This window comes from Caloenas nicobarica, chromosome 1, assembly GCF_036013445.1.
Source record: "Caloenas nicobarica isolate bCalNic1 chromosome 1, bCalNic1.hap1, whole genome shotgun sequence".
Lineage (NCBI taxonomy): Eukaryota > Metazoa > Chordata > Aves > Columbiformes > Columbidae > Caloenas > Caloenas nicobarica.
In genome coordinates, this window is record NC_088245.1 from 196,954,081 (window position 1) to 197,098,259 (window position 144,179).

Sequence of the window (144,179 nt, forward strand, 5' to 3'; positions counted from 1 at the left end):
TCATCCAGACTCCAAAATAGCTTAGTACATTAGAGATATGATTTTTCCATTATGTCTCTGCACAACCTCTGTGAGAAACTCTATTTAAATCACATTTACATAATTCTAAAATCAGACTATTCTGCTCATAGTATCCATCCATCCTTAATTTATTATGGGTTCACCAAATATTTGCCCTTTCTTTCTGAATGTAAAAAGGATATTAATTCAGACAAGTCTTAGACCATAACTTGATGCTAGGCTTATGGAAGATTTGGAAAGCATACTTATTATAAGATGCTTAAAAACTGCTCCTAAGGATGGTGTAGGGGGCTCTTCCAGCATTTCTGCAATAACCTGTATGCTGGAAGCAATATGCTGTAGCAATAACTGTTTCCTGATTTTTGTTCCTTACTTGTGAAGGACCGTTCCCCAAACTCAGAGAAGACAAATAGAAATAGCAGAGCACTCAGGAGACAGAGGGTGAATTAGGGTTTTCTTAACTCCTGCGGGATCTCTATCGATCCACTGCCGCAAGGCATGGAAGGGAGCGACTCCCCTCCCGTGGTCCCCGTCACCAAAGGGCGGCACGGACAGTGTGTGTGCACCCGCGGGAGGGTGGCGAGACGGGCAGGGTGCTGCAGCTGGAGCACGTCCCTGCAGAGACCTGGCAGAGCTGTCACAGCCATGGCGCTGTCACAGCCATGGCACTCCCACGCCGGGTTTGGCTCCAAAGGGGAAGGCAGGAAAGCTTTGAGGGAGCTTTCCAGTGAGCAGAGCTGCAAAGCCTCTGCAGCCCGACGGCCTCATGCTGGGTAGATGGTGGGCTTCCAGCAGCTCGGATGCTGGATGGCAAGCAGAGCTGAGCAAAAATGTGGTTCGAGCTGATATTTAATGCCAGAAAAAATGTTTGATTTCACCTTGAATGACCTTGCTGGGATTCTGCAGACACTTCTGCTGTCTCTGCATGTGGCTAGAGGACAAAGAGTGGTGGCACCTGATCCTGTAGTGGTGGGCTGGAGACCCCTGTATGAAGCCAGGCACTGCTTGGATAAGACCTTTATGTAGGTTTGAGGGACATGCTTATCTATAGAGTTAAATAAATAGTGTGCACGGCTGTATTGTGGGGCTGCAGGGGAAACCAAGGTGGGGAAAATCCTCCTGGCATTGCCCACAAAGCAAGTTCCCCGGGGACTAATAACCAGAACAGGGTGCAGCACAGAGCAGAAGATGCCTTGGTCAGAAACACTGGAAGTATGAAGGGTGGCTGTGGTGGTCCGGAGGGGACCACTGCTGGCCCTGGGCTGGACTACTCCGCACGTTTGCTGTCTCCTGCACAGCCACAGCCAGGAGAAGGGCAGTTTTCATTTCACTTCTTATAAACAGCGAATTTCCAACTGTGGCAATTATCTGGAAAACGTGACCCACAAAGGGTCAAGCACCAGTAGGTGGGGAATAAGAGTCAGTTATTCATAACTTTTATGATATTCGGAGCCAGCCTGTGGCTGGGTGGCAGAGCCCTGGTGTTTGGACAGCTGGGGCTGGGAGCAGGGCGGGGGGCAGCTCGCACCCCCGGGGCGCCCAGCCACCCCCGGCCAAGGGAGACTCTGCCCCCTCCCTTTCTAGAAATGCACGCTCTTTCAAGAATCATAAAAATGAGGTGGTTAAGGTGCACAGCAACAAATGACAGAAAAGCAAGCAATTATAGCAAGGCAAAAAATTAGGCTCTTTTAATTTACATTTCACCTTTCAGTTTACATTTAGTTGGCTTACAAGTGCAGGAAGACTCTCTGTCTTCTTCCCACCTCCTGACATCAGTTTTTTAAACGAAACATTTTTCCTCTCCTGCAACCATACAACCGACCTCTGAAGAGGGAGAGTGACTGTAAGCACGAAGAGGCAATAGATGGCTGCCAAGAGATAGAGGGCTATGAGAACACACAAACTGGGAGGGTGAAAGCAAAGAATAACAAACTTTTACTTCTGCCTTGTTTTCTTTTACACTGAGATATAATTTTATTTGTAGCAAGTGACGGTAAGTAATTTCCAGGTGGAGATGTGGTAATTTTTAAATTGACAATGCCCTTGCGAGTACTGAGTTGTATTTCTAATAAATACTTTCAGTACAAACCAAGAGAATGGAGATGGCTTTTTAATAAAGACGGCTTTTTGCTCTTCCCACAGACGGTTGGCTTTTATCCTTTTCCCTGCAGAGTGAAGGACAGAGAAGAGTCATATTTTCCCTTTCCGTCATTAGACAGAAACTGAAAATGAAATTTAATTTAAAGAAAAATACTAAATGCAATGGAATAATACATAGTAAATTGCCATCACCTTTAACAAGCACAGAGAGGATTGCAGAGGCTAATAAGGACATATTTTAGAGTGCCTGCTTATCCTGAACTCCCCTCTCAGTCAGTTAGTCAGTGCAAATGTTGATTAATTTGAGTGGGAAGAGCATGGCCTATGATTGCAGATGGTTAGAAGAAGCAACAGGAGAAATGCAGAAAACAAGATATATGTTCATTGTTTCCAATAGAACAATGGTTCTATTTACCCTGCTTTATTATTACTCCTTCTCACCAGCACATTCTCCTGTTTATTTCTTAGGTCACATCTATAAACAAACTTGCTCTTGCTTGACCACAGTTTAGACCAAGTCTTTCCCCTTTCCCTGCCCATGGGCATTCAGAGGCTGTTCCGTTCAGGTAGGCTGTGAGTGTACCTATTTACTCGGGTAGCGATGCTGAGGAGATGCAGCGAGCCAGCCCTGGCTGCAGCAGTGTCTGATTGCTGTGACCAAACATCAAGTATATCTCAGCCCATCCCTTCCTAGGGGGAAGGAGGACATTTGGTGAGAGAAGCCATGCCCCAGAAGTGCTGCTCCTATCGGGCAGCTTTGGCCAAAGCCACCTGCGATGTCCATACCATGGGACACAGCTTGTTGGGGAAGGGACATGTGAGCATGGGTGACCCCCACCAGCATCACGGTGCTGGGGAGGCTGTTGACTACTCAAGCCAGGACTGGGCTAACCCTGCCCTTGGCCAGACCAAGGGTGGGGTGATGGACAGGGCCGATGACCTGGAAAATATTCTCACTTGCAACAAGGGCAGCAAAGCTTGCACGGCACTCGGGAAACACTCCCTGTGTTACCGCTGGTGCTGAGTGAGTATGCAACCCAAGGCTGGACCCTGTGCACTGTCACTGGAGAAGCTGATAATTCATTATCCTGAGTATAAACATCACTATAATGTAAAGGTACACCATCAGTCTACCCCTCCACACACTCAGGCACTGGCACAGAGTCCCTATTCAGTGAGGCTGTTTATTTCCATTGACTTCTGTCACAGAGAGTTTCCCCGTGAAAACCCGGGCGCAGAGTGCGGCTGTGGCTTCATGCTGTGGCTGAGCCAGGGCAACCTGATGGAGAGAGGGACAGGCTGGTCCCCTGTCCCCACCCCACCCTGTTCATTGCTGTAGGAGAGGGGAACGAGGAGGAGCAGAGGAGGAAGGACCGTTAGGCTATTGACAGCTGCCAGGTTTTCTATCAAAGCATATCCACAGCTTGGTAACACGGCATGGTGGGGGCTAGTAGAAATACAGCCCACCTCTGTCTGTGCAAAATTTGCTGCAATACTTGTAATATTTCCATTTGACAGTGGTGACATCACACATGCATCGTATGGAAAATGTACTTTTTTTCCCTAATGATTCCATTGCACATTGGTCCATGGACTGCCTGATCTATCAATAATCATTGGGAAAGACTGCAAGTTTCACTCAGAACCTTCTTATTTTTTAAGCTGCTACTAGGTTCTTAATGGAAAAAATACACAGGTCTCCAGAACCACATCTAACCTTGAATTGTCACTGTTCCAAGGGCTCCATCTACCTCTACTGAAGCCTTAAATTGTTCAGATCTCCTTCAGGATTTGTTTTTAATCATAGAATCATAGAAGGGTTTGGGTTGGAACAGACCTTTAAAGGTCATCTAACCCAACGCCCCTGCAATGAGCAGGGTCATCTTCAACTAGAACTAGTTGCTCAGAGCCCCGTTCAGCCTGGCCTTGAATGTTTCCACCTCTCTGGTCTGCTTTTCACACAACGTTTTCTTACAGAGGATGACACAAGCACAGGGTGAGCCCTTCTCTGGACATCCCTGCCTGAATACAGGGTACTTGCCTTTTTGTTGTCAGATAAAACAATTTAAATGCATCTTAGTTTGAAGTAAGGGATCCTGATAAGATCTTGATCTTGGGGGTGGATCGTGCCCATTAGCCAACTCCAGGAGCTTTCCTCTCCTGTTTCTGGAGATTAAAATACTAAGAGGCACAATTCTTCTAAATGAAAGAATGTTTATTACCTGGTTTTGACTGTTTTCATTTAATAAAAGGGGGTTTAAAAGTATAAGATATAGATCTAATGGTGCTTTGCTGCTTACTCCAGTGGGGAAAATGGAGTACCTGGGGTCTGGCAGATTTTACAGCTGTCTTCCAGGTGTAAATGCTTCTCAGATATGACAACACCAGCTTCCTGACTTAGAAGGTTTTTTCTCTTTCTTCATCAAGTGATGAGGCTGCTTGTCACCTCCATGTCTCAGTGCACCAGACACTGTCTGGATGGATGTGTCACATTGGGATGGGTGCAAAACAAACCTCAAAATGAACCCTAGCAATGCATGATTCATCCCAAAACATCTAATCAGTGAAATGAATGATGAGGAACTTCTGGTACGGAAGAGCTGTCTGAGCGATGGCGTGTTGCCTAGAAAGAGCACAATTTCCAAAACAGCCATGGACCTTAAAACTCCAGAGTGCTGATGTTCCTCAGAGATGCTAAACTAATTACAAATATGATAGTCCTTGCTTCTTCTCATGTTTTAGCTTCAGCACTGACCTTCCCTTAAGAATAGGAGACCATGTGTACTAAGGGTGAAAGTTTTAATTTAGAGCACACTACTCAGGGAAGAGCCATGATTTTGAATCTTGTCATTTGGTTAACATTGCAATAAATCATGAGCTAATATCTTTTGTTAAAGACCAATTAATCACCAAGAAAAATTAATCACAAGGAATTTAAACTTCTATGCTAATTTTCAAATCCCAGTTGGGTTGTGCTAATCAAAAATCAGCATGTTGCTTAGCTCTAGAGCTGGATGAAGACACTTGGGGAATGGCATGAGCTTTTTGGAGTTAGCTGCTGTGAGGGTTTTAAAACTTTCAGATTCAATTCTTGGTAATTTTGGTAGGCAAGAAGCAGTCACACTTCAAACTGTGATCATTTCTCTGAGTCTGAAAGCACAACAAGCATGTTAGATACATAGTAACATAACCAATTCCCCAAAATCATCACATTTTTTCTCAGAAAAGCCCTATCAGTGAGCATACCTGTTATTGAGCCACAATTATGAGCTCCAGAAATAAGTTCAAAGCATCATTATTTAGCCCTGTTTTGATAATAATTATTCAAATTTTGGCGGTGGAACATTGTACCTTGTCTGCCCAATCATCCCATGGTGGCTGAACAAGTGGCAGTCCACGACAGATGGGTTTTCCTCCTTGCAGCTTCCAAGCATTTGTCTAATAGTTGTTTCTTCAAATTACATCCCCTCAAATTTCCATCACTCCATGTCTCATTTTGGCCTACCAGAGGGCTCCTCAGTTTCTGTGGCTTCTGTTTTCTTCAATAGCTTCTCAATGATCACATCAAAGTTCATAGTGTAACTCAAGGTTTCAGAAGAGACCTCCAAACATGCTCCGTGACTGCTGGAATATTCCTGATTATGTATGAAAAACAGGGCTTGGGCCTGAGATCCTATGGGGAAAGGTTAGACTGTTGGTTTCTAGGATTATTTTTAAAAAATCCATCCACAATCTTTAAATTTGGACCGCCAAAGTGTCAAAATATCTACTTTATACTTTTGCTGATACGCAAAGTATTCATTTCCTTGGTGAACCAGACCACCTCCACAACCTTTAATTGGCATGAACCTGTCAAGCAGACTTTGGACCTAAAGTATTTTGAGGGAGACTGGTATACTCACAATCATAGAATCACTTGGTCAATGGGAAGGGATATGGTGGAGCCAAAATATTCTGAGGAATAGCCAAAATTAGCTGTGTACTTAGCAAATGAATGGCCCTTTTCTGCTTGATTGTGTTCAGTGACTGCTTTTGGGTAAGTGGCACACCTCAATATCTGCTGGCCAGCATGTTGGATGGGGTGGGAAGGAGAGGGGTCCACAAGGCTAGGATGGGGCCGTAGGAAGAGGGTCCAGTGTCTCTTTCTTGACCAATTTCAGCTCTCCAAAGGAGTCCTGAGGCTGCCTTCACCTTGGGCCAGTGCAGTACTGTAGGGGCTGATTAGGGCTGCACAGTTATAGTCATACCAATGTAGATGTGGTTTTGTTATCTTGTTCTTATTATATTGGTTTTGGCTTCTGGGCGTTCAGGGCTGCTGTGGAAGATAAGTGTCATGATCCATTTTTATCTGAAGTGGCTCGCAATGTCTTTGCTTAGCTTGTCAGCCGACATGCTTCACATCACTTCAACATTCAGAGCTGAGTGGTCTCTGCACAGTCCGATGGTTGTGTTACTGATCCATGGACAGAGGCCAGCTAGGCAGGATCGTTTTTCTGATGTCCTGCGACATCTATGACATTCGTATGACATTCTTATGTCCTATGGCATTTATGACATTTTCTTATATCCCGTGTCTCTTTTTCCTTTTGCTCCTGCACAGGGCTGCTTAGCCCTCTTGGTCTGTGCTTCCCTCTGGATTACTGGAATATGCAAGTAACTTGGCTATCAGAAATGACAGATTGAGTAAGAGATGTGAGTGAATATGAGAACAATTGATTTGATTTAGCCTGCTTATCACAGCGGCTGCTGCTTTGGAGCTGACTTTATACATGACTCATGTGGTACTAGTACTTTTAAAAAGCTTGCCTTGAAATATTTTGATATCTCAAGCAACTGGCAGCATTTCTGTTAATGCTGTACCCTGTGAGCACCAGCTAATCTTCACAAACACCGTTCAGAGCAGGTAGAGAGGAAAAAGAAAATTCTGATTAATCTTGCCAGAGCTGAAATGCATGACACCAGCTGACACAAAACTACTGCTCTGCCTGACCACCTCCATGTCGTGTTTCTTCTTGTGAGGACACCTTGTACTACAGAAACATGGTCTTTCATGAGGCAGGCATTTTGGCAGTTAACAAATGCTTAGTTAACATGAGATACCTATACAATTAATCACAAACCTCAAGTTAAATGACTAGGGAACTGGTTCAGGTCAGCAAATATGAAGCTAAATTAAGGTTATTTGTGTTATGGGCGCTGATCTGCAGTGGAAACTCTGCTCAGTGCAGGAGGCTGGAAATCAGCTTATGTGAGATCTGAACATAGCACTTCTCGTATGAGGAGCAGCTAAAGTCACTTGGTTTGTTCAGCCTGGAGAAGAGGAGACTGAGAGACCTCATTGTGGTCTACAGCTCCCTCACAAGGGCAGGAGGAGGGGCAGGTGCCAAAATCTTCTCTTTAGTGACCAATGACAGAACCTGAGGGAATGGCAGGAAGATGTGCCAGGGGAGGTTCAGGTTGGACATTAGGAAAAGGTTCTTCCCCCAGAGGGTGCTGGACACTGGAACAGGCTCCCCAGGGAGGTGTCACGGCCCCAGGCCTGACAGTGTTCAAGCAGAGACTGGACAACGCCCTCAGACACGTGGTGTGAACTGTGGGGTTGTCCTGGGACAGGAGTTGGACTCGATGATCCTTTGGGTCCCTTCCAACTCAGGACATTGATTCTAAGATTCTACGATTCTATGATTCTCCAATCAGGACAGTTTCGAGGCAAACATCATAGCTGAAATTTCAAAATGTGATGATGAAGGTGATCTGCAAGTGGTTTTCACTGGTGTCCCATGAACTGAGCTGCTGTGCTGGTGTCCCTGGAGCAATGCTGGTTGGTGTTGCATCAAGATCTGACATCCTGACCTTCAGTAATCTTCATCAACCTGTTTTACAATCTCGGTGTTCTGCAGCTCCTTCAACCTAATGAACTGTAAGCTGGGACTGGCTGATGGCAGGCAGCGCACCTGAGGGCATCGTTCTACTCCCTGCATGGCATAGTGCAGGGCACGGTCGCTGCCCATCGCTGCAGTCTTTCTGGGAAGGTTCTTCTTTTGCAAGTGTCTGAGTTTAATAAAGGAAAGCGGGAAAACAGAATATTTGATCTGATATTGGGTAATCCGTTGGCCATCCAGAAAATGATGTGAAGTTGAAAGTAGTTCAATAAGCAGATCTTGCCATGGTGTGTCTGCATGGCTGAAAAACTATTCTTATTTTCCATAACCATTTCCCTCAAGTGTCCCCAGCCTTCCAACATCTCAGTTGTTTAGGAATCATAACACGCAAGTTGCTTGGGTAACCAAAATCTGCTGCCTGGGAGACTCCTTGTTCCAGCATGTGGATCAGCCCTGGAAAGAAATCTTGGCTAGATGTGGCATGGCTTCGTGGTCACAGGGTCCGGCAAGGTGAGACATGCGCATGCAGATTGCTTGTGCCGCTGTGCAAGGAGGAGACTGGCATTGTGGTTTCTGGCCAGGGTGGGTCTATGGGACAGCGGCATGTAACATTTGCACTCCTGGACACCACAAAAAGGCATGCTGGCTGTTTCCAAGCAGTCATGAGCCCACAGCATGAAGGTCTTGCTCTCTTGGGTAGCATTGTCACTTTGTCTTTTGTTTAAGCTGATGGCTGGGTAGCACTTCCCCTACGGAGAAGAATAAGCAGGACCTGCCCAGGTTTCTGGAAAGACTGCTGTGGAGCAGCTGATGTGTACATCCCATCAGCTCAATGCACTGCAATCTCTGCAGGGTGCACTCCATTGGCTTCACTGAAGTCTCTAGGAGCTTTATTTAAGATTTCATTGTAACCATGGGCTTATCCAGCGAGATCAGTAATAATCACTACCTCTGCATAGAATGTATCCTACAGCATAGTTAGATGTATCACCTACAGTCATTGCATAATTTCCTTGATTTATGTTGGATTTCTAAAGCACAGCTGGATTTGTGAAAAGAAAATCTTACACAGTCCCTACATAGGACAGTACAATGCCAAGTGGCACTGCTGACCCTGCAGCACATCCGTCTAACCTAATTAACCTTATAATACATATCCCCAGGTACATCACACACCATGTCAGACCCCTGTCTTATTATTCTGCCTCAAAACCATTTCTGTTTCATTACTGGCAGGTTGACTGCTCAAATGAATTTGGCAGATAGCAGATAGCCTTTTTTCCTGACATACAAAACTAGTTGTACATGTCCTCTCCCCACAAAGCGTGGACTGTCTTACAAACACAAAAGCAAGTAGAAGAATGTCATGCCATGAACATTTTTTTTTAATCTCTGTAATCTTTCCTACCATGAACTGCTGAACTGAAAGGTACAATGAACAGAAAGTTTAATTTTGGGAGCAGAGGGCATGAGCTGCTCCCTTGGTATTGGACTGGACCCAGGTGATTTTCAGGACCCCTTCCCTGTTGTTTTTCCACGCATGTGTTGAGCTGTTAATTGTGATTTGGTGATCGTATTCTGGAAATTTTCAGCCTGCCCCGTGAAGATACGGCACCAAAAATAGTCTCCTGTCTCTGATTTTCAGGACTGATGTCATCCTGGTCCCTCTTAATTAATCTGATTGCTTGTGCTGTGCCACTGCTTTCACAGTTATGCCTATAGCTGCTATTAGAAGTGCGATGAATCATTTGTCTTTTCCTGGAAATGTACTTGAATCCTCTGCAAAATCCTCTGCAGAATTGTCTCCAGTCCATCTTGTCTCTTCCTGTCCAAAAAATGGCATATGCCTCTGCTGTGATCCGTGGCAGGACTGAGCTGCTCTGAGCATAAATTCTCAGAGTTGCTATAACAAGATGTTCTTTTGAAAAATAATAGCTTCCCCCACTTCCTTCAAAAAGAAATACAGTGATAACAGGAAAAATGTGAGCTCCTTGCTCTGGATGTTCATCCTACAGGAGCATTTCAGCAATGCAGGCTGAGGGTCCATTGCAGCAGGTATCGTGTAAGCAGATGGTCCTAATCCAAAGCGCTTGCAAGCTAATTGCCATGTCTCTGTACTCATTAGCGTGCGGGCACTTTTCCCAGCCCGTGGCATGGGGCCGTATGTCCTCTTGGCCAGCTGATCCAGCTAACCACACCGGCACTTCTCTGTTCCCTCATCGCAACCACTAGCGATGTAGCATCCAGCCCCAACCTCCAGAGCCGTGTTCACAGCTCCTCCATTGCACAAGCGCGGCCTCCAGTGCAGGGACCTGCGACGATGCTGCACAGAGATTCTCTATCTCTGACTTCTGCTGTGTTGCTGGTCCAACAGGTCCTCCTGGGACAGGGGAGGCAGGGGGCCACGGGAAAGGACCCTGGCGTGCTTATTCGACCCTGTTAGCAACAGCAAGAGACACTTGAGCACTTACCCAATGATATGCAGACTAGCCAGGGAAATGCTGTCTCCTGAAAACATGCACATTACTGTAAGTGGTGGTGACAGTAGATAATAAATGAGCATGCTTTTAGTTAAAAGGCCCGTTCTTTGACCATATGAGAAGGAGAATAGTTTCCCAAGACTCACTTTCCTTCCTTTCGTGGCTTCCTCCTGCTACAAGGGCTGCCCTGTTTATCTCTTGGTTTTTCATACTCCTAATTTACTTTCTCTGAAAAATATCTGCAAGTAGTTAAATGGTGCTAATATATATCCACCAAGGGATGCTGTAAAGTTTTTAAATGGTGATTGGGTGTTTGGCAGGCAGAAGGCAAATTGCTCTGTCTTTCCATGATCTCACACATCACATAAGGGTGAACAAGGGATTTTCTAAACTGCAAAGTCCCAGCCCTGCTGTCATTCAGCAAATGCTGAAGCCATACATTGAACAGCTCCTATTTTTATTGGAAATATTTCACTACAGTAAAAGGTGGTTGAAAACCAGAATACCATCCAGTTTCTTAGCCCCAGAGGTGGCATTCTCCAGGTCAGGGTTGAATGGCTCTGGAGGATGCTATGGTTGGGTAAGTTTGCACTGCTGTGCTGGGTGGATGAAATTCACCCCTAAGTACAGGGTTTAGTTAGGATACGATTAGCACCAAGGTCTTATATTTTCCCTTTGTACTGAGTTGTGTTGCACCCTGCAGGGACAGAAGCTGTCATTCTTCAGTGTCTTCATTCTTGTACTTTAAGAAAAAAAATCACATTAATAATATATAGAAATAAATAACCTCTCTGTGTTGCATAGACCAGAAAGACACTGCCACACATTGCTGTGTCCTTGCTGTCATGTGTGCTATTATCATATACACTCAAGCATTCCCAGGGCCAATAAACAGAAAAATGCAATATAGGGTGATCTTTCACATGCTTTCTCATTTTAGCTGCTTCCATGCAGAGTGATTTCTCTTCCTGCACTGAAATACACCAGCAAGGAGTCAGGGCAGAGTGGCTGTATTTCAGTGGCTGTGGCTTGAACAGCTTTATGTTGATGCTGAACATATGTTTACATTAATCATAATGACACATAAGACTCATTCCTGCAAAAAATCACATCCAGATTACTCCCATGCAAACAGAGCCAAGGGAATTGCTCATGATGCACAGGGTTGAACACACTCATATCCGCGCAGAAGCAGGACCCCGGCTGGCAGACTGCAGGGCGTGTTGCAGCTGCAGGCTGCATGGTGATGCTGAAACAGTGCATCCCATCCCTCTGCGGGCCCCGCCGGAGCTCCTCCAATGTGGTTATCCTGCACAGAGCACCACCTAAAGCCTTGGCCCAGGTTTCACATCCAGCATTGCACGAGTGACAGCCCATCCTGGCTGACCTCCCACTGGAGAGGGCCGCATCCCAGGGAGAGGGGCTCCCCACCGCCCAAGCCAAAGCAGATCTTCCTACTGCTTCCGAAAAGCCCTGTCTCAGGAGTGCACCCAGTAGCCAATTTGCTACAGCTTTATTATCTGTATGGAGCTACACCTGCTTCACCAGTTTCTGAGCTGGAGCTGTACGGAGCAGTGGCCTGGGCTGGGGACGCTTGCTGAGAAGCCTTTGCTTGCTGCAGAGGGGAGAGAGTGAGAAGGGGGAACATCTTACCAGATGTTGATTCCTGAGGTTTGCCTAAAAGTGATTTATCAGAAGGAGGTGAAAAGAAGAACTTGTTTTGGTTCTTCTTTTTTGTTTTTTATTTCTTTTAATGTAATCTGGTACATAATATTCCAAGTTACCAGTGCCTCATATTGTCTCTTGCTTCATTCACTCTAAATATCATCTTTTTCTGCAGTCTGGCTCGACATATTCCTCTTAGATTATTTCACTTTGCTGTGTACAAATGCATCTGTGGCTCTACCCAAAATTATAAAGGAAGCATCATGGAAATGGGTTATTCAAGCTAGAGCAGCCAGAAACTAAAATTTTTCTGCAGTGTCTAAACACAAGCTTTCCCATAATTAATTTTAGTATTAGAAAGCCAGTTTATTCAAGTTAAATATTAAATGTTGGCCATGATTCATCAAAAGACATTCTCAAATTTTGGTGCACAGCTCTTCCTCTTGTGAAATACATCAACATGTGCCAAAACCCTATTGAAAACATCCAGAATTTGGGGCTGTCTTTTGCACCCTTGCTGCTTGAGTCTAAAATAAAGGAAACATAGATTATAGCTTTTAGCTTTGAAAATCAGTCACTGCATAGCAGGCAGGGTATAGAAAGCCTTGGAAGACTGGATGCACTGGTGCAGTGGACAGCAGCTATAGTAGTCTCATACTATACGGTCTGTAGTACCACTGGCACATACTGCCAAACTCCATGCTGCAATGTTTCCAAGGAGATATCACCTCACGTTAGTGTCTTGTAGGAGTGTGAAACCTGCTCCATCTGACATGTTATTCAATATTTCCTTGTTATTTAATTTTTCCTTTGTGAAACTACCAATTTCGGGTCAAACTTCTCTCAGGTCAGTGACAAATAACTACCCTTGCACATGTATTCGAGTTTTGGTGTTAACGTGCTAAAGGATGTCAAAAAACCTGGGATAATGTGGAGAAGAGAGCTTCAAAATGCTTCGAGGTCCCTAACAATTTGTAGCGAGAGTCCTGAGCCAACTCCTTGGTTTGTGAGGTGCAGGAATGAGAGCAGAGATGGTCAGAAAAATCAGGGAGACACTTTTGCTCTCCAAGAATCACAGAATCACAGAATCACAGAATGTCAGGGATTGGAAGGGACCTCGAAAGATCATCCAGTCCAATCCCCCTGCCGGAGCAGGAACACCCAGGTGAGGTTACACAGGAAGGCGTCCAGGCGGGTTTTGAATGTCTCCAGAGAAGGAGAATCCACAGCCTCCCTGGGCAGCCTGTTCCAGTGTTCCGTCACCCTCACTGAGAAGAAGTTTCTTCTCAAATTTAAGTGGAACCTCTTGTGTTCCAGCTTGAACCCATTACCCCTTGTCTTACTGTTGGTTGTCACCGAGAAGAGCCTGGCTCCATCCTCGTGACACCCACCCTTTACATATTTATAAACATTAATGAGGTCACCCCTCAGTCTCCTCTTCTCCAAGCTAAAGAGCCCCAGCTCCCTCAGCCTTTCCTCATAAGGGAGATGCTCCACTCCCTTCATCATCTTTGTGGCCCTGCGCTGGACTCTCTCCAGCAGTTCCCTGTCCTTCTTGAACTGAGGGGCCCAGAACTGGACACAATATTCCAGATGAGGTCTCACCAGGGCAGAGTAGAGGGGAAGGAGAACCTCTCTCGACCTACTAACCACCCCCCTTCTAATACACCCCAGAACTTGTGTCCATCGAAAGTGGAAAGGTTCTGTGATGGCAGCGCTTCACTCATCATCCGCTTTGGAAGGAAAATGGGTGAAATATTGACTTTTGCTGTTTTAAATTCACAGTTTTTTCTTTCTCAATGTTGACATCACATTGAATAGTGATGAGCACGGAACCCAGAAGGGACGTGCGCAGGGCAGGTTAGGGAACACACTCCGCTCCTGAGCCCACCAGAGAGAGGTGCGTGGAGCAGTGGTGCTCCCCTTCACGCCCTGAGATGCTCATTCATTTTCCCACCTGTCCTCATTCTCCACAAAAGGTGACTGTGTCAGTAACAGTTTCACTAGTAAGGCAGTAATGAAATCCTCACTTTAGCCTTGATTTTGACCCAGAACCCCTATAAAATACCAATGAGCACTCAGAGCTCCTCTTACGTGTTGTTAAGTTACCCTCCTGGGGACTGGTCTGGCACACAAGAGGTAACCAGCTACATTTGCAGCCAGACACATTTAATTTTAAAACTTTCTAATTACAAGGCTAATTAATTATTTTATAAGACAAGGTCAGAGAAACATCCATCAGGGATGGTCTGGATGTCTTACAGCCTGCTTTGACACCGTCTGGTTCAGTCAGAGGCTGCAGCCGGCCCAGCTCCAGACGCAGATCCCTGACCCCCCAGCTCTGCTGTGTGAGGCTTTTTCTGACGAGGACGATGGGAGGCTCCCCAGGTGTGAGAACTTTAAAACCAAGTATAATCTCACATCATAAATGACAGAGCCGAATCTCATCTCATACATGCCAGCACCGCTTGCGTGTCACCTCGCTGACTTTAATTCTACTTTCACTTCACGCTGGAAGCAGGACTGGGTCACAGGCCATGACTGCAGAATTTGGCTGCCTTTTGTAAAGCCTTTGGGCTGCATGTTTGTGTATTCCAGCCTCGCAAGAGGCACTTGTGTGAATTATCGTCAGTCTCCAACGAGCGATGTAGGTCATACCTGATAAATTTGCTTACTGGATTAGTGGATGAGGGAGAAACAGTAGGCACGGTTCATCCAGCTGTCAGGGGTGCATTTAATACCACACTGCACAACAGACTGGTTTGCAAGGTCAGAAAGTATGGCATAGAATAGGCAGAAAAACGCTGAAAGGGATTAAAAAATTACTTAAGGGCAGAGAAAAGGCCATGTCACAAAGGGGGAAATTTTAAGCTTGTTTTCTTTATTACTGGACCTCTTTTTTTTCACCGCCAGTCCCCTTGAGGAAGGAAAACAGTGAAGGGGGAGAAAGGCCTAGCCTGGGAGGACAGCAAAGGATGCAAATGCAGAGCTGAGATGCCTTCGCACAGCTCCTCCCTGTGCTAAGGAACTGAGCACCAGGTTACATCAGATGCTGATTTGACCCAGAAAGCAGAAGTTTATGAGCAAAGGAGTCAGTCTGCTTCTACGGGATCCTGAGGTCCTGCTCGCACATGTGGAGCCACAGAAGAGCTGATGTTTTCTCCTTCGCTCTCACGTCTTCTCACTGGGCTGCCCTGCTGTTTGGAAAAGACATTTAAACCCTTGGTTTCAATTCATCCAATACATAATTCTTCCTTCCAACAATGCCCAAGGGCTTGTCTTTGCAACCTGCAGGGCCAGGCCAGGCAGTGCTGAAGTGAAGAACAGTTTGGGAAGACCCTACAGAATGACCTGCACAGTTCAAACTCCTCTGCTTTGTAAGTCTCTGAAAAATTGGTTATCATTTGTCACTTTGAACGTACCTGGGCTCTTTGGGGAGTTCTGAGACCTTCTTGGCTTGAGGAAAAATACAGGCAAAAATGTGAAAATGTAGGTTCCCTGCAGTGCCATCTTGCCTTGTTATTACCTTTCCTGACTTCACTTTCAGGTAAACTTCTGCATGAAATGATTAGGATGCCTAATGTGGCTGAGACAGCATTACTTTTGGAAACTTACGGGGGTTTTTTCTGCTTCTTCCTGGTTTTCAGATTTAACACATTTTCTTTTTTTCAGCTATATGCTAAGTAACATCAAACCATAATGAGAGAGAATAATTAAAAAAATTACTTAAAACAGCCAAGAGTTATAAAAATAGCAAATCCTGTGGGCAGCATCCAAAAGATTTTCTGTCATGCTGACTGATTAGAAAGCTCATTTAATTGTCTGTATGCAAATTTTGTGTCACCAATTCCTGACATTCAGAAATCTTGAAATTTTAAAATTAACAGGTTCACATCAATTTTATTTGCCTTTTGGATGATTTTGGGACCTCTACCCTGCAGGCTCCATTGTTTAAATGTAAAGAATTTTTTTTCTGCAAAGTTGAGGAAAAAAACCTTTTTTAATCCTTAAAAGAAAGCTGAGATTTGCTCACAGTCACTGGGTTTCAAGAACTGCTGTCTTAAAATATTGCAAGTGTTGGGCTTGCTACAACGGCTATAAGGAACTGTAGGAGTCACTTGTTTCAAAATAAAGAAAACACATAGATTTCAGTTTCAAAACCTCCCTTTCTCAGTATTAACACATTTCCACCAGGAACTCGACTGACTGGCTGCTGTTGGACTCTCACTTGGCCAGCGGTGTGAAGGGGACAGATCCTGGTAGGAAAAACAGACCACACAACGATGATTTTTTTAAGGCCTGCATCCTGGTGGATTTAAAATCTTGATTTCATAGTCTCCTGAAATGACTGGTAGGGGTCTCATTGCCCTTCCCTGATTCAGGTATACCCGTCACTGCTTGTCATACACACCAGGAAGGTGCCCCATTTCTTTACAATAGACTTTTACATACCCAAAGGGTGTTCCTGCATCCATCCCTGCCCACATCTCCTTTGAGCAGTCCCTGCAAGCCTGGGCTGGACTCTCTCAGCTGCTGTCCCAATGGGGCCAGGAAAGGGACCCCCGGGAGAGTTGGGCTCCCTGGGGAAGATGGTCTGAGACACATGGAGCCGGTTCCTGGGGCAGGGGACTGAAGCTCTGTGTGGCCATTATCTTTGTGGAAAGGGATTTCAGGAGTGCCGATGCTGCAGCACACATTGCTGGAGACCAGGTCTGCCCAGGGTGCTGCTAACTGCAGCCAATATCTCAGGTATTCAGCAGAACTGGGAACAGACCAGTTTCCCTCACAGCTTTTTCCCTGTAGTGTGAGCCTGTAGTGAAGAGTGGTTTACAGAAGCCATCCTGGTAGCAGTTTAATTGTCCATAATAAAACTTTCTTTAGAAGTTTATCATCCCCATTTCAGAGGGTTTACTTAAGGCAGGGTCCTGCTTGACCAGACAGGCAGCGTCTGGAAGCCCAAAAGCCACATAAAAGTGACACGACAGGGACAGAGATGTCTGATCAGCCCTGGTACCAAACATGCCCATGGCTGTAGCTAAGCTTTGCATATACTGGCATTGCTTAAAAACTGCACTGAGGCCAGGCTCTCCTTGATTAGAAGCAGCCAGATGGACATCATAAATCAGTTGGAAAACCCTGGGCCAAACTCCACACTCAGTCCGATTCAAACAGCTCCGTTTAATGTCACAAATGGGACTTGTGCAAAATGGAGCCCAGAGCAGAATTTGGCTTTTCATGTTTGTTTAGATTAAGAAATTTGGACAGTAAAAGCCTGCTTATATTCTGGCTAGCAGGCTAGGTATTACAGCACTTGAATAGTGGGAAGCCCAGACAGATGGCTGCATGAATCACAGGGAGGCAGGTCTGATTATCTTGATATTTTTCATGCGATAAAGTGGAGGGACGTGGTGCCATATGGTGGAATACGGCTGAGGGACCCTCGGCAGCTGGGCGGGATGTGAGCTCTTTCCAAGGCAAGTGGCAGAGTGCAACACCCGCTCCTGCAATGAGGGGGACGGATGAGGAAGGGGCAGCTTTCGGGGACAGTCAGGGATGCTGAGCCATTAGCAGCATTCTGATGGGAGGATGGAAAGTAAAACAGGACGGCTTGGTCAGGTCACTCAGTGCAAAAGCACCTCAGGATGCAGGGAAACAGGGAGGGGAAAGGTAAATATTTGTGATGGTGAAAAATGGAGTAAAGAAGTTTTGTTTGGAGGGAGAGGGAAGCTAACAGCTCCTGTGCGACTGAGTGTCTACAGAAAGGGCAAAGGGAACAGAAGAGTGATGCTGCTGATGGGGAACAAGTCTGCTTTCTGTTTCCAAAGGCTGCTGTTGTTTTGCTGGATCTCATAGTTATTTCTTACAGGCTACCCTGGAATAGAAACAGCCTATGGTTTGCTGCTCTGCCTTATCCTGAGGGCTGCAGAAAAAAGGAAATTGCTTAAAAGAGGTGGATTTCCACAGACGTCTGAGAGCTATTTCTGAAAGTGAACTTGTGCACAGAGATCATTTAGAGCCACTTCACTTTCATAATCTGTTGGCTGGGTTTGCTAGTCTGAGGCTTTCCATTTTGTATCTCACGAATCTATTTGCAGAATATCACGTTTTAAAAAAATATGCTGTGTGAAAGACAGGAAATTTACCCTTCTAAACTGATCAAAGGTGTAGTGGGTTTATTCTTTTGAACCCAAACGACAAGAGCTCCCTGTCAGACAGTGCCCAGGGCCAGTGGTGCACCAGGGCAGTGGGTGCAGATCACATGCAGAACATCAAAAAGATGCCACAGTGCCGTGGGACCCACCAGAAATAGCTCTGCTCTCCCATTGGGGCTGAATCCAGAGCACAGCGCTAACGAACACATTCAGCAGCTACAAAAGATTTCAGCAGTGACTCATTTAGTTAACTGAGGGAGCAAGGGGCTGGTCACCAAGGCCTGAGCACGCAAGGTGGGCCATGAGGGCACATGGTGCAGAGAGATGTGCAGTGTGCAATCTCACATGACTACATTGGGGAAGTGTTGTAGATGTTCTTTGGGTCTGGTCAGGGAAATGAGGAATGAGTTTTCTTTTGTTTGGGTTCTGTGGTTCGCTTGCTGAAGTCTATGGCTGGCTGTATATTTAGCAGACCTCAGAAATAAGGCTAGATACATCAACGAGCAAGTGGAAAAGTACTGGGGAGAAAGCATGCGAGGGCTGCCTGGGTGATACCACGCGGGCCAGCTGGACCGCAGGGCGGGCGCACCAAAGCTTGTGGCGCTGGATCTGGCCAGGGACACAAACCCCATGGGACGGAGCGTGTGAGCCCTGGTGACGCTGTGTTGATGGCCCTCCATCTCCAGACCATCCACCGCTGGGAGCCAGACCAGCCTGGCACGACTAACCGGAAAGGTGGCATTGGAAACCACTTCACAGGGCAAAGTATCTACAGCCTGAGCTGTAAGGAAACCACAGAGCAAGTGACTCTATCTGGAAGTAACTGGGACGAACAGTTTCAAACCAGGTGCCTAACTTTACACACTCGTGTAATCTGGCATGCAGGTAGCTGCCCTGATTTATCATCATTAACCGATGTCCAGCAGCACAATTCCAGAGTGAAGCTGTAATTCCCACCTTTTTTTAACTGTAGGCATCTCTAAAGGCTGCTGGGAGCGCACATGCAGACAGTGCAGTGACAATTCTTATTATTTTCAGAGTGGAGTTACACATTGCTGTTTCGTTCTAAGAACAGGAGAGGACTGTACTTTATTGCTGTAAAGTCATTACCTCATAAAAGAGCTGCTTGCCCCCTGCATGCTGAGGGAATAGCAAGTGTCTCTTTTTTCTGCCGTTAGATCAGATGGACAGATTGCACAACAGAGGAACTGGGTGCTTTGCATGGAGAAGTAGCTGTGTGCAGTAGGTGATGGCCTTTCGAGTCAGCAGATGTCTTTGTCGAGAAATATAGGGTGCATTTGCAGGGATGCAAAAGTGCCAGCGCTTGGCTAACCTCTTACCAGAGACAGATAATAAGAGAGGCCCAAGGGAATGGCAGTGGTGAGGAGCAACCTCATCGTGCTCCCGAGGTGCAGCTCCTGTCACAGCGCACGGCGTGGAAGGTAGGAATGATTCACTGTGGTTGCCAAAAAAAGCAGGATTTAGGGTGAGAAAAGGGAATTGATATCAGATTTAGTGTCTGAGGCATTTCACACAATGACTGGCAATTCGTTAGCCAGATCAACACATAATTTCTTACTTAGAGAAGAAACGTTCATCTCTGTTCAACATGCCAATGCGGAGATGTGTGTCAGTGGAGACAAGAAAAAGCACCAGTTTGCCTCATCTGGGCTCCTTTTGCAAACATCTTCACTCTCAGTAGTTTATCACTTCCATCTTCTCCACGTAATTCAGAAACACCTCCAGATAAACCCCAAATTCAGAGGCCAAGCCACGAAATCACATAGCAGCGGTGATCCGGCAGATGGCAGAGCCAAGAAGCAGCGGCCGGTCCTCGGTGGCTGCCACCACCAGCAAAGGCCACCAAGAGGCAGAGGTCACCTTCCAGAGCTCCTCTGAGCTCAGGGACAAGCGTTCAAGGGATTTTTGCAACTTTCACCTGCACAGCTGAATTTTATGAATTAAACTGTGTTTTAGTAAGTTTCTTAACTGAAGTGATCATCAGAATCCAAAACATTTTAAAATTTGACCTGGTTGGGCTGTTTCTTTTTATTTTTAATAATGGGCTTAGCAAGAGAGACTTCCCTCAGACTTGAGCCTGATTTTCCCCAATTACTTCCCCTCCCCTGGACATCACCCCTTCGTTTTCATCCAGGTACGACTGTTTCCCATCCTGCTGCTTCTGACTGTACCACTGTGAGCTGAACCCACTTATTTGAGTGTCATGATTTCAGAACCGAAAACAGTTCTGAGATAATTTAGTGGCTGACTCGGCAATTTTGCAGAGGATAATCGAATTTAGAGACAGGATGCGAGTTCTCCATCCCCGAGGTATTGAAAAGTCACGGGTGACTCATGCAAGTCCCAGAGAAGCCCCAAGTCTGCCCGTCTGGGCCCATGGAATGGTGATCACTGTGCCATTCAGCCTCTCCACAAGTGCAACAGACTCAGTTGAAAATACTTCTGGGCCAAATTTACAAAAATACTGAACTGCAGACAGCTGCTGTCCTTGCCCACAGGACAACTCATATAAAATACTGGCTTATCACAGACTTGCCTGTAGTGAAAATCCCACAGTGAGGAAAATAAACGAACTGTTCCTGTCCTGATGTTTGATTATTGCCGCGGTGCTCTACGGCACGGCTCTTGCCTCTCCTTGTCAAGTGGATGCCACGAACTCTAAATCAAGTAACACTATTGCTGACATCTTGGCTATTATAGTACCAGCTCAAAAGATTTATATCTTGCTCAAGATAAAATAGTTACAGCTTGTCTCTGCTGAGGAAAAAGTCACAAGTGGAATTTGATGTCATTAAAAAAAAATCTTTCTCCTTAAATCAAACCCTGTTCATTATGGTGATTTAATTCAACCTATCTCCTGTCCTTACCACCAGCTGCTCAGAGATGTCTACTCAGCTTTCAGCTAGTAAAATAAATCTCTCTAGCAAATCCCACCAGTGTTTTCATGTTGTCAAGGCAAAAATAGAGACTCTATTTGAAGAAATTCAACTTCAGACATATCAGAAATACAAGCCACCCCCTTCTAAACAACCAGTTCATTTTTACATTATATACTGAATATACATCTTTCATCTCCTCAATCAAACATGTTTGTAAGATTTCCAAGGACAAAATGTGTATACATATATATATATGCCCCCAGGCTCATAGATATATGAAACTATAATGTATTTACTTGTCCCTGTCAGTTCTCTGTTATGTATATGCGAGTTTGTTTCCAAGCCTGCTCTCCTTGCACTCAGTAGTAAACTATGTAGAAACAGCTGAGTACACCCAAAGTGATCAAAAACTATGCAAAGGGAAAATTCTAGAGTGGAGATAATATATTTAAATTTCAAAAACCTCAATGCTTATGCACTCTACATTTTCAGAAATCTATATATATATCAAAAAGAAAGGATCAGAGGAGTATAAAGGTTAAGGCTGAAAATATAAGTGACAAATTTGGACTAGTCTTTTTCAATTTGTCAACATCCAAATGTTTCCTGGTTGTCACCTTTTTTCTCCTTGTTGGGAATCTGTGATAACAGTGCAAAAAATGGAAGTAAATCGAAGTAAATGGAAGTAAATAGAAAATCTGACAGAAACCAGTGCAGCAAATCTCTTTCCCAAATCTCTCCCCCCAGCTCCCTGCCCTCCTTCCCCTTCCTCCTTGCCTCCCCTCCCCACCAGCACTGTGTTTTCAAATTGGCTGAGACTTGTTTTGCTGATTAAAAGCAATGGCTCTCTGCTAAATTGTGGTAAGCTGTGGTGTGGTGGTAAACCACAGCTCTGCATATAGAAAGCTCTTGAAACCATTACTGCGTTGGCATCTCTCATGCATTTTACAAGTATTAGATCTGCAATGCAAGTTATGAGAGAAATCTTTTTTGGTTTGCAAAAGTAATAAACATCTGGGGGAAAGGATGACCTTATCTCTGAGAATTAATGATAAAATAAACAAACAGCCTAAACCACATCAAAAAATAACATAACTCCCTTGCATATGTGCTCTGCATTATGAGGCGTGTAAATGCATAAAAAACGATTGGTCAGGTATGAAACAAATGTGTTTGTCCCCCCCTTCCCTCCACATTAATATAACATTAAGATTGAAAGTATAATCAGGAGACATCAAGAGAGTGGTGGAATTACATGCAATAAGCCACATATGTTTCTAAATAAAAGATCTTGCCAGACAGTCTTGATTACATTTTATGATGGAGTTTTACCATTACTGGACAAAGGCAATGACGTAAAGGAAATATTCTGGGATTTTAGTAAAGCAAATGATAGGGTATCTTACACCAAAGAATAATAATCAAAATTGGCCTGGAAATGAACATTGTCACGTGGACTGAAAACTAGCCGGAGAGCTACAAACAAAGTGCTATGAAGGATAACAAAACATCTAGTAGATAAGCCTCGTGAGGGACCTGAGACACCAGCCTTTGATTCAGTCTTACAGAAAAACTGGGTCTAACAGCTAAGACTGGGGATAGCCAACCTGCAGACTGGGGCAATACACTGCCCAGAACAAAGCATCTGGCCCACAGCCTCCTTTCTGCTGCCAGCTGTCCCCAAAGTCCCCCAGGCACAGGCAGGACATGAGCACCGCTGAGAAGAAATGACTAATGCTAGCAGCTATTCAGAAGGATGAACAAACAATAAATTAGGATGAAACAAGGAACATTTTTTTTTTTTAATGCCTGGGAAAACATTCCTTGCTGTAGGTAACATCAGAAAGCAAAGAGGAGGAAGTGATTATGTGGAAAGAAAACTTTAACTTTGGAATCAAGCAAAAGCAAAATTCTCAGGGGTTTTTGGATACCACCATCCCTGTCATCCCTCATGCAGGGCAGCTAAGACACCAGTGACTTTATATCAGCCACAATTATTATACTGAGCTGCACTTCAATTTTCATTTTATATTTATCACTGTCCTGTGAAACTTTCTGGAGTATTGCGACAATATGAGCTTTTACTCCAATAACCCTTTGGCACCACTCAGAAATGAACATTACCGTTTTATTGGTCATCATGAAAATGTGCACTGCAGGTGATATAATGCTACAGTCTGGGATTTGTACATTTATAATGCCTTATGAAGGGAGCTGAGTGGCTTTTGAGCCAAGAAAGATCCTGGTTGGGATCATTCTCACTTGACAACAGCAACAACTAGCAGACAGTATGATACCTGCTCCACATTGATCAATATATAGACCGGAAACAAAATCAGTTTTATAATGGAAGTCCTTCCGTGATGTCATTTAGGTATTAATTTAGCTGTAGGATACTATCATTCCCTAACATGGCATTTATCTTACTGCCACACTTTACTGTCTTCAAAGCCCTGAGTAAAAGAAGTAGCTTTCAGTAATCAGCCCACTCTGATTGCTAGCCTTTCACTGCAACTCTCTGGAAGAGTAAATCATTGTTATCCCCATTGCTATGCACATAATTCATTAGCTAACGCTCACATGCCAATTACACATCAATTCATATATGCCAATTAAGCAATAAAGCAATCAGAGCCACAGGCTGGCAAGTCAAGATCACCTTCCTTCCTGCAGTCTCTAAGACACGGAGGTTAAAGAAATATCTTTTTGGGTTGGGCTGGGCAGGAGATGAAGGCAGAGATGAAGATACTTGTCCCCTCGCTGATCACGGTTTTGTCCATAGTGAGCTGCAACTGCTCAAAAACCCAGGGTGGCCAACTCATATTAGAGGGGATGGACACAAGGGGAGATGCGGACAGAGCATGCTGGTATCATGGGGCAGTCAGGGATGGCTGGGGGACTGAGACACCACCAGCAGATCTCTTTTCAGGAGGCTTCAAGGGAGGGAGAGACAGGCAAAAGCTGTGATATTCCAGCATATCTTGGTTATTCAGCAGGTTATTGAGTCTACAAGTGACCGTGATCTGTTGGACGGTGCGAGAAACTGGGGCTTAAGAGATGGACTTTCACCTCGCAACTTGGAGAGTTGACATTAATCCTTCAGGTCAGGACTTATGAGGTGCAGGAGCAGCTCCTGTGCCCTGCAAACCACCACATCACCTAGGAAGCACCCGTCAACCTTCCCCACTAAGTCCTGCAAGGCTGCAGCACGGCTTTGCATCTGCACTCTGGCCTCTTCCCACTCACCCAGCACTGGAAAGGGGTTTCAAACGAAAAGCACCTTTCCTGTGAGGTGAGCAGCCCTTCACGCGGCTGGGGAGGTCTGAAGGGCCTGGCAGCAGATGGAAGCAGCACGGCTGCTGTGCTTTGGGACCCGTGCGGCGGAGCAGCCAGAGCCCTGGAATTTGCAGTGTAAACTATTCACGAGATGTGATGGGGAATTTTTATTATCCTGCCAATAGAAATTTTTGAACTAAAGAGAAGGGGGAAGCTCTTGCACTGATGTAACTCAGAGGGTTTCCACTGATAACACAAGGTATGCAACCATACATCAACCTCCTTTCTGGCGCTGGCTCCTGCTCAGACACGGTGTTACCCCAGAGTCCTCATTACCATCAGATTATAAACCCCTGTTAAAGAAACATGATTTATGAGCATCTTGCATGTGAATGCAGAGGTGGAGGTTTCCTGGACCATTTTTAATGGGTTTGCATTCAGGTGGAGGAGAAGGCAAGGTGAGTGAGGAAAGGCCTGGGCTGCTGATGACTTCATGTGTGAAATAAACTTTGCCTGGCAGCTTTTTACTTTTCCTCATTGATCCAGTGAGGTAAATGTAAAATTATGGCATCCAAATAACATTGCAAAGCATTAAATAAAGCACAAGGCCAGAATATACTGTAAAATGAGTGGATAATGTGACATCAGCGTCAGCTCGACCTTTTGAAACCAGCAGAAATGTTCTGAGGACATAAAAATATGTGCCATTATGTCATGCTGCAAAGCATTAAAAGATCCTGCAAAACCTAGACTGTACATTTATATGTATTTAAATTTCAGTTCATTTAAATGGATTTTTTTGCTGCCTTGGTTACCAAAATTGGCCTGGTAAGCACATGACTTGGCCAAGACCCATAATTCACTCATTTTTCTTGACAGGCCTCTCAGGATCAACAGTTTCCATTGACCCGTAAGTCTGAGAGCCAACAGCAAACCTCATCAGTGCAGAAGTAAGCTGTGAACCTTGAATGGCAGCAGAATCAATATGATAGTCCTATGATTACCATTTCAGGTTTCTTTTAAATAAATACACAGTGTTCTTCCTGACAGTAATTTTAGCCTGTTTTTAAATTTAATTTTATTTTATTTTGGTTTTCTGTGGTCAGGCACACATCCCCACAGCCAGCTACGCTTTGACAACTGCAAATGCATAAGATGTGAAGCTGGCAGGCTTGCATGCTGTCCTGAGAAGACACCAGGCCATCTAGTAGTGATTATCTATACTATATGTTTTATTTCTCCCCAGGTCTGCCACTAGCTTATATCCCATTTACATTAAACTAACTGTAAGGTGTTCTTGTGTCCAAGTTGTGTGCAAAGTATTGTAGTGTGTGGTAACGCTATAGTGATGATGCTATACTTCATGGTGATCATCTCTCCAACCCCATGCCTGAGTGAGTGTCCTCCAGAGAGAAAGCTCCCCTGAGAACCAGGCTGTCTAAGCACAATATTTAAAATCATCTGGGGAAAAAAAAAAAAAAAAAAGGTCATGCTCCTTTAAGAAAAAAGCATGTCTTTCAGTGAAGTCATTTGAACATGCCTCACATTAATTAGTTGGTCTTGTTTTTTTTTTCCACACCCTACCCTTGTAACAGTTATAATTAATGCATGCGCACTATTTATGCCGCTATTTTTGGGTTGAGGGAAGATCCAGTTGTTCCTTTGCCAAGCTGATGCTGCTCCCTGCTCACTGCGGGGAGCAGGCAAAGCCGCACGGGGGTGTCCCGTCCTCCCCATCCAGGTCACCGACCCGCTGTGTGCCACGACAGTCCCCGTGACAGCCATTCAGCAAAGCCCATGCCGCTGCTGAGGGTTCTCTGGGCCATGCCCGTGATGCCTTTGACATCTCCTTGTCCCTTCTTGCTGCACATGGATTTCTTGACTTGGCAGCACCACGGCTGCCAGCTCCGCACCTCCTCTGCCCCCGCATCTCCTTCCCGCCCCTTCTCTCACTTCAGGTCCTCTCCTGCTGCTTCACTGCCCAAAATGCTGAGCGTTCATGGCAAGGAGCATTTTCTCTCTTCCAGCATCCTGAAGGAATTTTTTTCCAAAATAGGTTAGCCATTTTTTTTTCAGATTACTTTTTCCCTGATTTGTGATCTAAAAAAGTTTAATTTTAAACAAAGTTAACAAAACGGTTTTGGTTTTGAACGGAATGGTCTGGGAATTATTACAGCAACAGTCCCTTTTCTTAAGCTTGAATCCTAAAATAATTCAAGCCTACCATTAACATACAGCTTAGATTTCCATCCAAATGCATGCACTTCAGTAGTGATCACCTTTCTGTTGATTTAAAAGCAATAACCATTTAGGTTTGCTTGCTAACCAGGGTCTATATCCTGCTGATTCAGGAGAAATGCTGGGTCACAGCTTTCATATTGAGAAAAAAGTGATAGGAATATCTGCTGGAATCTTATCTAAACTTACTCTATCATACATTTTCTGGCTTCAACAGTTATAATGACACTTAGGAAATGTAAAACTAATACATTCTTCCTTGCTAAATGGCTTTCTGCATCATGGGGAATAACAAATGTTTTCGTAAACTATTAAGGATGGAACACCAACCTCCCCATACTCCTCCCCGCGGCTACACCTTCAGTTAATAAAAAAGTAGAGAAACATTTGTTTTGGAGGTGGGGTGTGAAAGGAAGAGAAACATGTGCACATCATCCTTACAAACAAAAGGTATTCTGCTTTGGAAATTATGATCTAGAATGGAAATGTAACAAATGGAAAGAATTCAGAGAACAAGACTGATCGGAGGACCAGGAATCATCAGCTGCAAGGAAAAGCTGAAGGATTTGGTATTGTTTAGTCTGGAAAAGAGGACTGCGAGGACATAGTGTCCAAATATGTAGAAGGTAACACTCAGGAGGAAAGAATAAACTCTTTTCATATCCCCTGGGCTTAAGACAAGTTGTCATAGGCTTAACTGAGGAGGAGGCGGTTTTAGGCATCAGGGAAAATAGTTCCCAGTTGTGGGGACAATGCAGAGACAGGCTCACAGGAAGCCGCACATCCCCATCACCGCTCTTTTCTATGAAGAATTTATCCAGGAGGCCTTTAGGAAAGACACAGCTAATGCTGCTTGATGACAATGTTAGGTGATCCTCTGAGGTCCTTCCTAGACCTGCTTCTTACAATTATTGTGTAGGAGTCAGGAACAGCTCGGATACACCGCAAACCCATCATCAGAGGGGATGATGGAAGTAGCACTTGGGAGGTGCAGGAGTGATGGTGGGAGCCTGGCAGGGACCACGGGCGCCCCTCTGACCAGCAAAGGTCGCCCCTTTCCAGCAATTAAACCTTGTCGCAAAAACCCGAACTCCATTTAGAGGTCGAGAATCCTGATTTGTTCGCATCAGCCAGAAGATCCAGGAATTTCAGCCCTTGTATAACAGACCATTTAATCTGTAAACCCACTAGCCATGCAGTCAGAGACTGAGACAGGCAGGAGAGCCAAGTCCATGCTCGATGGAGTGCAGGGAAGTTTGGGCTCCCACCTGGGCTTACAGAAGCTGAAGATATATACATTAAGTTATATTGAGTAATTCAACACTGCGTGCAAGAAAAACATAGCCGTTTTCGCTCGGAGCCCCAGTCAGCAGGAGGATGTCTAGCTCATTTTTTATTCATCTGAGTCAGTTCTGAAAGCATCCCACTCTTGCAGTGAAAAAAATTTGCAGTGTGTTATGAAAGGACAACTAAAAATCTTGCCCATAATTTTTCTTAATGTCTGTCATTCACAGCTTGACAGTCCCACAAGTTGTTAGGAAAAGAGAGTTCTCTATGGTAAATGGAAAATAGTAAATCCGAGGGGGGATCAGAAGTGCAATACAATCCATCAGTGTGTTAAAAACACAAACCGACAAAAAATATAGCCCTCTGGGTTCTTACACACACTTGCAGTAAAAACTGTCTAGGTTGTGAATTAGAGAGAGAGAAAGTGATGCCTGATATGAATCCAGAACGAGGATGATAATGTGATAACTTTTATGGATGAGTGCATGTTACACTTGAAAGGGTCTCCTGTTCATGGGAGCTTCCTTCATTTTTCCTAAAGAGCCAATGTCAACAGCCCACTTTCCACTTGCAATAAATTTAAGTCCCATCAGCCATAAAACAAAGATGCCCTATTCTTAATGCAACCCAAATAACTTCCCATTCTAGTTACTATAAATGTTCCTGTCATGAATGTATAAATTCTCACTGGGCACATATATGCCAACCTGACTCATGTTACCTAATTTATCACTCTGTGCCTCAACCCACTGAAACGGGAACACGGCTGTCTATGTGGCCAGTGCTTTGTGGAGCTCCAGGGAGTCTGTCAGCAACACCTGGCTACAGCACAAAAAAATAGTACAGGTTATTTATGATCTGTATGCTGATAACCATGCTCCTCAACCATAATTTTGGGACAAGCATCTGAAAACACACCCTCATCAAATTTTAGGTGATAAGATGTCTTTTCTCAAGAATATGTTGATGAATAGAAACCAACCCCAGTGCTGAGCATCACTATGAGTGCTGTGGACTGTGGGTTTTCCAGGATTCAAGTCAGTGTGATGAGTACAGTGAGATCCAAGAAAGTTCAAGCTTGTACTAAAGAGATGTGTGCCCTGCACATACCTGAACACTTAGGTGATGTTTCCTAAAGTCAGCCTCTCTTCTCCTAATGGCACCTGCATTTTGCACTCAGGATTTCATTGCAGACTCAGTTCTGTGTGTTTCTGTCTCTACCCACCTAGCTGAGAGCAAAGTTAAACAGTTCCTGGTGCAAGTGCTCAGATTTATTTCAGAAATGTTGCTCACAAAGGGAAGAGATTAGGCCTTATCTTAAATGAAATGCCATCCTTTCATATCTAATACTCAGCTCCTATGCGAGGTCTCTCCGGGATGAATATCCAGTTACTGACTTTTAGCTTCGCCTTGCAAATTGCAATTGAAAGGTTGAACTCTGGATAATGACTGTAAGAAAATCTTCAGTGCTGAGAAACCAAAAATAAACAATCTTATGAGCATATTAATGTGAGCAAAGGAAATAATGCATAAAAATTGGAAGTAAGAAATAGGAAAACCAGGGAAAATGTGAATGGTAGGAAAATCTAAATGTCACTCGCTTATGGACGGTGTTGGTATCAGTCCATATGCATGTTGAGGTGCTTACACCAGCTGTATTTGCTCACAAGAATCATACTGGTTTAACTACACTGATTATAAAATCAAGCTTAATTAAATCAGAGCAATGTTTGCATGCAGGAAGCATGCAACCCTTCAAAGGCAAATTTCCCTTTGATGCACTGGACTGAATTTCACACGGCATATGTAATAAGGCTGAAAGGGATATTAAGAATTGTTAGGTTTGTTGGTAGGTTCCTCTGTACGGCTGGGTCGTGACAGTCTTTCCTTGTATCTAGGCAGCAGGTAAGAGCAGGGGTCTCCACAGAGCATTGCAGGAACGGAAATATCTGCACATAGCGGCGATATCATGTGGGGCACCCAACACCCTGACTGCCCCAGTACTTGCACAGTCCCCATTTCCACAGCAGAGTTCTCAGCTGGAATGCCCATTCGACATGCACACTTGTCCCTGCTGCTGGAAACAAGCCACGAGCTGCAGACTTGGATCCACATTCGCGTGGGGCCACCCTGTAGTTTTGGGGCAGGGAGAGCAGGTAGCTCTTTGTTTATTTGACAAGCTTTGGCAGAACTACCCAAGTGAGGTGTTTCTCAGCATTGATGGGGTCTCCGAGGCAGGGCAGCTGGCACAAAAGACCCTGCAAACTTCAGAGCATGGGAAAGGACAGAATGGGATATTTCTTGTTCATGTGATCCTATCTGCAAAAAACCTTAATAACTGCCGTGGCTTGAATCCCCGGACGTTCATGAATTCCACTTAGCAATTACTCACATAGTATTTAACAATTTTATTATCAAGCTGCTATAAAAAGGGAAGGCAGAGCTCGGTATCTGGACTTTCTTCTGTGCAGACCCTCCAGGACCACAGAGCAGGGAGGATGCTCTCAGTTTACCACAACCATTTTGGCATGGAGCAGCAGCAAATACTGTGAGGATGAGCAATGAGGGAGTCACACTGTAGGTAAATACCAGCTGCTAAAGCTCCTGTGCTGAATTCCAGGGAAGAAAAACCAGGAGGCCTTCTAGTCAGCATTCCCAAGGGATGCTCTAATTTACACTAGGAAACAGCTAGATAACTGCAAGTTGAGGGTGCTGTGGAGCTGCTAAGTCATCCATCCTGTTCCCCTTCTCCAACTTTTCCTTTCAACACAGCTTTTCTCCATCTGACTAGCTCCAATGTGCCCAGGATATCGCCCTATTTCTAGCTGCTCACAACGTGTGAGCAGCATGGGATTTCAGGTATTGGGATAAACCAGAAAGTTGTTCCACCAGATCTCATTGAAATACAACTGCCTCTGGAGCTTCCACTTCAGATCTAGTGCATGGCTTTAATTGCATGAGGCACTTTCGAGGTTCATAAAATTAGTGTTCAGGTAAATGTACCCTTTGGGGGCAGCTTTGGTGGAATCACATCTATTCATTGCAAGTTAAGCACAGTTCACTCATTTTTAGCCTCACATAGTTCCTTGGATATCATGATTTTCTTGGAAGGGAATGTCTGCTAGTGCTAACGTGTTTGGAAAGCTCATAAAAACTGGAGGTAGCTGCAGCCTGTGTATCCAGCATTTGCTAACAGTTCACTGTGGGTTTCCCTAATGTGGCAAATTTACAGGGGTCATATTTCCATCTGGATGGTTTTACCCATGAATAATTCTCCTGTGTCTTGTGCATAAATGTGATTTTCCTACAACACCCATATATTTCTTTGTCCCAATTCCCTCTCTGTCTCCCCAGTATTTTTCTTCACACAACACTGTGGCCAAGGCAACAGAAAAAAAATATCTTTCTATGAACATGCATGTTATTTTCTGAGCCTTGTATGTCTTTTTTTTTAGGGCAGGGCTCAAGCAGGATTTTAGCTGGTGATGACGATAGTGCAGTTTGGTGGTTTGGCGTGGTTACACACCTCAGCTTTTCATTGTTCAGCCTGACACAGGTCAGAAATACCCAGGATGATGTCAAAACCCCAGCAGGCACCCCATGGGCTGGCCCATGTCCGAGTGTGCACTGCGGGGTGGCAGGGACCGAGGTGGTCTGGGTGGCAGCTGCCCCATCCCCGTGGCTGGTTTCACACCAACCCGTGCAGGAGTTTCTGCATCCAATGGTTTTTTCCATCGGGAATCTCCGCACAGACGGGTAATGGTCGGGCAGAGGCAGCACTAGGGATGCTGCACAGGCTGCAATGGCATCCTGTCCCCAGCCTCCATCACGACACCAATTTTCAAGTGTCTCTCAAAATCCAAACTAAGATCAATAAACAAAGTCCTGATCTGCCAGAAAGAAACGGGGGGTTAAGCTCTGAACAGTCCTTCGGGAAAACCTATTTTTCCTGTTTCCTGGTTTTGGCAGTTCATAGCGGGTTTGTTTATTTTTACTCTTTGAGATTAATCACTGTAAGGCACAGGACCTGCTCACTGCCAGCACCATCCCAGAGGTCTTTTTCACAGGCAGGGTGCTCCAGGCTGCCTGTACATCGCTGCTATACCCCCGTGCTCCCTCTCTGTCTCTGCTGTCTGGCCACTACACTGTTCATGCTGCAGCAAGGAGAAGACTTGTAAAGTCCCGCTGCCGCCCAGTCCCTCCTGCCAGCTCACATCTCCAGCACTAACCTTCCCCTCTGCTTTTCTACCCTAAAGAAAGGTATGGGAAAGTTAGCACCAGGGAAGTACTGCAGCTAACAAAAACTTGATGGCTGTATGTTCACATATGCACATAAACATATTTGTGCTACACAGAGAAGAAAGCTTCTTCTCCAGTCTTGCCTACCAAATGGCAATATTTTAATCTATTTATCCCAGTGAGTAGGTGAAAGAGTGTAGGAAATGTGCCCATGGTACTAGATAAAAGAACACCTCTAAGCATGTGTGAGCATTTTGGAAAGCTTATGTAATGTTTCCTTTGCAAAATAAACATATACTTACAGCCCCATTTCCAAAATGTCACTAAGAATATCATCACTTGCAAATGTTTCTGGGAAGGAGGTTGCCAAATTGCTAAATATATTCCGGGCCTCAAATAGACATTTTGTACCTTTTCCTTTCTATCCCGATAAATCTTATCTTAGCCCTGCCACAGAAGCTCGGAGACCTGCCTGGGGATGGCATCCCACTGGGCTGGGTGCCGTGCGGTAGTAATCAGAGACTTGCCTCCCGATTTTATAGACGTGGGCGCTGTGCCAGGGGAAACCCATGATGGTCTTTTCTCCACTTGCCACTAACCCCCACAGGACCAGCATCATGATGGAAGGAGGGGAAACAGGGACATGACCGAGGGGACAGGAGCAGAGGGATGGGAGAACCCGCAAGAGCACCGGGACACGGTCTGCACGGTGCGTGGGGTGGCCACTTGCCACCCGGCCTGGCACGTAGCTTGCGCCAAGGCCCAGAGGTGCAAAAATTAGCTGACATCATGATTTTCAGAGACCCATGCTCTAAAAATTCAGGAGGTTTTTTTATATGCTGCGTTTGCCTTAGTGATGTATGGCCATCTGTCTGTAAATTAGTGCAGACACCAAGAATGCATCATTTCAAGGTTTTTACACTTCAGCTGAAAGACCATACAAATTCAGTGAAGAGGAAATGGTGCAACTCATGACACGTTAACATACATAATGCACATGAACTTCTGCCCTAACCATCCATTTCTCTTTCCCAAGGATATTAGGGGCAGCCTGGTGGGCTTTCTGACACCAGACATACAGGCGTGGTGCCATCCAAGAGCCATCTCCTGGTGGCCTAATGGTCACAGGTGAAAAGTTAACAGCAGAAGAGGAAAAATTAACAGTTGGTTCCAGGAAAATCCAGTGCTTCTGCATGAGGAGGCAGAAGCACTCGGACTGCATCCCAGGCTTTAATATTTCATCTTTCCTTTACTTACACTTACCTGATTCCACTGACTTGCAGAAATGAGGGTTCAAGGAGAAGGCAGGTGCCCACATCAATCTCGACAAGGAGATCACTGAAGTACTATTGCATGGACACACTGGGCCATAAAAACCTTTCCAGGTGGCCACATAACATGGAACCAAATCCGTCATTTACTGCTATTTCAGTCATATATGGCAAGGGCAGCTGCCACCAAGTTACAGAAGCAACACCATACATATCCGCATCCAGAAGGAGAACCAGCCTGGGTTCTCCAGATGAAAAGTCACCTTATAAAAGCTAGATCAATTCTAAATCCAGTTCATCACGGGGATGTAAAAACTCTTCTTCTGACAGGAGAAAAGTGGCAGATAGAAAAAGCTGCACATGAGATGGCACGATCTCTCTTTTTCTGCTTTTTTTGTGATCAACACCGAAGAAAAAGCACATGGAGCCTCTGACAGCTGGGAAGGCTGGAGATAAAAATATCTCTCGCAAAGTGTAGAAAAGACAGGATTAGAAAGAACTTCCTGGGTGATCAGGAGTAGCCCCTTGCTGTTGAAGACACGATATTTAATGAAGGTATACAATAACATACAAACACGACAGCTGTACCAAACCACTACCATTCACGGAGCCGTGCCTTTCGCTCCTGGCTGGCGGGCTCCTCCACAACCTCCTCTCCTTACAATCGGTACAATCAGTAAGTACGCTTCCTTCCCTTCTCCAGATGAGATTTATTTACAGCCATTTTACACCCATTTGTTCTTGAGCCAATGCCATCCATTAGCTTAACTAGTGGGTCCTCCTCCTTACTCTTCACAGCTTTTCGGAGCACAACAGCATCCCCTCAGCATCCCCTGCGCTGCCCTGGTGGACTTGGAACTCGCGCTGCCATGGACACCTGTTCCTTGCACCAGGGACCCCCGCACCTGTCCCTGCACCTGAACCCACACACACCTGCACGCACCCGCTGCTGGTCCTCAAACGGGGACCATTCCTCGCGAGGGCCCTGGAGGGGAACACATCTTGCACTGACCTGCCTTCTGCAGGGACCTGGGTGCGGAGGATAATTCTGGGGCAGCACGACAACCACCCCAAGCCCACCCCAGGACCCTGAAACACCCACCCCAGCTCTGGGACTCTGCACCACCCACGTCAGTCCAGGGACCCCGCAACAGTGACCCCAGTCCTGGGACCTGCAACAGCGACCCCAACCCTGGACTCCGGACCCCGCCCCAGTCCTGGGACCTGCAACAGCGACCCCAACCCTGGGCCCTGGAACACCCGCCCCAGTCCTGGGACCTGCAACAGCGACCCCAACCCTGGGCCCTGGAACACCCGCCCCAGTCCTGGGACCTGCAACAGCGACCCCAACCCTGGGCCCTGGAACACCCGCCCCAGTCCTGGGACCTGCAACAGCGACCCCAACCCTGGACCCTGGAACACCCGCCCCAGTCCTGGGACCTGCAACAGCGACCCCAACCCTGGGCCCTGGAACACCCGCCCCAGTCCTGGGACCTGCAACAGCGACCCCGCCCCCGGCTCCAGCACCCCCGTCTGCAGCGCGCGCAGGCGCAGGGCGCGCGCCCCCTCCCCGCACGAGCGCACTGTCCTCCCGCCGCCCCCCGACTCCGGCGGCGGCGCATGCGCTTCTCCCCCGCCCCGTCCCCACAGAGCGGGGCGCGAACCTGCTGGGGGCGTGGTCTGATGAGGGGCGTGTCCCTGTGGGGCGTGTCCCGCGGGGGGCGTGGCCGCGGGGGGCGTGGCGCGGCGCGGAGCGCCCTGTCCATGGTGCGGGCGGCGGCGGCGCGGGTGTCCCCGCGGCGGGAGGGCGGTGGCGCGGGGCTGCATGGACGCGATGTCCCCGCAACAGGAGCACCTCGGGCCGGGCCGCTCGTCCTCGGTGAGCGGCGAGAGCAGGGGCTTCGCTGCCGCCGACAGCAAGAAGGTGAGGCCGCCCCCGGGAGACCCCGCGGGAACGCGCCCCCCGGCCCCCGCCCCGGTCGCGGAGCCCCCCGCGGGTCAGCGCGGCCCCACGGGGCACCCCGCGACCCCCTCTCTCCGGGTCGTGCGTCGCCGCCGCCAGAGCATCGGGACCGGGGTCGGGGGAGCTGCCGGGGGAGCTGGGGTGGCGGCGGGAAGGGCTTGCTGCACGGGTGCCCTGAGGAGCCGGGGGTGCGGCGGTGCCCGACGGAGCTCAAGGGGCTTTGACGGGTGGATAACCGCGGGGAGCTGGCGGGGGTTCCTGCACGGATGTCCCGGGAGCACAGGGAGGCTGCTGCCTTGGTGCCCGGGGTAGGTGAGGAGCGCTGCTGCGTGGGTGACCTGGGCAGAGAGGGAAGGGTTTGCTGGGTGGTGGTCGTCAGTGGAGCCGAGGGGCTTTGCTGTGTGGATTTCCTGGTGAGCTGGGGCGGTGTGTGCTGCATGGGTGTGCTGGGGAGACCTAAGGGGAGGCTTTGCTGGATGGATGTCTGGAGGTTTTGCTGGGTGGGTATCACAGAGGGCTGGGTGGAGGTTTGCAGAATAGCTATCCAGGGGAGCCAAGAGGGATCTGCTGTATGTGTGTCTAGGGGGAGCAAGGGAAGGATTTGCTAGAGCTGAGGGGCTTTGCTGGCTGCTCTCACACGTGCTTTGTGCAAGAGAAATGTAAGAGCAGCTTCCCAAAGAAGTGCCTTGCACTGAGTATATTATGACTGATGGCAGAAGATCATAATCTCATCTTCAAAACTGGTTGTAAAATCTGTTTGATATCTTGAATTGCTTTTCAGCATCTGACACAATCAAGTGCAAAATGCTCACTTCTGCATACAGCCAAGTACTTGTTTCTGCCTTATACTTGGCTGTAACAAGTGAGCTGTAATAACCACATTCTTCCCACTGTGTAAAACAAGAACTCTTTTTTTCTCCTTGCTTTAGCAAGTGCTCTAGTGTTTTTCTGCCTAAAGTAGAGCTGGTACCTTCTCGCCTTACCAATTTTGCGTCTCAGTGACATTTAGATCTGTGCACTGCCTTGTCTGTAGAGGTGCACAATACTACTGACTGCCAATTAGGCTGGCAGGATTAGAATGATTTGCCAGGTTACAGTGTCCTTTACTAAATCTGTCCACCTGGTGACATGAATTTAGGATGCGTGGTAGTAGAGGCTGAGCTCGTGTCCACTCCTACTGCTGAGCGGTGGTTGGGGCTTTGCTGGCCATGGCGCAGTGTTGTGGAGAGGAGTCTTGGGCCCTCTCCTCCTGCAAAGCGTCTCTTCGGGCTGGGGAGCAATGCTTTTCATTTCCATGGGATGTGTCCATGTATGCTGTGTCCCACCAAGGCACATAGCACTCCAGCCTCACCACAGCCCTGGAGACCTCTTCTCAGGGCAGCTGCTGCCAACAGTAAAATGGTTGCCTGGAGAGTGTTTGGCCAAGATCTGTTTCTGAAGAGGGAGTGTGATACACCTACACAAAGTGGTGGAGAACCTTCTGCTGCCTAGCTGGACAAAGTGATGGAGCAAATGCCCTCTCCAAGTACTGCGATCTAATTTGAGATGGCTAAGTGTGCAGCTTTGATTTTCCTTCTATAATTTCTTTCATTTTTGCTGAAGAAAAAGTACTGTGTGCTTTCCAACCCGTCAGAGCCCTTACATCAGGCACCTGTCTTAAATGAGAAGGGATGAATACATACTGTGAAGATGAACATTTTTTCTTACAAGTTCTACTTCATGATTCCACATTCTGAGGACAAATATTAATGGTAGTACTTGTGTTACCTGTTCCTGCTCCATAGACCCCACAGCCAAAGGAACTCAGACCTTGTGTTTGCCAGCGCTGACAAGGGAATGGGAATATTACTTTTTATGGATCTTGGCAGGCCTTTTGGAATTCCTCAGTGTGGAGGCACATGCGACGGGGGTACAGATGGAGATCCTCCTGTGGAGAAGCAGCTTGAGACCCTGGCTGGGCCATGCAGCATGTGGCAGCTTTGCACACCCTGCGCAGCCAGCGCAGGCGGCCACCAGCACCCAGCCAGCCACTCGGCTGCTGGTCCACGGCCGTGCTGCTCCCCTGAGACCACCAGCACACCATCTCTTTGTGCCTATCTGTGGAAGAAGATTCCTGGTTTTTGCATGTGCAGCAGTGCGCTAGTCCTAATTTTGCCTGAAGCTGGATCTCAGTGGCAGTTTGAATATTTTTTTTTTTACTACTTGGGTCCTATGGACTCCATATATACCTCTGTTTTGTCTTCCACTCAGTGCCAAAGCATCATATTTTTTTACAATTTAGAAAGTCTTTCTTGCTACTATGGAGATTACACTGCGTGTATTGGTTATGTACAGTTAAATGGAAGAGTGCGCTGGCAAGAAATCAGTTTCGATACTGGTGACACAGCATGTGAAGTTGAACAATTTTTTTGCAAATATGTGTTTAACATAAATTATTTTACTTTCTGGCATGAATGCCTCCAAATATGGGATGCTAAGAGACCACTCAACCTTTCTCCCTTTTTATTATTGTGACTATACCTTTCTCAAATTAGCTGAGATTTGCTACATTGTTTTGTAGTTGTCTGAACTTCATCTTTCACTTGTATGTCAAAACAAAGCTGAAGGATCACATGCTTGATCACATCACAGGACCCAGAGACAGAAAATGTCTAGGACTTTTTCATGTATTTTGTGTGACCATTTAAACTATTTTCCTGGAAACATTTCCTTTTCTTGACATGCAAAGTGGTTTGAACTGCCAACCTGCCCCACAGATGGTGGGAGTTTCTCTCTTTGAAATACGTACAAGGCATTGGAGACATCCTGCTAAAAGGTGACATTGAGGTGCAGTGTTTTAGTTGATGCTTTTGGAAAATTCTGGGCCAGATTCCCTCATTTGCTGGACTTACAGAAGTCACTGGACTATGTGTGGTTGACCTACAGAGGAGTTTTGTACTGATGTTTAGTTTAGTAACCAATACCAGTAAATTGATGCAACTCTGAAGTGGATTGAAATAACATGAGTACGAGTGATTATACTGATAGAGCTTATTTCTACAAATTTATCAAAACAAACTATTCAGCAGAGACGTCTTTTATGCCAGTGTAACTATGTCAGCACTAGCAGCTGCGGTCATTTAGCCGTATTTATAAGTTCCTGGTGATTCACTTCTCTCTTCTTAAAGGGGCTAGATTCCAACCAACCCTGAATATTTTACACAAGACAATATTTGGTAACATAAGAATTCACTCTTAGGATTTTTTGCTGCCCCCTTGAAGTTTTCAAGTGACTACTTATAATTTTTTTGAGGCTCAGCAGTTTTTTATATTTACTCATACAATGTGTGCAAACGATCATTTTGCACACTAAGCAAAATCATGTTTGTGGTTTGAGACTTGAAATATGGTGTCCCATCACCATAGAAATGTGTTTCTTTGTGATTCTGATCACTGATACAGCAACAGTTTACTGGCAGGGAAAGAAGAGCTATAGTGTTCCCCAACAGTGTACTAAATGAATAAAATTGAAGAAAATTAACGGCATTGGAAGAGTAAAGGTAGTAATACATAATATTCCTCTCTCTACTTATCTTGTCCTGAAAAGATGAATCAAGTATGTATTTGCCATTATACCTGATGATACCTTGATCTGATGCCCTTGTATATGTGTTTTTTAACATAATGGTCCTTAAGCAGAGATTTCTTCTTCCCATGAGTCTCTGTCCTGTTTACTGCAATCCTGGCTGAGGATTTGGGGAGCTGCTGTCAAAATCACACCTGGCAGTGCCAGGAAACTCGCCTGTCCAGGAACACTTCTGGCACTGTTTAGTGAAACGATGGGCAATTCCTGTCACCCTGCAGACATATCCCATAGCAATTTTATCTCTGATGAGGACGGAAAAAGACCTTATTTTAATGAAGTCATCCATGTAGTTGTTCCTTAGGTTGACATAACCTTGAGAGGCTGTGCTGCTATATGATAAATTACTGTTTTGATGTGCCTCCTGATGCTGCTTTAATTATGAACTAGCATTAGCAATCCTTCCTCTATCTGTCCATGACAGAAATTGAAAAAGACGCATAAAAGCATGTGTTCTAGTTCTTGAGTTTCCTAGTCTTGGTTTGGTTCTTTTTGTCCGTCATTGTGGCAGTAGGAAAGAAAGGGACTGAGCAGATCATGTGGGATCTAATACCCAAGAACTGCATACATCAAATTATTGCCTGTTTACTTAATGCTGCTTGAAGTATCCATGTGGAATCTCTTCCCTCTGCCATCTGTAAACTGCTCCTGAGAAAGCCTCGCTGTATAGACACTGGGGCAGAATTGTGTCCATGTGTGAACCTTCCTGCTTGGTGTCAGGCTCGAAAGGAAACTTTAGGCTTCATCAAAAGCACCAAAACCAGAGGTGCTGGTCTGAGCACTGTGGGCACAGTGCAGCTGGCGGTAGGACCCATTTTTAGTAGTCTGCCACATCTCCATCTTCTGATGTAAATGGGTGAGATCTTTTTAACACATCCATATCAGCGCTCCCAAAGATTCATATCCTTTGGGAGGCGGTTGGTAGAACATCTTTTGCTATTAGTTTCTTTAATCTATTTTCTTTCTATTCCAAGATGGCCTTTAGTCCCCGCTTTGCTGTGCTCTCCAGCAGCTGCTCTTCCATGATGACGTGCTTTTGCTTCCGCTGTGTTGGTAGCTCTTTCCTCTTGTGCCCATGCAATTGTTTTCTCCTCGGTTATCCATCCAAAAATGGCTTTCTTTTTAGGAAGGTCCTTGTAAGTAAAAGTATTCTGCCAGCATAAACAAAAGCACATAGTTTTGTCACCTGCTCTGTCATTTTGGTAAATGGGCTCTCTGTGAGACCTAGACATCTCTGCTGCCTGAGCCAGCAGTCGTCTTCTCACCCCGTTTGTAAGGGCTTGGGGTTGCTGTAGGTCAGTACAGGGCCACTTCTCGCTCTACTAAGGTACAAGAGTTTCTTGATATTTTTGGTATTTTTAGATAACCCTACACTGTAAGCATAACAAATACGGGATTATACTATGTAGGAAAACAACAATTTATTGCCTCTCATAAGTGGCCTGGTGATACAGGAGGAAGAGTGATGCCCAGTTGTCCGGAAAATTAACTGCTGGGCGCTGAGGATCGTTTTGATTTTTTGATGGTCAGGCAGTTAGTTGAACTTTCCCTTACAGTTTTTGGTAAAGAGCTGTGTTCTGTGCTTTGGTTCATGTTTAGCTAAACCAGAAATGCGTGCCACAGATACGTTTTGTTGCTCAGACAACAAGAGCGGAGTTTGCATGGGTGAAATCTCTCACGGTTATTAACTTAGATGCTTTTAAAGAGTAGGCTTTCTTAAAATCAGGCTTCCTTTTGTTAGAAAAATAAAGCAGTGAGACGGAGAGCTTAACCACTTGAGTGCAATCCTCAGCTCAAGGTATTGGCACATCTGAGGGTTGTCCCTGTCACCCAGTTAAATGACCCAGGCAGATGTCCCAGCCTTGACCCACTTCTGGAGTGAGCCTGTAAATCAGGAGCCCGGAATCCTTTCGTGTCTGAGGCGGCTTTTACAAGGGTGTCTGCACATTGCTGAGGAGGCATTTCTGCTGCCTTCACCTGTCAGTCAGGAACTGAATACATTTTTCAGCTATTTTGTATACACCCAGTAATATAATTTTCTCATCCTAAGCCCAGAACACTCTCTGAGAAGACAATTGTTCCCTGTGTTACTGAGCTCACAAAAATGTCTGTTCCCTGTCCTTTGCTCGGATATTATAGCAAGGAGAGGATTGAGCTGATAATTCAATTTTCTTAGTCACCTTAGTTTTCTAAGAGTTTTCTTGGTTTTATTAGAGCCGGTGGAGGAAAACAGCATTTCTAGGACAAGAGGAACTGTGTGCTAACTTTTTCCTTTTCCTTCTGTTGACTACAAAAGGAGCACAGGGCAAACAGCTCAGGTGTGCAAGCCAGAGGTTGCTCCGACCTCCTACACCTTTGCGGTAGCTGCAGCAGGGTATCTGCTTGTTGCACAGATTTTCACTTCTCTAGTACTTGTAAAATATTATAGACACTGTATATCTATTACTTAAATTACTTGTCATCTCAAAATAAATAGTAAGTACCATGATTTCTTTCATGCGTTCTTTATTTAATTCATGCTCTGCTATTCTCTTTCCAAACTTGATATATTTAAGGGATATACACAAAGTACAAAAGAGTGCTTTATCTTCGGTTCCATTTTTTGTCAAGACATCATGCAGATGCTGCTGTATGTTACCTTTTTCACACAACGGGGTTTAATATCATAACTCAAACACATATTAGTTTATATAAATTCCATGTAATACCATTATCCAGTTCAACTGTGAGGCAAAATTAGTTGAATACTGGCAGTCAGGAACACATTTTTCCTCCAGACAATGACTTGTGAGATACTTGTGAAAGTTTTACCGCAATCCATAGGGGTCCTGATTTCTGAGGAGAGACAGCGTATTTTCAGTGGTGGTTTGCAAGGTCACTGTCCTCAGCATGGTGGGCTGATCTGCTCATAAACCACCTACCATCACAGTTTACAAAACAGTGTTTCAGAGCGTAGATCTGATAGTTATCTGGTGTAAATTCATTCTTTTGAAATCTGTAGGCTTATGTCTGTTTATACCAGATGAGAAACTGGCCAAATACTGACACATACCGCCAGTCCAACAACTGAAAAAGCAAAACTTTTTGTTTCTGTCGAAAAAGAAGTCAAGACAACCAGCACCAGAAATTTGGAAAGTATGGAGTTAAACCTGAATCGGAGGGGAGTGGGGTGGGAACTGAAGCTTTTGGATGTGAGGAAGGCAAAAATAACTCTAGTTTGTCCTGACTGGTACAAGATTATCATCTTTGCATCTGGCACACCATAAACATTCATTATGGATACTGATTTTATGATACATTTCACATGGGTGTGACTCACCCAACAAGTATGAGGCTTTCTCTCTGTGTTGACCTTTCTAATGAAAAAATAAGAGGTTACGATGTGGGACACATGTTCAAAATGCTTCTCTGTGTCCCACGCTTAGATAATTGGTCATTGCATCTCCTTTTGCTCCCAAACATCTGCTCTCACTACAGCTGTCCAGGATGTATGTCCTCTTCTCCGCATTGCCAGGGTGACATCTTTGCACATGTAAACGCAGTGAAACTGAGAAGAGCAGGCATCTGGGTCCAACTTAGTCAAAAAAAGAATTTGTCTGCTTCCTTCTCAAAGTAAATCAATTCAAGTTATCATGACGGTCACTTATTTTCTCTTCCCAAGCTCTGTACATAGCAAAATAAAAACAAAAAACCCCTTTCTGTCTGTAGTCAATGTCTCTGTGTAATGTTTTTATTTGCATACAGCTGACCTGACTCACTTCACTTCTGCTGTGAAAATGTTCCTTTTCCAAATCTCATCAGTGATCTTTTTATGTTTTAAGGCTCTTTTTTTGTCAAGCTTTGCTTAATAGCTGTATTAAGAGGCTGCTCGGAGAGGCTGTGGAATCTCATCTGTGGAGGTGACACAGACCTGGACTGGGGGTGACCTGGAGCCCTCAGCAGGTCCAAAGGGGCTGGACCACAGTCCTCCTGGGATCCCCTCCAACCTGAGCTGTTCTGTGCCTCTCTGCCAGTTATTTAAGCTCTTATTAAACTTGCTGTAATCCTAATCTTTACCTTGGTCCTCAGATATTTAAGTCAAGACTAGAATCTCACTGCCACAGGCACTATTCTCCACTGCTAACCCAAGCATGACAAAAATTACCATAATAGACAGAGATTTTAAAATGCTGCATTTTTTTTTCAGTGGCTTCCTATTCAGACCTGAGAAGTCAAAGGAATTAAGATCTCTTTGAAAACATAACCAAACCTCCACTGCATTTGCAGGAGCTGAGATGCTCTAGTTTTAACCACCCCCTGAAAGCCACCTGCCCAATAATGAAACTTGCAGTAAATTTCCAGTTGGGAGTTGATTCTTTATATAAACTCCTAAAATCTGCCGGTTGCACGAGATCTGTGGCTTGTCTTCCATGGGGTGTTATATTGCATTGTTACGCAGGTCTCTTTTTGCCTTCATATTTGTAGATATGCTACTTTTGAAACTAACAGCTTTTCAGATTTGCTAGCAGTAAGACAAACTGATTTCATTCACTAGAAAAAATTAGCAAAGTTGGTTTTTTTTTTTTCTCAAAACCAGCAAAAATGGGCATCTACTTTGTTACTAATCTAGTAAGTTATTATCCAGTTATAGTCCTATCAAAGACAGCTTAATGTTCCCGGGCTTAGTTTAGCGGTCTTGAGAAGGTTATTATTTGATAAAAGAAAGAGGGAAGTGGGATAATTTTGAAAGGAGAATTGGAATTACACAGTTGAATTTGTAACAATCACTGTGCAATAGCTGTAACTGAGTATCTTACAAAACAAACAAGCATGCTCTACATAAATAAAGGGGGAACAAAAGAATGTCACAATAACAAATGCACTGCGATGAGTAAAAGAAATGCATTCGTTACAAGCGAGTAAAACACGTAGTACTGCCAAGTTTAATTTCTCCAAGGGGAACATGCTGTGCACCCACCCAAAAGACATATGTGCCACATCCAGCACATACGTTGGCACAAGAATCAGTTGTTCCCTAACGTACCTGTTCCTGGCAGTCAGTGGTTATTTTTAGTATGAAAGAAGAAAGTCTCGCTTTGCGATTAGCTGAGAACAGAGACTTCATGGCTGTCAAAGGTTCAGCTGTTGGTGTGCCCTCCCCGGTTACCGTGGTGTGCGCGACTGTTCCAGCACTGGAGACTGTCCTGTCGGCGTCTCAGGAGGAGTTCAACCCCAGTCCTTTTGTTCACCACTTTATTCTGAAAAATATTTGAACTGAATAAGGTAACAACCACCCTTCTGGCAGAGGCTCAGTGAGAGCAGGGGTCATGCACCCTGGCCGCAAGCTGCACAACCGGTTCTAGAGAGCAGCTCCGAAGTGAGGGCCAGGACTCCTGAGTCCTGCTTCTGGCTGCAGCAGGGAGAGGATGCGGTGGTGAATACATTTGTGTGCAGGGAAATGTGTGTTTCTGTCTCCTGTGGGTGCTTTTGAGGATTTATGCCTCTGGGAAAAAGCGTTGTTTATTTGCACAGTATTTTGATTGTAGTATTCAACTGCACTCAATGGGAATCCATGCTCCCTTGATAGCTGCTGACATTTTTTTTTTTTTTCCTGCTGCGTTCTCCGTCTTTGAGTGTCTCCTTCTTCCCATTCCCTGCCTGGTTCTGTGCTAAGATCTGCCCTGCCTCTCACTTTCCTATTTTGTCCCATACATAATCAGAAATGAAAAAAAAATCATAATTGTCTGCTGAGAGACATGATGTAATGCTCCACCTAGATTAGTAGGGAAAGAAAATGCCCTCATCTCTAAGGATTTGGAAGAAAAAGATAGCCCAATGTATTAATAGCACATAAGGTTAGGTAGGTAGAATCCAAACCTTAATTTATGGTAAATGTCAGACCTGACACAGAAATGTATCAAGCATTTGAAATTTGAACCACCACCTGGATATTTGATAAATTTAAAGTACAATAGATTATTCAGGGACAAAAAGTGGTTGAGGACAAGCTCTAGGGGTTTAGTTCATGTGTGCAGTGTACCTCAGGTACCTACCTATAGACACTAATCATCAGCTTTTCTTTATCACTGTCTTTCTGGCCGTGCTCCCGTTTTTCTCAATATGTACTATTTTACAATGATTTTCCCCCTCCAGGTTTGCTCATGACAATAACTCAGCCTTTTTCCTATGGTCTGAAATTGGAGTCTGGCTGTGCCAACTCTGAATGTATGCAGTTATTGTTCTGAATCTCACCTATGATTTCATTTTGTGTCTCTTTCCAATCAGAAAATGAAGAGTTTGGCCCAAAGACGTCAGTCTGCACCATCTTTGATCTTTGTCAAAGCACTTAACAGATCTCGATCAGTCTCAAGGTGAGTCAGTGAGCTTTGCTGGCTGTACTGTTTTGCAGTTTCTCAGCCCAAAATTTGAAATGTTTTAGAGCTACTTGTCCACACCTGGTTGTCAACCACAATTCAGGCTGCACAACCATAAAGCCTGCTGAAAGATCTGATAGACCCAGCCCAGATGCCGGCTGATCCCCTGAAGGGGATTTCCTCGGTGCTGCCACACTAAGCTGTTTATACCCAACTGGGCAAGCAGAGCTGCTCCCCAGTGTGCGACCGGGCATGCAACACTTGGGCTGCTCGGTGCTCATTAATTTGTGGCTGACTATGATTGCCTGCTGGAGAGATGGTAGGGGCAGAAGAAGATGAACATTTCCTGCTTTCTGCCTTGTACACTTATGCAGGACCAGGCATCACTCAGGAGTCGTTCTTGTGGGATTGTACAGTTTAATTTGAGCTGTGTTTCTGTCATGGACCACTGCATGGGACAGGCTCTCCAGGGCTCTGGAAGCACCTGCTAGTTTAGGACAATGCTGTGGGCCAGGATCTGGTGGTCACAGCCTTCTCCCATCCAGCACTGGCAGCTTGCAGGGCTGTGTGTGTGGGTGCCTGTGGTTGTGAAGCACTCAGCATTTTTTGGTCTCATCTTCTGCCAGGATCAGCCTTTCCTCCTCTCTCCCTACCCCTACGTAAATCTACCATAGAAATGGGCACTTCTGTGGAGCTTGTCCAGTGTCCAGCCCCAGCCCCTGACCTGCCATTTGAGCCACACTGCATATATAACTTTTGTCTTCCTGCACTGCAGTTCATTAGACTTTAAACTTACAAAACATAAGTGTTTATCAAGAAGGGAACCATCTGGTAGGCTGTTAACGCTTCCAGCTGTGTAGAGCTCTTTACGAAGAAACATTATTGAGGGAAATTAAAGTATGGGTTTGTGAGGAGTATTTTTTCCTCCTCTGTGGTGTGTTAAGTAATCAGTGTGTGAGCTTTGGAAAGCTTTTTGTGTTTGATCTAACTAATACCTGGTTTCATATTTGTCATCATGGAGAATTCCACAGTATTTCAAAGAGCTGTGAAAGTATTCTGGGAAAACATCAGAGTTACAAAATAGGAAAGGAAAATGAGTTGAAACTACTTGCAGGTCTTTTTGCTGGCTATGACATAAAAGAGGAAACTTAGAAATGAATTCCTAAAGGCGTTTGCACCTTTTTTTGTGTAGTCTAGTGGCCTGAGCCTAGGACTGAGAGCCAGCAACATGTATTCTGGTTCTGTCTGTAAAATTTCTTCTGTGTCCTCTCTCTGACTTTGATTCCAGGTCTTCAAAATAACATGAATGGGTATTTTGTAACTCCTCCATAAGAATACTGAATTTGTTTAGATTGTCGGTATTACCATATTTATTCTTCATTTACTACTATGTCTTCATTGTATTTGTAGCTACGTTCATAATTGTGATACCACCTTTCGGGCATTGATGACAAGTTCATAACTGAGGTTGCAAAATTAGAGATGGACTATTACTATGGGGAGTAATGATAACTGGAGAATACAGGGAGCAAAAGATGGGATCTCTCAGCCCTTGGACTTTCGGCTTTCCTGAAGTTTATACACATATGTCTCCATAATGTCTTCCTTTTAAGCTGCCTCAAGACTTGCTCCTTGATATTAAGAGAATGAACTATATTTGATGCTTAGATTTCAGTCTTATGTCATTTGCCTACTAGGGTTCAGACATGAATGTTTTTCTTCAATTCCACTTCTATTTTTTGTTTGTTTTATTGCATGCTCTGTAAGTATCAGAAATTGGTCATAGATGGAGGGACACTGAGTGGGATAATACTCAGCATGTACATTTTCACCCAAGAATTCTACGCTTTCTTAAGTGTAAATATGTCTTGCTTGTATAGCCCAGATCAGAAGTATTTCCAGATCTGGCATGTGGGAGGATTGTTTTGGAAGGCCAGCTGGCAGAAACTTTGTGGTGGAGAGGACTGAAGAGGGGAGAATGTTGCCTTGTTCTGCAGCAAGGGCAATGCTTTGCCTGCCTGACAGACCCTGCCACTTTCATGACTGATGGATGGTGCTTCAGCCATGTCTGTCCTCTGCCAGTAATACGAAGCAATTTAGCTGCTCCTGTTGTTCTGAAGTCTGTGGCCATAGTGAGAGGTATTGGATGAAGTCTAAGTACTCTGGAGGCAAAGCAGTTGATTTTGTAGCTTCAAAATCTATCAGTTAGAGGGTAACACTTTGGATGGTGTTTATTATTGCTCACAGGAGCAGTAATTCTCACCTATGCCTGACTTCCTTGTTTAGCTGTGCAAAACACATTCCTCTTCATCACCAAACTGATGGATGAGTTTGAACTTTCCACTTGGTTTGTTGTGTAAATGCTTAACTCTTGTGAAGTGCTTTCTCTTAAGGCAAGCTGAAGAGCAACAAAATTGCTTCGTATGTTTTCTAATCTCCTCCAAATGTTCTAACTCAGACCTATCTTAGCTCTTAGATCCCTTTCTTGGAGACACAGCCAGCCTGCAAAATGCATTATTCTCCTCTGGCAGTGAACCTTAATACTTGGACTGCATAACACTTACTTGTTAATGGTTGATTAATGACTCGTAGATAATAAAGTCCCTATCTGAGGTTAGCAAACATCTGTGAGGGATTTATATGAATCTTCTCACCTCAGCAGCTGGCTCACCTCAATATTTGTTGAAATTAATGAACAAGTGCGAAGTTTAAAAGGGCAGGAAATACTTAGAAGAACAAGTCAGTTTGTATTTTTATACCACTTTATATGTCAGGTGTCCTGGGTTTATATACAGGGCACTTCCATAAAATGTGGTGGCACCGACTTTGGACAGACTTAATTTGGGGCATTTTAAAGTTTATTAATGGTATTTATTCAGAGAAACCATTGTGACATCTGGAGATGGCTATTTAGCATTCAGGGGATTAAGGTTTTTAATGGTAGCATTGCTGTAGCTGGGATGGCGTGAGTTTGTGAGGCAAGATGATCTAACTTGTTTGTGCCGTTGTCCTCTTCTTCAGTCCTCAAAGAAAAGCAAATCTGAAAGTCTTGTGTGCTTAAAAGCTTGTCTTCTTTTTCTCTAGCTATATCATTTGGTTTAACAAAAGTTAAGCCTTCCTTACAAATCTTGCCTTGCCATGTTAGTCATATAAAAGGAGTTACAAGATATTTGTCCTACTGAAGAATTCCGGGATGGCTGTATGGCACAGCGGTGCACAGGTGTGCAACCATGCTGTAATCCCTGCCTCGCTCGACTGTAACTCCAGGCAGCAGAGGAACATAGTAAACAGTACAGATATTATGGTGGAATTTGGGCATTTACCTCCAAGAGATGAAAATATGCAGACTATTCATTACTTCCTGTTCTTGCTTCTCTTCCTTTTTTCTGCACAGTTTCTCTTTCCTCACAAAATACGATGAATAGGCATGTAAGGACTGTTTCACATCGTCAGATGTCCTCTTTGGAAGCACTTTGAGCAAAGTTATTCTAGAAATACTTTGGAAAAGTAAGCTTTTGATATTTTTCTTGGCTGATACTCAGATGCAGGAAAAATAAGTTTGATCGTAACTCCATGAATGTGTATGAAATCAGTGAAGGATCTGGGTTAGTTATATTTGGCCCTGGACCTGTTTTGCAGTTGTAATTTTCCTCTTACTTTTTCTAGGTGTCCTTTAATGAAAACCCCACAAATTACTTAACGATATACTTCAGTACAGCACAAATTATGGGCTTGAAACAGAAATCTCTGAGGCCTGTATTTAAGCATCAGGTCTTGTCAACTCAAAATAATCAATATAGAATAATAAAGACTTGTTTCAAGCCAAATTTTCAGCCTGTGTTCTTCTTTCCCTCAAAACAATTTTCACATGCGACAAAGCCCAGGCTACCAAGTTTCTGCTCTGCGTTGGTGGACTTCTGCTCACATCTCAGATATTTCGCAGGGACAGCCAAATTCTGGGCTGCAGTTGCTGGCAGCTTCCCCTTTCCTAATGTGTGCCTCACCAGATCTTTGAAAGTGATATTTTTATGTGCTGAAACTTATTAAGATAATTTCACAATTTCTGAGTCTGCGTGACCATTTATAGATATGTGTCTCTACACACTAAAGGTGTTAAAATATTGGTAATGAAACTACTCTTTATTACAGTGTGAAGCGTGTTTATGATGTTACTTTGGTGTAAGCTAGAAGCAGGGGCTGGTTTTTATTAAAAAAACCCATAATTTTAAAAAGGCTTTATGAACAAATCTTTGAAGATCCTGAAAAGGAAGTACCTAAAAAGTCATCCCCACCTGATTTTATTATTTGGATTTTATGGCCAAAGAAGTTACAGGTAAAACTGAGGATTTCAGAAATTTCCAAGGTGTTTTTTCCCTTCTATACACGGAAGCAGTATTATGCCATTCACAGAGAGGCTGCTCTTCCTTCTCCCAACGCACAGTAAGTAATTCTGGCATGTTATCTTCTAGGGGTCCCGTGCCAAATGCTAAATATCCCAGATAACGAAGATCATATGTGTAATCTAGTAATACATTCCACTTGGCGCTAGTCAAATACAGAGTGTTCCTGAAGTCTTGGACATTGTGTTCTCAGGGTTTTAGTCAGAAGACATGTGGATGATCCAAGCTATGTGACTAGATGAAGATGAAAATAGAGACTTTAATAAATGCAAATTGCCAGAAGGCCTTAACTGTCTCTTTTGCACAGGGAAGATGAGTATTTGGTGTTTCGGGCAAATCTGATTGCAGGGAGGAAGGGAATAAAAGTTCATTGCAAGTAACTAACTTGTTAAGTAGGTATTTCAGTTGTAATCATTTTGCTCATTCTTAACTCGTTTCCATGGTAGCAAATAATTTCGCCTAGCAAATTAATCTCCGCAAGGCGTGTTTGGTTGGTGAGGCTCAGCACCTCAGTATGGTACGGGGGCATCGCGAGGGAGCGCCTGCCGCCCTGTTGTGCCCCACAGCATTTTATTTACCAGCATTTTATTTACAGCATTTTATTTACCTCGCAGGACGAGGCCTTTATGGGCAGGTATGGACCCCTTGGCCATCAAGGCGGAGGCAGGTGTTGCTCTTACGCAGCCCCCTGGGCACCATGACAGCATTTGTTGGAAGCGTGGAGCGGGGACGGCACCCACCCATCTGAGGCCACCCCCTTGCCAGGGTGTCTGTCCCCATCAGTCCCCACAGCAGAACCTGTCAGGCAGAGGAGAGGGACCCATGGCCGGGCCCACCACAGCCTGGGCCATCGATGGTGCCATTGCTGGTGGCTCATGGGGCACGGCCTGGGGCCACCCCGCCGCAGGGCACAGCCCTGGTATGGCGGGAGAGAGGTGGCGCCTTGTGGCTGAATCTGAGGGGCTTTGAGAGACACAGGCTGCTATACTGTGCATGTACCAGTTTCTGTGTGTGCCTTGCACGTATGATCAACATGGGGTTTTGCCTCTGAAGCAGTTACACACCACCAGCAGTGGTGGGGTTGGGAGGGACGGGCTCAAACCCAGTACAGGAGGTATCATGGCCAGATACTGTCCCAGCCTCCTGCCATTTCAAATGCAGGTGTCACAGTGTGGGTGGGAGGGGGTTCCCTTGAAGGCTGCAGAAGGGAGGGAAGAGGATAATGGGGTAACAAGTCACTTTGAAAGTGGTGCCATGAGCAGTAGGGGAAGATTTACAGTGTTTGGGGCAGAAGTGGCTGTCAGGAAAGCTAAAGCCCTGCCCCATGACAGTGTTAGGTTAATGGTTGGACTCAATGATCTTAAAGGTCTTTTTCAACCAAAACAATTCTGTGGTTCTATGATTCTGTGGCTTATGAGAGGCTGACTCGGGTGACAGGGGGCCGGGTAGCTAACGCTAGGCATGCACCTGCACAACTGAAACAGCATCTCTAAAGCCTTCTCCTGTGCCTCAGCCACCCAAATGGCATGGTCACACCTGATAAGGGCTCTAAAACTCCTTCTTTCACCCTTAGGAAGAGGCGTGCTGTGGAAGGGAGACCTTGCAAGGCAGTCTTTCTGAAGCTGTAGGGCTCATGGTTTTTTTGGGAAGCACAAGGGCTGTCACTATGGTCAGAGTGGTTCCCCCAGGTGAGAATCAAAGTGGCAGCACCCTGGGGGCCCCCCTCTGTCCTCCGCTCGGCATCTCGCAGTCCTTTGTCTGACAGACTCCAATGTAGTCAAGAATACAGGAGAGCCATTTAGAAAGAGAGAGAGAAAGAGAGAAAGAGAGAGAGAGAGAAAGAGAGAGAGAAAGAGAGAAAGAAAGAGAGAAGGAAGGAAGGAAGGCGAGAAAGAGAGAGAGAAAGAGAGAGAGAAAGAAAGAGAGAAAGAGAGAGAAAGAAAGAGAGAAAGAGAGAAAGAGAGAGAGAAAGAGAGAGAGAAAGAAAAAGAGAAAGAGAGAAAGAAAGAGAGAAAGAGAAAGAAAGAGAGAATGAAAGAGAGAAAGAAAGAGAGAAAGAGAGAAAGAGAAAGAGAGAAAGAAAGAGAGAATGAGAGAAAGAAAGAGAGAAAGAGAGAAAGAAAGAGAGAGAGAAAGAGAGAAAGAAAAAAGAGAGAAAGAAAGAGAAAGAGGGAAAGAGAGAGGGAAAGAGAGAGAGAGAGAGAGAAAGAGAGAGAGAAAGAGAGAAAGAAAGAAAGAAAGAAAGAAAGAAAGAAAGAAAGAAAGAAAGAAAGAAAGAAAGAAAGAAAGAAAGAAAGAAAGAAAGAAAGAAAGAAAGAAAGAAAGAAAGAAAAGAAAGAAAGAAAAGAAAGAAAGGGAGAGAAAAGATCCTACAAAATGATTTCCCAATGTTAGAGATTAATTACAGGCACCATTAATTTTATCTTGACTTGTGATATTTCATAGTTTTCTCCATAAAGCTCCAGCTCCAGGAGTCATGTGGTTATAAAAATCACAGTTTCATTAGAAATCAAGTTTCTAGTCATCAAGATGTAAGGAAAATCCTGTTCCTAAAGACTCAGTCAATAAAGTAAATGAAGAGTTGTTTGCTTCTGGGTTTAATTTTTAGGTTTAATTCAGCCTCACAACTTCTGATCAGGATTTTTTTCTGAGATTTTCTATTTCATTAGAAGTTTTCATACTTTAACATTTTATGCTTAATCTGAATGGGCAGAAATTTCTGTTTGAGAATTTCCCCACATTTTTCCCCTCAGTATGTCACGTTTCCGTATGTAAGGTAAGGATACATGAAAAAAAACAAAACCACTATTTTGTATCAAATTGCTCTTATTTTTTAAAAGAGCTGCACATAATTAAAATAACCTGTAATGATATTGTACAAGTTGCCATTTTTATAGTATTTCTAATTCATGCTTGATTTAAGCTAATTATGACACTGGAGTATTGTTTCCTTAAACAATGTGCTTGAGCACAAAAGTTATTTTAATGTAGTAATAGCTGAGGATAAAATTTTATTAACTGTTAACAAGGAACAAAGTGAACTTTCTGAGGCCTCAAATGGCCTTTTAACTCAGAGATTGGCATTCCTGTCCCCCCGCTGTGTTATTTCTGTTTTGTTTTGTGTGTGAGCATGTGTGTGTATGTGTGCTTATGTTTGTTTTTGATAAAACCCATCAGTTCTTCATTTATGACATACGAACTGGCTTAAAGTGATGTTTGTACATCTGGAGATGGAAATGAGCTGTGGCTCTCAGAGATATGCTGCCTTTTTTATTAAAAGAAAAGGACTAGAGGTAACAAGAAGGAAGGCTTGGAAGCAGGGTTTTGGAGGGATTGGAGTTTAAATGAGGGATTAATTTTACAATAAAGGACTAATAGTTTAACACTAGTGCTTTAAGCCGATTCCCCTTTGGATAGAATTGTGACAGTTTTAGGACGAAGACAGCGAGGGGCATTGCTCATCGGGATGAGCGCAGGGCTCTGCTTGTCCAGATGTCTCACTGTCCACATGTGCTTTTGGCTGCAGCCCATTTTGGGGGCTTTCTGGATTAGGCCTTGAGGTCTGGCAGAATGCAGCTGTTGTCCAGCCATTGTATATCCCTGATTTTAGACAATAAAATCTCTGCCAAATGACAGTCTGGCCAAGCAGTTTGGGCAGTGGCATACCTGAGGAAATCGTAGACCAACTTTCTCAGACTGCTTTGCGATCGTTTATCTTGTATAAACAAACAGAAAGCCTCTAATGATGTGCAGGCTGATGTGCAGCCTCTGGTGCTCTCACCTCTGACAAGAGCCAGCATTAACTATGCATTGAACTCTCCTCCTGGCTGACACAACATTGCATCTCTTAGTCCACTTGCTTCCTCGTGCTGTACAAAACTGCTGAATAGGAGTTTTTAATCACGTCATGGGGGTAACAGTCTGCCTTCAGGCTTCTTCTGTGCCCGTGTATTAAGTGTTTGAGTACTGGGGGCTGCATCCAATAAAGGGTAATAAGCCTCAAGGGGAAGACATGGGAATAATTTCAATACCTGGATCTAAAACCATGACTTAAAAAACATCCTCTCAGTGGCTTCCTGCCCTCCCAAGTGCCTCTGTTCTTTAGGCACTCTCCTACTGACCAGAGAGCTCCCCAAACACCTAAGAGTTGTGCTCTTGCACATCCCAGTGCAGCACAACTGTTGGCAGCACTGAACAGATCTGTGGCAAAGAACTAAGTACTGCGCCATCCAATAGTCCACGGACCCTATTTAACCTACCTGGGCAAGAGCAAGGCCCTCACAAAACCAGTTGCAAACATTGCTCTCTTTTAGACCTCTGAGTCCACTTTTCTTGAGTGTTTTTTAATAATTGTTTAAGGCAGTGGTGTCTGAACATGCAATATCAGGGATGAAGTGGGAAGGAGTCTGGCTCATTGGGTATTTTGGCAGGGAGAGGCTATAGTCTGTGTTGCAACCCAGGTTTGCACCATCTAGCAAGCTTAGTGTAAGCTATGGTAGGTGTTTCTAGCCCATTTCTTATGTAGGTCTCTACAGATCGCCACTGCTCTTTGCAAAACTCCTGGCCTCGAAATCGGTGCACTTTCAATGGAAATTAAGCACCCAGGTTCAGCTCTCTGCCTCCTTGGGCAATTCATCTTCTGCTTCCCAGAAAAGTGATGTAACTACGAAGAGAGAGTGGAGTGAGTGGAGACTTCCCTTCGCCCTCGCACAGTTGAAGCTGGGCCACTGTGCAGGAGGACACGCAATGCTCCTGGGACCAAAAATTTTCTGTTCACAGGAGCGAGCTTGGCTCCATAGATGAATGGTAAAAGCACTTACCTGAGAGGGGAAAGGCCTGTGTCTGTTCCCAGGGTTATTTTTGCATGTCACCCACTGACACATCCATGTTCAGCCTGCCCTGTGCCCTAGCCGAAAGTGGTTGTGAGCACTGAGATGAGTGTGCTGGTTTGGATCCTTGTGTGCTCTATAGGGAGTCTGTGCACTGAACACTGACTGCATTCAGTGGGAGTAGGTACCTAAGTATATCTAGATGTGTCCTAGGCCTTCGTGGCAGGATTATTCAGAAAATGCAGAAAAGAATGGTAAAGACCCTCACCTGAATGAATAAGCAGAGCTGAGGTATTTTCATCCACCTTCCTTCCCTCTCTTGCCTTGCATGTTCTGGTAGCAAAACTGTATCCAATATTTTGCAAGGCATCTCATTTTATCAGAGCTCCTGTGGAAACACGTTTGGTTGCTGAGCCCCTTGGACTAAGCATCCTCACACTCATTCTCCTCAGTTTTGCTGTCCGAGAGCAGGACAGGTTTCCCAGTGGCTGGTGTGTCAAGCATGTCATGCATTTCACCAAGGAGGTCACTAATGGGCAAGCTCTTCTGGTATGTCAGAGGCTCAAATAAACCATGGGGAAAAACATAATCATTTGAAAGGCTCTTGTGTTTCCCCCTCCTCCAGGCTGCTGTTCTTTACAGGTAACTGGCCTGTGCCTGCTTCTCCCTTACGTAATTACCATCAGTGCAGGCATGTGGGGAATCCTCTAACAGCTTTTCTCCCCAGCTCAGGTCACTGGTGGAATAGAAACCTCTGACTAACCTGCCTGAGTAGCTGTGCAAAAAACTTACTGACTATGCAGACAGTTAGTTATAGGAGAGCAAACAGGTGCATGTGGCTGCAACTAATTTGTCTGCTGGCTGTTCATAAGGAATCTGGGTCATTACACTTGCAATAGCTGGCAGCGACAGGCATATCAAGTAATCTCTTCAGTGTAATAGGATAATTCCTGTGCTGTAGTACTAGTATCAAAATATGGTTTAAAGCCCTTGAGGCAAACCAAAGCCAGATTTGTTCTGTTACAGCTGGGACAGGTGCAGTGAAGTGACAATCCCGACTTCCATGCAGCACCTGTGTTGGCTGTCCCTGGTAGGGAAGTGGTTCTTAAAAAACTTAAGCCAGTACAAGGGCTGGGCAGATCCTCCCTTTGCATCTGCAATGGAGCTTTGCGGAGTTCACCCCACATTGCCCCACAGTTGTGGGGACACCGGCAGGGCTGGGCAGCAGCGGCTGCAATGAGAGCTGCAGCTTGCGGCAGGATAAAGCGTGGTGAAGGGGCTTATCTCTTAAAGGCAGTACTTGCGGCTATTTATAGGTCACTTTGGATGTGATTACTTTGTTTAAAATCAGTGAATATTCTCTTGAAAAAGAGCAATCAGGGAACAGCAGCTGGTGGGTTCCAGGTTTGCTTTACCTGGCCACATATTTGAAGTCTTACCCTGTTTTGAATGCATTTGTTTTTCTTGAAACTCCTTTTGCCTAACTGCAGACTCCACCCAGGTGGCATGAGCCAAGGAAGAAAAGAATCTAGCTGAATTACTTCTTGAAGAATGGGAAAATCAGAGGCTAAAGGAGAATTACTGTTGAGCAATGATACCTTGAGAGACCATGAGCTGCCCCTTGGTATTACCCGATAACTGAGGTGACTGACAGGCAATAAGCTTAGGCAGTCACCTAGAAAATAGTTTCCCTGTTAAAAAGACATGGTCACATAGGAGCCTTTTTCTTGCTTGTCTACAGCCCTTATAACATGTATCTGCAGACAGCAGGGTAGGCAGAAACACGCAGGCTCACTAACAGCCGTACCTGAAGGTCCAGAACAGATTTCTAAAGACGCACATACCAATCTTTTCACCTCATATGCGCTTCGGCTCAAAATCACCTGTTTCTGCAGAGATCTGCAGCATGTCCTGGCTATTTTTGGCAGCCCAGAGTTCCTGACTATTACACGACCTGTACTAAACTCTCATAATATAGTTTGCAAGAAGATATTTGAAACCCCCTTTTGAAGAAAGGGTTAGTTTTGTCCATGAATTAACTCAAAATCAACGGAGTTGAGCTAGGCTTTTAAATGTCCCAGTTGTGATTAAGTGGGATTAAATGTCTCAACTGTGACTGCTGCTTCCCCAAAAAAATGAAGGTAGGACAGAAACCTTATCCCTTCAGGCTACTAAAATAATACTGGAACCTTCTAGGAGGACATGAGTGAAACTGAGATCCCAGAGTGCTCCCCGTATGCCTCCTTGGAATGGGTAGGAAGGAACCGAGGTGGAAGTGGCAAAGGTAGCCTGTGCCTCCAGACTTTTTGTAGGCCATGAGAAGCTCCAAAAAGCTTAGACAACCGTGGTGCAGAGCTGCAGTGCTGGGGTGTTAAGTTCTGGCCTTTTTCTTTTTTTTCTCTCTGTTCATCCTATTTTTTTCCTTTTTTTTTTTTTTTTTTTTTAATTTCCCCAAAGGTCACTTTTTTCTGACTTTTTTTTTTTGTCTGGACAGCAACATCTTTGCTGGGGTAGACAATGCCTGGAATGACATTTCCCTGGTGCAACTGGAATGGGAGAGTAACTCAAGGTGGTGCTGCTGTCACCCAGTAAAAATGAGGGGGAACTGCAGTGGGGAACAGAGGATCAATTCTTCCAAAGGCCAGAAAAGGTTTTATTGACTTCTACATGTGAATATGTCCTCCCCCAAAACTCACCCCTACTCAGGGGGTCTTGGACCAAAACCCCTTGGGCTTGTTGATTGCTAGCAGAGCTGTGTAACAGGTCTGGAGGACACCCACATTACAAGAGCTTTTCAATAGGATTTAAATAACTTGCATTAAATTATTTTCTGGTGGAAATAGGCAAAATGTGACCGAAACGTGTGGTGCTAATTTATACCAATAAAGAATTTCGCCGTTGTGCTAGATTTTCAGAGTAAACACCTTGTGGCTGTTTGTTAAAATAAAACAAAAAACCTTGGAAGCAAACCAAACCACAAGCATGTTTCCTGTCTCCAGCCACCACACTGTAGTACATATTTGCTCTGCAGAGAATATTGTCCTTTTGGCTGTGTAGAAATTACTTAAGTGCAGCTTGTTTTCAGTTAAGCTGCCAAGCTTCCATCCCAAAATGTGTGAGGATTTTTTTTTAATGATGCATTTTACCCTACAGCTATGTGATATTTTACTGCAAGTCTTAATCATTTACTGATTTTTGGAAGACTACAGAAAAATAGTACAGTTACGTGCCTCAACAACTTGAACATTTAGTGTAAACCATGCTATTAATCATTATAATTTTAATAGTTTTAATAAGAGTTTGACATCATGTAAAGATTATTTCAGATACTTACAAAACAGTTTTTAGAATCCTAGAATAATTCAAGTTGGATGGGGCTCTCAGCAACCTGATCTAGTTGAAGATGTCCCTGCTTATTGCAGGGGGGGTGGATTAGATGGCCTTTGAAGGTCTTTTCCAACCCAGACTATTCTGTGATTCTTTGATTTCCTCAGCGTATTTTGAATTTAAATGTGTACACTGAGTTTTAGAGGCAGAGGACTGGTACCTAACTTCCTACATATAAGTGGTAGCCCTGATTTCTGCCCTAACATGTACATTTATCTATTCATCTGAGCAAAACTTGCTCCCAATCTCTGTCAATATTCATCTTCCTTCCATTTGCCCAGCTTGTTCTTGCCCTGCGTGTGCTGGAGAGGGGCTTGCAGTGCGTGTTGACCCGAAGGCTCTGTGCCCGCTCTGGGACTCGCGGTTGGACTTGGGGTGCAGTGTTTTTGGCCGCAGCGTGCTGGGGTGCAGCCACTGGCGGGGGCAGGCGAGGACAGCCCTGCGCTGGGGCTGGGAGCTGCGGCCGACCCGAGCGCATTCTGTCAGACCCACGGGCACCGTCCACAGGGGAGAACACAGGGGTGTGAAGGCACTGCCTCAGGTCTGTTCAAAGATGTCACTCCTAAAAAAGGAATTGCAAACAGTAAAGCACAATTATTAAGTAGGAGCAGGCATTTCAATACTTTGTAGCTAACGCCCTTTGAAAAACTGGGCAGATCTCGCTTGTTTTGTTGTACAAAAGCTACTGTACGCGATGGTGATGGCCTAAGGGATTTCAACCGAGTGCTGCAGAAAATAGACTTGCTATTTCTGGAATGCTGTGCTGTTTTCACAAAGTGCTGCTTCAACTGTATAAGATTTTCCATAGATAACAGCAAGCAAACATGCCCAGCATCCTTAGAAAGAAGCTCCCTTAGCATAGCAGGGATCGAGTTGACAGCAGATTTTCAGAAATGGGCTGGCAGCCCATGTGATTAAAGGAGTTTTATGCTTTTCTATCCAAGTTCCTTCTATAAATAGTCAGTGTAAGATTACCAACAGCATACTAACTTTGTGTCGGCCCATATCTTACCTACCACCTTCCCGGGAAACACACCCACCCTCCAGGCTGATGCTTTTTGTGCTTACTTTCACTCTCCAGGTATAATTATTATTTATTAGAATAAAGTGCCATACAAACTTAAATGAAATGCATGTTCCGAATCATGAGGAGTGGAAGTGGGAAGATCCTGAGCACGAGTTTGACTCGTTGAGGGCACTGGTCGTGGCTGGAAAGCAGTAACAGTAGGGAGTAGTTAGCACCTTTAAAAATGCAGAGGATATTTTTAAAATATATATATATATATATATATATATGTAATCTGCCCGTCTAAATAGGGCTCTGAGCTGCAGATTGCTCCGTGTGGGTGAGCCCTGTCTGCGTGGAGCCTCGTTCATGGTGAAAGGGGCTGCAAGTGCTCAGCCCTGAAGCCAGCAGGTCTTTGCACGGCCGTGCCAAACAGGTGGTGGGGACAGGGCAGCCTGGGCTGAGCAGGTCATGGGAACCGGGCACGGCTTCTGGCATCCCTGTTTTCAGCTCCTTACTCTGTCTATACATGGTTTGTGAGTTTGTGCCAAGCCAGAAGCCATGTCACAAGCACATCTCCACTTAGATAGCGTTAATGTGCAGAACCATGTAGTATCTCCCGGTTTCTGCCCCCTTCCATCTGCAGCTGGTTTGAGCAAATGATCAAGCACCTACCTTGGGCTTTGCTTGTTCTACAACTGTTCTTCGAAGACAAAGTCCCTTGCTGATAAATTTCGGAAGTAGATCTGCTGTGTGTAAAGCAGTTGTAGCCTCCTTGCTGTTCCCAGCCTTTCTAGCATGGGGAGTGACTCTTCAAGCCTTGTGCTTCAATAACCTGTCATCGTGATAGAGGCATCATGAACAGGACCATGTCCATTGTCTTGTGTTCAGTCCCAAGCATGGGCATTTGGTTTCAGTGTTCAAGAAATGCTCTTCTTTCACTTTGTTTTTCACTGCTGTCTGTTTGAATACAGAACATCTATTATCATGATTTTGTTGAGTTTGCTAAGATACCAGTACCAGTCACGTCCAAACTATAATTTATGATGAAATTATAGATTTATTGAAGTCCTGAAGTGTTAATGTTGCACTTGAGTGCACTATAAGCAAGGCAGATCAGTACTTACTGCTGTGTTACAGGTTTGGGGTTGTTTTGGCACCTTATCTCAGGGGAGACAAGGAGTTCTTGCACACCAAACTGGAGCTCTTTTCTTTTGGTTCATTAAAGAATTGTTCTCAATACCTTATTAAGTTAATTATCTTTAATACAAAATACCTTCTAGCCACACAATATGGGTAATATGTCTAATGTGTTAAAGGATTTCCAGAAGTAAACCATCTTGGCTTCCAAGCTCCATTTAGCAGGGCCTGCCTCATTAGCAAAAATATGAAATAAGCATCTATTAAGCTGCTGTTGAAGTTCTTTCTCACAGGATTTTTTAGGAGCTTAAGGGCCTGAGTAGGAGGCACAGAAAAAAAAAGTGCAAATATTGTTACCTGATTTCCAATATAAGCTCTATTAAGAAAATGAAGGAACTTCTAGATCAGGATTGCTTTTGGGGGTATGTCTGCTGGCCACAAATCGCATGTCGTCCCTGGCTGATAAATCCATTTTGGCAAAAATCTGTAATGTGGGCTGGGCTGTAGACATTTCTTACTGTGCAGACAGCTGCTGTTTTCACTACCCTTGAAAGGATGTGAGTAGCTCCTGCTTCTCTCAGCGGGTTGCTCTAGGCCAATGCTGTGACTCAGTCATGGTAAAGTAAATGCTTCACTGGGACACACTGAAGTTGAAAATTCCTGGGCTTGATTTTTCCTAAAAGATAAATTGCTGGTTCCTTAGAGCCATCCAAAACTGGCCTTTGAGATATACAAAATAAGTGTGTTGTCTCTGAACACCATGAGGGAGGTTGGCAGGTGCTCTGCTTGGTGGCCTCTCCAGCCTGTAGCCAAAACAAGGTTAGGTTTATGCTGCAAGCTCTATGTGTGTAGGCTCGAAACTGGAAAGAGCTTCTGGTCCTCACCTGGGCTTCGGCACTGGCATGCGCACGCAAGGCAGTATTTTTGGTTATGGTACCCATGTGTGAAATGAGTGTCGGCGAAGTTGTTCACTCTAAGAGGAATGTGGAAAGGTGTGTTTGACAGACCATGCGCAGCCTCTCACCGGGCTGGGCTGACTCAGGTTTCAGCCTTTTGAACATCTGCCACTTTACTGCAGCTGAAAAAGGTGCATTTCTCACCTACCTCTTGCAAAGGACTTCAGAGGCTAAAGAGCAAAATGATGGTTTATTTCAGTAGGTATCAGTCATGCGGAGAGCAATGGTGCTGCATGATTAGAGGAAATCAATTTCTGCGGCTGCAGAGATACCGTCGGTGGAGAGAAGTTCTGGCAGAGAACAATAACCAAAACGACAGAGTGAGATTTAGGACGGAGCATGAGCAGTCTGTGAGAGGGATGTCGGGGAGCTGAGACACCTGTAATAGCTCATTCCAGCTTGGGTACCTTGGAACAGATCGTTCCCCTGAGGCATTTTATAGCTTAATCTAAATCGCAGATAGTCTGAAGTCATCATTGACTGAATTCAAGGGAAAGCTTTTGGATCACGGATTTAGTGACCACTTACCATGGGCTGTTAAACTCTCCTTTGGAAAGTATGATTTCTTGCATTGTTTTCACTACAAATAGAGAATAAAGCTGACATCTCTATATACCACGGATAAACTGCTGGGAGTCATGCCATTCAGGTATCAGTTTTACTGAGAAACCCCAAGAAAGCTCTGGAAGGGGAAGAAGAAGTATTTTTTGTGCTTTTGTGGTTTCTGGTAAATACAGGATTGATGAAGTGAGCAGTGATGTGTTTGCTTTCACACTGAATGCAACGGGGATGTATTTTTCAGTGTTTGGCTGACTTCTTTGGATTTCAACTTCATATGTTACACCTAAAAAATTGAAGAGTTCTTTTAAATCGTCGTGTCTTTTAAATAGGCACAAAATGCCTGTTTTGATTAATTTGAAAAAATAATAGGTGTAAAAATTTAGGCTCTGGAAATGCCAGGATAAAAAGCTTCGATTATCTTTCTAATAATTTCAGCCAGAACAGTGATTTTATTCTTTTCCTCAATAACTCAAGAATATCTCTATATATATCCTCAAATTACAGAATTTACTCCATGGAAATTTCAGACCCCCAAAATAGTACTTTTAGGAAGAAATGTCCACTTGATACTGGAGAGTTACGATGGCAATGCCGTCTAAAGATCAGTATCAGCCTCGCTTCTACCAAAGTGCAACATGGCTGATTGCTGACTCTGCAGGCTATCCCCAGCTTTTGGAAATCAGCTCACATTTTTTTCTTAACAAACCCAGATGATGGCTTTTTTTTCTGTCAAACTGGAAAGATGTTACTTTGTGGGATTTTTACATGTGTTAATCATAGAGTGACTTTTAGACAAACACAGAGAAGGCCCTAAATCACTTTTACTTTTTAAATTGTATGAGAAATCACATTGACTTAAGTACTGAATTTTGCATAATTCTATTAAAAGGAATTTTCAAAGAGTCAGTATTTGAGTGCTTAGCACTTTTTCAAAATTAGACCCATTTAATGCTAAGAAAAATCAGTGAGCCATTAAAAACTGAACTCCAGAAATACCTCTTACATAAATCCCTGTGCCTGAGGGTATAGTTGATCTGCATTTTCTTCAATGTAACAAAACTTGGGCTTCATTCATGTCTTGTAACAATGGAACATTAATTGAGAGGATCAAAAGCATGCTTTCCAAAAGACATTTTTGTCACTACTGGTGAATTTCCTCCATTTTCCTTCATCCTGGGGCTTTGGAAGGTTCTGGTTGAATTAATGGCTTAGATGTTTTTCTGCTTTGTTTCAAAGGAAGAAAATGTTTTCACTTTTTTTTTGATCAGGCTTATCAGGTAAACTCTATTAAAGTATGAGAGAATGCTTGTTAGAGCTCAGATCACAGAGAAGCTTGAAAGGCATTGGGTGGAAAGGCAGATTTTGTTAAAATAACTGATTTATGTTATTGCATTTTCCTGTTCTAAAATCAGGTTCAATTTGCTTGACCCTGCTGGCATTAATAAGCCTACTGCACCTTCGTTTGCTTACCTGCATGACAAAGATTTTGCTTAGTTTAATTAGGGAAGTTCCTGGGCTTACAAATCAGGATGTAGAAAATGTACAAATGGGAATAATCAAATAGAGTTGCCTATATGGAGGCACAAGAGCCTGACCCTACAGGAGTGTCGGTAAGGGAAGGCACTTCAGTACAATTTTGTGAATGTTTCTGCTGATTTGGTTATAGCAGTGTGACATGAAAGGTTTTTTCCTAACTATTGTTGTTACTGTGTTCGAATATAAGTATTTCCCTGGCTTAACCTTTGAGGTAAAGGCCATGCATGGCTTTCATGGAGGTGAACTGGTCATCATTCCTGATTTCTGCTTAAATTTCTGTGCCCAGCGCTGCTAGGGAGTTTATGAAATGGAGTCCCAGTAACATATCAGTCACTGAGAAACTGGAGAATTCCCAGTCCCACGGAAGCGGCAGGGTAGGAGAGATGCTTGCTGTTCCCGACTCCCATTGCTGGCCACACAGCGTGTGTCACTGCTGAGCTGGACCAAAACTCCTCTCTCTGATTTAACCTCCACACTCGCGGACACCCCTTCTGCTTAGGAATGATCAGGGAACTTCAGGTTTGCATTATTCATTCTGAAAGTCATTCTTCTTCTTTCTCTCTTCCCTGAAGAGGTAGGTAATGAAAGACAAGATTAAGACACAGTTTAAGACAAGTTGAGGAATTCTTTCACAAATTCAGACTCCCAGCCAGAAAGGGGAAACCAAGGCCAAACAGGGCTCTCCCCAGCAAGTAGAGATCCTCACCAGCTCCTTACAGATCAGTGAAAGTGTGTCCTGCTAATGTAGGCCAATCTCAGAGCTTATCCTTTCTCTCCCAGCTGTCAGGATTTCCTAAATAATTTCCTGAGTAATCCAGCCACAGGCATCAAGGAGAGGAGGGTCGAGAATCATCCAGGCAAAGTCCTCAGGTGTTTGTCATCCATTCCAGTGGGACCAGGAATAAACTATAATTGCAAAGCTGCTCACTTCAGCCTTTCCTTGCCAAGCTGATCCTGCCAAGTTTTAGCTTATTTTTTCTTTTTTTTTGTTTTTGACAGGAAAAAAACAACTAAATACATTTGAATAAAAATTGAACTGATTAATTCAACCAAAGGGAAATGGTTCATTTGAAGGCACCTCTAGGGAAAGCAAATAATTGAAAAGCTGCATTTAAAAATCATGAGTAAAGATTCTGATGCGTCCTGGGTTTAATCCAGAAATTCATTATTTAAGGTACATGGGGTTGTAGGAGACCCAGGTTCAGTTCTTTCACCTGTCTGGGAGAATTTGAAGCCATGTCTCTGGCTTTCCAAGGGAGAGCCTGACCTGCAACCTGCTTTTAGAGATCCCCAGAGGAGGAGCATGTCCCCCTCAGACCCTCGCGTTCTTTCAGTTCAGCTCCATATAAATAAACATTTATTAGGGCAAGGCTCAGAAACTGGGGATATCCTGTCCAGGTGAGTGAGCTGAACATCGTGCTAGAGAAACTCTCATTTCTGCTTCGATGACGATTCAACTACTTTATGTCATGCAGAACAGTTAGATCAGGAGGGGCTGAGGGAGTCATGTCTCCACCATCAGTAACCTTGGACTGCAACCTACTCGATACCTCCTTAGGAAAGATCAGTGTCTTCCAGAAGGGAGCCTGGTCTGCCCCCCATGGACCTGGATTTTGATTATCCAGCAGCCCCTGCACAGCACGGCCACAGACCCGCAGAGCCGAGCTCCTGTCACATAAGCAAACCCTGCAAGGGAGCTTACTGCAGCGTGGGTCGTGTGCTGGGGAGAGAGGCTGAGCTGCCCCTTCTCGTGCTGCGTCTGGCACACAGTCTGTCTCCAGCAAGGTTCAGTTGTACCTTGTTTGTTGTTGGTTCTGAATAATTTCTATAAATTGCTCTTGATCTCAAATATGAGTCTCCTGACTAAGGCATATGTGCATTTACCGTTTTGTCATGTGTATGTCTCCACTCTCTTTATGGAGAGCCTACAGAAGGTGCGGTATTTTCTCTAAGACTTCAACACAAAGAGAGACAAATACAAACAGACAAAACGAAGAGGGCTGTATTTAAATTTTTCTAAACTCTATCCATGTGTTTGGGTTGTAAAAGATTCAGTGAGGACAGTCCTTAACAGATTTTGGCTTGGAATCAGACTGCTGGGTTATCTTCATTGTCCGTCTCACCTTTCACTGAAATGTGGTCAAATAAATTGCCTTTTGGCAGCGGGTGTGGGAAGTCACTGCTCCGTTGTCACTCGCAGGCAATCGGCTGATTCACTTTCCTGTATCCCCTTAATTTCCTTTCGCAGGGAAGGCTGCTTCTCCCCCATCAGCCCAGAGGCATGTCCCCTTGTGCAGTCGTTCATGTGCCACAACCGAACGTTCATCCTGGACGGCCACGTGCAGCTGAAGACGGGTCTGCAAACCCAGGAGCGACACCTTTTCCTCTTCACAGACCTTCTGGTTGTTGCCAAGTCCAAGTGAGTACGGCACCTCCGGCACTGCTCACGCAGAGCAGCCGCTTTTTGTCAGCAGAGTATAACATGGATTTCCATCATGCTTTTTTAGTAGCAAATCTTCCCTAAATCATAGGGAAGCTTTTTATTTGGTGAATGGAAGTTAGGTGCGTGAAGTGAGGCACCTTTCAAGTTCCCATAGCCACAGAGGAATTCCAGGATGCAACATTTTAAAGGAGTGGCAGATGTTCTTGAATTATTGCTTGCGATCTATCATCTTCCCTGCTGTGGGAACTCAGTGTCTCAGAAAAAACTCATGGGTGTTCAGCTGTGTCCGTGGCGCTGCCTTGAACTCACTGTTGTGTTTTAGAAAGCTCATCTTCAGTCCTGTGGGGTCTGCGTAACACCGGTGGCTGTGTCGCAGAGGGGTTACAGGTCTTAACGCTCACCTGGAAGCTGCTTTGATACACACCAGTGATGAGCAGAGGTATGAAAACAGAGATTGCAGGCGGCATCACAGAGTCTGTCTCTGCAGGCTGTGCTGTGCCAGGAGGAGTGTGGGCAAGGGGACGGAGAAAGGAAGCGATGCTGAGCAGTCTGGGTAGTGTTCATGTGTAATCAGGCTTGCTGCTGAGCTCTGATTATTCACTCTACCATTCACAATTAAATCAGATTTACAAGCTGTGTCTAGCATGCCAGCTTCGTACAGCATTTGTGGTTTAAGGCAATTTTAGAGGTTGCTTTCACTTGCTGTTATGGGTTATGAGGGAATAATAATAAAAAATCATGATGCAGCTTCGTTCTCTGTTAGGCACTGTGTTTGTGGTTTCACAGGGTGGTAATCTCGATGTGAATCCTGGGCTTGTGAAATGTGTCTTTTCGCTTAAGCAATTATTTCAGAGGCTGCTGGGAAAAGCCAGAATACATCTGTGTTTTCTGTAGAAATCTGAGCTGTGTCCGTTTGAATCACACATAGTAAATGTAACCCCCCCCAGCTAACTCCTTCACTTGATGTAGTGTGACAACACAGAAGATATTTTATCCAAAACATATTCTACTATGGGTGGGTAGTGAACATAAGGATATTTAGGGGAAATCTTGCTATTCTACCAGCAGTAATAGCATTGTTACTGTATTTACGTATGTTTCTGTCACCTAGTTTAAGCTTTCAAATGTTAAATATTTGCAAGTTACCTAGGTTTCTAGGCTCGTTTTATAGGCACTGAGGGAAAACCAGCACCTTCCTCCAGCAGACTCACCTGAGCCTGAAAGAATGCTGTCAGTGGGTGAGGGGAGTCATGCTCTTGGGGGGTCTCTCACTCTGTCCCCAGGCTATTCAGTGGGCATAGTCTCACTAGCTTACATCTAAGATCCTGAACTGTAGAAGACGAAAGTCAGGTGAGATGAATCCCTCCTTGCCTGGTGAACAGGCTGAGCAGAAGCAATGTTACAACCCCGGGCTGAGCCACACGTTACTGCAGGTTTGGCTGTGTCCCGCTGGGACCGTTTGCATAGTAGAGCAATACTCTGTGTAACCACTCCAAAATCTGATCCCCAGTGAGCAGAAATGGCTCTTAGAGCATTTGATTTAGTGTGGTGAAGAGTCTGCAGTATTTGGAGAAGGTGCTTTTGCATATGAAAAAGAGTGAGGGGAATCAAGTCTTTTACAGAAATGGTAAAAATAGTATTTTGAGTGATATTACTTCATGTATTTTAAAGAACTACTTGGGATGTTCTCTCTACAGCTGCCCTGTCAGCAATTAAAGCATCAGAGTTGTCACTAATGTATACTACTTAAAAATCAGCATTTTTAAAGATATCTCACACTAAAATGCAATTGCTGATTCCTAGAGGGAAAACCTGAGTGGTGTGTATTTCTATGCAGCTGTGACTATTGATTGTTATTGACTTTTTAATAGTGGGTGCAGAGTCAAGACAGCAGGTCCCCAGGACAGAATTAATGATATAGTTGAATCTGACTTAACTTTAGCATTGCTCCTTGTGAAGATGCTCAATATTTGTAATACTCTTTTGTGTTAAGTAGTTTTTCAGCTTGGGGCATATGAACACCTGAGATATTTTAGGTACAGCTCACTGCTGTGCTGGTGTCAGCTCAGCTGCAGGTAGGCAGTCACTGAACAAAGGGAACTCATGCATAATCAGACTTTGTATGATCAGCAAATCGGTACGAGTTTTTCCTAAAGAGAGCAACAAGTATCTTGTGTCTGCTGAGCTTGCTGAGTGAACTTCTGGGCTCCTGCTTAAAGGCAGCGAGTTGGCATTGCTCCCATAGAAACTTGTGGAGTTTAATTCCTCTCTACAACCCATCTGTGTATGACTTTGGACACGGTGCCTGTAGGTTCATTTTCTGCTACTTTCAAATGATTGTTGAAATGTAGACTGCTATCTTTTCAGATCACGTATTAGCCCAGCTTATAAAAAATAAGAATAATACTTACACGCTGTGCTTCTCTCTCTGCTGTCCCACCTTTTACTGCCTTCATGTGAGGAGCAAGTCATAAATGTGTTGAAAGAATTTTTCTCACTAAGTCAATGTTAAGTGTGTAAAATGTTATACTGTTTGCTGTATTTTAATTAGATTTCTTACAGAGACCATGTGTTTAAATTTGACAGAGTAAATATTTCAAGGACCTGTTGGTTCAAGGATCAAGGTTTTTTACATAATTTTTGTGTGGGAGGCACAGAGAGTTGGCTTCATCTCTCTCCTTTGTAAGATATACATGCATATACACACATACATTTTAAGGTTATTTTCCCAACGTGTCTGGCCATAGAATTTGATGGTTGAGTACATACATGGAATTACGGTAGCAATCTCACAGTAGATCCATTAATGCTTTTGTCAGAGGGTCCTATTAAGGAGATTAGCAAATCTAGTGAGAAGTTAATCTTCCATCTGTTAACGGCTGCAAGGTGTCCAATTGCCACTTAGAGAAAGCAACAGGAGCTGAGTTTACACTGCAGAGGTGGCACGATTTGGGGTGCGTCAATGCCTACACCACTGATGTTCACAATTTTTTTGTTGATTTCAGTGGACTCTGGATCTGCCTGATATTTACAATGTACCACTTGCAAGGGGACTTACTTCCTTAAAAAATAAATAAAATTTTAGGTTGCTACTCTTTCCATTTTTCACATGTTCAGTCATGCTGCTTCCTTAGTCAGCGATGATATATTCATTTCCAGAGGTAATGCTTTGGCACTTAAATAGAAGACCCACATTTCACGAATGCTGAAAACCCCTGGATTGCATAAAGGACATGGCAGTTAGCGATAAAATTATACTTCAGGCTCTTTAGATGTTAATGGAGGCTACTGTTTCAGCGCCTCTGGAAACCAGGCCACTTGAATACTGATAATAGCTGAGAGCTGTGACTAGGCAGGGCAAACGGGGTAAGAATATACATCAAGCACGACTGGAGAACATCTTCGTCCGTCTGCCAACACCCTGCTGACACCTGCTACTGGCACTGTAGGGGTCTGGCTTTATGAACTGTAGGTGTTAAAAAAGTGAAACAGCATGTAGAGAGTTCACAGTACTGGCTAACGTGAAAAAGAAATTGAGGAGAAAAGGAGGGTCAACAGATTGATTCGGTGGAGTCAGACCAGGCATCCATTTACCAACATCTACATTAGAATTCACAGCTGTATGTTTTGTAAATCTACCTTTTTCACAGTTCATTCTGTGGTCAATCAGTTACAGTTATTTCTGTATTCTTGACAGTTCTTACCTTCTGCGTCATAAACCGATTTGTTGATGAGTGTGTTGAAGTGTTCTCCTGTGCTTCAAGTTTCTCTTTGATGGCGTAATAAAACTTGATAAAGAGAGGTGAAAGGTACAGCTGACCAGGAAACACAGTGGTATAGTTTAAAAAATACATGAACTCGAGATGGTGGTTTACAGTATCTGACTGAAGTGCACCTTTTTGCCAGGTGCGATATGTACTAATGGTCCTTTCTTGCTCACCACTGTAAACGCTGCTGGGTTATTAATGTTGCTCTACCCCACTACACCTGTTTGCACAATGTCAGGTGGAAACCTTGGACCACTCAGAGCACTGCAGGTTCATCTACGTCCTCTTTAAAACCACGAGGTTCAAGTACTTTCATGTTTCGGACTCTATTAGTTCAGTCTGTCCCGAATCAAATACCTTATAAGTGAGACTAATCTCAGAGAAGGTAGTCTGTGTGTATCAAAATCTTTAAGAAACTGCTTACCCAGCATATTTGTTTATAGAGCACTAATCACCATGGTGCCTGGCACTGTCCCCATCCACATTTGCAACACAGTGATGAGCTGACATGCTCTTGCTTGCAGTCCTTGATTTAGAAGGGCGCAATGTTTTCAGGGAGGAGACACTTTTCTTCCAGCCTTTCCCTGCTGGTCCAGGAGAACCGTAGCTCAGGTAATTGCGTCTGCAAGGCCTGCCCTGAAGTGAGCGGCTGTTGCATTGCTACAGACCTGGACTGACTGCGAGATTTTACTTGTGGCTCACATAGAACTGATGCCCACTGATCCTACAAAGGAAGGAGACTTATAATGAGAAATTAAGTAGAAGTAAAGAGTTGAAATAAAAAATTGAAAGTCTGTAAGCCTGACTTTCACTGTACTCTAATGTTTAGTAGGGAAGGGCCATTTTTTTAAAAAATTGGGGAAATTATGTGTCTTCCTTGTAAATGAGTAGATATTTTGAGAATGCACCAAGTCCTGGCTCATTCTCCAAGGGGTGTGGGCCTAAAGCTACCTTGCAGCCAGTTCATGGAGTCTGGATGTGACCTGTGCTGTAGTTAACACGAATGGCAGTTTTCTGCTCGTTCTTTCTTCAGAATTGCTTCATTTGCTCTGGCCTAGTTGTCGCTGCTGAAACTCACCACAGTTGTTGACCCTGGAGCTAAGAAATCCAACTATACTGTCAACTCCTCAATGCCATTAAAGTCCCCGAAAGAAGAGTCCAACACAAGTACCAATCTTGGCCTCCTGGCGAAATTTGGAGGGGGCTCCAGACATTTGCAGTTCTCCTGCAAGAAGGGTGATGTCCAGAGATGCCACAAGCAACCTGTTTATCCCACATATAAGATATCCATTGATGCCATTTAGATGAAAAATTGATATATTTTTATATGCAGCCCAAATAAAACATTATTTTCTTTAATTAAAGCAGAAGTGCTTCTTCCATCAGCTCCAATGCAAGCTTCACATGTGCCTGAAGGAAGAAGAAACTGAGTTGTTTAACCTGCCTTGCTATCCATTTGTGTGTGTGACATACCCGTGAATTTCTGCCAGCAGGTCACACTCTCATTTCAAACTGAAGTGCCAAGCACGTCTCTGTGAGATGTGGACAGCATTTTGTACGGAAGAAGTCTGTGAAGGCAGCACAGATCCAGAGAGGTCCTTTGTTTTGGGCTGGCCCACCACAAACTGTGTGGCAAATTTCAGGTAAGAATTGAGATATGTTTTATTTAGCAAGTTACTTAAATGTTTTTAGTCTGACAGGTAACAAGACTGTCACGGATTCATTTTAGCACCAGTGAATGTGGGAAGCAGGAACTTACTGATTCTTAAACCAATTCCTTCTACTGCTGTGAGCAAGTCACCCTCCATGCCTCATCTTCTCTCTCTCTGCAAATATGGCAGTGATACTCGCTTATCACTTAAAAATTTGCAAAAATATGTGATTTGGCAAAGCACTGTGTGTGCTGCAAACTTGCTTAGTGGAAATTTTTTTTTTTTTTTTTGGTATAACTAGACAAACACCTTGGCTAATTAATAAGATGAACTACAAATAGCAAACAGCTAATGAGAGGTTCAAAGAGACTCTTGTAGGACACTTTTAAGCAGAAGAGCTTGTATTTGTAGTAGCAGGAAACATACAGTGAAATACCAACCTTGTCCTGTTTCTCTTTTTAATTTAATTGTGCCAGAGAAAATGTCAAAATTCCTCTTAAAGCAGAATCTCTGAATTTTAATGGAGAGAAAGACTTTTGGTCTGTCTTTGCAACGTTAACTGTAGGACACATAAGGGCTAATTTCAGTGATTAGGCTAATTTTAGTCTTAGCAGGAGGGCTCTGTCGTCACTTTGGGGAAGGGAGGGCACCATCCCCCTGAAATCCCAGCTGCTTAGCCACAGTAATTTGGCTGGGTCTTGGAAAATGCATTTTCCTCTTTACCAACAGAGAGCAAAAGCTGACACATGCAGCTTAATTTATATGTTGCATTGTCCATATCCAAAGAGAATGCTACGTACAAACTGCTCTCTATTGAGCTGGTTGTGCTGTTTACATTTTTTTCACTTAATAGTCCAGAAACAAAGCTGAAATTTTCTATTGATTTTCAATTGAACTTTTGCCAATAAACATGAGCTTTGATCTAGAGACAGTATGTGATCCTTTATAGCTATCAGAAAGCAGTTGGATAGGAAAACTATTGCTTCAATCGAAACAGAGTCAGAGATTTTACAGAAGGGAAATTACTTTGTCTGGAGATCTACAGAAAAATCTAAAACACCACACATGAATCCATAGATGCATATCTGATAGAATTGAAGCAGCCAAACCAGAATCACGTTTTTAATGTTTATAAAGCACATTCCCCTCACAACATTTTTCAGTAGGTTTGTAGCTCCCTAAATGCCTGCTCTGAAAATTTGAAGAATTTGATTTAGAGAAGAAGCGGTGGGAATAGCAGTGACTCCATCTGGGACAGAATTTAAATAGAGGAAGTTGAAGAAAAATTATGTTAGATTCCTTGCACTATCCTTTTATTAATTACATTTAACTGAACAGTTTTATATACTTGAAAGAGAGAAAGATAAATGAGATAAGCCTTAAAATGTCCAAAGTTAAACCCTACTGAGTACAATGGTACAATTTTCATTGTGGTTTATGTGTACTTTGTGATGTGGTGATAAACCAAGTAATAAATAAGAAGAGAATTAGAACAGTGAAAGTGGAAAGAAGTCTGTATACCTGAGGAAATACTTTAAACTGCTGAATTAAGCTCTTGTTTTAAAGTGCCCTCCACTTCTGTTTGGATGTCATTTTAAGAACGCAACCCATTTCTTACTGAATTCACTTTTGTGACAAAAACTCCTAACTGGGACTTTTGTTCTCTGTGACAGGCTTTTCAGTTGATTTTACAGGGAAAGAGATTTTTCATCCAAATCTGGAAAAACCTTTTTGTTTTTGCTGGTATTTATGGAAATTGTGACCAAGAAGCAGTCCGTTCCACCGTGGTTTGTACAAGGGCATTAGAGTGATGGCTGATTTGTCCCTGTTTTTCTATAATTCTTGCAGGTCTGCAGAGCAAAAGGAAACATGGTTGTCTTTTTTGCAAAGGTACTTTACTATACAATCTTTGAAGACACTGAAAAAAGTCCCAGTCATCTAGAGCAGTGATTCCCAAGCTGTGATGCCTATGCCATTATGATAGATAAGCTCTTTCAAAGTGATATCAAGAAAAAAAAAAATCTTGTCTTCTCCCTGCAGAAGATGGTATGTGCAATGATCACTACGCAAGGAGGCAAACACTTCCCTGTACCTGAACATGGCTCAGCACAAAATTGGAGCAATTCGTATCACACATGGTCCCTTCCCCGCAAAGTTATAGGAGCCCCCGCCACTATCGCTCTAGTTGAGCCTGGAGCTCTTTCCATGTTGATGGCATGTAAGCAAGCCCAGCTCAGGAACCTCTGCTCTAACCACTCTGCTGCTCATGGCTGGCTGTATTTTGGTCTTACAAAAGGTACCCCAAGCTGGAGGGTATTGTGGGAGGGTTAGTGTAAATAGAGCTGTCTTATTTCAGTCAGTGTTCGGACACAAAACTACTAGTGGTGGTTTTGTTTTCTGGTCACCTACTTCTGCTGGCTGAGGTTTGTGTCTTTATCTGATTCTTCAGAGTTCCTGGGGTTGTTTAAATCATCCTTGTTGTGGATAATTTCTCATTCGTTCTTCTGTTCAGTCCTTTGAATGGGTTCATACAATGGGATGCAACGGATTCCAGTAAGAGCCTGTAGTGCAGACTGAGGCATCACAATGATGGGTAGTTTTAGCTTGATTTTTTAAATACAGTTTCTCTACTGCTTACGCTGATTCCTACAATGAACTTTAATACAACACGGCATTACTGGGAGCTGCAGTCAGCATCCCTTTCAGATACTGCCGGATACTGCTTTCTTGTCCTCAGAGATCTTTCTACTGCGGTACTTCTGCAAACAATCTACTTCTTATCCAGTTACTGCTTGATTGCTATTTAAATCTCCTTCTTGCTATTTATGTTTGCAATATTAAAAATTTACTTATTTTGTACTTGTTTTGTCAGTCGAATAAGAGAAGAGAAGGAAAAAGACTATCCTAAAAGCATTCCTCTGAAGATAATTGCAAAGGACGTGGGAACATGTGCATATGTAAGTGCTCTTGAGCTAAACGGGGGTCTAAATCCACATCACCTATGAGTGCTAGTCACCTGTCAATCCTTTGGATATTGGGAGGGTTCCTTTGGTTTGCAGCCTTCTTTAAGGATCCAGCCCCTTTAAAAGACTTGGCATATGCAGCCTCGGAATGTTTGTTTCCTGTGTTTAATACATGAGTTCCTTTTTAAAGACAGTGTGCTTAGTAAGAAATACTGGTTCTGGCACGCAATCTAAAGACTGTACCATGTGAAGTCCCACGAAACACCTCTAGCGGAACGTAGGCATAAGCATCTTCAGAAATGCCCAGTACAATGTACCCTTTTTTGCTTGTAAAACTGATCTAAACCCACAGCTGCCTTCATTCAATTCTGCAAAGCTGCAATGTGTTTTATTGTTTATAATGATCATAAGTCAGTAAAGCTGTGTATATGAACACCCTGAAATTGCCTTAAGCATGTTTTTCATCAGCTGGCTGATGCTGGTAAATTTATAGGCACAAGGTAAATTGCCAAAGAAAGGTCATCTACAGGGTGATTTGCACCTTTTTTACCAAGTCCTTTTTAACCAATTTAAACTAAATTCTCATATGTAGCCAGTTCCCTAGGGATACCCTAGCAGTCAGTGATAATCCATCCATTCTTCCCTTGCTTCTCATGTATTTGTCCTTTCTTTCTAACTGTGCTTGTAAGGTCTGTATTTCATGCTCAGAAGCCTAAAGAGTATTTACAAGGACACGATAAATTTTCACAGAAGTTAGACTTCATTGGAGGTCTTTGCCCAACAGTGAATCTACACTTAGAATTCTGTATTTGCATAGATGTAAGCATAAAGGAGTCTGCCTTTTTTCAGAAAATCAATTTTAAGGTAAACAATACTCGTTAAAATTGCCAGGTTGCTAAGACAAATGTTAATAAACAATAATTGTCATAGTTCAAATGCAGAACTGCAGATCAAGGTATGCTCAGATGTAGATGTCTATAAATCATTTATGTGCTCAAGTGTTGCACTCTTGTACCAGGGTTTGTTGTTCTGTTGTTTGTTTGTTTGTTTGTTTAATGTCTTTTCTCCTTAGCTATAATTATCTCGTGAGCCAAATGCAGTTTCCTGATCCTGACAGTCCTAGAAACAGCACATTGTAGTCTAGCTATTATCAATAATAAAACAGAGGAGGAGCAGATGGAAACTTTGTGATGCAAATAGTTCTTATGGCACTGTGGTCCTTGTGCTACAGCAGCTGGAGATGCCCAAGAATTATTTCATTTTTGGAGGGTAGGAAGGCTGAACACAAGGCATGCACCATTTTATTATATTCTAGCCAAGAGCAAAACTTATGCAAATGTACTGACCTACTCCTGAGAGCCAGATGTCATTGCTTCAGGCAAATGTTGAATTTTTTATGGTATGAGCATTCAGATATGTCCTGAAGCAAGATAATACAGTATTCTCACTACTTTGCTTTAATTGCCATGGCAGCTTGTTATCGTCAGGGACTTATACAAACATACAGCTCAGATCTTTTCTAAATGCAGAATGTCAGGGGGTTGTTTCACCTGAACATCTTATAGCCAGTGTAAAAGTGATATGCTACACAGGGCAGCATGGTATATAGCAAACTGTCTTGGGACTGGCAATGAACATTTATATCCCAGCTCTGCCACCTTCCCTTCTTTGGGCCATTGGATACGCCTGGGCGGTTTGTGGCTGTGTAGTCTTGTTAGCAGAGCCAAACTAGCATGCCTCTGAAGAGGGCTGAGTAACCCGTGCTGGATGTGTGGGACCTGCTTGTCGAGTTGGAAGTGAGGCCAGCGTGGGTGTGATGGTGCAAGCAAAAGCCACTCTGGACACGCTGTCCCCACTTGTTCTTGCCTCTGCAAGGCGATGGCAGCGGTGCTGCCGCATCCCAGAGGGGCTGAGGATGGAGTCATTAATCCTGGTGTGTTTGAAATGTGCTGCCCTGCATAAGAGCAAGCCATGGTGCAGAGGTACCGAGCGTCACCCAGCTGTGCGGGGGTGATGCTGGTGCTGGGCAGCAGGTGCTGGAATCTCCCTGGGAAAGGGCCGCCTTGTGGAGAGCCATGCTGCCTCCAACACAAAGCCTGGCACTTCGTGTTGCTCACCGTAGCTATTTATAAAGCAGTGTTTCTGCAAAACCATACTTTTCCATACCGCTGATCAGCAGATTCTGGAGGATGCCGGAGAGGTAGCATTTTAAATGGATGAAAGATTACTGACAGGAAGCGGTTCTGATATTAAGCCAAATCTAGCTTTGAGAAGTCTATACAGAAAGTGGCAAAGGATATAGAGATGAACAGCCTATGTACAGTATTTTCTTACCAGTTAAATCTTCAATAGAAAAGGACAGAATTTATTAACAATGGATACAAGAACCTCTTCTTTTACTGAAAAGCTCAATTTTTTCAAAGGACACTTGTATGCTTTTAAATTAGTGAAGCCATTGTTTCCCTCCTGCAGTGTCTAAAGTGCAGTTAGTGGCTGTGTCCTTTCTCATCTTTTAATGTGGAGGTCTTGTCCCCAGTAGTCAGGGCACTCTTCCATCTGATGGAGCTGTTGGGGAAGTGGGGAGCAAAACCAGAAAGCATGTGACAAAGCAGAGGAGTCAAACCTTGGTCTCAGCTGGGTCTTTATTATGTAGTATAACTAACTCATCAAGTAAAATTTTAACGTTATTTTTCAACAATGAATTATGCAGAGCTGTTGTACTTCAGATACTCTTTGCAAATCCAGATTTTTAATCCTACTTTCCCCTTCCCCTTTTTTCTGTTCGCAGTCAAAAACCCTAAGTGTAACCAATGTTGATACAGCAAACGATGTAATTCTCATGGCCCTGCAGCAGCTGGGAATTAACGTAAGTCCTTGCACCAGTTTTAATGAGTCTTTTTGTAGTCATTTTAATAATCGAATCTTCTCTTGCACTTTTTCCAAGTTTTAGGATATGAACATTAATTAAATGCTTTATCATAGCAATTCAGTGTTGGTGAAATGAAGCAACAGTGCTTAGTTAATATATAGACCTCCAGAGATCATCAAGTGCCTTAAAAGTTTCGAATAAAGTCTGTCGTCCCTGTAAGGGGTCCATCATGTTTGAAGCTTCTTTTAAAATCCATTTTCCTCATGCCTAAGAGGAGATACCTTGACACAAAAAGTGAGAGTTTGAGACAGCTCCTATTGCATACTTCACTGTGAACAGGAAACCTACTGACATGCTTGTTAGTTGGTTTCAAAATGTGCAAACATGCCTGATTAGCTGTGTCCCCAGATAACAAATACAAGCACTGCTCTCAAGTGTCCAAATCAGACACTCTAAATATCTGTGGACCTTTAGTGTCATGTGAGATATGAATGTAACTGAGTGATTGCACAGAATCTGAATGCACCCAATTTAAGCAGTGTCCTGAAACTGTTTTGGAAAAAGACTTTACAGGACTTACGATAATGCAGGATAGTGCAGCAAGTAAATGCAGCAATTCCTAGTAGACCAAGTACTGCCTGAACTGGCTCCCTTTCCTGTAAACCGGACAAGGTAGTACCTCAGGTGTAGTAACGAATCAGTGCAAGGGACAAGAATTCTGGCTCCCTTATTGTGTTTTTCTCGTTGTTTCACAATGTGCCTCCAACAAACGTCCATGGTCACAGAAGCTCCTGGATGACAGCTTTTTAACTGGCCTGTCAGTCTGCTGCATGGGTAACAAGATTTTTTAAAATGTCTTAGTCTTGATGTATACATTGATCTCATTGTGTGGAATCTGACAAGTCTTCCTATACCACAGCCTTCATTGTGAAGAGTCAGATATGACCAAATGCCACTCCAGAATTTTCCTTCCCTAGCACTCATTATCTCTAATTTATAAAGGCTTTTAATGGATCCAGGGGCCTATTCTGCTAGTTTGGTATTTCCTAGGTACAGTAATTTCTGTCTCTCTTGTTATGACTCAGATATCCCATTTACACTAGGGCTGTTGCTCGGGCCTGAGCTTAGAATCCAGCAGTTTATACAATTAAAGTAGCTCTGGAGTTGATAGAGGAACTGTAAGTTGGAGAAGCTAGGATGTGAGTTAAAATCCATCTCATTGTCTACCCCAGTCTTCACCAAAAATCGAGAGATTGTGCTATATTACAACTGCAAGTCTTCACTATTATGTGTTTCATTTTTAACCATTTTATCATAGAGTTTGAGTTGGAAGGGACCTTACAGATCATTCTGTTCCAACCCCCCTTCCATGGGCAGGGTCACCTTCCACTAGACCAGGTTGCTCAAAGCCCCATCCAACCCAGTCTTGAACACTTCCAGGGATGGAGCATCCACAGCTTCTCTGGGCAGCCTGTTCCAGTGCCTCACCACCCTCATGCTGAAGAATTTCTCCCTTATATAATATCTAATCTAAATCTCCCCTCTTTCAGTTTAAAGCCATTACCCCTTGTTCTATCACCACATGCCCTTGTAAATAGTCCTTCTCCAGCTTTCTTTTGGGTCTCTTTTAGGTACTAGAAGGCTGCTGTAAGGTCTACCTGGAGCCTTCTCTTCTCCAGGCTGAACAAGCCCAACTCAGCCTGTCGTCACAGGAGAGGTGCTCCAGCCCCCTGGCCATCTTTGTGGCCCTCCTCCTCTACTGTCTTCAATAGGTTCATGTCCTTTTATGTGTGCCATTTGCGCTTCCCCATTTTGCGTGCAGAAAAAACAGGAACATTGTAGTGTTGGAAGAGAATATTTTGTTTGACATGAGCGGAAGAGGAGCTGATTAGGTTTCAGCTCTGTGTTCTTTTGTATGTATGACAATCAACACTTTCCTCAACTTTACATTTTTATTTTTAGTGGAAAAAGAATGAAAGCCATCTGAAAGATGTAAAATCTTGCCTGCAGAATTATTTTCCCAAGTAATATACCACATTTTTTCGCTGTATCTTCATAGAATAAAGCCTTTTTCATTAGAGGCATATCATAAGAGGAGCAATAAAATCAAACAAGCTAAATAAATTAAGCTGTAGCCAACCCCCTCTTAGGATTGTTCTGTGAGGAAGCTTTGCTTTATGTGCTGTCTCGAGGTTTTTTATTTATGTCCAGAAAGAACCACTTGAAAGGAGCTCTATGACTTTTCAATGGCAATCATAAAAACTACATTTCACATGTTGTGTGATTAATGAGGCTATTACTTTGGCTGAGTTCACTCTGGTTTAACACATCAGAGTTTTTCCCTCTGTGGTTTGTCTGGTAAAATGACAACTAGTTCGTGCAAAACGGCATTGATCATCTGTTCCAAATTACCAAGTGGGGCAGGAAGAAGGGCCTTGGGTTTCTCAGCTCTGTAAGCACACTTGCTGATTTTTCTGGGACAGTCCCATTTATACTGACAAATGGCCTCATAAAGCCCATAAAGGGCAACATTTGCAATCGAGAGATGAGCAGTCTGCCTCCTGGAACTGCACTTGCTAGCTCTTCCCCTTCCCCTGCTTCCCCTTCACAGCAACGAACCCTTTCATATATATATTTAAAAGGAAAAGTAAATAGCCTTTCTTGTGCTCCTCAGCTGTATTTATTTGCTCCTGGCTGCTTGCCCTAAGGCACCAGGGATGTCTCCAAAGCCTATTTATTTTCCTTCTGGCCCCTGCTAGCTAACTTAACAGCAGTGCTAATATGGGCCAGAAAGCTCTGTCAGTCAGAGAGCAAACTGCGAAGGCTTTATTGGGTGTATCAGCATTACACCAGCTGCGTGCAGCAAGCAGAAAGAGTTTCAAGAGCTTTGGGAACACTGGATGAAGGTCCAGACAATGCAGGGTAGTAGGCAAAGCTGCTTAAAAAAGAGTAGGATTTCATTTTAAAGCTAAATAAATACTATCATAAGGTATTTATCACCTTTTGTAGCCAGAAAACTTTGAGACTTTAATTATCCTGATTAGCAGCGTCACTGAAAAGGGATTTAAGGTAGAACAGATTGCTTTTCATACAGTGTATTATCTTTGCTAGTGGTATTACCTTTTGTCCTGAGAGTGGTTTATATTAAATGTCATTCTTTTTATCTCTATTGTCTCACCGTCATATCTGAAAAAATGTACTATTCTTCAGTTAAACTGCAATATTGACATGTATATTTATGCTGAAGGCCATATTTAGAATTTTCTTTCAAATCAGCAGTTTTACACAGCTTTTCCCAAAGATGTTCACGTTCTCCAATCCTCTGGAAATTGTCTCCTTTGATGTAAATTTATCCTCTCCCCTGTAAATTTTAAAAGAAAGCTCAGCAGTCTTAAAGTACCATCCGGTGCTCCCAAGCCCTTCCACACAAAAGAGCTGCACAAAAGGGCCGACAACAGCCCTATGAGGAGATTTTGGGGCAGCGCTGAGTGCTAGGAGCCCCTTGGGTGCCATCCTTACCTCGGCATCATCAGTATGGGCTCACGTCTCAGGCGAATCAGATCTCTCGAGGCCAGTTCTCTTTAATATCTTTATCAGTGATCTGGTTGAGGGGCTTGAGTGCACTCTCAGTAAGTTTGCAGATGACACCAAGCTGGGTGGGAGCGTTGATCTGCTGGAGGGTAGGAAGGCCATACAGAGGGATCTGGACCAGCTGGATCGTTGGGCTGAGGCCAATTGTATGAGGTTCAACAAGGGCAAGTGCCGGGTCCTGCACTTGGGTCACAACAACCCCAGGCAGCGCTACAGGCTCGGGGAAGAGTGGCTGGAAAGCTGCCTGGTGGAAAAGGATCTGGGGGTGTTGATCGACAGCTGGATGAACGTGAGCCAGCAGTGTGCCCAGGTGGCCAAAAAGGCCAACAGCATCCTGGCTTGTATCAGGAATAGTGTGGCCAGCAGGACCAGGGCAGTGATCGTCCCGCTGTACTCGGTGCTGGTGAGGCCGCACCTCAAATCCTGTGTTCAGTTTTGGGCCCCTCACCACAGGAAAGACATTGAGGTGCTGGAGAGAGTTCAGAGAAGGGCAACGAAGCTGGTGAGGGGTCTGGAGCACAAGTCTGATGAGGAGCAGCTGAGGGAACTGGGGCTGTTTAGCCTGGAGAAAAGGAGGCTGAGGGGAGACCTTATCACTGTCTGCAACTACCTGAAAGGAGGTTGTATCATGGAGGGGGTTGGTCTTTTCTCCCAAGTAGCAAGTGGTAGGACAAGAGGAAATGGCCTCAAGTTGTGCCAGGGGAGATTTAGATTGGATATTAGGAGGTTTCTTCATGGAAAGGGTTGTCAGGCATTGGAACAGGCTGCCCAGGGAAGTGGTGGAGTCACCATCCCTGGAGGTGTTTAAAAGACACATAGATGAGGTTCTTAGGGACGTGGATTAGAGGTGGACTTGGTAGTGCTAAGATAATAGTTGGACTTTATGATCTCAAAGGTCTTTTCCAACCAAAATAGTTCTGTGATACTATGATTCTATGAAGGTGCTCCTGCCTGGCTCTCCAGCTCAGGGCATGGGATGCTGTGGGCTGGCAAGCCTGAGCTCCGTAGGTGGGGAGGTGGTGGAGCAGATGTCTCAGGTGTGAGGCTGAGAGTGCCTGTGCTGCCAGAGCGTGTCCCAGAAGATGCGATTACCCTGTTACTCAGGTCGGAGCCGAAGGGTCACCTTCGCTTGCACCAACTGCCCGTCGTCTGCCACATGCTCGGCTGCCAGCCTCCACTTCACGCTGCTTACCTGTAATCCCTCTATGGGATCAGACCTGTGTCTCTGTGGGACTGGATGCTGCTTAGCACCATTGGGGAGAAGCAGGACACAGATGTGCTGGGAGCCAGGAGCAGCACCTGGGGCTGGATGTCCCTTCCAAGCTGGGGGCTGCCTCATGTCCAGCCGCGAGTGGGAGGCACACAGGCCAGGGACTGACTCAGCCACATGGCGAGGGTGTCTGGCATGGGTAGCATCTTGGTTTGACCCCAAAAGCAATCCTGAGTCCTGGCAGGCTGTGACCTCCATCTCTCTGCTTCCAGGAGCAGTGAAAGAACTGGGGCAAATCTCCTTTTCCTTCAGAAATGACGGGCTCCAGCCCCTCTCGTTGCTCGGAGCTGGACCCTGGTCACATAAACCACATTGCACATGACAGACACACAGAATCACAGAATCACAGTATCACAGAATCACAGAATGTTAGGGATTGGAAGGGACCTCAAAAGATCATCCAGTCCGACCCCCCTGCCAGAGCAGGAACACCTAGGTGAGGTTACACAGGAAGGCGTCCAGGCCGGTTTTGAATGTCTCCAGAGAAGGAGACTCCACAACCTCCCTGGGCAGCCTGTTCCAGTGTCTGTCACCCTCACTGAGAAGAAGTTTCTTCTCAAATTTAAGTGGAACCTCTTGTGTTCCAGTTTGAACCCATTACCCCTTGTCCTATCATTGGTTGTCACCGAGAAGAGCCTGGCTCCATCCTCATGACATTCACCCTTTACATATTTATAAACATTGATGAGGTCACCCCTCAGTCTCCTCTTCTCCAAGCTAAAGAGCCCCAGCTCCCTCAGCCTTTCCTCATAAGGGAGATGCTCCACTCCCTTAGAAGCTTAGCTGGTGGCAAATTTCGGCACTGCAAAAGTAAAGGCAAGGTGCAGATTATCCATATATTGTGAGAAACCTAACATGAACCTGTTCTTAATGGCTGGCAAGCTTATTCTTAATTTTGGTTTTAAAGGGCTCTGAGAAAGACTACAAGCTGTGGGTGATTTCAGGAAGAGAAGATGCTCCTTACCCTCTTATTGGTAAGTTCTTGACATGTTTTTGTTTTTCAACATTCACTCAGTTTTTAGTGCTGAAGGAAGCAAGAAATACAGAGAAGACTGAAGTGTGGTTTCCTCTTTTGTTTTGGTTTGGTTTTTCCTGGTTTTTTCTCTTACTTCCCTGTCACGCAAGTTTGCTTATTTGGGGAGCTAGTCAGATGCTGATCCTTTGTTTTGAAGAGCAATTGTTTGTTTGTGTCACAAAGAGGTTGGAAAATGCTCATTTATTTCTGCCCCAATTTTGCTGCATGAGCCTCAGTCTTTCTACAGTCAGCCTCTCCACTCACCTCCTCTCCTGGAGCTGCTCCAGCTTTACCGTATTTCTTCCATAGCATTGTTTACTCCCCCCTCAGCAAAACTCAGCAGAGTTTTGAGAAATGTTCTGTTCTTCCACAACACAAGTTAACTGATTCAAGAGGTCCTTTACAATCCTGTGTTTCTCTTGCTGGCTGACAGCTCCCCTCTGATTACGAGCAAATTGTTGCTTATTCACTTTCTGAAGTGCTTTTCGAAACATTTCATCCCCAGGAATCAACCCAAAGCTCAGAAGTGATTGGATGGAGTGATTTGATTTTGGCCCATGATTCACTGAGAATAAATCCCTCTCTCTTATTAAGAACCTTTCCCTGTAGAAGCCCAGCATTACTTGTGCTATATGAGTTCACAGATGATTAGAACAAGAAAAATTTGTGGATTTTCTGTTTTCCTTCTGCAAATCTAACCACAGTAAATCTTAGCATTCCTTCTTAAAGCAGCCTTAGCTACAAATGCTGTGCTGGAGTCAGATAACATTAATATTTATAAAATGTCTAACTTGTGCACCTTATAGACAGAGCAAACTCCTTTGTCTTTGAAACACACCAGACTTTGTCTTTGCAACTCTCCATGTGGTTTCTTCAGATAAAATCATAGCCATGGTTTTCAATATAGAACCAGAGAATTCAGGAATGGGAAAGGCCTTTCTAATTGACTGACACTCTCTCACTGCAAATTCAAGTTACAATCCTTGGAAAAGAAGAATCTGATATAAAACTGATGCTGTTCTTCATATTTATGCCAAGGTTTATTAGATAAAGCCAACTCTTATCATAGGTAGACATCAGAAGCAGAGTTCGATGGTTCTTCAGCTTCACACTGCCTATAATCTCAAATAACGTCTCTTCCACTATCAGTGTTGAAGTCTAAGTGCAAGTTAAGTAAAATGTCTTAACATTGCACCCATATTAAATGTATTTCAACTGCCAAGTCTTTAGACAAGTTCAAAAAATATCTTCCAGGTGGCATTTTTGAAAGCTCCTCCAGAACTGAATTGCCTCTGTGTAGTCCCCAAAGATGCTGGTTAATGCCGAGCATAGCTCATTTGCATTAGCCCTGTGATTAATGTTTCCTTCCTGTTTCAGCCTCAGACAGGAACTGTAATTGTGTCTTGTTTGACTGAGCTGATGGCTGTTGCATGGAGAGGGAGGGAAGATCACTTTCACACTGTATTTTTCAGTTTTGCATGCTCAGCAAAAATTTGATAGGTGACTGCTCCCAAAATCTTGTTTCTTACCAGAACCATATGAGCAACTGATACCTAAACATCCAGTGTCACAAGGAAAGCAGAAAACATTGAATTCAGAAATTGTAACTTTTTCTTTTTCTGACGGGCTTTTACACAATGCAGCTCTAATAGGCCTGATTTTACTTTTATGTCTCTTTAACTACATTGAGCGTAGTAACTCCATGTCTCCCAGTGTATGATTTGTGCTGGTATAAATATGCAGAAAAGCATAAATTCTGAGATTACTGAGAGAGAAAGCGCTGCAGGCCAGCATGCGAAATCTGGTTTTCCTCCAAGGCAGATGGAGTTTTGCAAGTCTCCAGTCAATCCAACACAGATTATGATGATTTCTCTTTGAACAGGACATGAATATCCCTTTGGAATTAAAATGAGCCACATTCGCGACGCGATGCCCCATGGATCAAAGCACTGTGCCTGCCCCAGGCAGCTTCAGGGGTCCTTCTTGACGGAGCAGCTGCCCCAGGAGCTGCAGTGCCAGTTTGTGCTGAAGCCAAGCCGCCTGGCTGTGTGCCCGCAGCTGAACGGTACGTCCCAGCATCGCTCACACACCGCCCGGACACCGCCCTGCCTCTGCTCTAGAAAGCAAACGTGCCGGGATGGGGAGGGTGATGGAAAGCGCAGAGGAGGGTGCAGATGTACCTTCCATCTGCATGGAGGATTTTGCAGTGGAGCTCTCCCTGATTTGAGTGTGCTGTTGTATGTGTGTCACCTTCCTCAGTTACGTTTTGACAAGCTGCCTGTCAAATGGTTTTTCTAAAACTGGCAAAAGAAAGACAAGATCTCTCCCCTGCGTTTTTTTGTAAGTCTATTAGCTGAGCTTCTCTCTGCAGCCCTTGCCGTGCTCTGCAGCAAGGCAGGGTGGTTTTACGGTTCAGGAGTCAAGGCTTGACTTTGGCACGGAATTCCCACGCAGCGTTTGTCAGCATCATTTGTCTCAAGCAGCTACTTAGGACTCACACCTGCCTCACTGGGACCCTCACACAGCAAAGCCTAGACATGTGCTTGAGTACCTAGATGAAGTGAGCAAATACGACTTCTTTATTTCAATTCTTTTTGAGTAAAATGGAGACGGTAGTATTTTCATCTGCCTTTGGCCCTGATGCTGCAAAAAAGACGAGCACCTGCTCTCTGTTTTGTACGCTGCTGTCAATGACACGATGACTGCTCACTGCTCATGAGTAAAACAAACGACATCAGACCAAAAACTCTGTAGGACAAGGATGCATCCCATGGTGTGTTTTTGTTGTCCTTAATACTGGAATACTCTGCTTAATTAGAAACTCTACCCTACTTCACCATTAATGACCATATAATAGTAAAAATAACATATGCACACTGTTATCCTGTGTACTCCCCAACAGCTAAGATCTCCCACAATATATGAATAGAATCCATTTGTAATGTTTTTAGAAATTAAACATAGTGAGGCTATAACAGTGTCTATTACAAATTATTCCGGAAATTGATTGCATTTTATATAAATTAATTTCCTTTCCACACTCGTTCATCCCCCCCTCCCCACTAATTTGTATCATATATTACTTCATGGCATATTTTAAGAATGAGGCAATCCAGCAAAGGGGTGTAATTAGGTTTACAGGCCTCACTTGGCAGCTGACGTTGACTGGCAAGAGAAAATAGAAATGCAAATCAGGCCTGTAAAGTTCTAATGCAGATGTGCTGTCAGCGGTGCTGTGTGAGCCGCAGGAGGGGAGGCCAGGCTGGCTGTGGGGGAGCAGAAGCCTGGGGCAGCCTGCGAGTCCTGCACAGGGACTGCGATAAGCGGGAGAAAGAAGCATTTTGTCCCTTCACCTTTCCTACTTTCATCAAACAAAACCTTTTAAACTGATGTATAGGTCTGGCTGCTTGCAAACCAGATTTCCTTGCATAGAGCACTGTTTGTTATGCTCCTCCTAACTCCTCCTCACCTATTTCGGTTTTGGAAAATGGCAAAGGGTACCTGTGCACAAGCCAGATCCGTGATCTGGGTTTGGGCTTATCTTCAGATCAGCAAGCCAAAATCTATGTGGTTGTTAGGTACCCACGAGGCACACCACCACACACTGGGCAAATTGACAGAGAGCAGAGGCTGTAACCCCACGTTTCGCTGCCGCACATGCTGTGCTGTCCTCCCTGCATCATTTCTCTGCACTGATACCGCTGTGCTGGACACGCTATCCCTTCTGGAGTCGGCAAGGGGTAGCTGCTCAGTTGTACCAGCATGCAGCATGGTTAGGCAGCATTGTAGGTGTTGACAGGCAGACATGACTGACAACTGGCCATCATGTCAAATCAGTAGCTGTGTGGACACCAGCTGTGGTGGTGTAGTTGCATCAGCTGTCCTGGCAGGATGGTTAAGAAAAGTACAGAAGAATTTACTGTGGGGAGGAACTGGAGTGTTTCTGTTGCCTCTCCTGCAGCCTTTCAGCACGTAACGGGAATGGTCACCTACCAGTTAAACATAGCCATTAAGTAACGTTCGTGAGCACATGTCTAAAAAGTATTGTAAATACTGGTTTGCTTAAAGTTTAACTTGAAAGAACTGACGGCTGTCAGAGGCTAGTCTGTAATGCAAATTATTATTTAATCATCTATTAAGAGGGAAAGCAAAATTTCAACAAGTTGGTCTCAATACAGAAAGGAGGTCTTTTAAAACTGTTTGACAGTGGTTTGATCAGAAAGGATGCTACATTGTTAAATAGATCTGAGGTTCTATTTAGAAATTTCTGATTAGTTTGCAAGAAGAGGAAATGCCACTTGCAGGCTGGGACACTACCTATGCATAGAAATTCCCTGTGTGTAAAATATGAGCAGAACAGATGGCTGCTGTGATCTCTGAGCAAGATCTGCAACCAAAGAATTACTGCTTTTTTTTCTGATTCTGGCCTAGAATAATCACCAGAGCAAGGCCCTGATGGTTTTGTGTGTAAGTACTTCTGTAGAGCAATAATTGGCATCTGTCTTGGCTTAGAGGAGGCTGGGCTTCTAGTTTTGTAACTCTGCACAGGTTCAAGAAAAGAGAGTGTACATCCTCCCCTTCTCCTCTGCTCTTTACCCTAAGACTTCTCAACCCCCTTAGAAAAGGACATGTGGAAAGGATGAGTTTTCCTGTTGTTCAGTGAATGTTAGTTTTCTAAGTAAGTGACATGGCATTTCATTGCCATACATCAGTTTGTTGGTTCTGCCCTGGTATGTTGAAGAATACAGATTAAGATTTCCTTTCTGTCCCAGGAGAGAGCTGCAGTTAATCACAATTACCCCTTGCTCACATTGTCAGTTTGGGCCATGGCTTTTAAGAGTAGAGCAAACAGTGAGAGACTAAAAAAAGTTCCTAGTTTTAAGGATTTTTTTCCACTTCTGCTATTCCTTGTTCTCTAAAATAGTATTTCTTCTTAATTTTTACTTCCACTGAGATCTACAGGGTTGCCAGAAAAAACACCAATATGTATTTTCCATTGTATGAATAGAACTCTAAGTGAAGCAAACCATATTCACGTGCTAATATCCAGCTCAGCTGAAAGAAAAAAATGCCATTTTGAAAGGTCTAGGTTAGTTATGTTCTCCCAAAACATGATGTGTCAAGTAAAGCCTTAGACACTGCCAAACTTACATTTCATGAAGCTTTAGACTGCTTGAAATGTGTATTCGCCTTATTATTTTTTATTAAAAGATTTTTTCATCGAGCTTTCATATGTTCACATTTTGAGTTAAACTGTAACTTTTCTTCCTGTAAGCCTCTAATGAAAATACTTCCACCCATTCCCAAAGGCGGCATGATCTAGAATGGAATGACGTATAAAGAAAATCACTGTTTGGGCTAAAAAACAAGTGTAGTAAAGCATAGGAGAGAAAAATCTGGTATTATATCATATGCCACAATCCTTACTTCTGCAAGCCTTGCTTCTACCCTCTGCCCTCCACAACAGCAGACAGCAAAATGTTTGACCAGGTGGAAGAACCAGCTAATAGAAAGGTGCACAGGGTAGGTAAACTACTGAATCAAAGCTGATTGATTTTGAAAACATCTAGAAAAGGAAAAATATATCAGAATAAGTTTTTTCTGGTTAGCACTTCCATCAGAAACAGTCTCAACACACCCTGAACAATAGCCCATGCTGCTAAGAAGCACTTACACTGGCTGATGTTGAGAAAGGTCGTAAGAAAAAGCCCTTTTTGTATCCTAATACTAGTATTTCCTTCTCTGTGTGCTGCAAATAAGAGCTTCAGTTAATGATATGCTTTAGTTGTCTCATGAAATACATTAAAATAAATGAAGAGAAACGGAGCCCATCAGTGTGTTAGCAGCACGCTGAAATGCCATCTGGAAGGCGTTGATTAAAGGGCAGGCACTGTCCCCAGCCATGGTCAGCAAATGCTTGGAGCAGGGGCACTAATGGTACATTTACTTTGTGGAGAAGAGAGCAAAGGCTGTGACTTTTCCTGGTCTGAAAACATCTCGCCCCACTAGCTGATTCTCTGGTGCTACCTGTGGGGAGAGCAGGTGCTCTCTCGCATTGCCCGGGGAACCAGGATGCCTCTGGACAGCAAGCCAAGGTGAGGGCCGTGCTGGTGATGTGTTACTTTTCTCCAAAGAAGGTCTGTGGTTCTGCACCTGTGGATGGGAAATGAGTTATTTAGCAAGCCTAGCCCTGTGTGAAGTCAGTGGGCTGAGGTTTTCCATCCTGGACCTAGCGGTAAGTGCTGAGCCTGTGGTGAGCAGTGCAGGGCAGATGCTGGTGATCCTCCGAGGAGCCTGGGTCAGGCAGCACATTCCACACACAGGTATGCGCATGGTGGATTAGGCTGAGCCGAATGCCAAAGAGTTGGTTGAGTTCATGACATTTTTTCATTTGAAACCATAGCAACCACTGCAAAACAAATACTGGAATTAGAATTGAAATGCATTTCTTCTAATAAACACCTTTCTCTTTTCCCAGACTTAAGCCAGAAGTCGTTTAAAAGGAAAAGATCTATCATAAACTGGGCTTTTTGGCGTGGCCCAGGCACTCACTTGGACAATGCGCCCCTCTCCTCAACATCTGCTGCTCCTGGGAAGCTCTTTGGCCTCTTGCTAACAGCCATCTGTGAGGATGACAACCTGCCCAAACCACTCTTGGTGAGTCCTAGGCTCAGGGCTGGCTCTTGCCGTGGTGGAATTTCTTTGTGTAGTGAATGAGAACATGGGGACACTTCGTAAACGGGACACTGAATTTATGCAAGCAGACAAACCGGAAGGAAACCTCATTTGTGGTTCTCAGCAAGAACTCTGGGTTTTAACATATGCTGTGGTCAGGCCTGGTTAATACCAAACAGCTTGAGAAATGTGTGTGATGGTTCTGCTGCTCCGGGCTGTTTCTTCTTTATAGTCCATGCTATAAGGCTGGTTCCCTAATCCTCACTTACCCAGTGGAAATAAATACCACATTCACATATACTTTTTAAACCACTTCTATCTGTGTAAAATCCCCAACTCCATGAATGTGGCATCTACTCTCCCAGATAGCCAGCCCATACTCACATATAAGTGCTGCCTGCCCTTAAGAAGACCGTTTCAGGGCATCCCAGGGCACTCAAGCACTCTGAGTCCTCGTTTTTGATCTGACAGCAGCACTGCAAAAATGAGTGGGAAGGCAGATGCTGCGGGAGCACCTCAGTATCTTTTCATCCTGTCTTGGGGGAGTGCTAGTGCTGTGGGTGCTCTCAAACCCAGGCCAGGAACATGAAAAGGGTTGTCCTAGGACCCATTTGTGGGCATAATTAAGGCAAATGTGCAGCATTTTTGGTCAGGACTGAGGATGATCCTGCTGTCGAGGCAGCAATTGAAACATTTACAGAGTGGGAGTGAGCCCCGCAGGATTGGACCCCTCATCCTAACAGACCAGCCTTCAGGTGGAACAACTTGCCAGAACCCCACTGAAATCAGTGGGGTTACACCAGTTTATAGGAAGAGATGGTTTGTCTCCTATGCTTGTGCTCGATGTGCTGCTTTATCATGGCCCGAATAGTGAATCATACCAGGACTTTTCAGGTCTTTTAATAGTGCGGGTTTGTTATTTTCTTTTGAAGGAGAACCATGCATTTTTATCATTTAGGTTATTTAAATAAGCCCTCTAGAGATGGACTCTGTAAGAGCCTGGTCTCTCATTCTCTCTGTTTGAGAGACGAACCAATGCTGCATTTCAGAAATTTCTCCAAGACACAAATATTAGTGAATTTCTACCTACCTTACAGGCCCAGACTAGGAAAGTCACCAAACCCCACTGTTTAGCCATTACTGTTGCAGTCACTTGGTTTAATGACGACAGACTCTCCCCCCAAGTGACCCTTTTCATGCCATTTTGTATGATAACTCAGTCCTCAGCCCATTGTGTGCATGCACGTAGTCCCAGAGACTGTCTGCACTCCTTTACCCCTCGGAAGAGACAAACATGACAAATTCTACATTGCTTGGAGCAGGCCTGGGGAGAGGTGACCAGCATGTCTGAAAAACAACTCACAGGAGACTGCAGAGAATTAAGCAACTGGAAAATATCATGTACATGTTACCTCTGGAGAGATCTCTGATTTCAGAATCTCCTTTCTGCTCGTTTTTCCTCTCTTATTTAGCAGAAGAAATCAGGCCTTCCTGTTATTTTAAAAGCTAGGCAAGAATCTGCTTGCTTTCCCTTTTCTTTTAAATACCTCATACAGTGAGTTGCCTGCTTGTTTACTCATTTGCAGCCTCATTGGCTTTGAAGGAGCCAGAATTCAAGCTTTAGCCTCATCTGAGTGATGTCCCAGGCAGGAGCACTTTGTCCCAGAGGTGGTCCTGCTAACAGCCCTGAGCTGCTTGCTCACAAGAAGCAGAAGGGGTAAAAATCTGACTCTGATCTGCCGTAGAAGTGTAGCTAGACATTAACCAAAAAAAAGCACTTTCCAGCTTAGATAAAATCTCATTTTTTTCAGACATCAGGCGTGGAACAGAAGTCTTTGTCTCTGGTTGGTGATAATATTGAACACACTGATGAGTGGTGAGGTTCTCATATCTTGCTGCAAAGTGGTGTCTGGCTGAGGCCACTGTCAGATGCAGGGCTTTGGATTAGGTAGACCACTCTCCTTTTCCCATACCACAGTGTTTATATATTTAAATGACTTGGCTAAAACTTGCACAGATCCTGGAAGATCATGCAGGAGGTTAGTGCTCAGCAGTGGTAGCACAGTATTTTTGAGGGGTTGTTTTCCAAAAACAGTGCCACAGACCACAGGTTTGCTGCGCAGTTTGGCATAGCTTGGAGGGTCAGCCTTGGTTTGTGAGCTTTTTTAGGACTCAGAGGTTTTCAGCTGTGGGAAGAGTGGCAAAGCTACATTTTAATAGCACTAGACAATAAAATGTATTTCTGAGAAAGCCTCTTTGCCTTTTAATTTTGCTTAGGACATGCTGTCCCTTCTTTACCAAGAGGGCCCTTCCACCGAGGGTATTTTCAGACGCTCTGGAAGTGCAAAAACCTGCAAAGAACTCAAGGAGAAGCTTGATTCAGGTGCTGAAGTGGATCTAGCCTGTGAATCCATATTTGTGACAGCATCTTTGTTTAAGGTATGTGAAGAACGCTTCTTTTGCCCTTTTTGAATGAGAGCAGTGCAAATCCTGGGCATAAACAAGCAGAACTTTTCCTCAGGGACAGGCCCAGAAAGGACTTGGTGGGCTGAATTAAGAAGAGTGGTCTGGCCCGCTGAAATAAATGGGGGCCTCTAAAGGAGGTTACCACTGAATTAGGATGGGGCAGAGGGCTAGCCAGCTTGTTTTGCTGCCGGCTCCTGAGGTCTCAGTTACAACCTGGTCCTGTAACTTAACCTTTTCTCTGCTTAAAGTCAAAGAAATACTAGAAAAGCAGTCGTGCAGACTTGTTTCCTTACTTGTCAGTAATAACTTGTGATTATATAGTGTTGCCCTAAATATTAGAATTAATTTTCCCGTGGATTATCTTTTCTTACAGACTTGTACTTTAAAAACAATGCTACTTGTGCAAAAAGCGTGCCAGACCTTAAGTAAGATTTCAGCTGCAAGAAAAATCAGCATATTTCTTTTTACTTTAGTACCCTGCATCTGTTTATGTGTAGTTTTTGCTTAAAAGAAATAGTAATCTCCATTGTTAAGCAAGCACTGCTTCAGTGGAATATTTTTATTGCAGAAAGCCACTCCTCTTGCTACTATGTGAGAGGTTCTCATAGATGAGACTTACACAGTAAATGTCCTCCTAGAAGACTGAAGAGATGCGTTTAGGGCAGGACAGCTACACCAAGCAAAGTGCTGGTGTGCAATACTCATCCCATGGGAACAGTTTCACCGAGGGGCAATTGCTTAGCATTTATCACAGTGAAGAGCTACTACAGAAGAGAAAATTTGTTATTCATGTGCATCATAGCTTCCCTTACCCTGGCTTGTTTGGGAAGCTAGGATTTGGGCTTCTTCCCAAGTTGCAACAGTTTGCCCAACAATGGCTGAGTTATTAGGAAACAGGAGCAGCAGGACTACCCATGACTAGTTAAGTACTCCGTTACCAAAAGGGATGGATTAGGGGAAGGAAGGAGGTGGTGCCTTGGAGTGCTTATGGTCTGGTGGTATTGGAGCTTGTCAGCTAAGGAGAAGAAACAGGGACTACAGATGAAGTGATAAGGAAAGACAGACATTATGCAGCATCAAAATAACTTGTCCCACCGCAGATTTTTAGTTCAGCAATAGCAGATGAAGCACCCCAATACCTCTGGCTTGACAGAAAAGGGTTAGGAAAGGGCAGGAAAATATTCACTTTAAGCATAATCCGAAGATCTTCTTTATCTCAGATGATTTTCTGCTGGTTTTAGTTGCTGTGTGGAACAAGATGCTTTTCAGCTAGTGCTGTCCCACTGATACATCCTCTTGTATCCGCATATCTTATTCCTACTCCCTCCCACGCTCCAGAACAGCTGTTCATGTGTTTTGTTCTTCTTTTCTCTTGATAAGGATTTTCTTCGCAACATCCCAGGCAGCATTTTGTCATCCCAGCTCTGTGATAAGTGGGTCTCTGTGATGGATCAAGGAAATAATGAAGAGAAGATAAAAAGCATCCAAAGGTAGAGTTCTTTATGTTCTCTGCATTATTTTCCTATAAATTAGTATTCCAGAATGCAGAATCCCAAATATTAAAGTTATAACTTATAATTAATTATTTTTTTAATTAGATGATAAAAATATCTTTGTATATGAAGGAGCATTTGACCTTACATATATACTTAAGCTATTGCCTGTATGAGACAATTTTCTGGCTCTCTTTTGTTCTGCTTTTCTGCCTTTTGTGGATACCAGAAAATAAATGAAATATGCTTTCATAAAAAAAATATGTATAATATTTATAAATTCACTGCTCAAGATCTGGATTTGTGCCTGATACCAAACCAAAATCATCTGCAGGGAGCTTTGGGGTCCTAGGTGAAAAGGTAGCTGAAATCAGTTCCTCATATATTCCCCTTCATTCATGTCAAATTTTAGCGACTATTTTGAAGGCAAGATGCAATTGTGAATGAAATACTGGAGCACAGTGACAAGGGAACCCTCCACCCCTGCAGGTGATACAAAACAGAAAGTGGGCAAAGTTGATGTCATGGGAAATGGAGCTTTGTACACTAGCTGACCTCACACATATTTACATACATGTGCACTTATGGCAACTAGATGGCATGGACAGAGAGCTGAACTGTTTGGTTAAGTGAATAGTGAATTATCAGGTAACTTAGGTGGAATATAGTTTCATGTCATGCATTATACTTGGTTCATTAGTTTGACAGAGTGTAATTTTAATCATGTGTTACGGTGTTTTCTGTCCTCCCAGAAAACTGTTCAGAGATATGCCAGAGCGAGGGAAGCAGCTGAGCAAGAACACTCCCTGGTTTATAAGCGGGCCGCGTCACACCATTTCTGTATTTTCATTATCTTGACTTGTGTGTATCTATGGAATATGGTTCTATTCTGTCCAGTCACTGATTTGAAGAATTACATTTGTGTATGTTTTCAGGTTAATAGAGCAGCTCCCCAGAGCTAATGTTGTGCTCTTACGCTACATCTTTGGAGTACTGCATGGTATAGAAATGCGATCTGAAGAGAACCAGATGAATGCATTTAATCTGGCCATCTGCATTGCACCTAGCCTGCTCTGGCCTCCTGTTTCTTCCACTCCTGATGTAGAAAGTGAATTTACAAAAAAGGTAAGAGACACTGCAATGTAGTGAAAAACAAAACCAGCCTCCATCCTGTCTAACCATGCTGTTGGTTACAAATGTGAAAACAGTCAGCACCTCTTCAGATCAAGACTTGTCCTCTTCTCACAGTCTGCCTGGAAGAAGGGGAGGGAGATCATAAAGCAATACCCAGTGTATTAGCAAAGTATTTCATCGAAAAGACCTCTGACTGTGGTGACCTTGGAATAGGACAGTAGAAATGGAAAAGATGTACGCAAGGATGTATACTGGGACATTTTAACGGGGACTGGCTGTTTTCCTCAGGCCCAGGAGATTGGGTGAGGAGTTCCTGGCTGTCAGGTCACATCACGGATGGGCAGTTTGCTGCTCTTCCTCATCTGTATGGTGAGCTTTCCCTGAATGGAGTAATGGAAGGTCTGACAAGACATCTCTCTCCCATTGCTTTGTTGCAGATTTCTAGTCTGGTGCAGTTCCTCACTGAGAATTGCTGCAGGATTTTTGGAGAGGAAATTACCACACTCTTTGGAGAAATACTGATGACGTGCAAGAGAGAGAACAGCTCAGGTAATACAGATGGTGTTTTGATCCTGATGGACAGCTAAACTCAGCCAGGCAAAATATCAGTATATTCCCTGGAAGAATACTGTTCCCTCTTCATGTGGTGTTCCCAGACACTGCTGATCTCTTTCCTTTGACCAAAGTATTGGTGATAATCACTGATTGAATGTATTGTAGGCCTGGACTGTATCATGAAATGCTCTCCCAAAGAATCACTTGCCCCTATTCCAGTAATCTGAGCCACTGTGTTAAAAAAGGGCAGAGGGGAAACAAAGAAAAAGAAATAAAATCTGCAGAACGTTTCATATCACGTCGAGATCTTTTGCCTCAGCCTATATTTTCCCAGAGTATCGAGAAGTCAGTGATCAACAAAGGTTATAATACAGCTGTCACACCATTATATTAGGGTTGAAAGCATCTATTCTTCATTATCAAAAGAGATAGATCTCCAGTGTTTCAATAGGACATCGAGATTTTGCTCCTAGCACAGGAAAATCGTGGAACTCGTGACTGAAAATGTCTGACAGACTAGTTGGCAGAGCATTCCAGAATATCAAAAATGCTCTTTTTCTCTCCAACTCTGTGATAGTATCGATTTTAACTGGAATTTTGGGTCTCTCCTTGGATTATTTCTAATGCAGCATTTCTGTAAAATAAGTTTTGGCACAACTGGCATATACTAAAAGTGGTAATGGCACCTGCTCTGGCATGCCAGACTGACTCAGTGTGGCCGTCCCAAACTCCTTGTGTTCAGCCTCCAGTGAAATCTGGTGAAATCCAGGGAAATTGGGCCTGCCCCCTCCCCAAGAGTGGAAGCTCATGGGATCTGCTGTGCTGTGCTGCGACTGAGAGCTCAGACTCACAATAGATTACGGCAGCTGAACAAGTTTTCAGCACGCACTGAGGCGTGGTGACTGCCCATGCGTGAACTCTGTCTGCTGCAAATGTGAGATAAGTCAGCTTAGCGTACCCCAGAGCAAAAAAGATTTAATGTAATTCCAATTATCGCATATATGGAATAGCGCCCAGATGCGCGCTGCTCAGTGGAAATGAGGTGACTGTTTAAACAGCGACTAGAAATTTCTTCATAGTGTTGCTCTTAAAGATATTGTATATTCTGAAAGACCTTAAAAGTACAAAGCATGCCCTGTTTTCTTCATTTGTTTAAAAGAAGGTGTTGTGGTTTAACCTGACAGACCGCTGAACACCACATACTGCCATTCACGCACTCCCCACCCCCAGTGGAATGGGAGAGAGAATCATAAAACAGGTAAACCTCATGGATTAAGATGAAGACATCTTAGTAGGACAGGAAGGTTAAATGTTGCTTTCAATGTTCAATAACAAAAATTTGATAAATTACTGATTCAGTATACTGTTTGTAAAATATTGTTTACAGCTGGATTACCTACTAGTAAAGTTCCCCACTTATAAAAACAACATAAACGCCCCTAACCCTTATTTGTGCTATTACCCTATATTTCTTGACTGCACTGCAATTTAGAACTCGTTTAATTTTTTACATTTCAAAATTAGATAGTATTTTTTTCCAAAATTATTGGCATTTCTGCTTGAAGAATCTTCAAAGGGCAAATGCTCCTGAAAGCAAAGGATACTTGCCAAAAAAAGGAAAAAGCAGCTGCTTGTCAGCAGGGTGGTTCAGTCACTGATGTAGCACTTGGTTTGTCCTTGCAGATGCTGCTTCTCTCCATCTGAACGACTCTTCCTACGACAGCCTGGAAAACGAGGCGAACGATGAAGCTGACTCCTCTTCCAGTGACTGGATTAAGAACCGAGATCAGGATAACAGGAGCAGGGAGTCCGTCTTCACTCTGAGCGATGGTGATTCGGAGCAGACTGAAGTGGATGAAATCCAAAGTAAAACCAAATCGAAACAGTTGACAATTTCTGTTGACGTATACCATAAGTTTTCATCACAGGAAAACTCAGAGAACGAGTCTCTCTGCTCCAAGGCACTGGGCTTCTCTGCAGCAGCTACCTCAGGTGCCCTCAAAACCTTGAGGAGACACAGGCGCTCCTCAGAGCCAGCAATTGGCCTCCTTGCCCCCAGCTTTGCCCGCATTGGTGACAGTCACGAGAAGGCAACACGCAAAGCCAGCTGTGATGTTGTCCTGTCTCATGAAGATGAAGACTATCTTCATCAGCTTCGGTCATTGCAGATGGAGGGGCAAAAGCTTATCAATCAGAGCTTGATTATAGGGATTAATGTTGGTAAAAGTGAGAACACCAACCAAAATGTTGAAAAGAAAGACTTGTCCCATTGCCTCCTGCCTCCAATGCCAGAGGGATTAAATATTTGCTCAGGATTTAGCTCTTCTAGCTTATCTTCTCCTGGGACATCTCCATCTGTGTCATCAATGAGCTCTCTGGACAGTGCTTTCTCTCAGTTTTCAGACCAATCTGTGTTTACCCCAACTGAAACCTCCTCCCCTTTTGACAGCACTTTTCAGTCACTAAAGAAACACGAAGACACTGCTGCTGAAGCGGCTGATGACTATTTGGTTACACCCACCAAGGTGCCACCATCTCCACAACCTATGATCGCTTTGGCTGAGGGGGGCTTGGTGGAGCCCAACAGCAGGCCAGCGACCCTGAAACCTATTGATGGAGTTGACAGCTATTGGATTAAGCCTGACATTCAGCCATTACCTCTGAAAGTCACAGGAAGAGACAGACTTCATGATCCAAGATCAAAGAGGAGGTCTAGAAGAGCATTACAGCTATCCAAAGTTTGAAGAGACTGACCAAAGCTTTTTTGCGGAGGAATCTTAACGCTTAAAATAAACACCATAAAGAAAATCCCTTTGGTGTTAATGTGTGTTCATTTTAAGTTTAATATCCAGGTTGTTCAAATTTAACTGCACAGTCCCCAGATTCACAGGTTTTCTGTTTTTTAGGAAACTGTCTGAGTAATGTTCCCACATAAAGCTTTGCAAGAACATTGTAAAAATAATAAAAATTGCTAAAAAGCAAGCGAACAGAAATCTCTTGAAAATCTGGAAGGGTCTGAGGAGGTAACTAAGAGCAGCACCCTGTTGTCTGAGCCTACGAGGGCAGCAGGGTGTCTGCTGGGCTTCTCCCCCTGACCACTCGTGTGTTGAGCCTTGCAGATGTGAGTCCCAGTCCTTTGTGGTTTTGATGTAGCGTGCAAAGTCGGCATAGATTCCATAACTGTGGTATTATACTACTGTTCTGAAACGGATAGGTATTACCTTCATTGTCCTCCAAGGAGTGTGTTGTTTTCTGTATGTTTATAAGGTATGTTCAGTAAGTGTAGTTATTTCTTTCACACTGCAAAAGAAAGAAAAAAATAAGCTCAAAAATATGTAAAGAGAAATGCTGAAGCTTGTAACTAACACCTTGCAACTGTGTGTTTCATTTATTGTGCTTTGTTGGCTGTTTTGTCCATGTTTAAGTTGTGAATAGTTTCTTAATATTGCTGTAAATGGCATTATGTACTATTGCAAGCAGAACACATGTAATTTTATTATGCAGCATCTAAAACATCGTATAATATATTAAAAGTAATGCATTATCTAAATGCTTTGAGTTTGTATAATATATCCTGATAAATTTTGCTATTATATATGTTCTGAAAAAAATGTGTATTTTTGTACTTGCAAAAAACTGCTGCTAATTTTACGAGTTCTGTTTTGTTGTTACCGCACTAGTATTGGTGTGTATGCATTCAATGCTATATATTAAATATTGTTTGTTATGTCATAAATTCAGTTTATATTCTGTGTAATTTTTTTTAGGTGTCATTTCTACAAGCTATTGTTGAAGCAAAAATCCTGGTGATACCACCACATTTTTCTTTCTCTTAGGGTGGCATCATCCATACTGTTTGTCATCATCGTGTTAACTTTTGTAATTTTTTTTTTTTTCCTGCCCTTTTGCTCTTCATCTAGAGAGAGGAGGGTAATGGGATGAAGTTAATATAGAGATGGGGATACAGGAATATGGAGGTGCAGAGAGATCTTTTCAGGTAACAGATACTGGGGGTGGGAGCAAGGAAAGGAGGGGACCAAGGCACTGGATGAGAGCAGGATTAATTGGCAGGGTTATAGAGAAGGCAAGAAGGAAAGGCGGGGCTAAACTAAACACACCTGGGCATGTGTGCATGTGTACGCTTCTGAAATTGCATTGATTCATTCATTAGCTTTCCATTTTCAAAAGCCGTCCCCCACTCCAGTGAATACTGGCCAGTGTTGGAGTTTCAGATCCTACGCTGCTTAACTGGTCTCCGGTAGAGGTGCATGTGCTCCCAAGTCACTCCATGTGTCTGAAAAATGTAAACACTGTCTAGTGCACTAAGCCATTTGCAAGTGTTATCAGCATACAACATTTTTAGCTCTGTATCAGACAGAATGGATACTCTGCAGCAGATCTGGAGTGGGAGGAGGTGTGTTAACGAGGTTAGAAGTATCCTTACTTGAAAATATAGAATCAGAGGGTTATTATTTTGGGCTCTCATCCTGCAAATGTTGTATCTGTAAGCACAGCAGCATTTGTGGAGACCCACATAATGCAATAAACCATCATGCACTTAGAACTACACCAGCATGTGTAATTGTGTGCAGGCTCGAAGACTTCACTGCAATTTGTTCTTTCTCTTGTTTTTAATATTCAGCTGTTTTAATAAAAATGGTAATATGCAGAATCAGCTCTGTAGTAGTCACCTTCCAAAGGTAAGTCCTTTGTATGTATTTTGAGACCTGTCATATAATAGCCCTACATATGCACTCCCTTTAAAACAAAACAAAACAAAACAAAAATAGATGCCATTTTGAAATAGAACAGCTACTCTGCATTTCTTTGTTCTTTTTGAAACAGTAAAAAGCATATTGCCATGCTGCCAAGATTACATCAAGTAGCGAATGCTGATTCATTGCAACAATAACAAAGCTTTAGAAACATCTCTAGTCTCTGCAATATAAATGTTCTGTCCTACAAATGATATCTTCCAGCAAGCCGTTTATCTCTGCTAGTCTGAAGTAAAAGTATATCCAAGAGTGCTTCAATGTGAAACAAATTATGTGCCTGCTTTTGAGCTGTAGCTAATGCTAGAGTGCCTTCAGCTTTAAACATATGGTGAACAAGCTGGATGGAGACCCAGTACAATTTAAAACGCTCTCCTGTCTTCCAAGACACACACCCCGCTGCTGCACGAGGCATCGTCTGTGATAATCACAAAAAAGAGCGCTGATGGGGAAGATCACTGTCTGCAACTGAAAGAATTAAATGCTGTTAAGATCCAAAATGGGTCAGACTGAACCTTTTCAGAGTGTCAGATGTGACTCTGAAGACGGCAGTAAGCAGCAGCTCTAGGTGTGCTATTGTTGGGAAGCCAACATTTGATGTACAGGTGTCGCTCTTACCGTGGGCACCTCCACGGGCTGGGGCAGGTTCTCTTGTCCCGGGAATGTTAAAGAGAAAGTTCTGTGACTTTTTTCATGGCTCTGCTGATGGCCTGTGAGAAGGTGTTGGGGTAAGGGTGGTCCCGAGGGCTGAGCCCCCCTTCTGCCCTGGCTCCAGCTGGGTGCCCAGCGCTGTGGTCCCTGGTGAGGTCCTGCCCAGGTCCGGGTACCTCAGGACACCACATCTACCCCAGCGCCTGCCTCCCTCCACTGGCTGCTTTGGAGAAGGCGCCTGAGTTTTGGGGACAAATTGTAGGTAAGATGTTTCCAAAATGATTTCTTTCCTGGAGCAGCGAATCTTCATAGAAAAGAAAAAAAAAAAAAAAAAAGAAAAAAACCCCTGAATTTGGGAAGAAAGAGTGGCGATGACTCCTCGTTCACTGCTGTCAAGCACACAAAATGAAGCAAACTGACAAATTACCTCTCTCACTTGGACTTTCTGTCCCACAAGGGTTCATGATCTCATCATTAATGAGCATCTTACCTCTGTTTCACAAGTAATAACCATCATTCCTTTCACATGATTGCAGAGATTAATTGAATGTAAATTTAAAGCAATATTTCTCAATCCACATTGAAAGGTTTTGCCTTTTTTTTTTTTTTTTTTAGCCTTGGTAAAGGGTTTATGGGCCTGAAATGTCATGGTTTGTGTTTTGTTTCTTTTTTTGGGGGGAGCGGAGGGTGGGTTGTGCACTCTTCCAGTTCTTCCCATCAGTCTCATAAATGCTATTGCTTCATCCCTGCAAGCTTTATCTCTCCAGCACAGCCCAATTCAGGAAGCAGGAAGACATGTCCCATCTATTTTCTGCTTAAACTAGTTTGTAGAGTTCAAGAAAAACAGATTATAGGTCCTGCGGCTAAAGGTCTCCCTCTGTCCATGCCTCCGAATCACCAGATTTCTTTCAATACCTGCTAGTCCAGCCCCTTTCCTGTTCTGGGGACGTCTGTTGTATGACATTTGGCAAACATATTTGCCTCCTTCACTCCCTGTTTTGCACCACCAGTCTTTTCCCGGTTTACTGGGACAGGCTGGCGCTTGCTGGTGTTTGCACAGCGCCCAGCAGAGCAGAGTGCTGCGTGTGGGGGACAACGATGCTGTTGAAGAAGGAGCAGGGTGAAACCTGCTTACAGTCCCGAGTTTATCGCGGCTGTGGTGACCTCTGCATTAGATGGGGAACTTCCCAACCAGGTGGCTTGGTAGCATGGAGCTGTTATTTAATTTTCTACCACATCCACAGCCCCATCTGTACCCATTCAACTGACCTTACTCACAGATGCAAAGTCCAGGAGGGTGGTGGTGATAAGCTCTCACTTGAAAAGAAAGAGAACTGCAGATTCTGAATTTTTTGCTTTCATCCGTGCATGACCAGACATGATGGATTTTGAGATGTCAGCATGGGCTGGTGCTTTTGGGAACCACATGCACATGTGCACTCACACGTATGTGCACTCACACGTATGTGCACATGGTGGGGCTGCCATGACCCAGGCACACAGATCTGCTTCACAGGCCTTGCAGGCTCATCTGTGCATCTACAGAGTTTCCAAAACAACCTCAGTGAGCTGGACCTATCAACCTCCTCTCATTTTCATCCATAAAAACACAGGGATGTGGGGTAATTAATGCTGGAGGAGAACTCAGGAGATCTCTAGTCCAGCCTCCTGACACAGGTTTGCACATCCATGTAGCTCATGTCTGGAAAAAAGATGGCAATACTCCAGCAATTCACTGCTATTCATCATGGCTAGAGAAAGTTAGCAAAAGGTAGCTGGCTCAGAGAGGTAAATAAAATCTTTTGGAACAGATGATGATGATGATTGTTTTAAAGAAACCAGAAAATGCCTAAGAAACCAGCAAAAGCTGTAATCTTACACCCAGTCTTCAGGTTATCCCGATAACCTTTTATATTAAGAGCAGAAACTGTGATACACGTCTTTCCTCAATACTTAACATCTCCCTGCACCCTGGATCCAAAATACCTGAATACACGTAAGCAGATAGCCTTGGGGACACCGCTGGATAACATCGCGCCCTCACAGTGTTTTCAGGAATCGTCTAGGGGAGGACCCAAGGCACTGGCCACACTGGGGGCTTTTCCCTTGCCGGGGGCTGGTGCAGGGAGAGGCTGAGCCAGCAGCCGTGTTAAGCCTCGTCTTTGGCATTTGTGCAAGGCCACGTCCCCTTGGAAGAGTCCTTTGCTCCTGCCAAGTGTAAGAGGCAGTGGAGCATGATGTCTGCCGGCTAAGCGGAGCCCTAAATAAACACCAAGGGAAGCGAGCCAGCTCTCTCATTCACAGAAACTCTCGCACGATTTCCCTTACTCTTGAGATTAGTTACCACTGTCTCTGTATTGAGGCCACTGTCAAGACAAACTAATTGACCCGCCAGTGTTCAAAGGGGAAAACTCTTTGGTTAAAGGTGATGAATATTTCTGCTAGGACATGGTTGCCACACAGGGCCTAAAGATTTTGGGCATCACTTGTGTTTCATAAATATGCACAGTGCACTCTGTAATGCTTTTTCCTTGATACTAGATTTGCTTCAGGCCTTTTTTTGTCTGGGTTTCGCAGTAGCTTCGCTGCAAATGTCAGCAGTTCCTCAAGGACAAGTACTCCAGTAGCTGCTGCCAGTTGCATTAAGTTAAATATTTCAGAATTTAGCCATTCAGTGACCCTACATAGGAGAGGTGTTTTCAGTACAGAAATTATTTCTCTGCACTTGATTCTCTTGTCACAAACTATTTCCATCAACCTGCTACAAAACTGCTCTCAGATGCAGCTGTAATTCTGATGTGACCATTGAAGGCAAGGCTGTCCACCAGCTCCTCCTCCTCCTCCTGGGCAGGGAAAGCTTCTGCAGGGTTTCCTGCTACGCCAGGGGCCAGGACAGGCAGGGGGTGGTGGGGAGGAAAGGGACAGGACCAGGCTGCTGACATGCACCAGATAAAGGTTTAGACAATGAGCCCCGCACGGTAGCAGCTGATGAAGCAAGAATGAGCTTGGAGGGCACCCACTGGTGGTTAAAGCATGGCTGTGGAACAGGAGGATCCCCCAGGGATCAGGGGGCAATGCTGGGTGCGGGCTCCCAGGCACCCCACCTGCACCAGGGGAGCCCCGACCTGCTCCCTGGGACCTTCACAGGAGAGGGGCCAGCCCAAGGTCCCTGGGTGCACCCCACCGAGGAGCCAGTGGGGCCACCCCCTACCCAGAACGCCCTACAGACTGGAGGGGGTCAGCACCTGCAGGGGCGTGAGGCTCATGGGAAGCTGTCGGGGAAAAGCATTTGGGGACAGTGCACAACTTCTCATAAGGTGTTTCAAGGGGGATGTGGGAATGAGCAAGGTTTGTTACGCAATGTTTAGGGCAAAGATCAAAGGCAGGGACAAGGAGCGATCAAGGTGGACTGTGGAGGAACCAGCATGACAAAATAGATGAAAAAGGAGATAAAAGGGTCTGGCCCTGGGTAACAGCTGGCTGGACAGTGCCCTTGTCTGACTGAGCCCTGCACCCCATCACCACAGCCTGCCCTACAGACTTACTAAACATTCTCACATCGTAACAATTATTTATTACTACTAATAATTATTATTATTCTTACATTATTTTCATCTACTTTCTGTGTGGGCACACCCCCTATTCTGAGCCCACATAAGAAACCGCCAGCAACCCGCAAGCCAGAGCAGTGGGCAGCAGCAGGAGAGCCAAGTGCCGGCAGCTGGAGCGGGACCGCGAACCTCAGGGGCTGGAGGGGCCGGTGCCAACACCTGGGGAAACCGGGGCCTTTGGCCAGCTCTGGGCAGGCTGAGCAGCTGATGCCAGCTACTGGAGAGCCCCATCTTCCATGTGTGGGTACACATTTCACTAGTGGACGCTAATCCTGATCAGCCAGAGAGGAACAGCACCGGTCACCCATGCTGCTTCATGTGTGTGCAAGACCTGTGTGTGTGCAGCCACCTTACAACATGGTCAGCAAACAGTTTAAAATAAGAAGGTTTTTTTAAATGTCAAGTGCCCCAAGGACAGCTTGCACAGAAGATGTGATGTAAAATGTATTGAAAGGACTTAGGGCAGGAGACATGATCCTCCCACATCCAGCTGGAGCTGCCAAGAGATCAGTTGCCATTTGCTATGGGGAGCAGCTCATGTGGACCCACAACCTCACAACACACTATAGCAGCTTTGTTAATGCAAGCAGCCTACTTATAATGTTTTACATGAAGAAGTGCTTTTATCTGAAATACCACTGAAATCACCCAGATGACCCATTCACCTAGCAGAGCTGGGGGCCTGGCTTTTTGGGGGTGGGAGGAAGGAGGCAGGGCTGCGGTCAGGTGCTTTATTGGCACATCTGTTTAAGAAAGGGATGTCTGACACCACTGTCCCATGTCCACCAGCGCCTTTGGCTCGAGGAACCTGAGGTGACCAGGCAGCCAAGGAAGTTCATGCCCCAAAGTCCCCTTTTCAAGCAGATCTTGGTCTCCACGGACTAGAAGAGTGAGGACAGTTTGGCATTGAAAGATGTTCTTCGTTGCTCAGGCCCATGTGAATACTTCCAGGGCATTGCTATCCCTCTACTAAATATCAAAACACTTGCAGAAATGTGCAGCATCTGAATGATGTTGTACTTTTCATGCAGAGATAGCACGAAGAGTCTGGAAAGTCAGCTTCAGCAAAGTGGCTGGGCTTGGGCTTAGCTTAAATGTGTAAATAGACCCAGAGAAGTCCAATAAGATTGTTTATGTGCTTGAATTCCTTACAGAGCTGGAGCCCATGTGCCCATTTTCTAAATAAATTGGAAACCATACCAGGTGTTCCCACATTGCTGGAAAAATTGCTCCCTATCTAATTTCCATTTAGAATTTTAATTTCTATTACAGAGATCTATCTATTATTTTATAAAGTAGAGACTTTGAAAATATTTTTTCATTGTGCAATAACTAAGAAAAAGTATTCAGTACTCATGTGTCCTGTGCAGATTAAAAAAAAAAAAAAAAAAAAAAAAAGAATTTGTCCAATAAAATGTTTGGCAAAGCCAAAGTTTGAATTTTTTGCATTTTTTTCCTTGGGATACAAGTTTACAGTATATTTGTCTGAGGTAAAGTCAACGGTATAGTAATTGGTTTATTACACACAAACTGGAGGCTCAAACTTTGCCAAGAATTTTTACTGCGTAAATTCTTCACTTTTCTCACCTTCAAAAAGGCTATAAAAGCCACAACTGTGCAAATAGGTCTCTGTGAGCAAAATCCCAGCCCTGCCTCGTGGTCAGGAGACCCACGCGATGTGGATGCAGAGAAGGTCCCATAGTAAAACGGGTTGTTAGTCCAGGCACATCACTCCAAGGTATTTATAACCTTAACACAGTCTCCATATGAATTCACTTAGCTTTCTGTTAGGAATGCATAGGGTCTCATCTCATAGAGAGATGGATGCTCTCAGATCTGACTGCCATGACTGGCACAGAATCAGACCCTGAAACCTAGTCATTTTGAAATGTATTTTATTGGGGTTTATTGCAATGGACTGAGCAGGTAAGTACGGCGGTGCTGGGAGATGAGTGGGGTGCGTGGAGGGCTGAAAAATGCCTGTGGTCAGGACAGGGATTAGGATATAAAAATGCTCTGTGTGTCCAGAGGTGAGAAGATGCTGAGGCCATGCGATGGGGCAGGGCGATGGCAGGCACTGGGGACATGACCTTGGTGCCCTTGCTGCTCTGGGCAAAGCCCCATGGAAGCCCTGGAGCAGCACAAGCACCGCAGAGAAGGGCTCAAGGTGGGGTCAGCTGCTGAGCTGAGCGACATCTCTCTGCTCTTCAGGTCTGGGTCCCCCACTGGGGTGTGAAATCCCTCCTGAGGAGGGACAGGGAAAGGACAGTCTTCCAGGGTAGGACAGGGACACCTGAAGTCTGGATTGACATCCAGATGAACACCAATCTGCTTCTCCATCCTTGAGGCATCCCAGGAGACCTTTTGCTGCTTGTTTGCAACAGAGAAATAGTTCAAAAGCACCTTCTTCTGAATTATTTTCTAAAAAGAAGGAAATAATCTTGCTGCAAACTGCAGTTCCTCCAGGCCAGAGCATGGGACCAGGAGCAGGCATGCAGGTGGGTTGTGTCCACAGCTCTGCCTGACCCTGCTGCAAGACCTCGGGTGCTCAATGCCCCTCCCCAGGGCTGTTTCCTGGCCATACTGTAAATGTACAGTCCACACAGGATGTAAGAGGGAACTGGTCTGCCCTGCCCTGATCTATCCACATGTATTGAGACACTTAAATTCAGCAGGCACAGGCTTCCTCCAAGGAGCTTTAAGGCCACTTTCTTCTCTCCATGCCTATAGAGGGAACACAGACACTACCTGTGCAAGGAATGATTTCTTAGTCTCCCAAAACGTTGAATAAAGAATATGTCTAATCCATGGGAGGGACTAGTTCCCACCCTTGGAGGGAGAATCCGTCTTGTGGCATATAGATCACCTACCTTGAAGAAGAGAGTGTCCATCACACATGGAGTTATCAGTTACTAGTGCTGTAAAGCACCAGCCCCTGATGCTTCTTATATTTCAAGTGATGAAGTGGCTCCGATATCAGACTTTTCGCCTTCACTGGAAGAGCTCACAGTCCTTTTGTTGTTACAAACACCTGCTGGTTTTGTTTCTGCCAGTCTCTCATCCATCGATCTCCACTGAGGTGACCGTGGAATGACTCAACTCCACAACGTGGCTGCGTGTGCCAGACCCAGCGGGTTGGGTTTTGGTTCCAGCAGGTGAGTCCATGGGGAGAAGCATGGCCATTTCACCATGAATTTTCAGACATCTGCAAGTCAAAACTAAAATGAAAATATCTCACATCCTACAGGGGTGTAAAGCAAAGGGACTTCAGGAATGATTCATGTTTAGGAGGCTCATTCCCAGGATGGAGAAACATGGCTCTCACCATCTCCTGAGCATCACATCCCCACTGGGCCCCAGCCAAGGTGTCTGAATGCTTTCCTCACTCGGCGCTTGGAGGGCATTCAGGCAAACACCCAACCAACCCAAGATAATGCATCAGGTTTGAGGCAGGAGGCTTGATTACTTTGCTTTATTTTTCTCTTAGTAAATGTGATTGCAAAATAGGTCAGCCCAGATGTTGATGCTTGATTTCAGCTTTCTTTTTACGTAGGTGTTATTGATTACAAGAGACTGACAAAAATATGCACCTAAGATTTCTTCTTCTGACAGCATAGCTACTTCCAAAGGAAAAAAAATGCATAGAATGATCTTTTTAAACAGAAAAACAAGCCCTTCTTACAAAGGTGACCTTATTCTTTAGTAGAAATAAACAGAAAAACAACAGCAAAAACCAGCAAGCAAAAGTTTTGCGCTAAAAGCTTGGAAAAATCATGATTTTAAATCGTGCTCATTTACCATGAGACTCACACTAGAGATTTAGTGACATACTGCCATGTGCCTGGCGTTTCAGCTGTTGGCCAGGGAATTTCCATGTCCAGCCCAGCCCTAACACCCCCTGTGGGGAGCTGTCCTGGAGAGGCTTCCCGGCGGCCACCACATCTGGGTGGTTCATTGCTCAGGAACACGCAGAAATACACCAAATATTGGCAAAACTGATGCTTTTGACAAAACTGCCTGGAGCAGCAACTCTTTCCACAGGTGGGACCATTGCTGAAGGGCCACCTTACAGCACCAGGGCTGGAGCTGACGCTGGCTTTGGCCCCCCTCTCCCTGGGGGCAGACATGGGAGAGTGGCACCAGCTGCCGTGGCCTTTGCTTCCTTGCACAGGTGACACCAGGGTATTTCTGTGTAGGTGAATTAGGCAAAAAGCTTTTTGGGTTCATGTCAGCTTTTGGCACCTCGAGCCTGCTGGTAGCAGCAAGTTCACCGCTGAGCTCTGCCTGCGTGGAAAAGGCATCCCGGGGCTTTGTTTGAAACCTGCCACCCACAGCAAAGTGCTGATGAAGGGCTGGCTGACATCACAACTGGTGTCATCTGAGTCCCTTATTTGTAAATTTACCATGTGCGACTGGTCCTAACTGGAGTCTGTGCACTTTGTGAACACCAGCATATGCATATGAAAAGTTACATATATGTATGTATATGTGTGTTTTCATCTGTTTGAAGAGATGAGGAACATGCTTGGCATTGCTTATTGCTTTGTGTCCCGTTCAAAGGTTTGTTCATCCCATTGACAGTGTCCCTGGCAGCCAAGAGGGCCAACGTGTCCTGGTGCATCCAGCCCAGCATGGCCAGCCGGGCAGGGAGGGGATTGTCCCGCTCTGCTCTGCACTGGTGCGGCCTCACCTGGAGCTCTGGGTGCGGTTCTGGGTGACACAGGATAAAAAGGATGTAAAGCTACTGGAGAGTGTCCAGAAGAGGGACACGAAGTTGGTGAAGGGTTTGGAGAGGAAGCTGTGTGAGGAGCGGCTGAAGTCACTTGTTTTGTTCGGCCTGGAGAAGAGGAGACTGAGAGGAGACCTCATGGCGGCTGCAGCTCCCTCACAAGGGGAGGAGGGGCAGGCACTGAGCTCTTCTCTTTGGTGACCAACAATAGAACCCGAGGGAATGGCAGGAAGATGTGCCAGGGGAGGTTTAGGTTGGGCATTAGGAAAAGGTTCTTCCCCCAGAGGGTGCTGGACACTGGAACAGGCTCCCCAGGGAGGTGTCACGGCCCCAGGCCTGACAGTGTTCAAGCAGAGACTGGACAACGGCCTCAGACACACGGTGTGAACTGTGGGGTTGTCCTGGGACAGGAGTTGGACTCAATGATCCTTTGGGTCCCTTCCAACTCAGGACGTTCTATGATTCTATGATCAACAAGACTTGGCAGCTGTCACCCTGCTTCTGCTGCCCCCAACACGTGCACACACATTCTTAATTAGCAAAGAGCACAACGAGCTGTGTGCTGTGGGTTGGGCACTGCTGGCTACGGAAAAGGGCATCAAATAAAGCAGGCTGGGCTTGTAAACGGCACAAAAATAAGGAGGACTGTATTCTTCAGATAATTTATTTGCAATGAATAATTCAGCTAGCTTTTGCTGTGAAGCTGAATTAAATACAGAGCATTAAGCATACTGAGATCCTCAAATAAAGGGCACTATTCACTCCTAGCACAAAGGAATATTATTTACTATCATTAATTAACTTCCACACAAAGCCGCAGCCATTTCTTTAGATTCTGTGAAAGAGTAAAAGGAGAACGTGCGCACAGAGCTGCTGTAATTTCCCTTCACTTTTCTCTCTCCCCGCAGGCACACACTGGCTGCAGGCTGAGCTCGGCTCACTACGGCATTTTTGGCAGCACTGTGCTGGCAGCAGGCAGGTTTCTGGGAGGGGCGCATGGTGGGTCCTGCCCCACGGCGCCGCAGCACTGGGCTCCCACGGTGATGGCTGTGGGGCAGCGCCCAGCTTCCCAGTGCTGATGCAAAAACTGGTAGATGGTATAAACTGGCATTCCCTGAGCACAGGCAGCTTAAAGGATTCAGATTGCTCTGAATAAAGCCTAAGGAGGCATAGATGCATTTGGCTTTGGGAAATAGGTTAACAGCCTGGATGCTCCATCTACCTAGGCAGTGAGATAATTTTTTACCATTTAATGGGCCTGTGTGCTAATGAGTTCTCTGAAGCCTCTCATTTGAAATACTAAGCTTTAGGAAAAAAAGAAATGCAAATTCTTGGTGATATCGGCAATTATTATTACTGCTGCAGTGACTAGAGAACAGCTCTTTGCAAGCACAAAGGGAGATACAAGGCTTCTGTCGGGTGGTTATGGAGCTTTTCTTCAGCAGTTACATCATGCTCTTTGCAGGTGATGTTGCAGATCACAAAAAGCCAGGTGGAGATTTCTGGCCAAAACATTTTTCTGCTGAAAGACAAGGATTTAAATGATATTGAAACATTTCATTTTCCCTTTATCCATGGAAGTCCACATACTCTTCTGACATTTTAGATGAAAAGGGCAAAATGAAATTCTACATCATATCTTGCTTGAAGTTATGACATACTTGCAGAAAAGGCAAGAAAGAAGTCAGAAATTCAATATCTCAGGTTGAGTTAAACGTTCCACTTGATTTCACGTGATTTCCTTCAACTTCTCTGTTTGTTGAGAAACCTCCAAGACTTTTCAGCCTGAGCAGTCTGCTGGGAGGAAGACATGGGGTGGTTGAGGGCAGAGCTGTCAGCGATCACTCAGCGTACACCAGCCAGCCCATCCTGAATCTGGAGACTCACTCCTGACAAAGAGCAGATCAAGGAGATGAAAAATGGCATTTTTAATTGAAGAAATATTTGGCTAGGATGTAGTTGGAGAAAGGGCCTAACTCTCTGCCCTGAGTCCAAGATGGTCAGCTAGTCCTCCTGTACTGTGATCCAGGATGTCCTACAGCATTTCATGGCTGAACATGCTCTTCCTGATGCCTTGTTATTAGTCCAGTGTCAAGAGGTCATTTTGAATTTAGATTTTCCTGTTGAGATTCACTCCAAGATTTAGACCCCTGATTTCAGGTGTCTGCACACGTGCCAGGTGTCCCGGCTCCTGGTGCAGTTGGTGCAGTCAGTAACGCATAGCCAGCAACTTGATCAACCATTACTGGCATGAAGAGCTGTTTGGTGTGTGAAATACCTTGCCCAAACATGGGCACTTGCTGCTATTTGAAATGTCCTAGGACAGCAGATGCAGCTGTGCAGCGCTGGCAGATGCCACACAGGAGGTGCAGGTCCCTCATGCCCTGGGACAGCACCTGGAGACCAGGCTGTGTCTGTTGTCTCCAACGTGGCACTAGACACCTACGCTTTGGCAGTCAGACCCTTCCCTGGTGCTTGCTTAAGAGGACCTGAGTCACGCTCTGGACTCCATTGACAATGTTGACTGGATCCCCAGTAGATACCATGAGAGGTCAGGACTTTGTTCACATGTGGACACCCTATTCTTGATGGGCACCCCAAGAGCCCACATTCAGCCTGAATCCCAGCCTGCCATCCCTTTTACCTTAGCATTGTCTGCAAAAGCATCTTCTCAGCTCTAACCTCCAAATGATCTGGAGGTGCAGAGACAAGCAGGGAAGGATGGATTGCTGTGGAGCCCCTTCCAGTGCGGACAGCCACAGGGCCTCTCATCTGTTGGTGACTGCTCTCCAGTTGCAGCTGTTTGTCCATGCCTGTTTGCAGTAAGCATGCCGTGCTGCTCGGCATCAAAAGTCAAGATATAAAGTATCTGCTGCCTCCTCCACCTCTTTTTATGCAGGTTGTAAGAAATTAAGGAGAAGGTAGAAGAGCCAGACAAGAAGCAATTTTTACAATAGATTTTTCTGAATCAAATAATATTGTTTTTCAAATTTCTACCTATGTTTGAATTGGGCAAAGTCTGAGCAGGGGAGAGAAAGGCTCCCAGCCAGGACATATGTGCCTGCGGGGCAGAAGAGCTCAGCTGGGTTCAGTCAAGGAGAACTGCTCTGCTCCTGAAACCATTGTTACTCTCCTGCTCATGGATGTTACAGAGAACTTTTAATCATAACAGTGGCTCAGGCTTTATTAGTTATTTCTATCTAGTCAAATGGACTCGTCCTTCTTAATCAGGTCATTGAGGAAATGCTTCAACAATAACCATTAGTCTGTGCCCTCAGCAGCCAGCAACGCACTGAACAGCATCTAACAGGGCAAGAAGAGCTAGCACCTTTCTACATCAGAGAAGTTAGCTCAGACAAGGAGAGTGGAGCAAGCTGATCTTGCAGTGCTACATGAAGGTCAGAGCTCTCCATTCAGTGGCTTGATTTAGGAATAATTATTGGAGGAGTCATTCCCATTAACCATGAGGGACAGATAACCACAACCCAGCTCAGGATGGGGAATAGCCCTTCCCACACTTAGCACACCCATATGCTGCAGCCATGGTTATCTCCTGAGGGGTCTCCAAGCCTCTCCGTTGCTCCTGCTCCAGAGCAGGTGGTGTGCCAAGCGCCAGGTCCCACCTCGACCCAGTGTGCTGGGCTGGGGACACAGGGCACCCGTCCCACCACCCCATATGCCCCACAGATCCATAGGACCTCTCAGGAATGATGTCCGCAGCCCTGTTCATCTGCTGGCTCAAGGCAAAGCTGCCTTGCAGCTGAAGGAGCTGAACGACTGGATCCAGGCTACGCTTTTCTCTAAAGCTGTATTTGCTTTAAAGCAGTTTGCTACACATCTTTGGACTCAGCATGACAAAAGAGAGCACAGCACTTCAGCTTGCTGTGAGGGCTGTGCTCGGACCTTGGGGAAGGGAAAACTGATGCTAACTTGTGGCAAAAATAGGGACATTGTCTCTTAATACTTCTTCTTGAGAAGCTGCACTATTCTGTTTCAGAGCTCCTTTGCTTAGATATTGTTGAAGGGAGTCAGGAAAGACATTTCCATTGCAAGCTTTAGTCAACAGCTCCTCACTTGGGATTATGTGCTGTTTGGGGGAGAGAAAGAGGAAGGGAAGGGAAGGGAAGGGAAGGGAAGGGAAGGGAAGGGAAGGGAAGGGAAGGGAAGGGAAGGGAAGGGAAGGGAAGGGAAGGGAGGAAGAGCTGTTACCATAGCTGATGTGGTACAGCTGTGCCAGAGGAAACAGCTGGCAGTGGGGGTACAGCCACTTACTCCTCTGCCTGCCAGTCTTCATAACTGCAGAGAGTCTTGTTTTCTAAAAGCTAAATCCAGGGAAGGCATCAAACATTCCTGTAACACACCCTTAACTAACCGCGTCAATCCAATTAATTTACATTTCTCAGATCCTTCCCTCCAGAAAAAACGCCCTGGCCTCTGGCTGGAGAGTTACCCGAGTGAATCTCTGGCTTTCTCTCTCCCTCCTGTAAGCTAATGAGAAATCAAGCTGCCGTTCTTTTGGCCTGTCCCCTCATTACACCAAGAGCATATTTCACTCTCTCGGGGTGGCCACAGGACTCCCTGTAGCCTAAATGGTTTCTGTGCTCATTAACATCTGGAAGCAGCTCAGGGGTTCAGGGGCAGTGAGCCAATTTTGTGGGTGTCAGACTTTCTTAACCCCTTTCAATTCAAACTTGGGCTGATGCCAGTCAGCCCCCCCGTGTAGGAAAGAGGTCATGTTCACACATCTAGTAAAGAGGTCATTCCTAACGTGACTCCTTATCTGTCTAAACTAGATATTTACAAAAGGGGAAAAGACCTCACTGAGGCCACTTGGGTGTAGGACAAGAAAATTAGGTAAAATAGATCAGAGAGTAACAGTAGCAGAATCCAGGGCTGAGTACAAGATGTGTGTGGTAACTGAGAGGATACGAACTGCAACACAAACAAGTCAAAGTTGCTGAAGGTACCACACATTGGAGACTTAATGAGGACATGTTCATCTATATATAATTTCCACTTTTTTAGACCATCTGGTCTGAAAACCTCAGGTTTTCTTCCGAGCCATCCTGCACTGTTTTTACTTAAAATCCTGCCTAAGGCAGCACTGTAAAGCAGAGGTCTGCCATCCACAACAGCCTCGGGGACCATGGAGCAGAGACAGGATGGTCATAACTACCCAGGAATGGGCCTTGATATAGGAGGCTCCCAGTTCTGCGATTACTCCAAACTCCATAATCGTTACTCATTTTGTTCAGGGCAATCATACAGGCAGTCCCAAAGAAGAGCTAGTTATGGCCTTAATGTTTAACCAGCAAACATGCAAAAATGCATTTTCTTTAGCTGTGCCTGCATCAGAAACAAAAACAGGCTCATAGTGGGGAGCTGCCCAGTGCAGGTGCTGCTGTCTTCTCGCTGCAGAGCCATGTCATTAGGCATCTACCTTACGCATATATGTGCCTGAATTTTAGTCTAATAACTGAAGGAGAAGGGGACGACCCATTCTCCTAAAGCCTGGGTGAGATTGTAGCCATCCTAGAATTACTGTGAGATCAGTGCTGGGTTCCCACTATAAATGAAGGATCGTTCATAGGTGCCTCTTCCCACCTCAAGATGTTTTTCACAGTGAAATGAGTGCCTCCTTCTCCACTCCCCAAAAAAGGAGCCTTGGCCACTGATTTAGTCCCATCACCTCACTGCCAGGTGGATGGACGAACCTACAAGTACAACCATAGGATCATAGAATGGTTTGGGTTGGAAGGGACCTTCAAAGCTCATCTAGTCCAACATCTTCAACTGCGTCAGGTTGCTGAGAGCCCCGTCCAGCCTGGCCTTGAATGTCTCCAAGGATGGGGCATCCATCACCTCTCTGGGCAACCTGTTCCAGTGTTTTACCACCCTCATAGTAAAAAAATTCTTCCTTAAATCTAGTCTGAATCTCTCCTCAGTTCAAAATCATTCCCCCATGTCCTCTTGCAACAGGCCCTACTAAAAAGTCTGTCCCCATCTTTCTCACAAGCCACCTCTAAGCATTGAAAGGCCACAATAAGGTCTCCCTGGAAATACATGACACCAAGGTTCCCACGCAGTCAGAGAGGAGTTTCCAAAGCCTAATCCAGGACACATGAAGTCAAGTCTCTGCTGCTCTCTGTTCACCAGACACCGAGCTCAAGTGCCTCCAGAGAGCAATTTAGACCAACTGCATTAGGAGCTACTTCTTCTTGTTCACTGTGCAGGCAAAAAATAGCAACACACCTCCTTGGAATTCACTCCCATTGCTTCTCAAAGGAAATAGATGATTTCTGTTAAAAATATTGGATTTTTTTTCAGAGTTAGAGGCAACTCTCTGGACTGCAGTAAACTTAGGTGAGAGAGGACACCTTGGAGCAGGGCATCCCAGTATTAACCCACTCCTGACTTTAGGCATGAGGAAACTGAAGTTCAAGCAGAGGGACATCTCCTGAACTATGTGTCATGCCACATAGGGTTAGACAGGAGGCTAAGTCGTTCTCGAAGATTTAGGGGGAATTTAGGTGCCTTTAGGTGGAATTTAGGTTAAATCCCATTTTAAGTGGGATTTGGAAGGACCATCTCTAGCATCTCTAGCCATGGTCACCTCTGTTTTGCTGTTTGAAGTGCACTGAAGGGCAGTCACAAACCCTCTAGAAGTGACCTAGGCATAGTGGGGTAAAGTAGGAAGGGTTTTGTGCATTGCACATTCCAGAGGCTGCCTGAAGCCAGAGGCCCCTTTGGCACTGCAGCCCATCCCTTGGCAGCAGAAGCCACCACCGACCACGTAAACTCTGCTTTGATCTACCAAGGTGGCTACTGCATGCGTAGGTGCCCTCTGAACACCTCAGGCTGCCTAGGGGAGACTTTCGGTCTTGTGGAGGTAACAGGAAGGTGTGGGTGGGTGGGGAGAATTTCTCAGTGAGAAACCTGGCATGGAGCAAGGGTCAGGTTTTCTCGTATTCGCCTGTTCTGGCCCTATGCAACAGCTCCATCATCCCACTGAGCTTCTGAGATGGGGAACAAGCTGTGATTTTTAAAAGTAATTGCCTGCAGTTATTAGTTCTATTTTTATCCTTCCCTGTAACAAAAGCTTTTCAGTAATATCCTCACCACTCATCAGCATTTCCCACTAAATACATTTAAATAACACAATTACTGTATTACCCATTTTAATCCCTGTTTGATGCTTGATGTTTGGCTCAACAAATAAATGCCACATTTCTATTTCCTATTCTATCTTGTTTGTATGCTCTTGTGGCACCTTCCAAAGATCATTTCCCAGGACAGAAAGTCTCTTTTGTGAAGGGGACTGTCCTAGCCTGACAAACAAGAAAGCAGCAGACACACACTGACCTCACAAATAAATTGAAAATGCACAGTGTACAAAACAAGAGATTATGGATCCATTTGGGTAGAGCTTCAATTTCCATTTGAACAACAAAGATTAAGCAGAGAGGATGTACTGAGGCACCTGGTTACGTAGTTCCTGATAAAGCTGGGGATTAGCGAATATTTTGAGCATACAGATCCATCAAATATAAGATGTAAAAACACCCTAAACCACTCCCAGGCACAGCAAACCCCCCAGAGGAGGAGCAAAATCTGTCACAAAGTTCTAGGCTTGACCTGAGCTGACTGTCACCGTTTGCCAATGCTCCTCCTAAAAAATAAAGAAAAAAATAGGCCGCAACCAGGTATTACAGGGGAATAAATGAACTGGAAAGGCTCTTCAGGTCTCCCCTCATCTTGCATTTAGGTTGGACATTGGGAAAAGGCTCTTCTCCCAGAGGGTGCTGGACACTGGAACAGGCTCCCCAGGGAGGTGTCCCGGCCCCAAGCCTGACAGTGTTCAAGAAGAGACTGGACAACACCCTCAGACACACGGTGTGAACTGTGGGGTTGTCCTGTGCAGGGACAGGAGTTGGACTCGATGATCCTTGTGGGTCCCTTCCAACTCATGACATTCTATGATTCTATGCATTGCTATTATGGACTTTGTCAGAGGGAAGGTGTTGGAGGGAGATATGTACCACATCTCAGATAGGTGCCTTAGTGCCAGGGCTGGCAGCAAGTCCTCGCACCGTCCCCGAGCTGTGGCCTCCCATGATGGGCAGTGCAGGCAGGGGGGGTTACACAAGAGGTGCACGATGTCAAACTCACCAAACCAGTTCAAGATCCCCAAATGGAGAGGTTAAGAGTCAGCCCTTCAGTGGGAGCACACAGATGTAGCTGCAGTGATGCAGCCACAGACATGGGGTTTGCACCCTCTGAGGCCCAGCAGAGAAGTTCCTTGCCCATGATAAAGATGAATCATGGAAAAAATCCCTGGGTGCAGAGCCAGAGGTGATTAAAAATGTCTCTAATCCTCCCACCCTAATTTCCTTAATTTCCCAACAGAAATGATAACATCTGAGTATTTACATACTTCATGCAGGCTGACAGGAAAACAAAAAGACCCATCTTCCCACCCAAGATAGTGATTTTTCCCCTCCTTCTGGGAGTATCTTGAAAGATGTTGGATAATTGCAACCTAGGTGAAAGATCATACCTTGAAATAGCTTTTCTTAGAACTACCTTTTTACCCACCACCTCTCTAGCCCTCCAGGCACGTCCCACCCATTCCATTCTCATCACCAGAAGCAAGATACGTCTTGCCCAACAAACACCAAATGGAGACCAATCTTGCCAAAGCACATACAAAGACTGATACAGCTCTACAAATGTGTCCTCGTGACAGAAACACCAAAAGCCATGGGTGATGGTGATGCTCAACCAAAATGCTTCTGTGGAAATTATTTGGGTGAAAACTAAATGACCATTAGTCGCCAAAACTGACCAACTAGGAGAGCTGATAAAGACCCAGAAGTATGTCCAGATACCCGCCAGAGGTGTGCTTTCACAGCACTCCATTTCTGACTGTCGGCTTCTGATATCATGGACTCCGTGAACACGGCTATTTTTTCAAGTGGGTGGTGCACTAACAAATATTATTTCTCCTTCTCAGCCTTGATCTTTGAAAAGCTTTTTCACAATTTTTTTCTTCTGCTAGGATGCAATTTTTTCCTCCAAAAGCAGCAAGTTCCTCATCACACCAAAAGCTCTACACTAAGAATAATGCTTGAACTAAGTCTTTCACTAAATCCTTGCTCCTGGGAATGATGTTTAAAAAAACCAGCAACAAAACCACTTTCATAGCCCAAAATACTTCAAGTTTATCAACCAACTAGTGCAAAATTACTGACTATAGTTCAGGGTAAATTTGGGATTTCTTGGCGTGCTGTCCCCCTATGAAAAAATGCTGTTAAGAAGCCCCTTCCAGTCTGTGGGTACCAAGAAGTTCCCACAGTGGCTCATGCCCTCAAGGGCACTGGAGACACCATCCAACGTGTTGCTAAATCTCTCTGTCACCATACAGGCAAGCCAAGGGTTGGCCAGTGGCCACTGTGGCCACCTGCCATGGACTCACAACCACTCTGCCCCACCTCTCCAGCCCCAGTGAACCCTTGGCCAGGAAGATCGGATCCACACCTCTACTTCTTTTTGGTTTACTCATTTACTTGTGAGATTTTTTTAATAGAAGAAAGTGTAATTTTTCCCCCTATGAATCAAATTGAGCAATACTCTTGGTATCACGCTCAATTAAAAAAAAAAAACAACTTAATGAAAACTATTTTATAATGTAGGAGGAATTATTTAACAGTTTAACCTAATGAAGTCTGTCAAATTTCAATTGATTTGCTCAAAAAAACTGGACAAGTTCTGCAATAAACTTATTTGATACACTAGAAATTTTACACAATAAACTTATCAGATGCTCAAAGTTTATGCAGTTGCCTAATCAAGTGTGCAGAGGGCTGGATTAGATGATTTCTGAAGGTCCCTTCCAACCCAAACTGTGCTGTGAATGTGTGACTCCCTGCCCAAATATCCCATGTTTATAGCCCTGTGTTTGTCATTTTGGAAAACAATGTAATGTTAGAAAAGATCTTTCAGGGCCAGTACTATAGAGAGTTAAAGACAGTTTCAATAATTATCAGATTTGGAAGACATTATGAACAAGCTTAACAGAATCAAGTGGTATCATGTACAAGCCAACAGAATTGATTTTCTGCACATGCCTTTTAGATGAACAGCTTTCACTATATAAAGAGCAATATAAAAAGAAAAATATTCAAATTTCACACATCTTTCAAGAAAAAAAAAGTTCTATTAGTGGTTTATTTCACATTTTCCATGAGAAAATAAAAGCTGTAATTGTGAAAATACTATCGCCTGAAATTCAGTTTGGAAGTCAAAAACTCCCAGTCAGGACCTCGAGAAGTTATCAGCAACTGGGATTTTTTCAAATCGCTAATATCAAGGCTATGGAAAAAGAGCACATTGACATTACAGACGGCATCAGAGCTGTGGATAACCTGGGAGAAAATAGAGATTTCTGCTGCTTCATCTTTTCAGAAGTAATTATGAGATTTTTTTTTTAGAGAGGTTACCAAAGTTAACGGTAACAGAAGAGGGAGCCGTGCCTGGCAGAGAGCGTACGAAGGATAGAGTGCCAGATGAAGCTGTTCAGACGTGAGGTTTCTAAGTAAAGTTTCTAATTAAGTTGTCTCTTGCTCTGCACTCAGCCACCCAGCGCATCTTCAGCACTTTGCAGGAGGAGCTTTGGCAAAAGCCACACAGTAGAAACATGAGGTTTTCTGGCATTGCATGGCTCTGGGAACACGTGCGCTCTGCATATTCATTTTGGCTGCTCCTCTACGGCCCCATGCACCCAGCCGTACCTCAGCATTATGCCGGGGTCAAGCCCTGAGTTCCCCCAACACCTCCCGGGGATGGAGGAGCCGCAGTTGGTACTGAACACAAGGATGGGGCTCGGGAGCTGCTCCTGCGCCCTTTCCCTGGGCTCCTGCAGGGGCTTTTATTTCTACCAGCATTTTACCCTGTCAGGATGCCAGGCATCGTGGTTAGTCAGAAAGTATGAGAAAGCTGAAGAATTTCACGTCTATTGAAACGAGCAGAGTTTGCGTTTAGTACAGACTTGTGTGGTGAGGAAATTGCTGCAGGATGCCCGATGCCTCTCTGACAAAGAAACACAATAAACAGGACGGAAACCGAGCAGAAAACAAACAAACCAACCAACAAACCACAAGGAAACAACAACAAAACCCAGATGTACCCAACGAGCGAGCGGAAACCATGGGATCTGAGTGAGAGGCTGCGGGCGGCAGAGCAGGAGGGAAACAGCCGATAAATCAAGGGGTCTCGGCAGGAGCAGCGCAGGACGTAACAGAGGAGAGGGCTGGGAGCTCAGTGCACGCACCAGCGGGGCCTGGCTAGGTGCTTTATTTTATATATAAATATTCTGCATGCTTTGGAAGCAGTATTGCTGTTTTCACTTCTGAAACAGTACTGTGACTTGTATGAAATGTAATTTGTTTCAACATTTTTGCTGAACCAAAACATACCGGTCTGTTTATTTTGGAGAGGTGGGAGCAAGTGGCAAGGATCATCGGAAGGTTCTTTCTTCTCTCACTGGATTTGGGTCAAGTGTTTACGGATTCAGACCTGCCGTCGGAGCAGCACCCACCCAAATTCGCTGCCAGGAACGCACTCCTTAAATAATGCAGATTTCCTTCCAGGTTTAAAGGTGACCACACATTTTCAGCAAGAGGACCTTCTTGTGTATTTTTGAATGCACTCCAGATTTGAAGGAGCAAAAAAAGCCCTATTGTTCTGGCAAATAATGTCTCATTGCAGAAACCATGAACTGCTGACTGCGTCTGCTTCATGCAATACCGCAAATTTTGGGGCACTTGTACTTGCACTGATTACACTGCAGCTCAAGCTCACTTTGGGATTGGAGCTGGGATTCATTTTTCACTCACTAGCAATAAGATTTGGGGAAATTATTTTGCCAGAGAGTAAGAGTTTCTGGCACCTGACCCTCAGAGAAAGGTTCATGTTACAAAATTCCCGTGATCTAGAACCACTATAGAGGCACTTCAGCTGGAAGGAAGCAGAAATGGATTAAATGTATTATTTATGGTGAAGGCCAGGCTTTACAGCAAACTAGGAGCAGCCCAGTGCTGGGCAGCTGACAGCACTGATTAACCAGTTATATAAGCAAGGAAATACCATGGCAAATATCCTGCAGTTATTATGTACTTTTATTTTAAGAATTAACTCCTGTTGCCTAGTAATTGTTTTCCCCCCCTTCATTTCTGTGTGCTTCGGTAAGGGTCTCTGATGTCTTGTGCCTCCTTTAGGCATTTTTACCTCCAAAAATAAGTGCTATGGTAGGGAAATCAGAAACTAAAAGTCCTTCCCACCCTTCTTACCCAGAGACAGGTACCTAATAAGATGCGAAAGTGGTAGAGGATAGAGACCGGCAATGAGGTCTTCAATTAAGGCCATTTTTATGTGAAGCTCACATTCAATGCTCAAGCACAGGCTGTTTGAGTTGGAAATGCGACGTTTTCTATATACATCACTCAGAGGAGGGAGATCCCAGTCTCCCAAGCTTCCCTGCCAGGACAATGTTCACCCTTGGGGTAGCTCTACTTTGCTTCCCCAGGTCTTTGCCCCAGAGGCTCCAGCACTGCCCTTCTCCTCAAAGAACAGCCCCAGAAGGGCAGGAAACTTCAAGGCAAGGGATGCTGTTTTTTCTTCTCTGTGCCAGGATAGAATGTGTTTTTCCTAACTTTCTGGTGAAAATCCAATGGCTGTGATGATCATAACAACTCGATTAGGGTGGAAGAAAAAAACAAAAGTGCTGAAATCTGAAGCAGAAACTCTCCTGCCCTGGCCGTCCCCTGCTGTGACCCCTCCTGACAGTCATCGGTCCCCTGGAACAGAACCGCGGCCTGAACCAGCCTCCCTGTCACTCCAAGCCACCATATGCCTTGTCTCTCTGACACCATTTGTTTTCTTTTGCAGCTATTTTCATCTGTTGTTAAGCATTCCTCTGAGATGAGACCTTCTACCTTTATCCCCAGCCAAAACCCATCGCCGGCTCCCTGGGTGGTGTGTCTGCCTCTCTCCTGGATCCAAGAGGCTGCAGCTGCATCACTCTGATCCTGCATCAGCTCTCCCTCTCTCTTTTTCTCCCCTCCAGTCAAAGTTTTCTAGGAAGGCAATGCCCTTCTTCTTCCAAACCATTACCAGTAAAGCCTGTGAGCACTCACCAGATCAAAAGCTAGCGCTGGCTTACCTGTGCCAAGCGGGACTGCTACTTGAGCAATGGTAAAATGAGAATGAGTTGCTGAGCCACCTCTGAACCTGCACAGATGCACTCAGATGGAATAAGAACATCCGGTTTATCTGGATATTTGTTTGTTCCAAACCCTGATCCTTAAGGAGAGTCACTTTCGATCAAACACAGCCTGAAGGAGAAATGCCATCTACCGCCTAGCATGTCCTTCAGCGAGACAGAACAGACTTCGCCAAACCCAGAGATTTCAGCCCATCAGCTGCCGGCAGCGTTTTGCTGCCAGTGGGAAGAAAACCGACCCAGCCATAGCTGCAACCTGGCTACAGCTGCCACAGGTACCTGCAGACTTCTCTGGAGTATCTGGAAGCAGTTACTCACTTGGCACCAGTGTCCCATGCTGTTATCACTTCTCACATGTAATGCATCCTCTGTTCCCTGCTGCAGCCTGGGAGAAACTAGAAGAAATGTCCCATCGTGTCATTGAACAGTGTTAGGTGGTGTGAGTGACGGCTCATCCCTGCGAACACAAAGGAGCAGAGGCACCGTGACAGGCAGGGGAACCCCCACAACCTCACCAGAGCCAGCTGAGGCTCTGATGAGGCTGCTCCCAAGGCTGTCACAGGGAGCCACCAGCCCACGGTCAATGCAGCAGCTGCCCACCAGCCTGCAGGGACACATGGGGCACATGCAGGGGCATTGCATTTTCTGTCTGCAGCGACGGGCACGGCCAACGTGTGTCCATCTATGGGACTACATGCTGGGCGCAGGTACCCTGAGCCGCGACAGCCTGGCCCAGCAATGGCTTTTTTCCACTGTAACACTGAACCGACGGTTCTTTCACAGCCACAGATACCTGAGCCACCTCCACAGGCACCAGCTCCACCCAAAAGCTGCAGCAGAGCTGGGCCCACACGTGTGGCTGCTTTAACCTGCTGCACTCTTCCTGTGCCCAAATTTTAACCACTCTTAGTGCTGGGGTCAGCACCAGCTGAGAGAATTTCAGACCCTACCCTGTTTTATCTTTTTCAGATGTGCTCTAGAAGAGACAGAAATGGGAAAGCAAAAGCTCCACTATACCTGGGCAGACATATGGATGCTTGTACCAAGTCTGTTCAAAACCTTTTTTATCCTTTTTCATCTCTAGCAGATGCAAGAGATGCAGCCTACTGCCTGCTTGGGGAAAAGAAGGTGCTGTGCTATGGAAGGGGTTAGGACACAAGGGATTACACTGGCCTGAGATGACACTGCTTGGGGAAGCACACAAGTGGCGTTAGTGCTCAAAATAACGTTTCTGCTCCTGGGCTGAGGTCAAGGGAACTTCCAGAAACGTGCAGGAGCAACCCAGTGATACTTCTCCGCACACAGCAGGGCCACAGCTTTAGATGAACAGTTTCCCCAACTGCAAATGTTAAATCACTGCTGGGCAGAAGTTACATTTAGCAAGACCTTTTTGAATTTGGACTGGTTCACGTGAAGACAAAAATAATAACCATCACAAATAAGGAAGAGGTGATCAGTAGATTAGAAAGTAAATCTCAGAATTACTTTTACTGCTTGTTTCATGTACAAACCGCACATGCTGCTCTCTGGGCAGCACAACAGGAGAGAGCTCAGGGCACCTCAGCTCGCTGCAGCAGTGCTGACCTGCACAGGCACCCACAGAGGAAACAGCCCCCCCAGGACACAGGGGAACCCTGTTCCCCTTTCACAACTTCTGTTCATTTGAGGAGAAATCAAGTCGCAGCAACTGCAGCCTCTTTCCAACATTTTCTGCCATCCAATACCTCAGTGACTTGGCTTGGGCATCTCTTTCTCCTCCAAGATTTACTTCTCCTTTTCCCTCCCAAGGAATGGAGACTTTTTTGGTCTACCTTATCTTTGTACACCACATTGTCCTCTGGGAGGGCAAAGCCAAGTCAGGTTGTAGGGAACCTCCTCCATGGCTAGACCAGTGTGTGGTGAAGCACTGCCACTGTCACTGTCACCGCAGCTCTTTTGGATGTCACCTTTTCAGCTTGCCTCTAACCGGGATGTGAGGTAACTGTGGACATATCTGCCTAAAACCTTTTGGAGCCCTGAAGCCAAAAGCTGTGAACTTCACATTTAGAAGATTTTCTAACCAAGAAGTAACAAACTGTCTGGAGAACGTGCCATTTCCTCTCCCCAGTGACAGCTTGCAGTCCTGAGGGTGGAAACTTCCCCTTCAGGGCCCGATGTAGTGACACTGGAGTGCAAGACACCTCCTTCTGTCCCCTTCAGGCATCACACCAAACACTGACACATACAGCATTGTCAAAGTTCTGATTTGGAAATGCCTTTAGAAAATGAGTTACAAATACTGTGCAATGGTGCACGATAAAGTTTATACTTCAGTGGTATAAAATACAGAAATACATTCAATTACTTGAAGGGAAGAAAAATCAATACAAACAAGGTATGTCAGAAAGTGGTATAAAATAGGATTTATTTGCAAATCATTTTGACAATAAGGAAACAAGTATCTCTGAGATGTGCATTTTGGGGATTACATGTCAGTCCCTTCACCTTCTGATATTTCCATTTGCATGCAGTATGGGATACCTCTACGATTCAAAACAAACTTTGGAGTGCCCCTTTTTTGCCTTGTTGTGCTAAATAATTCCTGCCACAGGCACACTATGGGAGAGTTTGTAACAAGAAGCTGCCACTGCAGATGCACAACGAAAGAATCTTGGCTTAGAGAACAGTTGTGAGAGCTGTTTCACATTTGTTTAAGGTAGTGTTAAAGCCCTTCAGGATTCCCACAAGGAGAAGTGTCTGGTGCTGTAAGTAAAACAAACAAACAAACCCCCACAAACAAACAAAAATACAAACCCCAAACAAAGACAACCCCAAAACCCAAACACCAACACCTACCCCCAAACGCCAGCATTATACTGAAACATTGGATTTCTTTCCTATGTAAGAACACACATTACACACGGTTATGATTCAAGTTCCCGCTCTTGGAAGCTAAAGAGCTGTGTCTCACATAAAAAATAAAAAGTTCAGGACTTACTAATAATCATTGCATATAACTGAACTCAGGATAAAAGCAACACAAAGTGAGAACTGATTTACCTTAGCACCTGACTGCAGGAGGGTAACCTCTAAATTATGGTTAGAGTCACAGCAGCTGAAGAGGAAGACAGCAGTATCTCCAGAACATTTCTTCAATTTATTTCCGCCCTCTCCCTGACCTCGCTCTCTCCACCTTTCAAAAAGCCACGAAATATCAATTCCGAAGTCATATTTTGAATTAGTTGAGACAGGAAGTGTGTTCTGAACACTCTATATGATTAAGTTCTGAGCAGACACATTAAGCATATCTTGTTTTAGGGGAAAGGCCAAAGGGAACACCAGGAAACAAAGTAATAGCTACTCAGAGAAGAAATCAAATAATCCGAACTAGACCTATTTTCAATACAGTTCTAGAAGATACTTCTTTTTATAACAAAGAGGGACATTTTTTTCTCTTTATGAATTTCAAAATAATCCCAATATTTGACATGGGAAAAATAATATTTTCTTCACCTCTCCCATAAATACAATAATGCAAGAAAAGATGTCTAGATGTCATTGTCACCAGTTCAAATAAGGCATTAATGAGCACATTAGACCATTCAAATGTAAACAAACAAACAAACATGTTTTATATCTATGTGTATATAAAATACATCACAAAATATTAGAATAACCTTATAAGAGTAATAGCTATTGTATTAGTGACAACCATTTCATTTAAGTATTTAGGCAACAAAAACTGAAGAAAATAAAGAGTCTTAGAGACGTTATTTTATTTTGGTCTACTTTAGAAGACTAACACAAGATCAAAACAAAAGCTCTTCATCATCAGTCCACATACCACCCCACCCATGGGGGTTGCCCTGCTTTTAGGGAACATAGTCTGTCTTCATGGAATAAATACTTGGTCATTACACATCAACTTTTACTGACATCATCCCAAGAGCAAGGCCCAGAATCTAGGAAACTCTTCAAGCTGAATGCCCCACCTAACACCAGACTGCCTCCTGAACAGGCTCAAAACTGAAAAAGGGATAACGATTTCAGAACAAACCTTACATTGACAAACAGTGCCCTCTTCAATCCCAACTTGGTCGTCTTCAGAGAACAGCAAGAATTCACATTTACCTCCAGCAGTTCTGGTCTCCCATTAGACAGCTCCCAGCTTTACTCTAAGCCACGTGCATCCCATATTTGTCGTGTAATTAAACATAAATGAGGTTTATTGACTTCCTATTTGGGCAACAGAGGTGCATTGCAGCAATTAAGCTGCAGGTGCCAACGTTCTGTATCTGTCCCCAGGTTTTATAGTTTTAACAGTATTTTTGCAAGACAAAATTTGCCACATCTCATGAAGATTCCAAAGTCTGGAAAATCCCTACCCTGAAAATCCACTGTTTGCTAAGGAAGTACCATATTTAATGAGAACGTGAATTAGCTCTGAGCATTCCACCTTTAATGACAACACTTTTACAAGACCCCATGCAGTCCTACAGGTTTTGTTCTCTTACATATCCAGGTCTGAAACCTAGAAATGCAGATGAGTTTTTTGGAGTCTTGTAGAAGTGATCCAGTTTTCAAACATCATTAAAGGTTTTAGCAGAACAACATTATATGAAATCTGTAATACACTTGCTAACATTTACAATCAAATGATCAGTTATAAGAAGTATTATTGCATTTTAAGCGTAAAAATATAGGAGGTTCTATAAAGAAAATTAAAATAGCATTAATCTAATATTGATAGTCATATAAAATAACTCACAATTATGGAAGTTTCCATATTTAACTACACATTTAAAAATAAGTTATAAAAATAATTAAGCCTCTTTAAACCCCCCAGGATATTTTCTTTTAGGAGTTTTTACTCATATCTATTGATTGTCTAGCATCAGCAACAGCTTCTGGTACTCGAACAGTCATATTATCCATCGATTTCTTCAAGCAGATTTGGCAGCCTAACCGTGATCTGTAAGGAAATAGGACATCGTTGTTAGTTCTAGTCAATCATTTATATATATAAAACAGCATTTACCCCTTTATGCCTCCAACATTCAGCCATCCCAAACACATTAAGATCCAGAAACAGCCAACCCTTGTGTATGGTCTTAATCAAGACCCGTAGTGACTTGCACGCACCAATGCAAAGATGTAAGTGGCAATAATAATGATTTACATTAAGTAACAGAGTTCGGTACATTGGAAAGTTATACACCAAGTACCTCCTACTTGCTGAGGCAACATATAATAAGGGTGGCTCTTCCATTTCCCATGGGTCACTAATAGTTCAGCCAAGTGTAGTTAATGACACTTGATCTCTCAAGGGACATTTGGCATCTCTGAAGAGGTGAAGGCAATGAATAAGAATGAAAGTCTCAAAAAAAGCATAGCCTAACCCATCCCAGGGCCTGAAGGCAGCCCAGTGTTTTCAAACTAAACAACTCAAGATTGGGTCATTAAGCCAGAAAGGTAAGAGTGAAAAGACGAGACACATAGGGCGTAGAAAGATAAAATACTCGTAACACCTGAGGAGATGCAAACCTTCATTTTTCTACCCATCATTCAGAAGGAAAAAGATCGTGTGTGTGAGCAATTAAAATAAAAATATTTGATACTACCACAAAATTCTGCAGACATCACAAGCCAGTTTTATTGCTGGGAGATTTTTAATTCACAGAATCACAGAATGTTAGGGATTGGAAGGGACCTCGAAAGATCATCTAGTCCAATCCCCCTGCCAGAGCAGGAACCCCTAGGTGAGGTTACACAGGAAGGCGTCCAGGCGGGTTTTGAATGTCTCCAGAGAAGGAGAATCCACAACCCCCCTGGGCAGCCTGTTCCAGTGTTCTGTCACCCTCACTGAGAAGAAGTTTCTTCTCACATTTAAGTGGAACCTCTTGTGTTCCAGCTTGAACCCATTACCCCTTGTCTTACTGTTGGTTGTCACCGAGAAGAGCCTGGTTCCATCCTCGTGACACCCACCCTTTATATATTTATAAACATTAATGAGGTCACCCCTCAGTCTCCTCTTCTCCAAGCTAAAGAGACCCAGCTCCCTCAGCCTTTCCTCATAAGGGAGATGCTCCACTCCATCATCTTTGTGGCCCTGCGCTGGACTCTCTCCAGCAGTTCCCTGTCCTTCTTGAACTGAGGGGCCCAGAACTGGACACAATATTCCAGATGAGGTCTCACCAGGGCGGAGTAGAGGGGAAGGAGAACCTCTCTGGACCTACTAACCACCCCCCTTCTAATACACCCCAGGATGCCATTGGCCTTCTTGGCCACAAGGGCACAGTGCTGGCTCATGATCATCCTGCTGTCCACCAGGACCCCCAGGTCCCTTTCCCCTACACTGCTCTCTAATAGGTCATTCCCCAACCTGTACTGGAACCTGGGGTTGTTCCTGCCCAGATGCAAGACTCTACATTTCCCCTTGTTATATTTCATTAAATTTTTCCCCGCCCAACTCTCTAGCCTGTCCAGATCTCGCTGGATGGCAGCACAGCCTTCTGGCGTGTCAGCCACTCCTCCCAGCTTGGTGTCATCAGCAAACTTACTGATAGTACACTCAATTCCCTCATCCAAGTCATTGATGAATATATTGAACAGTATTGGTCCCAGAACTGACCCTTGAGGCACTCCACTAGATACAGGCCTCCAACCAGACTCCGCCCCATTGATCACAACTCTCTGGCTTATACTTAAGTATAGAATACTTAACGTCAGCAAGAATTGGCAGTGTTCTGTAGTACTTAGTATAGTAATGTAGGCAGAGATATTCTAAAAAAATGGTACTACATTAATATCTATACAGAATTCTTTCAAGCATGTAGTGATCCACTGCTGTTAACACTCCCAATTCAGTACTATACCCAAAAGTAATTCTTGTATGTAAATGACTGTATACATCAACTTCAAATTACTGGAACACATGTATAAATACATACATTAACAAAATATTTCATCTCATGAATATGCATCCATAAGAATAGCTTTAGAAATGAAATCTATTAGAGATGTGATTTCTGATATTTATACATAGCATCGCCTGTAAGGCTTAATTTGAAGTGTCTGCTACTCACTAAAGACCAATGTGGAGTTGTCATATGCAGGGACAGGAGTTGGACTCAATGATCCTTGTGGGTCCCTTCCAACTCAGGACATTCTACAATTCTATAAAGCTAATGGACTATGTACTCTGCTGTTTGGCAATGGATTCACTTCATACGAAACAATGCTGCCCTTTGTTTTAAGCCTGCCACACAGCAGGACAAAAAAACCTAGGTAGCACTAAACAACACTGTGAGAAACAAACTATCACTTCAAATTATTCCATAGCATTTACAACTTTCCATATATATAACCGGATTCCCCCATTCCTTAAAGCTGAAGAAGCTTGGACCTTAAAAAAGGATGACTTACTCAATCCCTGCATGAAAGCCATTCTACCTCTAACCACTTCTGTAGGCCTTTCCTTTATTTCCTCTCATTCTGCTACTTAAAAAACCAAAACAACACAACAAACAACACACAACAAACCAGGAAGTCAGAGGTGCACAAGTATAAAGGTATGGTGAATCTCTGTTTTGTCATATAATAGTATTTTCTGTTTTTCTACCTGTTCCTACCTAATATTGCCAATGTTCCATTTACCTTTTTAAGTTTGGGTTTGGCTTCTTTTGTGTGTGTGTGTGGTTTTTTTGCATGTGTGTTTGTGGATTTTTCTGTGGTTTTTGTTGGTGTTGGGTTTTTTTGGTTTTGTTTGGGGTTTTTTTGTTTGTTTGTTTTGTGGGGTTTTTTGGTTTTCTTTTGGTTGGTTGGTTTGCCTGTTTTGTTTGGGTTTTGTTTGTTTATTTTTTGTTGTGGGGTTTTTTTTTTTAAAACACACGAAACCTTAAGCTGACATTCCTGGATGCTAGTTAGCTGACAGCCTATTTCAAGTATGCAAAGTTACTACTGTTCTACTCACCTCTCCATATCCATTTATCTGCACCTTTTAAACACCAAATTTCATTTTCTGTCATGCAATGGCACAAGATCCTTGCGCATATCTTCACTAAGAGTTTGATTTTACCACACTGAGCAACACAGCACATCCACAAGCCTTACTCTTCATTCTTTTTTGCAAGTCTTTCACAAATATGCTCTCTACATAAAACTTAGCACCAATCACTTTTAGATCACACCGTTGATCACATACTCTTAACAGACAGTCAAATACTTCTACCTTGTTAAGTGACAATATTTTATTTTTTTTAACCAATTACTTATCTTTCACAGTGCCTTTGCTCTTATCCCACTGCAACTCAAAATGCAAAGGATTTCTGGACCTAGGTAAATTATATGAACTGTAAGATCTTTCTTCATGCTCTGTGACCCATTCGAAGAACTCCCATACCTATAACTTCCCTCTACAAAAGCTCTGTTGAATTCTTTCCTTACTATTGTTTAGTAGAAACTATAAAAAAAGCAACAGCCCATACACACAATTAATGTGCCCAGTATGGATGGAATCAGACTTACTGTTCTCCAGTTCAAATGATCTCATTTTTAAAATCTGGGTTGCTACTTTCCACTCCTTTGATGTGGAAGCAGTTTTAAACTGGCTAATTAAGCCTTACAGACAGTAGTTCACATTGAATTCCTATAGAAATCCTGTGAGAATGCTACCTAGTCATTACCATTTGTTACTACTCATTTTACTTATTTGCTGTAATACCACTTCTATGGACACATCCGTTTGAGACTGATACTTCAGGAAGTCATCTGCAAAGAAATCTTCCAGTGCATGGACATCCCGTAACAACAATGCAAAAGAAACTTTGCTTTTATGTTTTTATTATATCTTTTTATATTTTAAGTACACCTTCTACATCACCTATTGGCTCTTCACACAGACATGTTTCCTTCTTTTCAGCAAGCTATTTCTCATCTTATTTTTTTCTTCAGTATTCTTTTTAAACCTTTAATTTGCAAGGTTTGTGTCCCCCTGATCTTACTACCTTTAATAATCTCTACTACTCTGCAGTTATTCAAAACAATTTTTGTTTAATCTTTTTAATTAGCCCCTCATTTTAAACAGCATTACTCTTCATGGCAGCTGCCAGCTGAAACTTTCCCAAATCCAGAGAGTCACTGACAAGAAAAAGCTTTTATCCTTACGACAGAGTGCATCTCCATTACACAAGTTTATATCACCACAGAAGACCAGGTAATTGGTTTGGCCCAGAACCTAAAAACTCACAGGAGAATTGTGGTAGATGGCAAGAGCAAAGTAAATTCACACTTAGTAGGCTTAAGGTTTTTTTCAAGATTGTAAACGTTTTTGGGGAGACAGGAAAAAGGATAAAACAAAAGAAGCTGAAACAAGTTTCTAATAGCTTGCCTTCTTTGTCTTCACAACCTCCCAGAAAAGTTAAGATTTGGCTGAAGTGAGGAAAAGCGTACCCTTATGTAGAAACTATTAGTACAGGATTCCCATTACTGGTAGGAGATAAACAAGTTACTTCAGAGTACTCCTTTGCACAGACATTAAACACCCCATGCTATACAGCTCAGGTATAAAGCCCTCTGACATCATTGGAAAGATTTTCAAGAACTTCGACAGGCAGTTCCACTGAAGCATGAAGGGCTTATGAAATCTTGTAAGGCGTAGCTGCCTGCTGTTCATGTGGGTATGTGCTACAATACAAGCTGTGTGCACACCAGCAAGTGATGCAGCCCACTAGGAATGGGGAAGTGACATCCTAATTACAAGGCATGTGATGGTGGGGGAGAGGGACAGAGGGTTACTTTAGACTACCACCAGTCTACTCCTATGCACCGAAACGTCCATTAGCAGTTCGAGCACACTTTGGGATTAGTTTCATACAAAGGGACTCTGGCTTGTGTGCTCTGAGAGCCCTCTGACATGAGTCAAAGCACATCAGGTGGGGACACTGCCATGTGAGACACTGTTATCCTAGGGAAGGCTCGGAAGGGGGTTCTTATCAATGTACATAAATACCAGAGAGGTTGTAGAGTCTCCATCCTTGGAGATATTCAAAAGCTGTCTGGACATGGTCCTGGGCATCAGCTCTAGGTGGCCCTGCTTGAGCAGGGGGTTGGACCACATGACCTTAAGAGGTCCCTTTCAACCTCAACCCTTCTGTGGTTCTGTGAAAAGAAGATCTGACCAAAACTAAAATACTAGTGTAAACGCATTCATAGAATATATCAACTAGCTACAGACTAATGAAGACAGAAAACAGAAGGGAAGGGAAATGAGAACAAGAAAATTTACACATGGCAGCAGCAACAAAATTTCTGTTGAAAGAACTGAGTTTTTGGTCATACTTCAGTATCTGACACTTGTGTATCAGACACCTCTGAAAAGTACTGTCAAGTGCCACTCTTCAGTTGACAAGAGCAGTACTAACACCTTTTTAATAAGAATTTAGACAAACAATATTTAAACTTGACAGTCCCATCTGTGTAACAGAATCCAGCTATTCATTAAAAACTGATGAAGCATTCCAAGAATACTGGGCTGCCCCATCTGCATACCCTTCTTTCCATTCTTTGCTGTAATGAGGTGTTACGCCTTGTGTTGCCTTACGTTTCTGTGAGGCCATATGCCAGGTCCAGCATGTCCATCTCTTCATCAGTAATTGCATCCAGTTTCTCAAATATGTGGTCTTCAAAGATTAAATGACAAGTTGAACAGGCTAGCGTTCCTTCACATGCACCTAAACAAAAAAAAAGAAATATATGAAGATAATGGAACATTCAAGTTTCAAATTACAGCAGAATTTCAGAAGAAATCCTTCATAGGTGTCTGTCTCATAAGTATCGCTGTTGATTAGTAAAACTAAAGTTTCAAATATTCCCACATTCATATATCTACTCTGCATTCAACTGTCAATAGCATTTCTGCAGTTCCTACAACATTAAGATTTACTTGAATGCTGTAGTTAAAATACTTAACTAATTCCCTTTTTACCATTTAAAGAGAGAAAAGTTTTCTACTGTTAAGAACACAAAAGCAGAGACTGTCAGTCAATGCCACCTAATTTATTTCCAAGGTTGAACTTTCTATCCTTCTCTTTCCCATTGCTTTGAGAAGGTCTCCTCAAGAAGTACAACAGAAGCCACCTGCTATACAAAAAAATTCCTCACAAGTGCAGGAAGGAGAGATTTTGTACTTGGTATTCCTTCCCACTCAACAGAACACTAATGCCCAGCAACAAACGTGGTCAGGCTGGAGAGAAATGGTTTTCTCTGTGTTAAAGAGGCCTACAGGTACTACCTGGCAACCCAGCCTGAGCCAAGGATCTAACGATTTCCTAGGGAAGAACAGAGGATGAACAGAACAAGCATCAACTACATCTACCTGCTGCAGCAATTAGGTCACCACAAGACAGTGAAAGTTTGAAGACTATCAAATTTGTCTCTGCCACCATATAGAGCTACACAGACTTCACTTCTTTGAAAAAGAAACACGCAACTTCAAGAGAAGACAACAGCTGAACTCTTCGTACTTTTGCGGAGATGGGGTCAGGGCACACAACCCCCCACCTCTGATTTGAATTGATAAGAGTGAACCAGGTAAGACATGAGTCAAGTTTGATTTATTTACTCATTTCCATGGAAAGCAGAACCAGGAGTATTGTGACCACATCACCTCTGTACTCATATGGAAACAAAAGGAAGCACGGCTGCACGTATAGCCACTGCTATGAAAAGAAACAGTGGGATTCATCATCAGACCACAAAAACCACGCAGAAAGCACCACACTATTACTTATAGTAATGGTATCAACAGCATATATTCAAAGTGAGCATGACACTGACTAGAAGACTTGATTTTTAAAATATATCACGTCTTCAAGTACATAAAAATGCATGTGAAAAAGTAGAGTTTAAATAAAGTGCCAAATAATGTAAAATTTGTCATATCAGCAATTTAAGCGTTTTAATGTTGGGCAAGGTGAGGAGAGAAGGAAAGAACACTGACTAGTCTATTTGAATAGTGGAAGGTCTCTCTGCAACTGTAAAGCTAGCAGCAGCAAACAGAGTGCAGCCGAATCATTCAACAGTTTTGTAAGTCTTTATATAAAGATATTTCTGTTATTATTACTGCACACGGGATGCCCCCTAGTGATAGAAGTGAATAGGCAAGATTTACAGTTTATTTTTCTTCCCTCGTTACTTTTTTTCTAAACGCAAAACATACATTTTTATATTATTTATACTGCATTATTTCTCTGCCCTAGTATGATGTTTCATTAGCAAATGATTACTGAAGTGGGATCAGCCTATGTTATAATTAAAGATTGTCACAATATCTCCAATTTTTAGTTTGGCTTCTGCTGATTGACAGTGTTATTTTTTTTTCCCCACTTTACTATAATGTTTTAACATGGCTGATATTTACACAAACAGAGAAGAGTTACTGCAGAATACAAGCAGACTAGCCATAAGCCTATATGACACATCTAGTGAGTGATACATGAAGCTAGTTATCCCAATGTATTACAGATTTTTAAGAGACAATTCTTCCCCAAATGTATGCAACTCTAGTCATAAGAGTCGTCTCAGACATAGGTCTGAGATTTAAATTTTATTACTAGCAGTGAAATTTATTGCCACTTAAATAAAACACACCTCAGATTTAAAACTCTGCTACACTAGCCTTATTTTTTTCCCTCTCTAATCGCTCCATGCCATGCATTCAGTCATGCAAATTGTACTTCTGTGTCCTGCTTTAGTTTGTACTATTAATTCTTAAGCTCACGTTCATGTAAATATCTGTCCTGAGGTATTTAATTGCTATTACTAAATACCACTGCTTTGCATGGGCAGAATCCTACAACTTCCGTGGAACTAACTACAGAAAGTGCAGTAGTTTGAAGGAATAGGGAGGTGTTATAGCTTCCTCCTATTTTCATTTTTATCAGAACTTGTACCAAGTTAGAATTTCACTAGGGCATTGGTTTCCTTTACCCCAGTCCTTTAATAAGAATTAAACTTTCTGCTCTTCCCTGCTAACTGACATGGATTTGGTTGTTTCTCTCATTTAGCACTCAAGTACTACAGCAATTTGTGCTACAAAAAGCCTCATAACAAATTGAGACAGCATGGCAATACTGAAGTAACCACAAGCTGTTAGGAATACACCAGTTTTGTGTCACCTGCAGAACCTTTCAGCTCAGGAGAGTCTTGACAGCACTCTGTCCACATTCCCCTCCTTTAACATTCAAGCAAGGCTCACTACAAATATTTTTTTAGAACTTGACCCAAAATATTCTATGCACCTGCAGGAAAGAAAACACACCAAGGCGGTGGGGGGTGGGGGAAGAGTGGGGAAGAAAATCCAAATAAAGTACAGCTAAGTTTTATAAATAAGTTAATAAATAAATATTCCTTTACAGTTGGACTCAATGATCTTGGGTTTTTTCCCCCAACCTAAATGATTCTACAATTCTATAAATATTTATGAATAAACCAGTTACAGAACAATTTCTAGGCACTGGATACAGTATTCAGTGAATCTACTTACCAAAACCATCTATGTCTAGGTTATTGTTAACAACAACATCCAGCAGTGAATCCCCAGGTTTTCCTTTGGCTGTTAGTTTGTCACCATCACGATTTATGAAATGAACAGTTATTTTATCTTCTGAGCTGAAAAACAAAAGTATATAATGGATTTAAAGAAAAAGTTGTAGAATTTTTTAGATCTTTACAATTGATTGAAAACTACTAAACCAGTAATCACTATCAACTCTACAAGCACAGAAACCTAACTTATTGGCTTTTAAAAGCTATAATATGTACAGGCATTCACTGCTGTACATTGAACAAAGGTCATGAAATCAAGGGAAAAAAACAAACTTGGTTTGTGTTTTGTCACTAGAAGCTATACAGGATCCTGATGTTTTGCCTTTCACTGAAGGGTCAGAACTATTCTATTTTAGGCACAATATCTGCATTTATACCAAATATAAGAGCTTACTTTAAATGCTTCTTTTCACTCCTTTCTGTGGAGTTTTCTTTTGGATTTATGACATTTTAAGTGTTCTCGCCACTGGCATTTAGGACAAATTTTAGAATTCTCCCACTTCTGCTTAGAGTTTAAGGCTTTTTACTTTATTAGTTCCAAAATTTAATTATCCTCTCCTCTTATGAATGAAAATACTCCAAAAGCATTCTGCTTTTTTTGAGCACTGATTCTCTCAGGACTTCACTTGGTAAATATTCATTCTAGTGAAGTTCAAAGTTTTGACATTGTGTTCAAAGAAAGAAGTTTTTTCTTAAATAAACATAATTGCCTGAAAAGCAAAACAGGAAAATACAAAATTCTCTTGCTGTGTGCATAAAAATTTCTTAAGGCTAATGCTTCCAACACGAAAAAAAAGGTTTTTGGTGTTCCATAGTACATCACTTCACATGCAAGTTAAAGGAAAGCTGTTAAAATACTGACAACTAGAACACAGCTTGTTTGTTTTCAAACTAAGTAAAAAAAGAAAAACTTGTTGGATGGACAGCAAAGAAATCTGCCAAGAGGTGAGAGATACAAATAAGACAACTGAAAGTTAAGCAAAAATCTATGTTTAAATGTGAAATCCATGCTGAAGAACAGCATGCTTAATATTACCTTAACTCTTTTTAGTAATTAGATCTTTGAATGATCTATCATATGGAAAGCATACAAGCTTGAAAATCAAGTCACTCCCTGGAAAACTCTAACCTGCAGAGCTGAATATTAAAGCAAAAAATTTGAAAGTGGCCATACTGGAGCATCAGTAAACAGCTTATTTTTAGAATTGGCTGTAAAAGAAAACATGTTTTTAGCAATCTGAATCTCAGCTTGTTTTGAAAAAAACAACAAATGTTTGTTGCTGTAGATTTAATATACTTTTGTCACAACCGTAAGCACCATAATTCATTATGATGCTGTGTACAGTTCTTGACATATCATCCCTTAGTCCATTCTCCACAAGGCAGCCACAAGCTACTATTAACTATAAATTCATTCCAAAATTATAATTGATAATGAAGGATTGACCTTGCTGATCTGCAGATTGCAACTGAAGCATGCACTATAATAGAATTCAGAAATCTTAAGGATCTATCTTTACAAAATGCAATCAACGTTGTACAGCCACCTGTGATATCAAAGGACCACCTCCAGCAAACCACTCTGTGGGGGTTTAAGTTACCACTCTTTTTGCTCCTCTGCTGTGTTAACACCTCCCACAGTACAACCAAAGAAACAACCACCCACTTCTTAGTTACACTAGTTAAAAAAAAAAATCACCACCTTCACTGGAAGTTTAAGACTGATGGGTTTAGATTGCAACCAGAAAGGTATAGATGCACATTCTGACAACCAAAGTAGACTGCTGACAATGTAATTTTAAACTGCTTCCAAAAAGCCTCTTCAGAGCTGACCAAAACACTCTCATTTAATGAAATATTAGTGTCAACATGACAAACACAAACCCCTTACAGGAGACACAATGTAAGATGTACGTGCATTTATGCAGATCCTCTGCCCAAGGCATAGACATCGCAAACACTAAATATTTGTTCAATATTCAAAACATGCCCTTTCCTCTATTACAGGATGAGGCAATCACAAATAACATGGACCAGACAGCAAGCTGTCTGGCCATCCATTAGATCACTGGACCTTTGTAAAAGACAAGTCATCTCCCTCCCAGTTTTCAAAACACACCTCAAACTGTCTTCACCTGTGACTAGACTTTAATCTGGCACAAGAAGAGTCCTGGCCATGCTCCTTTATTCCTTCTATCCCCAGCACTACACTGTCATGCAGTAAACTGAGTCTGGAAACAAAGCTGGTTGAAACCCAGCCTTGGCAGGTCAATGGCCATATGAACATCAGAACTGGTAAACAGTCAGATCTGCCTCATGTGAAACTTGCACCAGTTTTAAAAAATTGTGTTACTGCAACTTCATGATGCAATAACACAACCTAAGCTTCGTGATCAGCTAAGACCGATCTCTTTCTAATACAAAAAAGTGGTTTGGGGCAATCCCCACTCCAAATCGCCCTGCCACCATCCTTAAGGAGCACTACTGCAAGGCAACTCATTTTGCTAATCTAGATGAAAATCAACCATAACAACAAAGTAATGCCATCTGAACCAGCAAGTAAAAATGACAGAAGTGCCACTGCCCAGAACAAAAGTGAGGAAACAGAAGCTGGATCCCCTTTTCAGTAGAAACAATCTTGCATAAGCTTCAGACAGTCATGGAACTGCACCATGGCTGAGAGTGCCTAACTGGTGTGGCAAGCATTCCCTTAAAAAGAAACAAAGATCATGACTGTGACCTGGTGTTGCACATGGTGAGACCAACTCCATTAATTCCAGATCTTTTATTATATAGTAAATCTAACAGCCCTACCTAATTTTCTGAACTTTCACAAATGAAACTATTATACAGGCCTCGATTAAAATACAGAAGTTATAAATCTGAACTAATCTTTAGAATATGTAATAACTATTTTGTGCACCAAAAATATTGTACCGCTATCTACACTGGTATAGGTGAATTCTGAGGTAACTACTAATCACCATGAAAGGAAAAGGAAGGATAACTGATAAAAACAGAGCAAGAGAAGGAATAAGATGGAAATTAAAACATAATGCCTGATACTTTACTGAAACGCTTGGGAACTTCTCACAAGCATCACCACAGCTGATGATTTATATAACCAGGTCTTCATCCTCTTGACACAAATACAGTTAAATTTTACATATACAAACAATGCTGTATCTTTTTATGTATGCAATACTTGCTTGCATGAGCTTTTCTGCTGGTATGCTTGCACAGTGAATGTGAGTAAATTCCAACCTGTGTTCAGTCTGTTTGTGAAAGGCCTGGGGGATTACAGGTCCTACAGAACTATTATGTAAAGAAATGTTTTCATTTCTTAGTATTCTTTTTCCTCCCATTTTTACACTGTCAAAAAATTTGTAATAACTTTTAAAACTTTAACAATACTTTACAAAAACATTTTGATTTTTGAATCAAAAACTGCTAATGAGGGACCTCAAAGATAACTGATGGTCAGAGCACTCAGTGTAGACTTTTTTCTAAAAGCTACACTGAGCAAGGTCACTCAAAGAGATCTAAACTAGCAACTTACCTATCTCATACGGTAGTCCTAGACTAAAAAGTTAGTCTCTCTCCATATTATCTGCTAGAACAAAGCAAAAGAGCACCCACAGAAGAGTTCAAACGCAAACTACTGAAACAGCTTTGATGGCGAGGGCACAACTCAGCCCTCTGGAAACAGGCTAGCCTACACCACTGATGTTGGGCAGGTCCTGTTCTGAGTCAAAGAAACTTCTCTGGCAACCAAGCATATTAGGCTTTTAAAACTTATGCATTTTAAACACTGAAAGTTAACTGTATGCTCTGACCTACCTTCAAATATACAAGCCACAAGCCAGAAAGCCATGCATAAACAGTCTTTGACTCAGGTACTAAAGTGGAAATCTGTAATTGTGGGCTGTGGAATATTTAATGTCTACAGATATCACGCATTTTGAAACACCTACTCATACATACTGGCGAGGAGGAGTTCTGCACACTTAGATGCATTAGTGCTATTCAATAAAGAAAAGCTATACCAAAGGCAGAAGAGATCTTCAGCGTTGGGATCTCTCTGATGTGCCGTACCTTTTACCACAGGCCTTGCCAGACTTTCACAAAAACAAAAACCAAAACAAAACAAAAAAGAGGGAGGGGGGCAAATGCTGTCCTTCATGAAAAAGCAACACTGATAGGGTCGCAGCCTTTTAGAAAACTAGTTTGAACATCAGGAACCCTAGTTTCGCTTTCCGTAACATCACAAGCTCTGCCAACAGGATTCCACGTCGCGCAGGCTTAGCCACAGGCCCAACCCTGACCGGCACACAGGCACCTCCAGCCAACGGGCCCTGGCACAGCTCCCCAGCCCCGCCGAGGGCGCTCGGCCGACAGCCCGCGGAGGCCGGTGGACGGTCAACCCGCAGAGCACTTCGGGGCCACGGCGGCCGCAGGCGGGACGGCGAGCGCCGGGCGAGGCGCGGCCGTGAGGGGGGCGAGGAGGCCGGGATCTGCCCGAGCGGGCCGGGATCTGCCCGAGCGGGCCGGGCAGCGGCGGGGCCGGGACAGCGGGCACGGCGGAGCGGCGAGCGACCGGGGGAAGGTCACGCAGCGCCAGCCGGTGGCACAGGCGGCCGTTGGCCCCGGGTGCCCTCAGCACCGAGGCCCGGAAAGGCACAGCGCTGCCGCGGCGGGAGGGCGGCCGCCGCCGTGAGGAGCCCGGCCGGCGCCTCAGGGCTCCGACCCTCTTACCTGAGCGGCGCCCGGGCAGAGAGGCTGAACAACCGGGCTGCCCTCACGGCAACGGCGGCGCTGCCGCAGCCCGGCCTCATCCCGGCTGCCGGCGAGGCGGAGAAGAGCCAGCGGCGGGAAGAAGCGGCAGCAGCCCGGAGGAGCCGGGCCGGCCCCGGGGCAGCCATGGCGGCAGCAAAACGGGAGCGCGGAGCCTCCACGCCGTTACCGGGAGAGGCGGGGTCAAAGTCCCAGCGCTTACGCCTCCGGCGTGAGCTGCGGGGATTCTCGCAACCATCTACGTAGCACACGGCCCGCCCCCTTTTGACGGCGGTGAGAGGTGACCGCGCGATGGGAAGAGCGGCGTTACGCAAAGTGCGCAGTGATGCGCTGAGGGAACGGGCCGGCCCTTACGGAAAAGGCGCAGGGCGCTGCTCGCCTGAGGCGCCGCCGCTGTTTTCTCGTCAGGTCTCTCCTGCTGTCACAGACCGCACCGTAGGACGGTGAAAGCTCTCTGGTTCCCAAATGCAAGCCCTATCCCGAGTCTTCCCAGGAAAATGGTGCCGTGGAACCCCACGTATCCTGCCCCCCTCTCTCGTTGGGCCTGTGAGGGATTTCTCGTCACAGCTTGGGCCCAGCAAAGGGCTCAGCGCCGTCTGGGCCCCAGCGGGGTCCCCGGCACACGCTGTGGCACTGGTGGCCAAGGGGTCATCACCACATCCCAAATGCCCCTTTAGGAGCCCTGGCCTGGGCTCCCTGGCCCTAGGCAGGGCAAGAGGCACAGCCCCAGGGCAGCAGGGACGGCGGCTCAAGGATCTCAGCTGTTCAACAGGTTGTCCAAGCAGAACCACCAAGAAATTCCCAGTTCCTCATCACTATTCATTATGACAGAAGATCAACTTCTAAAACCCAAGCATTAGCAATGCGACAGCAATGCTACCCGAGGTTTTAACAGCAGGTGAGCACTCACGGTGAATGGCCCAAATATCAGTATATGCAATAGGAAGTTCTGAGATTTCCTGAGCAATTACAGGCTGCAAATGTAGACTTAGTTTGGCTTTCTGCAATGTACACAATGTACTACAAATTTTTATTAGGTGGTTATGTAGATACCCTTCATTCTACCACACTCAAACTGGAGAGTGCTGAGTGAATGAGGAAGACATGGAGCATTTTCTTCAAAATAATTTATTCAAACTGGAGTGGAAATAAATGGGGAAAAGGAGGAAATGTTGTTTACTTCTGATGTTCTTGAGGGAGCTAAGATTATTCCTGATGCCTTATGATTTTAAGAGTGTGGTTTTGTTGTGCCAGAGTAAGATCAAAGAGGGAGATAACATAATTTATATGCCAAGAGCCTCCAAACTGGCTGCCCATAAACCAAGTTACCTGAATGTGCCAATTTCCTCTACTTCTGGTATATAGCTCCCACCCTCTAAGTTAGACTCAGTGTTGTTAGAGGGATTCCCTTTACCCATTACAAATATGGCCAACATAAGATTTTACATAGTTTGAATCTTGCCTTTTAGGCTTTATTTCAATTATTGCTTTTATAGCACCTATACTATATGAATCCTGTTATACCAATTTTATTTCCTGTCATTATCCTTTGCAATCCAGTATCCATAATAACAAATTTACTGCTGTCCCCATCTAGATTTAGCATAGGATTTTGAAAGTGTTACAATTACCTATATGCATAACGTATCTCTAAATTTCAGCTGACATGAGGTTGACCATTTTTTCTAGGCAATTTCCTTAAAAACAGTACCTGTCACAGACAATGCAGTAACTTTACACAGGTTTCCACTGGCGGAATAGCTTTCAGTTGTTCTTTGATTACTAGCAAAATAATTGCATTTGTTAAAATATGCCATTTTTAATGTTTTAAAATATAAATAAAATCAATGCACTCAATACGTTTGTTAAATCATGTATTGATATAAATGCAATTAACATGTTGTGGGAATATAATGGAGGATTGGTGAGAAGAATTGTAAATACGCCCTAGCCACTGCACCTGGGGTGTAGAAAAACACATCACACTAATTGTTGTTTATCTTTGTGTGCTTCACAAGTAGAACCTCTGTGTTTAGATAACACAGGCCTGTGAAAGTCCTAAAGGGACCTTATCAAACATCCTTGAAATTCCTGCTCTACTGCAGGCAAAGATCAAAGCAGTGTGATAAACTGTGCCTGCGTGAATCCCTGGTGTACAGGCAAAACCAGCAGACTCGGTGATCTTCTCGTGAGGACTGAGCTCCCCAATGCCTGCGTTCCCACTTGTGTGCTTCTGCCTGGGTGCTTAGCTGCTTTTTCAGAGATCCACTGGTTAGCAAGGTAACGAAAATAAATTTACTGTTTGCATTTCATCCATGGTTTGTGGTTGTTCCTGTGACTTGCCTGTGTCAGATGACACGCATGTGAATGTATCGTAGAGCAGTCACTGAAATAAATACTCTGAGGGCCAGATCCTCAGCTAGTATACTGGTATCCCCTCACCCACGCTAAATTATTTTTCATCAGGTTTCACTTTTTTGCAACAGAAGATAACATGGCCACAAATATACAGTTTATTTCAATATTGTCACTACAGCATAGGGTCATATATGCATACTTGTAAGGCAGTATTTAGCTAAATACATACAGCTTTATGTGGACTTCTAAAATTGCAAAACTGAAAGGGCATATCAGATAATTTAGTCTGATTTTAACCAGAAGGCTGCTTGTCATAAATTAATGGTTAATGCAGGAAATAAATCTGAAAGGGACCCTCTGGACCTTCTAATCTAAACCTTTGCTGTCACATACCACTCAAGTAATTACATGTAGAAGTATTTATCCGTTTTTTAAAGTTTGCTGCTGTTATTAACTGCTCCGAAAAACAGCCCCAAAATTTCACTCTTTGGAAAGATAGAAGGCCTAATTATTCATTTTAAAATTATTAATTTTATTAGTTTCATTCTTAGTATAGGATTATTTATACTGATATGTCTTTGGCTAGTGCTGCCCGTGAGTTTAAATAGATTTTGTTCTTTGTGATGTTCACCCCTCCAGCCCTTTTTATTTTAGCCTTTGATGTTATTAATCTCCTTTGATAAGACAGGAAACTCTTACTATTCTCCTGCTTATCCCACTGAATCATTTGTGTATATATTAGTTTGAATTCACCCTTGTTAAACATGCGCGACTAGTTAGTACATTCACTTCAGGTCTTGTACAATGTCTGTAAAAGAAATGTGTGGCCCTGATACATCCTAGGGTTGTATTTGATTTTTTTCAGGTACATATCAAATTAGTACCCTCAAATAATTCTGTGATCAGTTGATAATCCAAATGTCCCTTGCTGCTTCTCATTAGTGGAGTCATCATTAACAGCAAGAGTTCTTGATTCCCCCAGACCGAACACAGTAAGCTCTTTGATCTACTTTCATGTGAGATCTTCATTCAAACACCCTTTTAATGAATAAAGCCATTTCCGTTAACCAACTTTACCTATGTCAGACGTGTTCTAGCCCTTAGACTGCCATGGCCCTGAGCACATTACCCCCTTACACAAGTTTAGCTGGCAGAGTCCAAGGTCAGCTCCTTCACTGATAAGAGCAGTTGTGAAAAAAGCCAGTAGCAGGGACCTGCCTCCCCTTTTCTTTGAGAGCCAGTTC

General features: G+C 44.0%; 2 protein-coding genes across 2 annotated transcripts; one reads left to right on the plus strand and one right to left on the minus strand.

Annotated features, from left to right (window-relative positions):
• The first annotated feature begins 35,336 nt into the window (after window positions 1–35,336).
• On the plus strand, window positions 35,337–97,923 carry ARHGAP20 (Rho GTPase activating protein 20). The gene is made up of 16 exons (XM_065647327.1): window positions 35,337–35,435; window positions 36,404–36,406; window positions 45,361–45,446; window positions 65,513–65,683; window positions 70,968–71,117; window positions 72,975–73,016; window positions 73,999–74,083; window positions 76,878–76,955; window positions 82,727–82,793; window positions 84,717–84,899; window positions 89,313–89,491; window positions 91,787–91,948; window positions 93,356–93,465; window positions 94,404–94,593; window positions 95,040–95,151; window positions 96,841–97,923. Exons 1-16 carry the CDS (start codon window positions 35,337–35,339, stop codon window positions 97,899–97,901), a joined length of 2,778 nt encoding a protein of 925 aa, XP_065503399.1. The 3' UTR covers window positions 97,902–97,923.
• Window positions 97,924–124,595: 26,672 nt separating this feature from the next.
• FDX1 (ferredoxin 1) lies at window positions 124,596–140,801 on the minus strand. Its single transcript, XM_065643274.1, has 4 exons — window positions 140,539–140,801; window positions 135,722–135,846; window positions 132,779–132,908; window positions 124,596–127,150 (listed from the first exon to the last, which is right to left on the minus strand). The coding sequence occupies exons 1-4, from the start codon at window positions 140,703–140,705 to the stop codon at window positions 127,036–127,038; spliced, it is 537 nt and encodes a 178-aa protein (XP_065499346.1). The 5' UTR covers window positions 140,706–140,801; the 3' UTR covers window positions 124,596–127,035.
• Window positions 140,802–144,179: the final 3,378 nt, after the last annotated feature.

Coding starts and splice junctions, on each gene's coding strand:
- ARHGAP20 (XM_065647327.1), top strand. CDS start 35,337: ATGGACGCGATGTCCCCGCAACAGGAGCACCTCGGGCCGGGCCGCTCG. Junction 71,118..72,974: donor AACTGTGTGGCAAATTTCAG/GTAAGAATTGAG, acceptor TAATTCTTGCAG/GTCTGCAGAGCAAAAGGAAA. Junction 95,152..96,840: donor CAAGAGAGAGAACAGCTCAG/GTAATACAGATG, acceptor TTGTCCTTGCAG/ATGCTGCTTCTCTCCATCTG.
- FDX1 (XM_065643274.1), bottom strand. CDS start 140,705: ATGGCTGCCCCGGGGCCGGCCCGGCTCCTCCGGGCTGCTGCCGCTTCT. Junction 132,909..135,721: donor CCTAGACATAGATGGTTTTG/GTAAGTAGATTC, acceptor TTTTTTGTTTAG/GTGCATGTGAAGGAACGCTA. Junction 127,151..132,778: donor GCATATGGCCTCACAGAAAC/GTAAGGCAACAC, acceptor ATTTCCTTACAG/ATCACGGTTAGGCTGCCAAA.